General features: G+C 42.7%; 1 protein-coding gene across 3 annotated transcripts; it reads left to right on the top strand.

Annotated features, from left to right (window-relative positions):
• The first annotated feature begins 34,081 nt into the window (after positions 1-34,081).
• Positions 34,082-110,391, top strand: ARAP1 (ArfGAP with RhoGAP domain, ankyrin repeat and PH domain 1). 3 transcript variants are annotated; one of them, XM_074216797.1, is made up of 35 exons: positions 34,082-34,100; positions 37,878-38,041; positions 38,903-39,618; positions 64,157-64,302; positions 66,058-66,131; positions 67,047-67,153; positions 67,351-67,506; positions 68,029-68,122; positions 68,752-68,872; positions 69,196-69,398; positions 69,766-69,872; positions 70,505-70,704; positions 73,049-73,134; positions 73,970-74,152; positions 77,393-77,567; positions 79,524-79,658; positions 81,108-81,243; positions 82,016-82,118; positions 82,666-82,861; positions 83,477-83,522; positions 84,159-84,322; positions 84,438-84,650; positions 85,476-85,581; positions 85,916-86,063; positions 86,869-86,955; positions 88,612-88,680; positions 89,617-89,734; positions 94,038-94,151; positions 94,453-94,598; positions 95,176-95,208; positions 105,245-105,327; positions 106,759-106,809; positions 107,404-107,467; positions 107,679-107,828; positions 110,049-110,391. In XM_074216797.1, exons 3-35 carry the CDS (start codon positions 38,966-38,968, stop codon positions 110,064-110,066), a joined length of 4,485 nt encoding a protein of 1,494 aa, XP_074072898.1. In that variant the 5' UTR covers positions 34,082-34,100; positions 37,878-38,041; positions 38,903-38,965; the 3' UTR covers positions 110,067-110,391. The 3 variants fall into 3 exon arrangements, with proteins under 3 accessions (XP_074072898.1, XP_074072899.1, XP_074072900.1); XM_074216798.1 differs by lacking the exons at positions 34,082-34,100; positions 95,176-95,208 and having other exon boundaries at positions 36,377-38,041; XM_074216799.1 differs by lacking the exons at positions 34,082-34,100; positions 37,878-38,041; positions 38,903-39,618 and adding an exon at positions 53,050-53,366.
• The last annotated feature ends 24,162 nt before the right edge of the window (positions 110,392-134,553 follow it).

Raw genomic sequence — 134,553 nt, 5'->3', positions numbered from 1 at the left:
GCCCAGGGGTAGGGAGTGTGCTCATGGATTTGTGGATTGCTCCTATTGGATACTCCTTTATTTTAAAGTTCTCTTATCCTCTCTATCTCTACCCTTTATGTTTCATCTTGGAGAACTTCCCTGTCTTGATTCTTCTCATCCTCTAGAAATCCTCTTTCATCCAGACTTTCAGGGAAGGATATCATTTTCCTGCTCTTTTTCTGATTGGTCAGTGTAAGCATTTGGAATTTAGGACTGGAAAGGACCTCAGAGATTGAGTTGAATTCTGACCACAGAATTCTTCTTTCTGTTTGACAAAGAGAAAACTGAGGCCAGAGAGGTGAAGTCACTTGCCTAAGATTGAACCCTGGTCTTCTGAATCCAAATACAGAAACACAGTTCCTTCTTACCCCCCCCCCCCCCCCCCCACTAAGCCAGACTCAGTCAAACTTCTAAGACTACAAGTTCAGATAGGAGCAGTCATCTGAAATTTGCCCATCACAATCTGTTTTTTCTTCTCAACAAACACTGGACTAGAGTCAGGGCACTTTTGGATCATAGCATTTAATTAAGCTTTCTTATTTTACAGTGGAGGAAATTAAGACCCAGAGAGGCAGCAAGTGAAGGAGGCAGGATTTGAACCCAGTTCCTCTGACTGTAAAGATAATGCTCTTTATTTTGTACCATGATACTCTATCTCTTATTTTGTCTTTGACCACCCAGAATATTCATCCAGAACATTATTAGAGTATAAGCTCCTTGAAGGTAGGGACTGGACTGTCTTATTTTTACTTATGTCACCTGGACTTAGCATAGTTCTTTTCATAACTGCATATTCATTCATCCATCCATCCAATCCATCCATTTATTCATTCATACATTCATTCATAACACAGTCTAGATGTTCTTGCTGCCCAGTGTCTGGTGTTTCAGAACCTTGAACAATTATTCTGTACTACCAAACTTGGCCTTTTGCTGGCAAAAGTTTGTGGTTCATATCCGAGAATGACTTCCACAATATACCTCCCCCTGCCATGGTTTAGCTTGTATAGATGGTTCTGTAGAGGTAGTGTTCTAACTTGGCCCTTCACCTGGGAATTGAAACCAAGTGGTCCAAGGGATGGCATGCTAGATGATCAAATGAGATCTGGTGCTGGAATCAGAGTCAGACTGATCTGACAATAAAGCCTGCTTCAGATCCTTTCTAGCTCTGTATCCCTGGGCAGAAAAAGTCAAGTCATTCAACCTCTGTCTGTTTCCTCATCTGCAAAAAAAGGAAATAATAATAGCATCTGCTTTACAAGTTTGTTAGGGTCAAATAAGATAGTATCTGTAAAGTACCTGGACACCTTCATTACCACCATCATTATTATTATATTGACTTATTTCTCTCCTGACTCAGATGCCCCACAAAAGACACAGAACAGAGATGTCACTTGTACTGGCTGTTTCCTATGCCTGGAATCTTCCCTTTTCTCACTTTTACCTCCTGGATTCCTTCAAGATTTAGTTCTGCCATCTTGTTGGGACACTTTTCCTAGTCCCTCCAGCTCCTACTGCCTTGAGTTTATTTTGTACTGTTTAGGCTTAAAGATGAACACATTGTACTTAGAATATAAGCCCCCAAAGGGCAGGCATTGTTTCACTTTTTTTTGTCTTGCTATTACAGAACTAGAATACTTGTTGACTGATTATGGTATTGGACCAGCTAGGTGATACATTTGATAAAACTTTGGACCTTGATTTAAGAAAACATGAGTTTGTATCCTCACTCAGACACTTAATAGCTCTCTGACCCAAGGCAAATCATGTACCTTTTCTTAGCTTTAGTTTATTCATCTATAAAAATAGGGATAATAATAGCAAGAGAATCCCAGTATCATTGAAGGATCCAATGAATTAATAGTTGTAAAATACTGTGGTCATGGGAGCTATTATTATTTTTAAGATGAAAATGACAACAAAAGTAGCAGTCCTTGTGACTGGAAGGGAGACAACATGATGAAGCTGAATGAGCACAGGATTTGGAATAAACTTCCAGCCCCTGGCACCTCAGATGTTGTGTGTGTGACCTTACCCTTCTTTGTTTCTCATCTTTGCAATGAAGATGTTAGACTGAATCATTTCTGAGGTTCTTTCCTGTTCCAGTATTCATTATTTGGTAGGCTATAAACCCTTTGGGACAATAACTGGTTCTTTTTTTTTTTTTTTTTGGCCTTTGCTTCCCTCACATTTAATAGAGTACCCAACTAGAGTTGGTGCTTAATTGTTTGTTGGATGGTTGATTTCAGATGGTGCATAGTTCTTGTATTTTATGTTCTGGGTCCCCTTCTGATTCTGATGGTTCATGGCCCATGTTTTCTTTCAGCTCTGACAATCTTTTTGTGACTTTTACCTCCTCCCCTTGCCCCCTTGTTTTTTTCCCATCTTTAAGAATGATGGTCTGGAAGCTAGGGAAAGATCTCAGGGTCTGTGTTCAGACTGGGGATAAAACTATGTTTTGTCACTCCAGGACCAGAGACAGTAACTGGTTGATAGCTCCATGGGATAGGAACCAGGAGCCTGGATGCCATGTTTATCTTGGAAGATCAACCAACCATCAAGCATTTATTAAATGCCTACTGTATGCCTTGAACCCAGGATACAAAAACAAAAATGGGATGATGAAAGTTAGAGGTAGAGGAAGATAAGGGAGCCATTTATGCATGGGTAGGTCTTGACAGAGCATGTGTATAATAGGAGGACAGAATTAATAATAATGTTTCCATTTCTGTATTTAATAATCTAAAGCATTAATAAGAACAAGAACCTACATTTATGTACTACTTTGAGGTTTGCAGAATGCTTCAAGAACTTTATTTATCCTTAATTCCATAAATTAGGTGTTAAAAACATTTCACAGAGAAGAAGCCAAGGCTTGGAGAAGGGAATTGATTGGACCAAGGTCACATGAGCAGCCAGGCTGGGTCTGAGTCCTCAGTCCTCTGATTCAAAAAGCCAGGGCTCTTTTTAATCCTTGGTTGCCTTACATCAGGGACAAGGGCCCCAGTAATGGCACCATCACCTGCTCCAGGCATTGGCCTCAAAACCTACTTCAGCCATCCCTAGGGTGCCTGGGGGTGGCAGGGTAGGATCAAGGGAGGGGGAAACTGGAGCAATTGTGTCTGATGATCTTAGTTTGAATTTTGGGGGTGGGGAACAGTCCAAATCAGGTCCCTTCATTATCCCTTAGTCCAGGAGTCAGGAAGATTCATTTTCTTTAATCTCAAATCCAACCTCAGGTGAGGGACCATGAATTTGGGGTCAGACTCCTGAGTTTTAGTATCTGCTCTACCCTGGCTTGTGGTGTGACCCTGGGGGAGGACTTGACTTCTCTCTTTGTATAGATACTAGGTAATCTCTGAAGTGTTTAAGATTCTTAGTTTATCTGCCTTTTAAACTAGACCCTTGGCACATTTGGGATCTTGGCTGAGAAATTTCCCTGAAAAAATTTGAGACCATTTGATGAGAACTCCCTCTTCTCCCATTCTCCTCTCCTCATATCTCTTGGATTCTTTCTGACATTATCTCCCCTATCCCCCATCTCACTTGAAGAAGTGGCCTTTCTCCTTGCCAAGGGAAATCTTTCTACATGCACAAGTCATGCTCTTCTATTTTGCCTCTAATGTAGCAGATTGCCACCTCTGTCATCCTCATTCTCACAAATCTTTAGTCTCTCCCTCTTTGCTGCCTACTTACCAGTTGCCTATAAACATACCTATGTTTTCCCCACCTCAAAACCCCTCACTTCATCTATCCATTCCTAGTAGTTATAGTTTCATGTCTCTTTTCCCTTTCATGGCTAAACTTTTTTAATTATATAAGTATTTTATTTATTTTTCCAACTACATACAATGGTGGTTTTTCTAATATTTTTTTTGCAAGATTTTGAGTTTTATAATTTTTCTCCCTCTCTCCTTTCCCTCTCCCTTCCCCTCTCAAAAGCATCTGATATAAGCTTTACATTTATAACCCCACTAAACATAGATTGAAATTGAACATGTTATGAGAGAAGAATCAGATCCAAAAGGAAGAAAGAAAACATTAGAGATAACCAAATTACCTAATACATTAAGACAACTTTTAAAAATTGAAGATAATAAGCTTTGGTCTTCATTTAAACTCCACAATTCTTTCTCTGGAGATGGGTGACATTTTCCATCACAGATCACTTAAAACTGTCTTTGATTTTTGTACTGCTGAAATGACTAACTCTATCAAGGTTGATCATCATTCAGGGTTAAACTCTTTGAGTGAGAAGACTGTGCAGGATTTCCTTTTCTCTTATTCTCTTCTTAAGCACTATCTAATTTCTGTTCTCATCATTCCACTAAAACTGCTCTCCAAAGTTACTAAGGATCTCTTAGTCTCCAAATCCAGTGACTTTTTCTCAATTCTCATTTTTGTTGTTGTTGTTTTTAGGGTTTTTTTTGTAAGGCAATGGGGTTAAGTGACTTGCCCAAGGCCACACAGCTAGGTAATTATTAAGTATCTGTGGTCAAATTTGAACTCAGGTACTCCTGACTTCAGGGTCGATGCTCTATCCACTGCACCACCTAGCTGCCTCAATTCTCCTTTTCCTTAGCCTCTCTGCAGACTTCAACACTGTTGACCACTCTTTCCTCTTTGTTACTCTCCTCTCTAGATTTTTAAGGTACTACTCCCTTCTGGTTCTCTTCCCACCTAACGGTCCATTCCTTTGTTGGATCTACATCCAGCACCCATCTTCTAATCATGGTATCCTCCAAGGCTCTGTCCTGAGTTTTTTCTTTCTTTCCTCTCTATTATTTCGCTGGATGTTCCCTTTCAGATGATTCTCATCTATTTATCTAGCTCTAATCTCTCTCCTAACTTCAAGGTTTGCATCTCCAACTGTCAACTGGACATCTCCTATTGGTTGTTCCATAGACATCTCAAATTTAACAGACATAAAAATGGACCTCATTAACTCCCCTCCCCCCATATCTTCCTCTTTTCCTAACTTCCCTATTATTGTCTAGGACATTGCTCTCCTCCCAGTTACTTAGACTCAGAACCTAGGTGTTATCCTCAACTTCTTACTTTCTTCTCTCTTTTCCCATATCCAAATCTGTTGCCAAGTCTTGCGGATTCTGTCTTTGCAACATCTCTTCCTTCTCTTCTCTGATGGGGCTACCAGCCTAGTGCAGACCCTCATGGACTATTATAATAGGCTGCTGCTCAGTCTGCCTGTCACAAGTCTTTCTTCATTTTGATCTATTTCCTTCTCAGCTATCAGAGATCTTCCTAAAATGCAGGCCTCACCACATCACCCCTTCCTTCCTTGTCTCCCCCCCCCCCCCCCCAATTACTAGTAGCTAGATAGTGCCGTTATATGCAGACTTCTGGCCTGGAGTCAGGAAGACTCATTTTCCTGAGCTCAAATACAACCTCAGATACTGCTGTGTGACCCTGGGCAAGTCACTTAACCCTATTTGCTTCAACTGTATAAGGAGCTGGAGGAGGAAATGACAACCCACCAGGATCTTTGCCTCAAGAAAACCTCAAATAGGGTCATCAAGAGTCCGATGTGACTAGAACAACTCAGCAACATTCACTAAACTTTTAACTATTTCCTGTTACCTCCAAGAGCAACTATAACATCCTCTGACTTTTAAAAGCCTTTTGTAACATGATCCCTTTTCTAGTTGTTGTTGTTATTGTTTTTGTTTGTTTTACACCTTATTTCCTTCCACATACTCTAAAATCCAGTGACACTGGCCTCTTTGCTGTTCCTGGAACAAGAAGCTCCATCACTCAGCTTTAGGCATTTCTGTTTTCCTTGCCAGGAATGCTCTCCATCGTCTCTGTGTCCTGGCTTCCCTGACCTCCTTTGAGTCTCAGCTAAAATCCTTCTTTTTTGTATTATTTTCAATTTTTCTAGTCTATCTCTTGTTTGAACATCATTTGCATGTCACCTCCCATTTTAGATTGTGAGCTCCTGGAGGGCAGTCACCTTGCCTTTCTTCATATTTCCACACTTAGCACAGTACCTTGCAAACCATATGTGCTTAATAAATAAATGCTTGTTAACTTGACTAGAGGTCCTTAGTCAAAGATGCTGAGTCCATCAGTAGGATCTAGTCTAATCCCTGCCTTATTTCCATTATCCAGGCATCTTTTCTGATCCTCTCCAATCCTGATGTTTACAACCTTGATTGGCACATCATTACCCTCCTTCCAGTGTCTGTCCCAGATCTTCTTTTCTCTAGTCTTTTACCACTCCCTAATCCTCCCCTCTTAGTAGAAGACCTCATTTGACACTTCTCTGAAAGAAACAGAGGCAGTCCACTGAGAGACACACTTTAAAGCAACATCATCCCCCCACTCTTTCCTCCTTGGCTCCAGTCTCAGAGGCTGTTCTTGCTAATGCCAGCCCTTGATCCCTTCCCCTCCCTTCAGTCCCTCTTTCTCTACACCATTCAACCTTTTCTTATTTGGGTTTATTGATGACTCCTTATCTCATACCTAAGAACATGCTCAGATCTTTAAAAACCAACAAACCAATAGACCCTTCACTAAACTCTGCCCTCACTTCAAGCTCTCATCTTGTATCTCTCCTCCCTTTCACAGACAAGACTCCTAGAAAAAATGCTGTGTATGGTTGTTGACTTCACTTTCTCATCTCCCACTCACTTCTCAACCCTTTGCAATCTGGTGTCTGTCCCTACCATTTGACTAAAACTGCTCTTTCCACTGGCACCACTGATTGCTCACTCTTTCTCTCTCTCTCTCTCTCTCTCTCTCTCTCTCTCTCTCTCTCTCTCTCTCTCTCTTTCTCTCTCTCATCCTACCCCCTTCTCTCTCTCTTCTTTTTTTAAATTGTTTTTTAATTTTACAATTTTCCCCCGATCTCACTTCTCTCTCCATTCCCCACAGAAGGCAGTCTGATAGTCTTTACATTGTTTCCATGCTATACATTGATCAAAATTGAATGTGATGAGAGAGAAATCATATCCTTAAGGAAAAAAATAAAATAATAAAATATAAGAGATAGCAAAATTATATAATAAGATACCCTTTTAAAAAAATTAAAGGTAATAGTCTTTGGTCTTTGTTTAAACTCCACAATTCTTTATTTGTATACAGATGGTATTCTCCATTGCAGATACCCTAAAATTGTCCCTGATTGTTGCACTGATGAAATGAGCACGTCTATTAAGGTTGATCATCACCCACATGTTGCTGTTAAGGTGTACAATGTTCTTCTCATTCTTCTTATCTTGCTCAGTATCAATTCATGCAAATCCTTCCAGGCTTCTCTGAATTCCCATCCCTCCTGGTTTCTAATAGAATAATAGTGTTCCACACACATACCACAATTTATTCAGCCATTCCCTAATTGATGGACATTCACTCAGTTTCCAATTCTTTGCCACCACAAACAGGGCTGCTATGAATCCCTCACTCCCTTTTTTCTCTCCCTCCCTCCTTTGATCTGTCCCTCTCTTTCCCCCCCTCTTTCCACCTCTTTCATTTTTTGGGAGGTAGGCAATGGGGTCAAGTGACTTGCCAAAGGTCACACAGCTAGAGAATTATTGTGTCTGAGATTGGATGTGAACTCAGGTCCTTCTGACTCTTAAGGTTGGTGCTCTTTCCATTGTGCCACTTAGCTGCCCCTCTCTCTTTCTCTCTTCCCCCACCTCTGTTCTCCCCTAAATTCCTCTTAAACTAATTCTTCTCTCCTTAAGAGGATCATCATCTACATATTGCCTTCAGAAGTTGTTTTCTGAACCCTTTCCTCCATTCTCTCTACACCTGAGTTTTTGTTGTTGTTGTTGTTGTTGTTTTAGTTTTTGCAAGGCAATGGGATTAAGTGGCTTGCCCAGGACCACACAACTAGGTAATTAGTAAATGTCTGAGGTCGGATTTGAACTCAGGTACTCCTGACTCCAAGGCCAGTGCTCTATCCACTGTGCCACCTAGGCACTCCCTTACATCTGAGTTTTTAACCTGGCTCAGAAAGTTAAAAAAAATTTTGATAACTGTGTTTAAGTATGATTGGTTTCTTTTTCCTCTTATGTATTTTATTTTATGCATTTTAAAATATTTTTCTGAGAAGAGGTTCATGGACTTCACCAGACTGCCCAAAGATATAATAAAAAAGTTAAGGAGTCTTGCTCTACCTTCTTTCTGGGATCTCTTCAACTATTATGCTCTTAAATCCTCATATTCAGCTCTTTTCTCTTGAGCATAAGTTCTATATCACTACCTGCCTGCCAGAAACCCCCAACTTGATGTTCTAGAGCTAGCTTTAAAAAAATTAATTAAAATTTTTTCAAGGAACAAAAATACATTTTCTTTCCTTACCCTTCCACCATTTAAAAAAGAATCATAATGTGATAAATATGCATAGTCAAGCAAAAAAAAATCCACATTGACCATATCTAAAAAAAAGTCTTATTTTTCTTCTTGAATTCATCAATCCACATAGGGAACAGGCTCATCAGATCTCTGAAATCTTGATTGGTCAATAAATTGATTAGAGATCTTAAGTGTTTCAAAAATTTTTTTTTAAGAAAGATTTTTATTTATCTTGAGTTTTACAATTTTTCCCCTATTCTTGCCTCCTTCCTCCCCCCCCACCCCCCCACAGAAGGCAGTCTGTTAGTCTTTACATTGTTTCCATGGTATGCATTTTATATTTTTAGTTTTTAGGTTTTTTTTTTTTTTTTTTTGCAAGGCAAATGGGGTTAAGTGGCTTGCCCAAGGCCACACAGCTAGGTAATTATTAAGTGTCTGAGACTGGATTTGAACCCAGGTACTCCTGACTCCAGGGCCAATGCTTTATCCACTGCGCCACTTAGCGGCCCCCTTCCAAGTTGAATGTGATGAGAGAGAAATCATATCCTTAAGGAAGAAAAATAAAGCATAAGAGACAGCAAAATTACATAATGAGATAATTTTTCCCCCCTAAATTGAAGGTCATAGTCTTTGGTTTTTGTTCAAACTCCACAATTCTTTCTCTGGATATAGATGGTATTTTCCATCACAGATGGTACAAAATTGTCCCTGATAATTGAACTGATGGAATGAGCAAGTCCATCAAGGTTGATCATCACCCCATGTTGGTGTTAGGCTATGCAATGTTTTTCTGCTTCTGCTCATCTCGCTCAACATCAGTTCATGCAAATCCTTTCATGCTTCCCTGAATTCCCATCCCTTCTGGTTTCTAATAGAACAATAGTGTTCCATGACATACATATAACCATAGTTTGTTAAGCTATTCCCCAATTGAAGGACATTCACGTAATTTCCAGTTCTTTGCCACTTCAAAATAGTTTTTACATGGTTGTTGCTATCTTGTAAATTGTTCTCTTCATTCTGGATCAATTTGTACATGTCTTTCCGGGTTTCTTCTTCTTCTTCTTTTTTTTTTTTTTAAAGTTTTTGCAAGGCAAACAGGGTTAAGTGGCTTGCCCAAGCCCACACAGCTAGGTAATTATTAAGTGTCTGAGACCAGATTTGAACCCATGTACTCCTGACTCCAGGGCTGGTGCTTTATCCACTACGCCACCTAGCCGCCCCTCCAGGTTTCTTCTAAAAATATTCCTGTTCATCATTTCTTATGGCACAATAGTATTTCCTCACATTCATATACCATAACTTGCTCAGTCATTCCCTATTTGAATGGCATCCCTCCAGTTTCCACTTCTTTCCTACTACCAAAGGAGTTACCATAAAGTTTTCGTACATATGAGTTTTTTTTTACCTCTTCCTTTGCTCCCATTGGGATACAAACCTAGTTATGGCATTTCTGGGGGATAAGATATGCACGCTTATATAACTTTTAGTACATATTCATAAATTACTTTCCAGAATGACTGGACTCATTCATATTTCTATCAATAGTGAATGAATGTATCTATTTCCCTATATCCTCTTTGGAATTTATCATTTTCTTTTTTTTGTCAACTTTGCCAATCTGATGTGTGTAAAATAGTACTTTGGAATTGTTTTAGTGTGCAGTTCTCTAATTATTATTAATTTAGAGAATTTTTGATAGCTATTGATAATTTGTGGTTTTTTTCTCTTAATATTTTTTTTTAGTTTTTGCAAGGCAATGGGGTTAAGTGGCTTGGCCAAGGCCACACAGCTAGGTAATTATTAGGTGTCCGAGCTCAGATTTGAATTCAGGTACTCCTGACTCCAGGGCCGGTGCTCTATCCACTGCTCCACCTAGCCACCCCTTCTCTTAATAATGATAGTGTTTTTTCTCTTAATATTGATAGCCTTTGAACATTGGAGAATGTTAATTGGAGAATGCTTCTTTCTATAAAATTGAATCAGTTTCCTTTATATTTTGGAAATAAGACTTTTATCAAAGAAATTTCCTGCAAGGATTTTTTTATACTCCCATTTACCTGCCTTTCTTCTAATTTTAGTTGTTTTGGTTTTGTATGTACAAAACTTTTCAATTTTGTGTAATCAAAATTGACCATTTGACCTTCTATCTTTTACTTGATCACAAACTCTTTTCCTCTCTGTAGATATGACAGTTAATTTCTTTTAAGCTCTCTTGTTTATGTAACCCTTTTTTAGGTCTAAGACATGTACCCTTTAGGGACTTACTTTGGTATCATCATTCTTCTAGTTGCCCAGGTTCACCACCCAGAAGACATCCTTTTCCTCATTTTCCATATCCAAGCACTTGCCATATCTTTTCAGTCTTCCATCCTCAAATCTTTTGTATCTGTCCCCTTCTCTCTACTCAAACCACATTCACCCTAGCATAGGCTCTTCTTACCTATCACCTGATTATTGGAATAGGTCCTCAATGAATCTAAGCTTTTCTTTCTCCAGTTCACAGAGTTGCTAGTTTTTTTTTCTTTAGCACAGATCTGATCATTTTATTTCCCTGCTTAAGAAACATCATTGACTCCCTGTTGCCTTCGGGATAAAGTACAAACTTTTTGTTTGGTGCTTGTGGCCTTTCACAGTCTGGTTCTAACCTGTGTCTCCTGGTTGATTACATAGCGCTCTCTGATTCACATATTGACTGTATTACAAACTAGTCTAGAATAGCTAACTTACTGTTCAGTTTACTGAAGATTCCATTTCCCACCTCTGTATCTTTGTTCAAACCATTTCCAAGTGTCTTGGAACCCTTAGCTCCTTTCAGTGTTCAGTCCAAGGGTCACCTCCTTCAAAAGGTCTTCTTTGATTCCTTCAGTTGTTAGAAACTTTCACCTACACCCAAGACCCAATACTTTCCTGTAACACTTGGCAAGTCTCATAACTTTTCAGGGCCCCAAGCCAGTTCTCTGTAACTCCAAATTTCAGTGCAAAGCACTGAATTGCAGAGCTGGTGCAAATCAGAACTTCACTCAAGATGAGTTCAGCAGGTCCTTATACCAGTGAAACAGGGTTCTATCAAAAAACAAACAAAAACCCAAACATACAAAAACCCCCTATCATCCTGTATGTGCTTAGTTATCTATGATTATCTTTTACTCTTCCAGTAGAATGTAAACCTGATTGGGGAAACAACTATCTCACCTTTTCTATTGTTACTCCAGTACTTGGGAGCTCCAAAAATGCTTGCTTGACTTTTAGGAAAGACCTTAACAACCTCAAGCCAGAGGATTACCAATAGGGAGAGTCAAATGGAAAATATAGGATTTGATATCTTAAATATGCCAAAGAGGCATGGCAAAATACAGAATTTCATTGGTTGATAGACTTTGCTCTTGAGGGCCAAAAATGACATATTAGCTTAGGTATCATTGGCTGGATGAATAATGGGGTAACTCCACTGAATAAGTGGTCAAAAGATGATCACCTGTTCATGCTGGACAAGAGAGAATGATCTGGAGTCAAAAAAATAAATTGGGGTGGGAGGCTCAATTTGTAATCAGAAGGTCTGGATTCAAATCTTTCTTCTGTTGCCTTCCCTTGTAAACTGCTTTTCTGTACTTTGGCATTTGTGTTTTTTGCTTTTATTTCCTGTGAGATGGGGTTGTTGGTTGGGATGGTTCTTGAGATTCCCTTCTAGATCTTTGGATGTTGGTTCTCAGGGGCAAGAAGTGTACTTGTTCTACTTGACTCCGGAGAACAGAAGTAGCAGAGAACAGGAAGGGCAAAAATTCAGGCAGAAGAGATGAGGATATGAGTTAGGGTACTGGAAGCAGAGAAGACAAGGCTTGGCAAGTGGTTGGGTGTGGGGATGAGAGAGAAAGAAGAGTCAAGTATGGCTCTTGGGTTAGTGAACCTGAGTGATTTATAAAGCTGCTTTGTAAACAGGGAGTAATAACTAACTATACCCTTCCTTTTTGGATGTTTATTATGTGGAAAGTACTTTGCAAATCTTAAGAAATGGTAAGTCTTTGTAACTTTCTATGGCCAAGGCTTCAGCATAACAGAGATCTCTAAAGAGGGAAGGGGATGGGCTAGATAAGTACCAAAACATGCTAGGAAGGAGTTGGGCAAGCTAGTGATGAGGAGAAACTGAGGCAGAGGCTTGAGAAGATAGGGTTATTTATTGTTCAGTTCACTGAATTAGGAAGCTGGTTTTAGGTTTTAGTCCCCGTCTTAACACTTTTTCATCATGTGACTGTGGCTTCATTGCCTCAGTTTCCAGATCTACAAGGAGGGGGCAACATTATCTGGTGGGCTGACTCATTGGACTTTTAGGAGGACAAATGGGAAATGGGGTCATTTTACTCTTGGATGATTCCAGTGATCAAGAAGACTTCCCTTCTCCCATGGGGTGCTTGCTAGCCTCCTTATCAAGGTATTTCCCAAAGCTTTATTGGGAGACACACAGCTTAGCACAAAGTTGTGAACTTCTGTTTTCCAAAGGGCTTGGGAGGCTGCGGTCCTCTTCCTCTCCAGACTGCATTTTACATGGGTTGGATAGTCAGTAGGAAGAGAATGAGAACTCATAGACCCTTGGGGTTAGGGAAGCCCAGAATTTAGAATTTTGAGAGTTTAGATTTATCCTCAGAGAAGCTCCAAGCTGGGAACTCATAGATGATAAAACTTAGATGGTAGAACTAGAGAATTCAGAACCTTTGGAATTTAGATTCATAACCAGAGAACCCTGGAGTTAGGAGCTCATGAACCTTGGGATTGTAGAATCAGAGAATTTAGCTGCTCGATGGCACAGTGGACAGAGGGCCAGACCTATAGTCTGAAAGATCTGAATTCAAATATGTCAAGTCACTTAATCTCATCTACTTCAGTTCCTTGTCTGAAAATGAACTGGAGAAGGAAATGGCAAACCACTACAGTATCTTTGTCAAGAAAACCCCAAATGGGGTAACAGAGAGTTAGACACAACTGAAATAACTAAACAACAACAACAATTTAAAGCCTTTGTAACTTAGACTTATAACCAAAGAACCTTGGGACTGGAAGCTCTATCTGAATAGGGATCTGATTTACAAGATCCTAGCCAACCTTGGCTTAAGGACCAAGGGGAATGGGCATCAGACCCCTACTCTACTCTATTATAATCAGTATTGATCAATTCAATATTTTACATAAGTCATATAGGGATAGATAGGTTTCTTTAGTGGGCTTTAAACTTTATTGTAATATTCACTACATGTTATGAGCCTCACTTGTCTAAAACAGGAATGCTGAGAAAGGTATCTCCATCTTGTTTTTACTAAAAATCCATTTCCAAATCCATAATGGGTGGGATGCCTTGATTCTTTAGAAAGTCCCCTATTTATTTATTTTTTTAGGTTTCTTGTTTTTTTTTTGCAAGGCAAATGGGGTTAAGTGGCTTGCCCAAGGCCACACAGCTAGGTAATTATTAAGTGTCTAAGACTGGATTTGAACCCAGGTACTCCTGACTCCAGGGCCAGTGCTTTATCCACTGCACCACCTAACCGCCCCCTGTTCCCTATTTATTTTTGAACCTCCAGACCATTCATTTTTGTCCAGCATGAGCACTTATTTAGTGGAGCTACTACCTCTCCTAATATGTCATTTTTGACCCTTAAGAGCAGTCTATCAACCAACGAAATTCTGTATTTTGCCATGCCTCTTTTGTGTATTTGGGTATCAAACCTATAAAATAAGATACTGTAAGAAGGGCACATCTCAGATCATGAGGAAGATCTGAGGTTCATTTCATTAGAGGGGACCACGGACCTTTTAATAAAGTATCATTGACTCAGTGCTCTGACTCAGTTTCTTTTTTGTAGTGGAGACAACTTTAATCCCCCACAATGAAAACTGATTTCTTCCTGTTAGCTCTGATCCTTAGGATGAAGAACTGTTAAAATTCAAATCTCCTCTGCATGGGACCTTAGAGGTCATCTAGTCCAACCTTACATTTTACAGAAAAGGAAACTGAGACTCCTCCCCCAAAAAAGGAAGAAATTCATCCAAGGTCAAATAGGTAGTGAATGTCAGAGGCAGGAATTGAAACTGGTTCTCTACAGAGCCAAGGCTCTTTTAGTCAGAGAACTCCATTGGAGTCCTGACTAACAGCCCAATAATGGTTAGAGTTTAAATTTTCTGATTAAGGAAGAGAACTATACAATACTACTAATAACAAAAATGATGATGATATATATATATATATATGTATATAAACATATAGTATTATTATATTTATTATATTATCATAGAATATTTAATCTAGTTTCTTTGTTTCAACTTTTTGAAGTTTTATTGATATCTTTCCTTTTTATGTTATAGCTCTTGAAATATCACATCCCTCACAAACTTTACTTTGTAGGTTGGAAAAAAGTTGTGTAAAACCAACCAAAAGAGCAACTGCTTCTGACTTGGTATGTAACATGCACCAAAGTTTCCCTATCTTGATCCTGAAAAGAAGAAAATATGCTTCATCATCTATTCTTTGGGGCCAAAACTAGCAACTCCTGACTTTTTAAAGCTTTTTAACTTAAAAAATATTTATGTATTTTCTTTCCTTCCTAATTCTCTTCTCTTAATGAAAATAAATAAGAAAAAAAAAATCCTTATAACAAATCTGCATAGTTTGCCAAGTCAAGCCAAACAAATTCCCATATTGTCCATGACCCCAAATCTCTCTCATTCTGCTTCTTGATTCTATCATCTCTATGACAGGAGGTGGGCAGCTGGCTTTATCATCAGTCCTCTGGGCTCATAGTGAGCCATTGCAGTAATTCAAGTTCTTTTTTTATTTGACTATTAATTTATTTTATTTTTTCCAATTACATGCAAAGATAATTTTCAATATTCATCTTTTTGTAAGCTTTTGGTTTCCACTTTTTTCTAGTAACCTCCCTTCCTCCTTCCCACAACAGGGAGTAATTTGATATAGTTTGTACATGTTAATCATGTTTAATCTATTTCCATATTATGATGTGAAAGAAGAATTAAAACTAAAAGGAAAAAATCAGAATGATTTTTAGATTTTTAGAATCATAAAAGAAGTTTTAAAACACGAACATGGTATACTTTGCTCTGTATTCAGAATACATAGTTTTTTCCTCTGGATATGGATGGCATTTTCCATACTCTCAGAATTATCCTTGGTCACTGGACTGTTGAGAGGAACTGAGTATACCATAGCTGATCATCTCTCAATGTTGCTGCTAATGTGCATATTGTTCTCCTGGTTCTGCTCACTTCACTCAGTAATTGATGGCCTTTGGCATCAATTCTAATTGGTCATTGCTCATTTTGACCCATTTTTTACCTGAGTTCTTCATGAATGTCTTTGTGTAGAAAGGAGATGATCCCAAAGCCTGTTGGTTCAGCCAAACTCTGGCAACTCCCACCTCAATGGAAGCTCATAGAATTTCTAAAGGCTGCATTTCTGTAACCTCACAACTCTATGAGTTCTCTGCTTTGGAGCAGGGAATCTCTGACTTTGAGTTTAAGTTTCAAAAGTTCTAAATTTTTTTTAACATTTTATTTGTTTTCCAATTATATACAATAGTAATATGTACTCATCATTTTTTGCAAGGCCCTGAATTCTACAATTTTTCCCCTCTCCTCCCTTCCTTCTCCCTCCGCCACAAAGGCTGACACTCTCTACATTGTTTCCATGCCATACATTGATGTAAATTGAATGTTATAAGAGTAAGCATAAGAATAAACGTAACCCCCCCAAGAAGATGGGAAACCTCAAGAATAGAGAGAGAAAAAAAATGTACTTTAGTCTGTGTTCATATTTCAATGGCTCTGTTTCTGGGGTGAGTTGCTTTCCCTATCATAAGTCCACTAAAGAAGTTGCTTCAATATTTTTCCCTCAGGTGCTATTACTAGCTGTACCTCCACTCTATTTCTCCCCACTCTCATTTATTCTATTCTCTCTCTCTCTCTCCTTTTATCCTGGCCCTGTCCAAAAGCATGTTGCATTTGAGTACCCTCTCCCACAATCTTCCCTCTCTTCTATCACCTATTCCCCCTTCCCTCCCCCATCCCCCCTCATTCTATCCCTTTCCTCCCATCTTTCTCCAGGGCAAGACAGATTTCCTCACCCTATTAAGTGTGTATGTCATTTCCTCCCTGAGCCATTTCCAATGAGAATGAAGGCTCACTCATTCCTTCTTGCTTCCCCCCCCCTTCCCTTCATTGAAAAAGCTTTTTTTTGACACCTTATGTGAAATCTCTCAGCTTCTTGTTCATCTCCTTTTCCTTCCTCCCAGTACTTTCCCCCATTGCCCATTGACTCCATCCTTTTACCACATCATACCATTATATTCTGCTCCTTCCTATATCTTGTTTATATATGCTCCTAACAGCTCTTATAAATGAGAAAGTTCATATGAGTTATCAATATCTTCTTCCTGTGCAGGAATACAAACAGTTCAACATCATCAAGTTCCTCATAGTTAGTTCCTCTCTTCCACTCCCTGTATGGTTCACCAGTGTCCTGTACTTGGAGATCAAACTTTCTGGAAAGTTTGAAAGTCCCTTGTTTCATTGAAAATCCATCTTTTCCCCTGAAAGCGGATGTTCAGTTTTGCTGGGGAGTTGATTCTCGGTTGTAAACCAAGATCTTTTGCCTTCCGGAATATCATATTCCAATTCCTTACAAGCCCTTAATGTAGATGCTGCCAGATCCTGTGTAATCCTGACTATGGAGCCTCAGTAGTTGAATTGTCTGTTTCTAGCAGCTTATAGAATTTCTCTTTGATTTGGAAGTTTTGGAATTTGGCTATAATATTCCTGGAAGTTTTTCTTTTGAGATCCCTTTCAGGGGGTGAGCGGTGAATTCTCTCAATTTCTATTTTACTCTCAGCTTCTAGGATCTCAGGGCAGTTTTGTGGTATTATTTCTTGAAAAATGAAGTCTAGGCTCTTCTCCTGGTCATGGCTTTCAGATAGTCCAATAATTTTCAAATTATTTCTTCTGGATCAGTTTTCAAGGTCAGTTGTTTTTCCAATGAGATATTTCACATTTTCTTCTAATTTTTGGCTTTTTTGAAGAGTTTTATTTCTTCCTGCTTTCTTGCAAAGTCATCAGCTTCCTTTAGTTCCATTTTGCATTTGAAGGAGTTATTTTCTTCAGAGAGCTTTTTAATCTCTTTTTTCAGCCAGCCATTTCTGCTTTTTAAGGTATTCTTCTCCTCATTTGCCTTTTGTTTTTCTTTTTCCATTAGGCCTAAACTGGTTTTTAACATATTATTTTCTTCAGTATTTTTTGTATATCTTTCACTGAGCTTTTGATTTGGTTTTCATGATTTTTCTGCATTGCTCTCATTTCTCCTCCCAGTTTTTCCTCCACCTCCCTTAATTCCTTTTCAAAGTCTTTTTTTGAGCTCATCCACAGTCTGAGCCCATTTTCTATTTCTCTTGGAGGTTTTGGATATAGAAGCTTCAATTTTGTCATTTTCTGAGTATGTGTTTTGATCTTCCATGGGACTGAAGTAATTCTCTATGGTCAGATTCTTCTTTTTCTGTTGTTTACTCATTTCCTCAGCCCAAGGCTAATTTACAGCACCTCCAAGGCTTTGGGGTTTTTTTTGGGGGGGGCCACCCCACTGGGACCTTTATTCCTCCAAGGCCTTAAGCTCTCTAGCCCATGCTTTGATATGTAGATGACCACAGCACTGCCCTCTGCCTTGGGGCTATAAGGAGGGATCCAGCTTGGTTTTTTAGTATGGAAGCCCAAACAGCAATATTTAAGTGTAGGCAAACCTACCCCCGGGAGAGCAGAGAAATCTCTGCAGACTTCCCTTACTGTCTCTGGGAGTGCAGGCTGCTTTCTCCCAGTTCTCACTGCAGTCTCTGCGGCCCTGCTCCTCGTTCACTGAGGTGTAGCAGAGTTCTCTCACCACCCCTTCAAGCTGCTGTGGGTGATCTTTGGTCTGCACTGTGCTGGGCTGGGCTGTGCCCAGGCTTTTTTCCCAACCTGGGTCCTGGTGAAGCACACCTTTCCCGTGGAATTTCTATGTTATCTTGGACTGGGAAAATGTATCACTCAGTCTTTCTGTGGGTTCATCCTCTCTAAATTTTGGCTAGAGCCATCCTTTGTTTTTGGGGGATTTTGGGGGGGGGATGGAGTTCTCCAGGAATGTTGCCTTCATGCTGCCATCTTGGCTCCGCCCCTCAAAAGTTCTAAATTTTCAAAAAGTACTGCTGAGATGCTCTTCTCCAGAATCTTGGTCCCCTGGATACAGACTTTAAAAAAAAATTTTTCTTTTTTAGCTACTGCTCCTCATTAAGAACCATCTGTTGGGGTGGCTAGGTGGCACAGTAGATAGAGCACCAGCCCTGGAGTCAGGAGTACCTGAGTTCAAATCCAGCCACAGGCACAATAATTGCCTAGTTCTGTGACCTTGGGCAAGTCACTTAACCCCATTGCCTTACCAAAAAACAAAACAAAACCCAAAAACCTCAAACAAAGAACCATCTGTGAAGAAAAGAGGAGAAAAAGAAACTAAGGCATGTATGCTTATAATGACCAAGAAACTTGGTTGTTCTTTTCCTTGGAGACTGAACTGGACCTCTCTACCTTCTTTATAGAAGTGAGGGGATCTATGGGTATGGAATATTACACAGAGTACACACCTTCCATCCCCTGTCTCCTTGCCTTTGTATAATACTTTTCTGTGCCAGGTATTTCTTTATCTTCCCTGTTTTGGGGGATTCTTTTCCTACTTCACTTTGTTTCTTGGGGTCACTTCTTTGTGTACGTATTCTTTGTCCTCAGTATATTGTGAACTCCTTGAGATAGGGACTGTTTCTATTTTTTTCTTTGCACATTAGGAACTTAATAATTGCTTATTGTAGGTGCAGCTAGGTGGTGCAGTGGATAGAGCACTGGGCCTGGAGTCAGGAGTACCTGAGTTCAAATCCAGCCTCAGACACTTAATAATTACCTAGCTATGTGGACTTGGGCAAGCCACTTAACCCCATTTGCCTTTCAAAAAAAAAATTGCTTATTGAATTGAGCAACAACACTAGAGAAATCATAGATCCTTGACATATTTTATGTATTATGATAATTAATAGTGATAACCTGATAGTCAGTGCTGGGTTAAAAGAAGAAGCTGGGAAGAATTGAGATCCAGTTTTGCTACTGATGTATATTTACAAATACTAGCTTTGTGACCATGGGTAAATCTTGTTGTCTCTGGGTGGCTGGAAGATTCTATGTTACAAAAGAGTTGCTGATATGTACCAGTGGAGGGAATTTTCACACTGGGACTTCCCCTGCTCCAATAAAATCACAAATCTGGACGACTTCCTTCATTGACTTCACCCCCACCCCCTAAAATCTGAAAATGGAAGGAAAAGGAGATGCCCAGATATAACTAAATTCAGGTGCTCTGTAAAGATGAAATAGAAAAGAAGGATCAGTAGTTTATTTTTTTAAATGTTTTATTTTATTTATTTTATTTTTTTCTAGTTATATGCAACTAGTGTCCAACATTCATTTTTTTATTGTAAATTTTTGAGTTCCACATTTTTCAATCTCCCTCTCTTTCCTCCCCTCTCCCCTTAACTGAGTAATCTGATACAGGTTATACATATACAATTATGTTTATTGTGTTTTCATATTAGTCATGTTGTGAAAGAAGAATCAAAACTGGGGCAGCTAGGTGGCACAGTGGATAGAGCACCAGCCATGGAGGTAGGAGTACCTGAGTTCAAATCCGGCCTCAGACACTTAATAATTGCCTAGCTGTGTGACCTGGGGCAAGTCACTTTACCCCATTGCTTTAAATAAATAAAAAAAATATTTTAAAAAAGAATCAACGCTAAAGGGGAAAAAATCATGAGAAAGAAAAAAAACATTAAAATAAGTTTTAAAAAATGAAAGTGGCATGCTTTGGTCTACATTCAGACTCTATAGTTTTTTCTCTGGATATGGATGGCATTTTCTATCACAAGTCTTTTAGAATTGTCCTTGATCGCTGATACTGAAAGGAGCTAAGTCCATCATGTTTGACCATCTTGCAGTGTTGATGTTTATATGTATAGTGTTCTACTGGTTCTACTCATTTCACTCAGCATCAGTTCATTCAAATCTTTCTGGGCTTTTTTGAAGTTTACCTACTCATGATTTCTTTTTTCTTTTTTTTTTTTTTAGGTTTTTGCAAGGCAAATGGAGTTAAGAGCCTTGCCCAAGGCCACACAGCTAGGTAATTATTAAGTGTCTGAGACCGGATTTGAACCCAGGTACTCCTGACACCAGGGCCGGTGCTCTATCCACTATGTCACCTAGCTGCCCCATACTCATGATTTCTTACAGAACAAAAGTACTCTATCACATTCATTTAAGCAATTTGTTCAACCATTCCCCAATTGATGGGTATCGCTTCAGTTTCCAATTCTTTGCCACTACAAAAAAAGTTGCTTTAAATATTTTTATAAATGTGGGTCTTTCCCCCTTTTTTAGGATCAGTAGTTTATAGAAGACCATGAAAAATAGAAGAGGTAGTGAGTGGCACCTTTATACAAATGTGTATAAGAGGCAAAATAAAGTGGAAAACTGGTCTCTGACTCTTACTTGTTGTGTGACCTTGGATAAACTCCTTAACTGCGTCTCAGTTTCTTCATTTATAAAATGAGGGGGTTAGACTAAATGGCCTCTTAGATCTAGGTATATGATTCTTTGATCCTTCTAGTTCTAGATCTATGATCTGATCACCTTGGTTTAAGTCCAACTATGTTCTTTATTGATTTTGTGATCTTGGGGAAATTTCCTTGCTCAGCTCTGGGTTTCAATTCTCTCCTCCATAAATAAAGGGGTTGTATTTTATAATGTACATGAATTTCAAGAACCCTTCCATCTCTAAGCTATAAACAGGACGAACTGGAGAGCTTACAATGGGAGGAAGCAAATTTGACCTCAGAGAAATCATCAAACCTTGGTAGGATGGGATTCATGAGTGGGATATGACTTTGGTATATAAATTCATTTGATGAAATCTGTAAATCAGATAGTGGGAAGATGTGGAAGAGGATTTGGGTAAGAAATAAGAGATGACTGGTGAAGGAAGGAAGGGAGGGTGGAAGAAGGATGAAGCACAGCAATATTGTGTAGTATGCTACATAATACCCAGACAGATGGAGGTAATAAGTGATCAGTTCTCATCATGAGACCAGTCACAGTCACCACGGAGTCAGGTTGCCATGGAATTTAGAAGCTAGAAGACATATCATAGGAGATTTGGGATGTACAATTATCCAGCCTCTTGTGAGAGGGAATCATAAGTTTCCAAGGCAATTCAGTCCTCTTTGGGACAGTATTGATTGCTATGAAGTTTTCTTTTACATTTAGTAGAAATCTGTTTCTCTCAGATTCGTTTTTTTTGCTCCCAGTTCTTCCTTCCAGGGTCACACACAACATATCTGATTCTTCCCTCCTGCACTAGCAGTGCTTTAGATATTTGAACACAGCATAGTAGCCTAGAGAGATTTCAGTTCTTGGCACATCTACTTTCTTTGCTTAAAAACAATAACCTAGAAATTCCTTATCTGCCACACTGAGAAATTTATCTCTCAGATGATAGAAGAAATGATAAAGGGGCAGAGGTAATAAGACTGAGTTTGCCTAGGACCAGTTGGAGTTTTAGAGACAAGGGAGCTTTACAGAAAGGCAACTTTCACATTAATTAGAACTTTAGAAAAATGTTTTATTGACATTTTTGTTTTTATATAAAATTAAATTAAATTTCCTTCTTGTGACCTCTCCCAGAGAACCATCCTTTAACATGTATTAAAGCTTAGATCATCAATTAGAAATCAGAACTGTCTATAGATGGAAAGAATTGGCTGTAGGAGAGCATGAACTTCCTGTCACTTGGAGGTCATCAAAGCAGAGTCTGTCTGGGAGGTTGTGGAAAAGATTACAGTAAAGCAGGGATAGGGAATATCCTGCCCTTGGGCTATATAAGGACCGAGAAATCATTTGGTCTGGCACTGCCCCAACAACTGCAGGCAGGACTTGAAATTTAATAAATCTAGGAACTTTTTAGAGGTGAATTAATTAAATGTTTGACCAAATAAAGCTGACTACTTTTTAAGTTGATAATTTTTTATGGCTTATGAATGATGTTATAAATATCTAAATGGCCCTTGGCAGAAAAAAGGTTCCCCACTCCTGCCATAAAGGAGTGAAGGTGGTGGTTCATTTCACTTCAGAGAGGCTATGGTTCTACTATGGTCATGTGGTATACAACCTCCACATCTATTGCTTTGGGTGTTACTAGAGAAAAACTAAATATTCTCTCAGATTTTATTTAGTAGAGAAAGTGAACCCATGGGAAATGAAGAGTGACTCCAAAGCAACCTGTCTGAAGAAGACCGAGTTTGAACTGAGCCTTAACAGATGGAGGAAGATTGGTGGGAGGAGGGAGGAGGGAGGACGCTCTTTCTGACTGGTGTGGGATGGAGAGGTATGAACGTGAGCAAATACTAAAAGCCCAGGAAGAGAGGTTGGGGTTCCAACTTGGGTAGGGGCAGGCAGGCTGATACTTACTATTTCAGGCTTAGGAATTTTTCCTTTCTCCTAGTTAGTGGAGTGAATAGAGCACTATCCCTGGAAGGAGAATGAACTGAATTCAAATCTGGTCTTAGACACTTAATAGTTGTATAAGCAAATCCTTTACCTTGATTGTTTCCAAAAAATTAAATTAAATTTTAAAAAAGTTCTTTATAATACCTCCTCACCTTACTTAAAAAACCCCTAAAACCAATCAAACAAAAGCCACAATTGGGAGTCATGGCAACCAACTGACCTAAACTGTAGGAAGGATACTAGCCCATGTATAGAGAAAGTAAAATGAGATTGATTAGAGAGGCCAGTTAAGTTGATGAACAGGCATTGTGAATTGTACAGTAATTGTCCAGGCTGGAAGGACTGAAGCCTATGTATGTGGGGACTTTGTTGATTTAGAAATAGCATTCCTGGGTTGTTGTTTTTTCTTTGAAGTTTTTTTGGGATGTCCTTTTATCTCATTTGTTTCTTGTGTATATCCTTCTCCTCTATCTACTTGACCTTTTAATGGATGATGAACCTTTCTGAGATCACAGACTGAAGTTCAGTATAACACCAGATAAGAATCTGCTGTCTGCCTTCTGGTCCCAGTGTTGGTCCCAGTTGGGTTTCCCTTTTGGGCAGAGAGAGATAAAAAGGCTGGCCTTGTCCCACCTCTCCCAGGTCTCATTGTGTAGGAATCTCTATCCCTTTCTCAGGCCTTTTTTCTCCATTGGCTATGGACTTCCCTTCCTTCCCCTTAAACCTTGAAATTCCTCCTCTTTCTGCCCTGTCCTCTTCATAGAATTCTGCTGAAAAATTTGCCATGTTCAGGATGTCCTGTCTCCTTTCAGATGCTCAATTCCTTAGGGAAGGCAGAACTTTGGGAGTCTCTAGATGGCATGACAGGTATCATTCATCTCCTGGTGGAAGTGAAACCTGTGGCAGCTGGTGGGATGCATTGGTGATTGGGAGCCTTGGGTGAGAGTCTTTTCTGTTGAATCGCCGACAAGTGTTGATCTGATCCTAGTTCGAAGATCTCATGTCCCACAGAGATATCCCAGTCCACTTTGGAATAGCTCTAGGAAGTTTTTCCTGACCATTAAACCTAAATCTGCTTCTACAAAGCTTTTACTTCTTTGTTCTCTTCTTGTCTTCTAGAACTAAGAAGATGTTGTCTCCTTTCTTTCCTAAAAATAATTAAATATTTTGTTAAAAACTTCTTATTAAATGTCAGAACAACCAACTACATCTGTTTAGTATCTATATTTAAATGAACTAATTTCACTGTAAAAAAAGATATAACAACTTGTCTGTCCCTTATTAATTAGTACTCATTTATCTTTCCTTATATATTGCAAAACTTCATATGTATTCTCTTCTCCAGTTTCTTTCTTTACTTTCTTTCAGAAAGATCTCTCTAGACTTTGTATTTCTCATACTTGTTGACTTTGATGATATTAGAGCATTTTACTACATTAAATATACCATGATTTAGATATTACCTTATTGTTGGATATTTAGGCTATTTGCCTAAATTTGTGTGAAAAATCTGTGCACTATTTTTGTTTTTCAGAGCATTTTTCTAACAGTGGAGTTATTGGGTCAAAGAATATGCAGTTGTCGTCCTTTTTTAGATTATTGCCCAGTTACACTCCAAAAGGATGACACAGGTTAGAAATTCCATTAGCGATGACAGGGTGCATCTATTTTTCACAACCCTGCCAGCTATGAGTTTCATTGCTTTTAATTATTTTTGTGGAGTTGATGGATGTGAAGTAGGACCTTAAAGTTGTTTTAATTTTCATCTCTTTGATTATCTATAAACTTGAGCATTTTTCAAGTGACTAAAAACAAGTTATGTTTACTCTTTTGAAAGCTGCTCATATCCTTTATATATATATATATATATATATATATATATATATATATATATATATATACATACACATACATATGTATGTATGTATTTTTAGGGGGAGGTGGAGCAATGGGATTAAGTGCTTTGCTGAATATGCCCATATAGCTAGTAAGTATCAAGTATCTGACACCAGATTTGAACTGAGGTCCTCCTGGGCTTGTGCTCTGTCCATCTAGCTTTCCTTTCTGAGTATATATGTAGTATATATTTAAAAAGTAGAAAACTTAAAATTCCCTTTCTCATCAAAAGGAATGACCACCAGTTTTTTTCAGATATGCCTAATCTTTTTGCTCCTTGCCCTTCATATCCTTGAAGAAAGCTATCCTAGGGGCAGCTAGGTGGCACAGTGGATAAAGCATCGGCCCTGGAGTCAGGAGTACCTGGGTTCAAATCCGGTTTCAAACACTTAATAATTACCTAGCTGTGTGGCCTTGGGCAAGCCACTTAACCCCATTTGCCTTGCAAAAAAAAAAAAAAAACAAACCTAAAAAAAAAAAGAAAGCTATCCTATCCCCCTTTAGTCTTTCCTTCTCCAGGCTGAATATTCTCATTTTCTTTAACCAAACCTTTTAAGAAGGCATAAACTTGGACTCTTCATCATCCTAGTTGTTGTCTTCTGTACACTCTCTAGCTTATTAAATTTCAGCTTATTAGATTTAACCCAATGTTCCTATATCTCATTATTCAGCTCTGATGAATTTTGAAATGAATATAGACATGAATTGTAAATAGGGTAGGGATACCCAAGACTTTTTGGATCCTGATTCTGGCCTCCAACATGTTAGCTCTCCTTTCCAGCTGAGTCATCTCTGTATTTGATGAGCATGCCATCCATGCCTTCATCTTAGTCAATGATAAAAATGCAAAACTGCCCAGGTTCCAGCACAGGCCCCTGATGTACCCACCGGAAACCTTTCAACCAGACCGTTTCTCTGATGTTTACTCTTTCATTTCAACCATTTAACTATTCACTTGGTTCCTGAACCCACCAGGTTGCACTCTTGTCTTGTTGATACCATGCTGGGTATCTCTGGTGTAATAGATATCAGTAATTTCAGCATGTAATGTTACTTCATATCTGAAATCTTCTAATTTTAGAATGTAATAATGTGACTGAATATATATGATAATGTATATTAGACATGTGATATTTCTGAATCTATGTATTAATATGTATGAGATGGATTCCAATTTATGTTTCCTCTGTCTCTCAGATATGTCTTGAGCCTCCACTGGGTTGTGCCACCTCATATATCAGTCATCAAAGATCTGGACTTGGCCTTGATGACATATTTATAGTAGCTTCTCTATCTGAGTCCTCTTGTATTCCTTTCTTCCTCGTTTATTTCCATGCTATCATCCTACTTATAGGTCTTTTTATCTTTACTTTCTCCCCCACTAACCTCCTCCCTGATCCATCCTTCATTTTCATCTTCTTTATTCATTGATCTGGTCAGTGTCATTCCTCTATTTAATAACAGATCCCTATTAATAGCCTACCTTATTATTAATTATTAATAGCCTACCTTATTATTAATTATTAATAGCCTACACTATTAATAGCCTAGTAAGCTTAAAAATTTTTTTTGGCAAGACAATGGGGTTAAGTCACTTGGCCAAGGTCACATAGCTAAGAAAATATTAAGTGTCTGAGGTTGGATTTGAACTCAGGTCTTCCTGATTCCAGGACCGGGGCTCTATCCACTTCACCACCTAGCTAAATTTCTTAACTGACATTTGATGTCCTCCACAGTCTGAAGCTTCCCTGCCTTTCAGTGGTGTGCATGTCATATACTGGCCTGCCTTCTTCTCTTTGAGATAACTTTCTACTTAGACTGTATTGATCTTGTATGTACTTTTTATTCATTCATTCATTCATTTATTTATTTGCCTAGATAATTCTGATTAGAATGGGAGTTCCTTGAGGGAAGGGATCATATTTTTGCCTCTTTTTGTATAATCAGTGCTCAGCACAATACTGTCTTGTAGTGAGTGCTATACTATGGGAGTGGGGTGGGGGCAGGAAGAGGCATAGCCAAGATGGAGACAAGCACAAAAGTTGCCTGAGCTCTCTCTAGTTTCCCTTGGAAACAATGTTAAATCAAAAGAATTCTGGAGTGATAGATGGAGATATGGAAAGGTTATTTTCTAGCCCAAGATAGCTTAGAAGAACTTCAGGAAAGGGTTATCTCATTTGGGTAAAAAGGGACTGCAACCCAGTTCAGGTGGGGGTCTGAGTAAGCCTTTACAAGGCTCTTAGCCACACCTATCAGCAGCTAGGGGCCTGAAGGTCTGATCCAGCTGTGAGGTCTCCATCCCCAGCACAGCAGCCAAATTGCCAACATCAAAACCCAGACACAATAGGTGCAACCAGGCTGGGTCACGCTAGTACGGAGGAAAATCACCAGTCTCAGAGGGCGTAGTCCCCGGTGCAAGAAGCTTATGATAGTGCCCCATGTATGCCAGGAGCAGGGCTCAACTTTAAAAAATGAACAGAAAACAAAAAAGCCTTAACCATGGAAAACTACTATGGTGACAAGACAATCAATAACAATATCCAAATTCCTGCAAACTAAATCTCAAAAAGGGAATATCACTTGGTCTGAAGCCCAAAAAGTCCTCTTGGAGGAGCTCAAAAAGGATTTTAAAAAATCAGGTAAGGGAAATAGAAGAAAAATTGGGAAAAGAAATGAGAGTTATACAAGTAAAACTATGAAAAAAGAGTAAATAGCTTGGGAAAAGGACAAAAATTGCCTGAAGAAAACAGTTCTTTAAAGCATAGAATTGACCAAATAGGAAAAAAAAATCCACTGAAAAGTAGGATTGGCCAAAAGGAAAAGAACAAAAGTTAACTGAAAAAATAATTCCTTAAGAATTAGAATTGAGCAAGTAAAATCTAATGACTCTGAGACATCAAGAATAAGTCAAAGTCAAAGAATGAAAAATAATAGAAGAAAATGTAAAATGCTCCACTGGAAAAACAACTGACCTGGAAAATAGATCCAGAAGAGATTATTTAAAAATTATTGGATTATTTGAAATCCATGATTCAAAAAAGATCAGGGACAGCAATATTCAAGAAAGTATCAAGGAAAACTGCTCTGATATCCTAGAACAAAAGGGTAAAATAGTCATTGAAGGAATGAATATACTAATCACCTCCTGAAAGAGATTCCAAAATAGGGGTGGCTAGGTGGCGTAGTCGATAAAAGCACCAGCCTTGGAGTCATGGTACCCGGGTTCAAATTCTGTCTCAGACACTTAATACTTACCTAGCTGTGTGGCCTTGGGCAAGCCACTTAACCCCATTTGCCTTGCAAAAACCTTAAAAAAAAGAGAGAGAGAGATTCCAAAATAAAAACTTCAAGGAATATTGTAGTCAAATTCAAGGACTATCAGGTCAATGAGGAAATACTACAAGCAGGCAGAAGAAAATAATTCAAATATCAAGGAGTCAGGATTATAAAGGATTTAGTAGCTTCCTCATTAAAGAGTAGGAGGATTTGGGATATGATATTCCAGAAGGCAAAAAAAGAGTTTGTATTACCAATCAAGAATCAATTACTGAGACAGCTAGCTGGTGCTGTGGACAGAGCACCGGCCCTGAAGTCAGGAAAACCTGAGTTCAAATCTGGATTCAGATATTTAATAATTACCTAGCTGTGTGATCTTGGGCAAGTCACTTAACCCCAATGCCTTGCAAAGAGCCCCCCCCCCCCCAGAATCAACAGCAAAACTGAGCCCAATCTTCAGGGGGAAAGATGGATCTTCAATGAAACAGGGGACTTTCAAACTTTTCTGATGAGAAGACTAGAGCTGAGCAGAAAATTTAATCCTCAAATATAAGACTCAAGAAAAGCATAAAAAGGAAAATAGGTAAAAAACCTATGGTATTCAATAAGGTTAAACTATTTATTGCCGAAGACCACACAGGTAGGAAATTATTAAGTGTCTGAGGCCGGATTTGAACTCAGGTACTCCTGACTCTAGGGCCGGTGCTCTATCCACTGAACCACCTAGCTGCCCCGATACTTGTAACTCTTAAGGACTGTATCTCTATTAGGACAGTTAGAAGGAGTATAATAGAGTGTGTGGGTTTAAGTTGACTTTGATGTGATGATTAAAAAGGGGGGGGCGGCTAGGTGGCACAGTGAATAAAGCACTGGCCCTGGAGTCAGGAGTACCTGAGTTCAAATCCGGTCTCAGACACTTAATAATTAGATCTATTGCAGAGGGAAAGAAGGGAGGAGGTGAGCATCGAGTAATATTTGAATTATCATCAGATTTGACTCGAAGAGAGAATAGTACTCACTTATTTGGATAGAGAAATCTATCCTACCCTTTAGGAAGTAGGACAGGAAAGGGAAAGAAATGGGAAAGGGGGCTGATAGAAGGGAGGGCAAATTAGGGAGCAGTGATCAGAAGCAAAACTTTTGTGAGGGAGGACAGGATGCAAGGAGAGAGAAAAGTATAGAAAGAGGGAAAATAATATGGAAGGAAATATATAATAATCATTACTGAGAATGTGAATGGGAAGAACTCTCCCATAAAACAAAACTGAATTAGCAAAGTGGATTAAAAACCAGAATCTTACAATATGTTGTTTACAAGAAGCACATTTGAAGCAGAGAGTCACACAAAGAGTAAAGGTAAAAGTTGGTAACGGAATATATTTTGCTTCAGCTGAAGTAAAAAAAAAAGCAGGGTTAACAGTCCTGATCTCAAAGCAAAAGTAAAAGTAGATTTAATTAAAAGAGACAAGGAATGAAATTACATCTTGCTAAAAGGTACCAGAGTCAATGAAGTAATGTCAATACTAAACGTGTATGTACCAAATGATATGGCATTCAACTTCTTAAAGTAGAAATTAAGTGAGTTATAGGAAGAAATAGAAAGCAAAACTATACTAATGGGGACCTCAATCTCCCTCTTTCAGAACTAGATAAATCTAACCATAAACAAGAAAGAAGTAAATAGAATTCTAGAAAAATTTTATATGATACATCTCTGGAGAAAATTGAATGAGTATAGAAAGAAATATCTTTTTCTTAGTAGTATATGCAGCTATATAAAAAATGATCATATCAGGGCATAAAAGCCTCACAATCAAATGCAGAGAGTCAAAAATATTAAATCTATCCATTTCAGATCATGATGTAATAAAAATTACGTGTAGTAAAGGGTCATGGAAAGACTGATTAAAAATGAATTGGAAACTAAATAATTTAATCCTAAAGAGTGATCTAGTCAAACAACAAATCATAGATAAAAATCAATAATTTCATTAAAGAGATCGACAATAATAAGACAACATACCAAAATTTATGCAATGCAGTCAAAGCAGTACTTAGGGAAAATTTTATAACTCCAAATGCTTACATGTATAAGTTAGAGAAAGAGTAGATCAATAAATTGGGCAGACAATTTAAAAAGTTATAAAAAGAACAAATTTTAAAAAACCAATTAAATGCCAAATTAGAAACTCCGAAAATCAGAGAAGAAATTAATAAAGTTGAAAGTAAAATAAACCTATGACTAATTTGTTTAAAAAAATAAAGAAATCCAAATTACCAGTATCAAAAATGAAAAAGGTTCAAAGACCAGAAAACAAAATTTAAAAAATGAAAAGACTGAATTCACCACTAGTGAAGAGAAAATTAAAGGAATAATTAGGAGCTATTTTTTCCCAACTGTATGCTAGTAAATCTGACAATCTAAATAAAATGGATAAATATTTACAAAAATATAAATCACTCAGATTAATGGAAGAGGAAATAAAATATTTAAATGACTCCATTTTAGAAAAAGAAATTGAAGTAGTCATCAATGAACTCCCTAAGAAAAAATCTCCAGGGCCAGATGGATTTACAAGTGAATTCTATCAAACATTTAAGAAGCAATTAATTCTAATATAAACTTATATATATATATATATATATATATATATATATATATATGTACATATATACTATTTGGAAAAACAGGCAAAGGAGTTCTACCAAATTCCTTTTTTGACACAAATATGGTGTTGAGATATAAACCAGGAAGAGTCAAAACAGAGAAAGAAAATTATACACCAATTTCCCTAATGAACACTGATGCAAAATTTTTGAAACATTACTAAAGAGATTATATGAGCGGCTAGGTGGTGCAGTGGATAGAGCACCGGCCTTGGAGTCAGGAGTACCTGGGTTCAAATCTGAACTCAGACACTTAATAATTACCTAACCGTGTGGCCTTGGGCAAGCCACTTAACCCCATTGCCTTGAAAAATCTAAAAAATAAAAATAAAAAAAAGAGATTATAGCAATTCATCCTGAGGATAATACACTATGACTAGGGTAGGATTTATACTGGGAAAGTAGGACTAGTTCAAAACTAGGAAAACTATTAGCATAATCAACTATATCAATAACCAATAGAAATCATATTATTATCTTAATAGATACAGAAAAATTTTTTTACAAAATGTAGTGCCCATTCCTATCTGTAATAGTGATAAACTAGAAACTTTGGCAGTAAGATCAGGGATGAAAAAAGGATGTCCATTATCATCACTATTGCTTAATGTTGTACTCAACATGTTAGCTCTAGCAATAAGAGAAGACAAAGAAATTTAAGGAATTAGACTAAGCAATGAAGAAAAAAATTATGATGGTATACTTAGAGGATCCCAGAAATCAATTAAAAGACTAGATGAAATAATTAATAACTTTGGAAAGTTGCAGGATATATAATAAACCACAAAAAATCATCAGCATATCTATAGATATTACCAACAATGCCCAGTAGCAAGAGATAAATTCCTTTAAAAATAAAAATAATATAATAATAATAATAAATAAATAAGTGAAATAATAAAATAATGTATTTGGGAGTTTATCTGCCAAGACAAACACAAGAACTATATGAATATAATTACTAAACCTTTTTCACACGAAGTCAAATCTAAATAATTGGAAACATTAATTGATCATGGGTTGCCTAAGTTAATATATATATAAAAAAGGCAATTCTGCTTAATTAATTTATTTGTTCAATGCCATACCAATCAACTACCAAAAATTATTTTATAGAGCATCTAGAATCACAAAAGATCAAGAATATCAAGGAAATTAATGGAAAAAAACAACAAAGGAAAGTGACATAGTTGAACCAGATCTAAAACTCTATTAAAGCAACAGTCATCAAAACTATTTGATACTGGCTAATAAAGAGAGGGAGAATCAGGGGAATAGATTAGGCATACAAGACACAGTAGTAAATGATTACAGTAATTTACTGTTTGATAACCCAAGATTCCAGCTTTTGGAAGAATTTACTATTTGACAAAAACTGCTGAGAAAACTGGAAAACAATACAGCAGAAACTAGGCCTAGACCAACATCTTTATACCATATTCTCTAAAATGTCAAAATGGGTGCATGATTCATACCTAAAGGGTGATACCATAAGCATATTTGGAGAACAAATCTATGAAAAAGGGAAAAATTTATGGCTAAAAAAAGATAGAGAACATTATAAAGTGCAAAACTGATAATTTTCATTACATTAAATTAAAAAGGTTTTGCACCAACAAAATCAATGCAGCCAAGATTAGAAGTATTAGAAACAATAGCATTGTTTCTAATTTCTCAAACATATAGAGAACTGAGTCAAATTGTAAAAATACAAGTCATTCCTCAATTGATAAATGATCAAAGGAAATGAACAAGCAGTTTTCAGATGAAAAAAAATTAAAGCTATCTAAAGTCATATGAAAAAATACTCAAATCAGTATTGATTAAAGAAGTACAAATTAAAACAGCTCACCTCAACATCTATTAATTAACAGAAAAGGAAAACTATAAATATTGGAGAAATATGGGTAAATTGTTGGTGGAGTGTGTGAACTGATCCAACTATTCTGGAGAGTAATTTGGAACCTGTGTCCAAAGGACAATCAAATTCGGTGATTCGGTAATTCCATTACTAGGTTTGTATCCCAAATAGATCATTAAAAAGGGAAAAAAGGACCCACATATACAAAAATATTTATAGCCTCCCCTCTTTTTGGATGCAAAGAATGGAAATTGAGTGAATGCTCATCAATTGGTGAGTGACTGAAGAAGTTGTGGTATATGATTGTTCTATAAGAAATGACCTAGAAAGGCTTACATGAATTGAGTGAAATGAATAGAACCAGGAGAATATTGTTTAGAGTAACAGCAATATTGTGGGATGTTTAACTTTGATTAACTTAGCTTTTCTCATTAATACAATGATCCAAAGCAATTCCAAAATATTCATGATGGAAAATGTTATACACATCCAGAGACAGAACTATAGACTCAGAAAGCATTGTTTTCATTTTTTATAAAATTTTTGTGGCTTTCCCCTTTTGTTCTGTTTCTTCTTTCACAATGTGACTAATGTGGAAATATGCTTACATGATTGCATACATATAGCCCATATCAGATTGCTTGTCATCTTGGGGAGGGAGAATGGGAGGGAGGGAGGGAAAAAACTCTGAAACTCAAAATCTTTTAAAAATGAATGTTATAAACTTATCTTTACATATAATTGGAAAAAATATTATTTACAAAAAATGTTGTGACTCAATGAATCCTACAGTCATAATTCAAATTCAGCCCTCCTGCCTCCAAATATGGGATTTTTTTTTTTCCTCTACCACAGTTGACTTTTCTGAAATTATAGCTTGGTAGACAAAAACTCCTATGTGTGAGTAGAGGCAAATCTCTAGGTGTTATGTATTTGTGAGAAAGAAAGATAGAAAATTCAGGGTTACATTATGAGGTTGTACGGAAATCTCCAGGTAATGTGACTGAGAAGAAGGGGAAAGCAGAAATCTCCAGATGATGTGGCAGATAAGAGTAGACAGAAATCACTGGGTAATATGATGGACAGGAGGAGAAGGCAGTGATCTTTGGGTAATATAATGGGGTGGGCAGAGATCCTAGGTAATGTGACAAAGAGGGAGGGGCAGTTAGATATTTCAAGATGAAGTGGTGGAAGGATATTTGGGAGTTCAGCGGAAGGACCAGTGAATAAGATGAATCCAGACTTCTAGGCTGTTTCTCCAGTGACTCTGACGGGGGAAGCTGGATCGGAGGGAAGCTGACCAAGGGTGGGGGAAGACTTTCTGGGTTGGGCTGAATGAGCCTTTCGCTTCCTCCTTCTCTTCCTCCCCATAGATTGGTTCCTCATTTGGGACCAGAGCAGGTGGAGAGGCCCGAACTAGGGTGTGCCTCACTGTCTACAGGTAGCAAGCTGGGTGGAGGGACCTGGGCAGGGGCATGGCCTTTATGGCTCAGAGAAAGACCTGTGGAGATTGAGGAGGGACTGAAGGGGCATTGTGCTGTGATGTTCTGGGTAGCAGGGAAGTCTTTTGTGGTGTTGCCAATTTGTGTTGTGGTTATATGATTTATCTCTGTGTATATTATAGTTGTTATGGGGTGGGGTATGAGCATTTGTGCTTGGAGCCTCAGTATGACAGGTGTATTTGTGATATAGTTGTGGGGTGGATGGAATGCTGTGGGCATTGTGAATGGTTATGGGGTGAGATGTGCTGTAGTGTGTGTGTTGTAGTCATTCTGGACTTGGGGACAGTCTTTGGTGTTATTACTCTGTGTGCCATTGTCTAGGAGCATGCCCGTTGATGGGGTGTGACATGGGTATATGTGATACACAACCAGGGAGTATGTAGGCGCTTTGGGGGCAGGCCCAGGGTTTGGGTTTGTGGCAGGTTGTATGCAGTGGGGTTTTCATGTAAGATGAGAGATATATGTATGTATTATGTGAGGATGAGCATCAGAGGGCCCTGGAGTGTGTATTGTGATATATACGATACAGGAAAAAGTTGAATGAAGTGTTGTGCAGACATGCAATTCTTGTTGTATTCTTACCTTGGTCTTGGCCAAACCCTGAGCTCAGGGAGACCTGGCTCTCAAGTCCTGGATTTGGCTGCTGGTTGAGATCCTGACCTTGGGAGACCCTTAGCTAACTCTGAGGCATCTGAGCTTAGAAGCAGCACAATCTAGTAGAATGGGCAATGACTCTAGAATCAGAAGACCTGGGGTTCAGCTCTTACCTTTGCAGCTTCCTACCTAAGACCTGGGTCTTAGCTTCCCAGGCTCCCAGTGTCCTCATCTGTTGAATGAAGGGGTTGGACCAGTTGACTTCTGACATCCCTTTCTCTGAATCTGGGGGCTGAATCAGTTCTGAATCAGTTCCTTCCTCGGCTCCTTTTCTCCAAGGAATCTTCATACATCCTTCCCTCCCCCTCTGGCTCTTGGCACTGTTGGCCTGCCACCTTTCTCCTAGGGCCTGAGTGGGGCTGCGACACCCCTTACCGGAGTGATCTGAACCAGCTGGGAGGCTGCTTGGGATTTGAAGAAGTTTGGGTCACTCAGAAGTTGTGACAGACCTGACGCACATGCAAAACTGTATGCAAATGGTTTCCTCAACATTTCCTGGGCTTGGAAGGAAGGGGAAGGTACCAGGTCAGACTCCCAGGGAGGTTTTCTGGTGCTGACTCTCACAGGCAGAGGATCAATGGGTAACTGTGAATGAACATGGGTGCCTGCAGCTAGTTGGTACAGTGGCTAGAGGGCTGGGCCTGGAGTCAGGAACACCTGAGTTCAAATCCAGACTCAAGTTGCTTATTAGATGTGTGATCCCTACAGGTCACTCAACCCAGTTTGCTTATCTGCAAAATGAGCTGGAGAAGGAAGGAAATGATCAACCTTCTAGTATTATTTCAAGAAAACCCCAAATGAGGTCATAGAATTGAACATGATGGAACAACAACACTGGATGTTGGGGGACTTTTTGTTAGTGAAGGCAGTGTGCTTGGGAGGGGGAGGGGGAATAAGACTTCAATGCGTGGATGGGATGCAGTGTTAACAAACACTAATGAAACACTGAGTTCTTTATTTGCTATTTGCTATTCCCTATTTACTGAGGATAAATGGAAAGCTAAAATATAGTCAGTCCTACCTTCACAGAGCTTACAAACTAATGGGGGGGAGACAGGGGTAAATAACTATATATATAAAAGATATATCAATCAACCAATAAACATTTATTATATGCTAAGTATTGGGGATTCAAAAAGATGCAAAAGAAAATCCCATCCTTCAAGGAGTTTGTAATGTAATGGAGGAGACAATATGTAAATAACCTAAAAAATGCATCCATCAATCAATCAATGAATAGTATTAAGCACCTTTGATGGTTCAGGTCCTGTGCTAGGCACTAAGGATTCAGGAAAAGACAAAAATGCAGCCCCTGCTGTCAAGGACTTCATATTCTAATGGGGGAGGCAGATTTTAACCATATACTTTAAAGATAGCTGAATCAATCAATCAACAAGCATTTTTTTTAGTTTTTTTTTTTTTTTTTTGCAAGGCAATGGGATTAAGTGGCTTGCCCAAGGCCACACAGCTAGGTAATTATTAAATAATATTAAGTAATTATTAAGGTTGGATTTGAACTCAGGTACTCCTGACTCCAGGACCAGTGCTCTATCCACTGTGCCACCTAGCCGCCCCAATCAACAAGCATTTAATAAGAACTCATGGTGCTATTGATACATCGATCAATCGATCAATAAATATTTTTTAATCTCATATGTTCCAGACTCTGTGCTAAACTCTGAGGATTAAAAAAGAGGCAAAAGACAGTACCAGTCCACAAGGAACTTCCAATCGAATGGGGGAGATAATGTATAAATATATAGAAATGTATAAAAATACCCAAAATATAAATAATATCCAAGAGATAATGCCATGAAAATGGAAGTAATCTTGGAAGGAAGGGATTAGCAAGAGAGAGATGGAGAAGGCATCCTGCACATGGCAAGAGTGTAGTTCAGTCTTAAAGGAAGCCAGAGGAACTGGGAGCAGAAATAAGAGACTTCGAGGGGGTAACCTTCCAATCATGGGAACAAAACTGGTGTAAACATGTGTTGATTGAAGATGGAGGATAGTGTGTGCTAATTGCAGTTTAGGGAGAGAGATGATTTCCTGAGAGACAAAGCACTGGCTGCCTCACCCTAGTTGAGGCTTTGGTTGATGTCCATTTTTTTTTTAGGTTTTTGCAAGACAAATGGAGTTAAGTGGCTTGCCCAAGGCCACACAGCTAGGTAATTATTAAGTGTTTGAGATCGGATTTGAACCCAGGTACTCCTGACTCCAGTGCCAGTGCTTTATCCACTGCGCCACCTAGCCACCCCTGATGTCCATTTTTATAGCTTTGTGCATGCTGTGTTTAATGCTGAACCCTTGCCATTCCCCAATACTGGACTTTTAGCCCAAGCTGAACCCTAGTTCTTTCCTGATGGCCTTGGTTCCTGCTGTAAGGTCCAGACCAAGTGGCATCAGGTCAGACCTGATCTCCCTCAAAAGTGAGACCTCAGGTAGAAGGCACTGACTTTATTGTTCAGTCTGCAGCTAGAGAAGCTGATGGGATCTTGGGCCTCGTGTTTAAGCCAGAGGGGAGGTGATGTAGCCATCTCCTCAGCTCTCTAGAAGTCTGTGCTCAGTTTGGGACTTCACAGTTTAAGCCAGAGGCATCTGAGAGGGTGCAAGGTCCCAAATTCATGCCATATGAAGAGAAGATTTAATGAGGGGTATGATCTTGTTTTTCATATGTTTGGAGGGATGCCCCATGGGAAGGGGGTTCTACCTGCTCTCCTTCGGGGAAGAGTCTAGGGAAAGTGAGAAGAGGCAAAAAAGGGAATTTCCTTTTGAGGTAATGACAACTTAACACCATTTGTCCTAATGTGCAGTGGGCAGCCTTGGGAGGTTATGGACTGCTCCTTATTCTGAAAGTCTTCAGGGCCTGGCCAGCTGGCCACGTTTGACCGGTTGTAGGACTTCCTAGTTGGGTCTGAGCAGCTCAGAGTATGAGTATGTCCTGGCTCTCTCAGGGTCTCTAACAAAGTTTCCTATCCTGTCTCTCCCACCTCTTTTTGTGTGAGTTCAGTCCAGTCTGACCTCCCTTCTTGACCTTCAGTTTTTCTCTATTCCTCCTCCAGCTCCAATACCCACCCTCCTCCAGACCACCCTACTGCCTTCTAATCTTGGACTCAGAAGTCTTTCTTCCTTGGCCTCTCTCCCGCAGTTCCCACCTCTGAAGTCATGGGGAGTCCCTTTCTGTAATCTCTGTCTCAGGAGGCATCCAGTCATCCTCAGCAGCCAGGTAAGTGGTGGGAGGAATGACCTTTGGGAATGAAGGCTGCAGGTGCTGTGGGAGGTAGGGGGGCGAGGTCACCTGCCTGGATGTGGGGGGAAAGGGGTTGGTGGAGGGAATATGGGATCACCTGGAGTAAGTCTTCCAGGAAGGGGGCTTTGATCTCTGTGTTTCCTAATTGTCTGATCCTGCCTTAACCCTCCTCTTACCCTTGACATCCCTCACTTCATATTTATTTTTTCCTTCTTGAGTCTTTTAAATTTTTTAAAAATTAATTATTTATTTTATTAATTATTTATTTTTTTTTGTGAGGCATTGGGGTCAAGTGGCACACAGCTAGGTAATTATTAAGTGTCTGAAGCCAGATTTGAACTTAGGTCCTCCTGACTCCAGGGCTGGTGCTCTTATCTAGCTGCCCCATGTCTTTCTTTTTTTAAAAAATAATTTTTTATTTTAATCTTTTGTTTTTATGTATCTGCATTTCCCACTATATCCCTTTCTCCCCTTCCTAGAGAGCTATGCCTTATAATCAAGAATTTTTTAAAGAAGGGAAAATTTTTTTAAAAGAGCAGCAAACCTAACCAATATGTCAAAAAAAAAATTCCATGGTCCTCAAGTTCTAGAAAGAAGCAGGAGGGATATTTTGGGTTTCTCTTTCCTCTTCTATTTCTGGTTGACTGATGAGTGTGTCATTGACTGCTTAGGTGCCATTCCCTCTACCCCTTAGTAGGTTTGTGGTTCCTCCTTACCATGAGGTGTGAGGTACAGGGTGCTGGTCCTGGGTCTGTCCTTCACCCTCATTTCTGAGATACCTTACACCTTCTAACCTGATCCTGGTTTCTCTCTTTGTATGTATATTTCTGGTTCTAGGTGTTGATGGGGATGAGCTGATATTCCAGTTGATCTGCCAGTGCCCCTGCTGCCCTCCAGGCCATGGCGGAGGAGGTAGGGGCTGCGCTGCCTGTGGCCGAGTGGCTGCGGGCATTGCATCTGGAGCAGTATGCTGTGCAGTTTGAGCAGTATGGACTAGTGTGGGCAGGTGACTGCCAGGGCCTGAGTGATGGACAACTTCTCCACATGGGTGTTTCAATGCCTGGGCATCGCCGACGAATTCTATCTGGTCTCCAACGAGCCTATGCCACCACTTCTGAGGAGCCCCGTGGGCCTGCCCCTGCCCCTGCCCCACGGGGACCTCCTCGACCTGTACCTGCTAAACGCCATGTCTTTCGTTCTTCCCCAGCCCCAGTTTCAGCTCCAACCCCTGACCTAACCCCAGCCCCAACCCTAACCTCAGCCCCAGTCCCAGAACTAGCAACAGCCATGGTCCCAACCCTAGCCCCAATACCAATACTTGGCTCAGCACCAGCCTCAGTCCCAGTGCAGACCTCTACCCTAGTTCCTTCTTCAGCTTTTGCCCCACCTATCCCTCCCCGAAGAAGTTGCCGGCCTCCTGCTCCATTTGCTCCTCCGGAGCCTGGTCCATCCAGAGACCCTGTGCTGCCTCCATTACCTGCCAAACGACACCATGTGGAGACCAGAGCACCCTCCATTCCTCCTCGGACTGGCCCACCTAAGCCTCTGGTGAGGTAAGGGAGAGGAAGGGAGATGTGGGACATAGCTTTGACCTCAGAACTGTTGAAAGGAGAGACATGGACCCCACCCTTGGTAAGCTTTTGTACTGAGAGGAAGACATGGTTTATGGCTTTGGTCCTAAGAGCAGGTCTAGAGATAGTTTCCTGAAGGCGGCAATACTTGAATTTGTACTAATGAAGATTCCAGTAGGGAAAATGAATGTGGGAAATACTTCTGGCAGAGAGGAAGTGGGGAGCAAAAACTCAAGATGGGGAAATTATGGGCAGGCTTAGAGCCTATCCAGCTGAAGAGGAAGATCCAGTATGGCTGGAGAGAACAACTGGGGCAGCCTTGACTCTTATAACCTGTTTTTTCTTAAAAACTGATTACTTAGAAGAGCCTCATTACCTTTATGGACAGGGTCATTGAACTGATAGGTCGAGTGATGGTGCTGTAGATACAATTTACCTAGATTTTAACAAAAGTTTGATAAAACTTATGCTCTCTTTGTGGAAAAACAGAGAGATGGAGGCTAGAAATGTAGGTGGATTCCTTAATGGATGAATGGCTGGACTCCAAAATATTCATTAGAAGCTGACTTGGTAGAAGGTCTCCAGTGGAGGGCCCCAGGGATCTGTGCTTTGCTCTGAACTGTTAAGTATTTTTATCATCTACTTAAAGAAGGTATAGATGATGCGCTTAAACAGATTTGCAGATGAATCAAAGGTGGAAAGGCAGAGTCAATACTCTGGATGAAGGAGTCAAGAACCTCCCAAATCTTGACTAGCTAAGATGTTTAGATGAACCTAATTAGAGAAATTGAAGAGTAAAGTCTTATATTTGACTTAAAAAATGAACCTCACCAACATAGGTGGGGAAAGCATTGCTAGATAGTAGTCCTGACAATGATCTGGGAGATTTGAGTCAATGATATAATATGGCAGCCAAGAAAGTCCAAAATGCTGCCAGATGGGATTAGGGAGGGTCTTGATCCTGCTGTCCTCTGTCTTAGTATGACCCTCTATTCTATTGTCTTCAGTGCTGGGACCCTGAAAAACATCCATAGGAGAGCAACCAGGATGGTGAAGGGTCTAGAGACCTTCCCACATGAGGATTTATTGGAAAAAACTGGGGTGGTGTAAACCAGATTAGGGAAGATTTGGGGGAGATGTAATGTCTGTCCTTAATTTTTTTGGCCTGGTCTCAAGGGTGGGAAGGAGAACTATGAGCAGTAGGTGCAGAGAAATGCAGAGAGGCAGAGGCTTGATATAACAACAGACTTCCTAAGAGTTAGAGGGATCCAGAGGAATGGGCTTTCCTTGGAAGGAACAACATGAATGGCCGCTTTTGTTGTTTAAGGTGGAGGGGCTTCTTATGCAGGGAGACTAAAGGACCCCTTTTCTGTCTCATAGGTCATGCACAGATATCTGACCCATTCATTGACATTGGAAAAGTGAGCCTAATATGACTGATATTTTTAAATGCCAGCCTTTCATGACCAGTGGAAAAATGGCATAGTGGCTCCCTTGGGTTGATGGGGGCAGGCTCAATGTTTCCCTTATGTTAATATTTCCTCTTGCAGTCTCTTTGTGGGTAGTGGTAAGCCAAAACAGGTTTCAAACAAGGAATGGATATGGTCAGAAGTGGGCTATGGAAGGTGTTCATTGCCCCTGTATACAGGAGTCTGGAGGGAGGGTGCTATGAATCTTTCAGGAGTAGAGATGGTGGGATTGGCAAGGGTCATGGGATAAGCCATCTAGGAATGGAAAGAAGGGAACAAAGATTTGCCTCAATCTTTTTTCTTTTTCTGTGTCTGAGCAGCTTTCTCAGTTTTCTTTTGTGTGTATATGTGTGTTTGTTTTAAAAAATGTTATAATGGTTTATTCATTAAAATTAATTTAACTGGAAATGATTACTAAACAAGTTTAGGCAGTTAAATTGACTTTCAATATTATGATTTTCACAAAATATTTAATTTTATCAAAAGAAAACTAATTAGATGATAAAAGTGGAGTAAATGGCATAAATACAAGCTTTTTTTTCTGTAGACTTACTGTAAGTTCTTTTTAAAAAGCTGTGTTCATAGTTAAAGTGTTTCCATATACATCAGCTAATTTCATTTTTTTTTAAAAGTTTTTTTCAAGGCAATCAGGTTAAGTGACTTGCTTGGGCAAGGCACACAGCTATTAAGTGTCTGAAGTTCTCATTTGAACTCAGGTCCTCCTAACTCCAGGACTGGTGCTGTATCCACTGTGCCACCTAGCTGCCCAAGCTAATGTCATTCTTAAAAAAATTTCCCATTTTATAAGGAAGAAACTAATGCAGGTTCAATAATTTGCCCAATGTCATATAGGCAATAATTGGAAGAGCCGGGGCTTCTGTATTTTCTCATCTTTCTCTCTTCCTCTCTTAATCTCGCTCTCCTTTTTTGTGTCTGTCTTTTTCTCTTTCCCTCCATCTCTTTATTCTTCTGTCTCCCTTTTACCTTTTTTGTATGCTTCTCTCTCTACATTTCTTCTTGGGTCTCTTCACTTCTCTCTGTCTCTCCCTTCTCTTCATTGTTCTCTATATTTCTTCATTCCTCTCCCCATTTCTTTGCTCTTTCCAACTCTCTCTATTCCTCCCTTTGTCTATTTGCTTTTTCTCTTTTTCTTTCTGACTCTGCCTTTCTCCCTGTCTGAGGAAGTTTTGAGCTTGGGGGAAGAAACCCATGAGGATGGAGGGGAGGGGGAGCCCCAGAGACAAGACTAACTTGAGTTGGGACAATAGGGCAGTGACTGGATAGTGTTGCATCTGAGCCGAGGCCACAGCTAAGACAGCGCAGGCAATGCAGCATTAGGTTTCCCTTTCCTTGACTTTCTCAAAAGACTCAGCTCGAATCCTACCTCCAGTTACCAGGTTGCCTCCAGTTAGACAGCATTTATATGTATTTCATGCTCCTTCCCCTTAGGATGTCAGCTCTTTGAGGTCAGAGACAACGTTGTGGTTTTTTTTTTTAAAGTTCTTGCAAGGCAATGGGGTTAAGTGGCTTGCTCAAGGTCATAAAGCTAGGCAATTATTAAGTGTCTGAGGTCAGATTTGAATTCAGGTCCTCCTGACTCCAGGTCCGATGCTCCATCCACTGTACCACCTAGTTGCCCTGAGAGTAGGCTTTTAGAGGAAGACTCTAGTCCTGTCTTTGGTACTGTTACTCCCTCTAGTGGCAAGTCTCTGGCCCAACACTTCCCCACCAACTGTGGGATGACATTTGGTGACATTTACTCCTAAATTCCCCATCCTAGGGCCCACCATGAACAGGGGAGGAGATTAGCTTGGTGTTTTGGGGGTACTTTTAACATGGCTGAAGATATAGGGCTCACATCCAGAGACTAGACTCTTTTCTCTTCTTTTTCTCTCTCTCCTCTAACTCTCCCCCTCCTTTCTCTTTTTTCTCTCTCTGACTCTCCTCTTTCACTCCTTTACTCTCTGTTTTTCTCCCCTTCTTTATTTTTCTTTCCTCTCCTCTTCATTTCTTTCTCTCTTCTTTTTCCTCTTCCCCTCCCCTTCCTCTCTCTTCCCCTCCCTCACCTTTCTATCTTTCCTCTCTTATCTCTTCCTTCTTTCTCTCTTTGTTTTTATCTCTCTCTCTCTCTTCACCTTCCTCCCTCATTTCTTTTCTGTATATCTGTACCTGTCACTCATTCTTTCCTTGTCTCATTCTTTACCTTTCAGTCTCTTCTGTTTTCTCTTTTTAGAATATCATCTTTTTTCATTTGTATCTTTACCTCTTTTTCTCTTTCATTTTTTTCTGTTTTCCAGTGTCTCTCTTTTTTGTCCCTTTGTCTCTTTTCACTACTTTATCTCTGTTTTTAATCTGTCTTTCTTTGACCTCATCTCTTTCTGAATCTGTCCTTTTTTCCCTCATTCTGTTTCTCTTTTTCTCTCACACACCCATAAGCATTATAAGCACTGTATTAACCACAGAGAGTAAAAAAAAAAGGGAAAAGATCAGCTCCTGCCCTCAAGGAGTTCACTAATAGGCAAGACAATCTGTAGCTACACCCACCCATGATATATACAGAGTTAGTGGAGGAAGATAATCTTAGAAAGGAGAGGAGGAAGTGACAAAAACTTTTGGAAGAAAGTCTTGTAGGAGGTGAGGAAGCTTGGAATGGGAGTGGGGAGGGGCCAGTGCAGATGAAGAGTCTGGAGAGGGAATGTTCTCCAGGGGCAAGAAAACCAGTAGCCCTGCATCATTGAGTTTACAGAGGGGGGTATGATATGGGGAGCCTGGGAAATGAGGAAGGGCACAGCTAAAGAATGTTTTTCTTGGAGGTGACAGGGAACTGCTGGATTTGTTGAGGAAGAGCTGATTTGGTCAGGTGCGAGCTTTAGGAAAATCCCCTTGGTAGATGAGCCAAGGATGGACTAGAGTGGGGAGAGACAAGGTTGGGAAACCACGTACTGTAACAGGAAAGTTATTCCAATTGTCCTGGTGTGAACTATTGGAGGAGGGAAAAGAGGACATTTATGAGAGATGTCATGAAGATAAAAACAAGCAATCTGATACTGAATAGTCACAGTCCCTGGAAGTGGTAGACGTCTCTTTGGCTCCTAGTGCAGAACTAGTAATAATAATAATAATAATAATAATAATAATAATAATAATAATAATAACATATTTATACATAATAATATACATTCATATGGCACCTACTAAGTATTAGACACTGTGTTACATGCATTTCCCCATTTTACAGATGAGGCAAACAGAGGTTGGGTGACACAGCTAGTAAGGGTTTGAAGCCAAACTTAGACTGACTTCAGTTCTAGAATTCTATCCACTGTACCTCCTAACTGAGTAGTGGGAAGAAATCAAAAGAAGTAAAGTTTGGATCAACATAAAGAAGAATGTCTTTAAGATAACATTTAGTAATCTCTTACTATGTGCAGAGCTCTTTTTTTAACATTTCATTTTCTAATTATATACAATAGTAATATATACCCATCATTTTTTGCAAAGCTCTGAGTTCTACAATTTCCCCCCTTCCCTCCCCCCGAAGTCTGTCTGACAGTCTCTACATTGTTTCCATGCCATACATTGATATAAATTGAATGTTATAAGAGTAAACATTAAACCCCCTCCCCCCCCAAGAAGATGGGAGACCTCAAGAATAGAGAGAGAGAAAAAAAATGTACTTTAGTCTGTGTTCATATTTCAATGGCTCTGTCTCTGGGGTGAGTTGCTTTCCCTATCATAAGTCCACCAGAGAAGTTGCTTCAATATTTTCCCCACAGTTGCTATAACTAGCTGTATCTCCCCTCTATTTCTCCCCACTCTCATTTATTCTATTCTCTCTCTCTCTCTCCTTTCATCCTGACCCTGTCCAAAAGTGTGTTGCATTTGAGTACCCTCTCCCTCGATCTTCCCTCTCTTCTATCACCTATTCCCCCCTTCCCTCCCCCCATTCCCCTCATCCCTTCCCTTTCTTCCCATCTTTCTCCAGGGAAAGAGAGATTTCCTCACCCTATTAAGTGTGCATGTCATTTCCTCCCTGAGCCATTTCTGATGAGAATGAAGGCTCACTCATTCCCCCTTGCCTTCCCCACCTCCCCTCCATTGAAAAAGCTTTTTTTTTGACTGCTATGTGAAATCTCTCAGCTTCTTCTTCATCTCCTTTTCCTTCCTCCTAATACTTTCCTCCATTGCCCATTGACTCCATCCCTTTACCACATCATACCATTATATTCTGCTTCTGCCTATGTCCTGTCTATATAGGTTCCTTCTAACAGCTCTTATAAATGATAAAGTTCATATGAGTTATCAATATCTTCTTCCCATGCAGAAATACAAACAGTTCAACATCATCAAGTTCCTCATAGTTAGTTCCTCTCTTCTACTCCCTCTGTGGTTCATCAGTGTCCTGTACTTGTAGATCAAACTTTCTGGAAAGTTTGAAAGTCCCTTGTTTCATTGAAAATCCATCTTTTCCCCTGAAAGTGGATGTTCAGTTTTGCTGGAGAGTTGATTCTCGGTTGTAAACCAAGATCTTTTTGCCTTCTGGAATATCATATTCCAATCCCTACGAGCCCTTAATGTAGATGCTGCCAGATCCTGTGTAATCCTGACTATGGAGCCATGGTAGTTGAATTGTCTGTTTCTGGCAGCTTTTAGAATTTTCTCTTTGATTTGGGAGTTTTGGAATTTGGCTTTAATATTCCTGGAAGTTTTTCTTTTGGGATCTCTTTCAGGAGGAGGTGACCAGTGAATTCTCTCGATTTCTATTTTTATCTCAGCTTCTAGGATCTCAGGGCAATTTTGCTATATTATTTCTTGTAAAATGAAGTCTAGGGGTGGCTAGGTGGCACAATGGATAAAGCACCGGCCCTGGAGTCGGGAGTACCTGGGTTCAAATCTGGTCTCAGACACTTAATAATTACCTAGCTGTGTGGCCTTGAGCAAGCCACTTAACCCCATTGCCTTGCAAAAACCTAAAAAAAAAAAATGAAGTCTAGGCTCTTCTCCTGATCATGGCTTTCAGATAGTCCAATAATTTTCAAATTATTTCTTCTGGATCTGTTTTCAAGGTCAGTTGTTTTTCCAATGAAATATTTCACATTTTCTTCTAATTTTTGGCTTTTTTGGAAGAGTTTTATTTCTTCCTGCTTTCTTGCAAAGTCATCAGCTTCCTTTAGTTCCATTTTGCATTTGAAGGAGTTATTTTCTTCAGAGAGCTTTTTAATTTCTTTTTTCAGCTGTCCATTTCTGCTTTTTAAGGCATTCTTCTCCTCATTTGCCTTTTGTTTTGCTTTTTCCATTAGGCCTAAACTGGTTTTTAACTTATTATTTTCTTCAGTATTTTTTGTATATCTTTCACTGAGCTTTTGATTTGGTTTTCATGATTTTTCTGCATTGCTCTCATTTCTCCTCCCAGTTTTTCCTCCACCTCCCTTAATTCCTTTTCAAAGTCTTTTTTTGAGCTCATCCACAGTCTGAGCCCATTTTCTATTTCTCTTGGAGGTTTTGGATATAGAAGCTTCAATTTTGTCATCATCTGAGTATATGTTTTGATCTTGCATGGGACTGAAGTAATTCTCTATGGTCAGATTCTTCTTTTTTCTGTTGTTTACTCATTTCCTCAGCCCAAGGCTTTGGGGTTTTTTTTGGGGGGGCCACCCCACTGGGACCTTTATTCCTCCAAAGTCTTATGCTCTCTTGCCTGTGCTTTGATATGTAGATGACCCCCCCACTTCCCTCTGCCCTGAGGGTATAAGGTGGGATCCAGCTATCTTACTTAGTATGGAAGCCCAAACTGCAACCTGGGTCTGAGTGTAGGGAAACAGCAGAGTCCTACCCCCTACCAGAGAAATCTCTGCAGACTTCCCTTACTGTCTCTGGGGGTACATGCTGCATTCTCCTGATTCTCGCTGCAGGTTCTGCGGCTGGTGCTCCTCACTCCATGCTTACCCAGGTGCAGAAGAGTTCTCTCACTGCCCCTTCAAGCTGTTGCAGGTGATCTCTGGGCTATGCTGGGCTGGCCCCCAGCTTTTTTTCCATCCCCTGGTCTGAGTGAAGCACACCTTTCCTGCAGAACTTCTAAGTTATCTTGGACTGGGAAAATGTATCACTCAGTCTTTCTGTGGGTTCTGCTCCTCTAAATTTTGGCTAGAGCTATCCTTTGTTTTTTGGGGGTTTGGGGGGTCAGAGTTGTTGGGGAATGCTGCCTTCATGCTTCCATCTTGACTCTGCCCGGTGTGGAGCTCTTTGCTTGATACTAGATAAGAAAATTTTGATGAGGCCCATTCTTTGACTTGTAGAGTATATAACCTAATCATAAAGCATAAAGACACATGGAGAAAGATGATGTTAGACTATGGCTCATTTTATGGACATTAATGAAGTGCCTATTGTTTGCACAGTCTTGTGCTGGGGAAGATGAAACATGAGGTTTAGTTCCTGCCCTCATGGAGTTTGAGGACAGGGAAAAGAATTAGACAGGAATGATGTTTGTCCTTCATTTTTTAAAAAAATAATTAATTAATGTATTTTGAATTTTGCAATTTTCCCTCCTAATCTTGCTTCCCTTTCCCCACCCCATAGAAGGCAGTCTGTTAGTCTTTACATTGCTTCCATTGTCCTTCATTTTTCTTTTTTTTAGGTTTTTGCAAGGCAAATGGGGTTAAGTGGCTTGCCCAAGGCCACACAGCTAGGTAATTATTAAGTGTCTGAGACCGGATTTGAACCCAGGTACTCCTGACTCCATGGCCAGTGCTTTATCCACTGTACCACCCAGCTGCCCCATTGTCCTTCATTTTTAAAGAAAATCATGACATAAGAAAGATGATGCCATGACAAGCATGTGAACTGGATTTGAATGAGGGGCTGCTGTGCTAAATCACCAGATTCACTTTCTTCTCTGGAGCCATCTGGATCCAGTGGTCAGATAAGAATCAGGACAACTGGAGATGGTTCTAGATGTGTGGCAAGCACAGTAAAGTGACTTGTCTTAGGTCAACACAGATAGTAAATATCTGAGGCTGGATTTGAACTTAGGTCCTCCTGACTTCAGGACCAGTGCTCTCCCCACTGTACCATCTAGCTGCCCATATACAGAAACACAGATGACTACAATACCTATGTTATATGAGGTGGTACTTCTGAGATTTTACAATAGGAGGGTGGGCATTAGAAGGCTTCATGGAGAAGGTGCCATATGGCTCATTAGGTCACAACAAAGGGTCATGGTTGATGGAATTCTTTAAGGCAATTAGTAGTGCAGTGGTAAGAGTGCTGGACCTGAAGTCAAGAAAACCTGAGTTCAAATTCAGTCTTAAACACTAAGTAGCTCTGTGACTCTAGGAAAGTTATTTCACCACTTCACCATTTCTACCTCAGTTGCCTAAGCTGTAAAATGAAGATAATTATAACACCCACTTCTCAAGGTTGTGAAGATCAGAAGAGAAAATATTTATAATGTTTTTAGCATAATCCCTAGCCTATAGTAGGCAGTTCATTGCCTTGTCTTGACTTCACTCTTAGGTCCCTTCCAACTCTAGCTTCATGATCCCGAGAGAGAGGAGACCCACTAGAATTGTAGGAACTTGGGACTGATTGACCATTAATGATGAGGAGAGGGAAGAGTTGGAACTTGCACCTGGGGTGGGGGGCCCACTGAGGTCCCTTAGCTCTCCAGCCTGGCCTCAACAGGGCCTGGGGTCTTTCAGCCTCTGCTCAAAGGCCTGGAAAGAAGAGAGCTGCTATCTATCTCACAAGGCTGTCCTTCCTCCCCTGTACAGCTCTGCTTTGTAGGAAGTTTTTCTTTATTTTGAGCCTTTGAAATATTTCTCCTCCTCAGTTTCCACCCATTGATTCAATCTCTGGTTCCCTCCCTGCCCCAGTCACCATCCTCTGGACCTGTTCCAACTTGTCAATGTCCTTCTTAAGAAGTTGTTCCACCCAGAATGCAACACAATGCCACCTATGTGGTCTGACCAGGAATCCTGGTGCCACTGCTTATCAACTGTGTGATCTTGGGTAGGTCACTTCCCCTTTTTGGGGCCTTCATTTATTCATCTGTAAATGAGAGCATTGAATTTGATGATCTCCAGATTACCTTTCCAGCTTTAAATCCTATGATTTTATCCTAATCCTGTAGAACAGGCAGAGAAATGTGGACTAGACCGTGGCACAGCAATGAGCTTTATTTGTGGTCAGTTCATTTGTGGTCATAAAGGAAGATGGTGAGGTGATTGTCCTTCTGTTTTCAGACTCATTGGGTCATTGAAGTTTAGTTGTGGCTACTCCATTTTGGCAGGGACATTTGACAAGCTGTTGTGGGACCAAAGAAGGCTGACCATGATATGAAGGGGACTGATTGGAAGCCATGGGAGGATTTGAAAGCATTGAGGGTGTCTAGGTTGAATAAAAAATTTTGGGAAGACATGAGAGCTATCTTTGAAATTCTTGAAAGATCACCATGTTTGAAGAGGGATTAGATTGGCTCAATGTGGCTCCAGGGGACAGAACTAGGAGCAGAGAGGTCCATGATCCCAAAAGAGGGAGGAGACCCACTACAATTGTAGGACCTTGGAACTGATTGACCTTTAATGGTGGAGGAGAGGGAAGAGTTGGAACTTGTGCTTGGGAGGGACCTCTGAGGTATTCCTTCTAAGGTCCCACCAAACAATCAGAGATGTTCAACATTGGCCTGGACTGGAATCAGATGATCATTTGTTAAGATGGTGTTTGTTGAGGGGGAAAACAGTGGGCTTATCACTTCCTCCTGGATCCACTGTCTCTCCTCATTCAGCCAGATTGAATTACCTTTTTTGGCTGCTAAGGTTCCCGGTAACATGCTCAGAGCTTTTCACATAGTTTATTGTTAACCACGTTCCTCTGGTCTGTTTTTGTGAAAGACTTTTGGCACTGAGTCAGAAGACCTTGGCTCACACTTATACTACTAATACTAATGCCTTTGTGATTGGATGACCTTCACTATCCTGAGCCTAGGGTTCCTCATGTGTAAAATGAGAGGATTTCATCAGGAGACTTTGAAAGTGTCTTCCAGAGCATCATCTTCTCTGATCCTTTAATGAGAGTATACACACACACACACACACACACACACACACACACACACATATATATTTATATTGATGTTAGAGTTGATTTTTGAACCCTGGGATACTCCACTGAAGACCTCTTTCCAAATGTCATCATCTGAGCTCTATCATCTGAATGTGATCATTCAATTAGAATAGCAGCTATTTGCTTGTCCTATCACCTAGCCATATCTCTCCATCTTGTTCCAATGGAGAATAATAATCATGATGATAGCTCACATTAAGATCTGCAAATATACTTTGTCTCATCCAGTCCTCAAATAGGTGCTATTATTATTCCTATTTTACAGAAGAAGAAACTGAATCTCAGAAAGATTAAATGACTTATTAAGAGTTTGTTGTTGTTTAGTTATATTCAGTCATATCTGACTCTCAGTGATCTCATTTGGGGCTTTCTTGGCAAAGATATTGGAGTGGTTTGCCTTTCCTTCTCTAATTCATTTTATAGATGAGGAAACTGAGGCAACTAGGACTAAATGACTTGTCCAGGGTTACATAGCTACTAAGTGTCTGAGGTTAGATTTGAATTCAGGAAGATGTATCTTCCTGATTCCAGGCCTAGTATTTTATCCCCTCTATCATCTAGCTGCCTTGCCTAGGGTAACACAAGCAAAAATATTTGAGACAGCATTTGAACTTATGCTTTCTTTGCTTTATATACCATGGTTTTAAAACCACAAGATTGTAAACAAGGAAGCCTAGATGAAAGGTCAGAAGGATATACAGGTTTATGGGGGGAAGTTAATGGGTTCAGCTTTGGATGTTTTGAATTTGTACATCCATGTGTAGCTGGAAATAACAGGTGTGGAGCTCAGAAAAGAGGGCAAAAGGTTCAGGCCTGAGCATTATCTTGGACTTGAGGCAGCCAGGTGGCACCCTGGATGGAGCTTCAAGCTTGGTGTCAGGAATACTAGAGTTCAGATTGGGCCCCAGTTGACACTCACCGGCCTCTTGGCAAGTCACTTCACCTCTATTTACTCCAGTTTCCTCAACTGTGAAATGGAGATGATAATAGCATTTTCCCTAACCCTCCTTCCTCCCCTCCCTTCTTGCTCCCCCTCCCTCCTTTCCTTTCTTCCTCCCTCCCTTCCTCCCTTCCCCTTCCTCCCTTCATCCTTCCTTTCTCCCTTCCTCCCTCCCTCCCTCCCTTCCACCCTTCTCCCTTCTTCCCTTCTGTCCGTCCTTCCTTCCTTCCTTCCTTCCTTCCTTCCTTCCTTCCTTCCTTCCTTCCTTCCCTCCCTCCTTCCTTCCTTCCCTCTCTCTTTCCTCCCTTCCCTCCCTCTTTCCTTCCCTCCCTCCCTCCTTCCTTCCCTTCATTTCCTCCTTCCTCCCTTCTTTCCTTCCTTCTTCTTTTCATCTTTCCTTCCCCCTCCTTCCTTCTCTCTTTTCTTCACCCCCTTCTTCCTTTCTCTCTTCTCCTTTCCCTTTCTCTGTCATTTTCTTCTCTCTTTCCTTCCTTCCCTCCTTCCTTTTCCCAAAACCTAGGGCCATCCAGTACTAATGTGGGTTACATCAATAAGAAGGGACCCTTCTATCCCTAGATGTCTTCCTGCAGAGGGTTGGTGGCATTTGTGTGTTGTGGGGTGTGAGGGGGTTATAGTTTGTACTGATGATTTCAGTAAGAGCTGATGAAGATGCCTTCTGAAGTTCCTGCCAACTCTGACTTCACTGGCTGTGAGATCACCACTAAGGCAGCTCATGGAAATCTTTGATTGTATGTGTGTTCATGTATCTGCCTGTTCTCTGTGTGGGGGAGGTGTGGAGAAGGGAAGGGTCGTTCTCCATCTGTGTTTCACTATTTGCCCATCTGTGCTTGCATATGTGTCCATCTGTGTGTGTGTGTGTGTGTGTGTGTGTGTGTGTGTGTGTGTGTGTGTTTGCTTTGATAATAGATACTGAAGTAAACTGGGTATAATACCTTGGGGCAGTAGTCTTAGGTATCCCTTCCTCCCCAGACTTGGAGCTCAGCCTGGGGGTGATCTGAGGTCAGGCCCCATCTAACTTCAGGTATTTCTGTCTGGTGTGTGTGTGTGTGTGTTTACATGTTTCTAGGGCTATAGAACAATATATTCATCCCAAATGTCTGAGCTAGTCAGGACTCTAGTCCTAGTCCCTCACTTTTACAAAAGAGGAAACCGGGGCCCAGACATGGAAAGATTGAGACCAAGATCTTATAGCATGTCTGGAGAGAGCTGGGACTGAAACCCAGGTCAGCCAATCCCTAGGATCTTCTTTCCACTGAATGGAGGCTCCCTGAGCAGATTCTTTCCTAGGACTGCCCTTGGCCCAGCCAGTCCCTGCTCTCCATGATGGTCTGGGAGGATGGCAGGATGGTATGACATGGTAGAGAGCAACTTGGGCTGGAGAACTTAGAGAGTCGCCTTCTGCTTCTTTTGCTCATGCTCATCCTTATTCTGTGTTTCACTTTTCTCCTTTAAGTAAAGGGGGTTAGAAGAGATGCTCTCAAGTTCTAAACATCTTTCCAGTCCCTCTGGAAAGCCTTGTCCTTTCCTAGCCAATCCCAGGTCCCCAAGGACAGGATCACCTGTTGCTAGGGAAGCTCTGGGGAAGATTTTGGGTCTCTTGAAGGGGGGAAAAATCTGTCTTAATGCCTCAGAATTGAGCTGGAGGAAGGGGAGACCTCCCCAGCTTCTTGCTTCTTACCCTGCCCAGCTGTGGCAATAAAAGATGGCACATGATTGGAGAGGGAGTGGAGGATTTTGAGGGGCATGTAAATCTCGGGGGGGCTGGGGAGGAAGTATCTGCCCCAGGGGATTCTGGGTGGCTTTTTTCGTTTTCTCTTTGTGGGATCATGTTTTCAGGAAGTATTGAGTGGGGGGGCGGGGAGCAGGAAGCAGGCGGAGCGTCGGACTGGGCAAAGAGACGCACAAACAGGGGTACCCACACACACACACACACACACACACACACGCACGCACACGCAACAGATGGACTTTCCAGATACACACTTGAAACTTCAGTCTTGAGCACCCACTGATATAAACACAGACTCACGCAGCCACCCCACAGACACAGAGACACAACACGTTGCTAAAAAGTACACACACACACACACACACACACACACACACACATCACAAATTCTGTTACACACAGCTGGCCAGAGAAAGAAAGAGGACGAAGAGGATACGACTTGAGGGTGAGCGGGTGTGGTGTTAGTTGGTTATTTTGGGCAAAAGTCCCCCGACAGAGCCATCCGGGGAGTCTGGGACGGCAGCTGCTGCAGGGGTTCAGCCAGGATCCTGTTCCTGAGTCCCTACCCACTCAAGTGACTCTTATTTCATCAATATTCTTTTTTTTTCTCCTCTAATCAATTCTTAGAATTTTCTTCAGTCTTGTTTTTTTCTCTTTATCTTCTCTCCATCTCTTGTACTATCTCTCACTTTTTATTCTGTTTTCCTCAGTTACTTTCTCTTTTTAGTTTTTCTGACTTTCTTCAAATCTCTGTCCCTCTCGGTGAATCGATTGCTTCTTCCTCTCATTCCTTTTCCTTCCTGCTCCATGTCTCTTTCCCTCTCTTCTCTTTTTCCTTCCCTCTGTCCTGTTTTCTTTCCTTTCGCCTTCCCTCTCCCCCTCTCCATTTTTTCTTGCCTTCTCTCATCTCTCTCCCTCTCCCTTCTTCTCTCTGTCTCTCTAGATCTTTTTAAGACTATCTCTGATGGTATCTCTCCTCTTTCCCCATCCTTTAGGAAACACTTGCTTAAACACGGAAAGTCAGCCGGCATAGGAAGGGGAAAATGAAGTATTTCTTCTCTTCCCTATATTCCCCATCCCACTCTCAACCAGTAAAATGGTCCCAAAGTTCCTGACTCCCAAGCTGTAGTTCTCCCCTCCTTCCCCTCCCCCAGGATCACTTGGGAGCCTTACTCACTGAACCTGGGGGCTGTATGTGGTTTTATCAGAGCAGGTCTGGTCTGGGGATATGATTCTTTGTAGTTGCCTCCTTCCCCCACAGCCTTTCTCAGAGACTGGTGGTTAGAATGACCTTGGCAAAATATGATTGGATTTTTGTTCCCCACTGTCTGGGACTTAGAAACTCATTAAATCGATGTCTGGAGTCCTAGGAATACCTGGTCAGAAAATAACTAAGGGGAGAGTTACATGTACTAGGGCAAAAGCTTATCCTGATGGAACCCAAAGCTAAAGTTCGTCCACACATCATACATAGACTTGAACCTGGAAGGGACCTCAGAGGGAATCTGTAAGTGCTCTGGAATCCCTTCTCAAATACCTCTGATAAGAGCTCATTTAGCCACTGTTTGGAGACCTCTAGGGAGGAGAGTCCACTTTGGGACAACTTTGGTGGTCATGGGTCAGTGGAGATTGGTTGTGCCTGGTGAAAGGGGTTCAGATTCCTAAGGAGGTCTCCACAAGAAATCAGTCCCTAGAGACTGACTAGGAAGGGAAGGATTCTGGGGGAGGATGTAGATCGAGAAGGAAAGGGAAAAGGGGGCAAACAGCCCAGTTGCTAGAATGAGTCTGGTTTCATGTAGGAAGAGGATAGTGAGGTGACTAGCCTGGCTGGAATAATGTGAGTGGGAATAATAATGGGAGAGAAGGGAGATGGAAGGCAGATTCCAATGACAACACTGAGGAATTTGGATTTCCCAGGGATGATAGGGGAGCCATAGCAGGTTCCTGAACTGGGGAAGGGAAATGGTTATAACAGGGTTGTAGAAAGGTAACCTTGACTCTATTTACAGAAAGGCTAATAAGGAGGCTACTGCTGTCTTTTGGAGAACAGAGACTGAGGTCTGAGCTGAGATGGGGATGGACTGGGGTTCAGGAGGGGGAAAAGAAAAGGAGAGCAATGTCTTTATCTCCAACTGCTTCTGATTCTTTTTCTCCTTTCTCTCTGTATCTTGTGAGAGTCACTATCTCCATTTCTTTGTATCTCTGCCTCTTTTTCTCTATATGGTAGAGGAGAGATAGGAGGATGATGATAAAATTGTTTGGGCAGGAGGGGCCAAGGCCTGAGCTCAGTTGGAGATAATGGGGATATAGATCAAAGGGTGGACACAGAGAGAGAACCTTCCCCCATCCAGACTTTTACTCTAGAGAGACAGGTGGCAAATTGCAGCGAGAAGGAGTGAGGTTAGATGGCCTAAATGAACCAAAACTGATTTTCCTATGGTGCAGCAAAGTTTACAAAATGCCTTAGATTAGGGTAGGGGTTTAATAAATACTTATTTAAATGGATTGATCTCATTTGAGCTCATAACCACCGCATGCAGTAGAGGTTAAAGTTATTATTATTCTTATTTCCCTCATTTTTCAGAGTAAGATGAAGTGACTTACCTATGATCACTCCACTTGTAAGCATCTAGAATCTTAGTTTTCCTTACTCCAAGTCAAGCATTCGATCTCCTGGGCCTATCTGAAACCTTGCTTTAAGGCAGCAAGACATAGAGTTCAGAGACTGGGGATGGAGCTGGGGCCTGGGTATCAAGAGGGAGGCTGGTTCCTGCAGGAGGTCCCTATGAGGCTTCATCTGGGGGGATGAACCTAATGACCTCTTGGGTCTTGTGATACTGGGGAAGGGCTGGGGCTGGTTCATACCAAATTCAGAGGAAGCAAGCTAGTACTCAAAGAGGAGAGGAGAAAGTAGAGGAAGAAAAATAGGACTGAAGAAGTAGGGTCCCCTGAGCCAGAGGATAAATGAGAACTGTGGAACAGGTTCCCCCCAAAATCTCTCTTCATCAGCAGCTATTTGTTACTATAGATAGAGTACTGGTCTCTAGAAAATGATTGATTTCAAATTCTGCCTTGGGTACTTAATAGTTATGTGACCTTGTTATATAATCTCCCTCTGCCTCAGTTTTCTCATCTGTAAAATGGAAATAATAACATCTGCCTCTCTGGGTTATTGTGAAGATCAAATGAGATAATGTACGCAAAGTGTTTTATAAACCTTAAAGTGGAACAATGGTCTCTTTGACTAACCACCTATGAATCACGGTACCTGGGTCCTGAACTGAAGACATCTGCTTCAGAAAGGACTTCTTCCTTGCTAAGGCCAATGACCTACCATGGGGACTGTCCTAGTGGGTGGGGACAACTCCCCAGTCTGATGTCTGCTGTGGGAAAGTTGGTATCCTGATACAGGGGTTGGTGTCCTGATACAGCTCCTTGTGTGGGAGCTAAGAGGGTTCATGTTACAAACCCGTTCAGAGATATTTTAGAGTCCAGATTCCAATTGGAGCCTGTTACATATCAGATCCCCTGCTTGGCAAAGAAATTACATGGATCGCTACAGTATAGACACTTCCCTTAGGAAGCAGCTCATGATTCAAGAAGTATGTACGAGGTTTCATATGTGATGAATGTAAGAGAGGAATCCAGACAAAGTGGCCTAGGAAAATTTTCATCTGTGCCTGGAGAAGAAGGTAAGGTAGATTGGGAAGGGCAAACTGGCATCAGGGATGGCAGATGTGGTCACCTGGACATGGTAGATGACTTATGTAGTTTCATTGGCCAGTCTAGTGTGAAACGAAACTAGAAAGGGAAAATAGATTAGGGAGGGCCTTGCTAATGATTTGTATTTTATCACGTAGAGAAGCCACAGAAGGGTTCTAAAGCAGGGTGATGACATGGGCAGACCCTATGTCTATGTCTTAGGAAGATTTTTCAGCAACTGTTTGAAGGATGATTTGAAGACTGACAGGAAGACTGAAAGGGGATCAGTAAAGAAACAGGAAAAATTTCATGTAGAATGTGATTCTTGAGTTTTGAAGAAAACAAGGAATTCTCTAGAGGTAAAGAGGGAAAGCATTCCAGTCATGGGTGCAACTAGGACAGAGGAATGGAGAGGGGAAATGGAGGATCATATCTAGGAAACAGTAAGAAGGAGAGTCTGATCAGATGATCCTGCAGAGTGTGGCCAAGAGTAATGAGGCTGGAAAGGAATGAAATGTGTCCTGTAAGAGTGGGTTGGTGCTCACATGTCATAGAAGAGTCAAGAAAATAAAAAATGAGAAAAGGCCATTTGATTTGATGATGCAGAAGTCATATTTGACTTTGGAAAGAATGATTTCTGTTGAGTGGTAGGGATGGAAGACAAATGATTACTTACCAGTCTTCCACTGTGTGCGGGCTGCTCTCTGCCCTTAGGGAGTGTGAGGTCTTGGATGAGGAGAAAACACAGACCCAAACAGCTTTGATATACACCATGAAATAACTGAATCATAGAAGGTCCAACGATTGCTATGTTAGGCTACCTGAAGGAAATGAATGAAGATTTAAATGTTAAACAGGAATTCACTTAGTGAAGAGGCGAAGGGAAGTCATTCCTGGCATGGGAAGCAACTTGAACAAATGCACAAGCTGGATAGCAGGTAGGTTTAGGGGACAAAGAGTCTAGTTTGACAGGAGCATAGAAGTTGCAATCAATAGTCAGGTGTGCCATGTTGTAGAGGCACTTGAATACCAGATAGAGGTATTTGAACTTGACTCCTGAATCAGAAGGGAAGGTTTTTGAGGGGGAAAAGTGATATGGTCATGCCTGTGAAGATAATTTTGATAGTGCAGGAAAGTTGGCTTGAAATTGAGCAAGATTATAGGAGGGAAGAAGACCTGGGAGCTTCCTGGATTAAGGAAGATCATTTCCCCAGGAGTTCCTGAGGTCTAAGCTGTTCCATAAGCTCTGAGTAGATAGGAAGAAGTGGTGATCTGAGCCAAGAAAGACCAGGTCAGTCACTGAGAGTTTGCCCATTATCTTAGTTTTGCCAATGATCAGAAAGCCAAAGCCTGCCTTTTAAAGTGAGAAGGCAAGAGTTCCAAGATGGTGAACCATCTTTGTTGTTGTTGTTGTTGTTGTTGTTCTTTTTTTGGAGGGGGTTTGCAAGGCAATGGGGTTAAGTGACTTGCCCAAGGTCACACAGTTAGGTAATTATTAAGTGTCTGAGGTCATATTTGAATTCAGGTCCTCCTGATTCCAGGGTGGGTGCTCTATCCACTGCACCACCTAGCTGCCCCTGGGTGAACGACTTTTGAAAAAGGAAAGGAGAGTTTTCTGGGGAAGGGACCAGTGAAACCTAAGTTCAACATTTGCAGCAAGATGGTGTCACCAAGTAACAGAGCCTTGGAGCTCTGCAGGAATACTGTGTCAATGTGGAGACATGGCAGGCTGATGACTCCACCTCAAACAAATCAGTTAGGGCTACAGGGGGGATAACTGGGAGCTTGTACCCAAAAGGAGTTCAGGAAATCCCTTGTCAGATGGACAGCAGATTCCTTAGTGTATGTCATAAGAAAAGATCTGAGTTCCAGCTCTAGTTCTAATACTTCCCAACTATAAGACCTTGATGCAGGTAAAAGAGTCTGGGCTCTGAAGTCAAAGGGCCTGGGTTCAAATCCCACCTGTGTGACCTTGGGAAAGACCCTTAATCTTTCTGAGTATGTGTCCTCATCTAAAGATGAGGAGGTTGACTCAGATGAAGACTGAGATCCTTTCAACTCTAGATTCATATCCTATGGCACTTTTTAGCCTTCAGTTTCTCTTTTGTAAAATATAATCAAGTCATCCTTGCTTTTGACCTAGGAGCTGTTTCAGGAAAAAAATTAGACCTTTTGTTTCATTGTTATAGGAAATTACCTATGTGGAAAACTCCTTCTATCTTGGTAAGCCATCATATTTTCAACCACTTAGAGTCTTAGAGAGTTGCCTAGAACATGAAAAGTTAAATGATTGGGCAGGGGAGGAGGTTACATGATCAATTTGTGTCAGAGGTGTGACTTGAACCCAGGTCTTTTTGACTGTGAGACTAGATTTCTCTTCCCCATGACATACTATCTCCCTCTGGTATTTATTATTCACATTATTATGCCATCAACCCTAGCCTCCCTCAGGCTTAGCTAGAAGGATCAGCTAACATCTAACCTAGGCAAGGCTGGCTTCGGTATAGGTTTTGGCTGATCCAGTGGTGGCCTCTATATTTGGGTATTGGATTGTGTCCAGAGTAGGCAACCACATGAACGAGGAAATGAGACACTGCACTCAAGATCAACAGAAGGAACAGGGGATGTTTGGCGTGTTGGAGAGAAGCCGGGGCGGGGGGGGACGGGACATGATAGCAATCTTGCAGTATCTGTAAGTTTGTCACATGGAAGGATGTTGCTCTACTTGGCCCTACAAGGCAAAACTACAAGTAATGAATGGGGGGAAGCTGTAGGGAAGGAGATTTCTGCTTGATATAAGTAGAACTTCTTAAAAATGAGAACTATTTAAAAGTGGAATAAAACTTTTGGGGAAAATAATTCTCTTTCAGGGGAGGTCTTTAAGCAGTGGCTGGATGGCCATTTGTGTAGGGTGGTAGTGTTGTTTGGGTATGGGTTGAACTAGTTCTTCCTTAGCCACTAAGTCCATGTTGGGTCTTGGATAGTGCCCTCTCTCACTTTGAGCCTCAGTTTCATCCTGAGGAAAATTGGACTATGAGATCTCCAGGTCCTTCCTAACTGTGGTATTCTGTGCTTCCTTCCCCCCAACTTCCTGGTAAAAGTGACTTTTGAAAACTCCCAGTTTGTCTCCACTGAATGGAAATAGGACTTTATTATCCACCTCCCACATATTTTTCTCCCTGAGCCCAAAAAGTCCCCAGGAGACCAGCCAGGGAGAGGCTCAATGTCCACTTAATTTCTGGCCCCCAAGGAGATAGAGGGGAGATAGCAGGCAGGAACAAGCTAGGATAAGCTGAGATTGTAGAAAGATTTCCCATAAGGAAATCATGCTCAGTGGTGAGCTGTCTCTGTTTCCCCTTTCTCCATCTCTCAGTCAGCAAGTCTTTGCTGACAGGAAGACTTTGGTCAAGGCTTCCTCAAGTAGGGTGAAACTGGAGTCGAAGAGTTTAGAGATATTTTCTGGTGACTGGAGCTGGACCTTGAAGGAAAAGGAAGATTTGAAGAGAGGTATGGAATACATCTTGATGATTAGGTCAAGGTCAAAGAGCTTCTATGAAAGAGAAAGAATCTCACCGTGGTGACAGCTAGACTTGATTCATTCTTGTTTCCTTTTGCTTCTGCAGCAATACTGTCCTGGGACTGGGGTCAGATCTCAGAGGCCTGCGAACAAATTCACATGTCTTTCTTGATGCCCCTTGAGTACATACTTCTAAGCTCAGGGCTGTTGTGGGAAGGATAGAAGGAAGAAGAATCTAAAGATTTTGTCTTTTATCCTAAAGGGTAATAGGGAGCTACAAAGGTTTTTTTTTTAGAAGAGGGGAGTAGTGAGGTTAGGCTTTTATCTTAGATAGATTATTTTGGCAGTTGTGTGGAAAATAGATTGGAGAAGGGAGACTGGGGGCAGAGACATCAATCAGGAGGTTATTGCCTTAGCCCAGAAGAAAGGGGAAGGCTTGAACTGGATGAATGGAGATGAGGGGATATATACAAGAGATGGTGTGGAGATAAAATCAGTAAGATTTGCCAATTAATTGGATATACTAAGTGACTGAAGAAACAAAGATGACTCTGAAGTTACAAATTTGGGTTAACAGGAGAAAAATGACAGTGTCCTCATCAAAAATAATTAAGTTTATGGGCAGTTAGTGCACTGGTCCTGGAGTCAAGAGGATATGAGTTTGAATCTGGCCTCAGACACTTACTAGCTATGTGACTCTGGGCAAGTCACTTAAACCTGATTGGCTCAAAAAGAAAAAAAAATAGCTGTAGAGGTATTAGAGGAGAGAAATGACAATTGAAACCATGGGAGCTGCTGAGATCACCAAGGAATAAAGAGATAAAAGAGAAAAGAGAAGTACCAGGACAGAACTCAGTGCCACCTATTTGAAAGGTACAGGAAATAAGATGATGGTCCATCAAAGGAGATGAAAGAGGAAAAGAAGGAAATAGGTATTTATCAAGGCCTACTATGTGTCAGTATATATGTAAAATGCCTTTACAAATTTTTTCTCTTTTCATCTTCACAACAAGGTAGGATTTATTATTGCCTCTGTTTTGAATTGAGGAAACTGAGCAAAACAGAGGTAAAGTGACTTGTCCAGAGTCATATAGTTCATAAGTGCCTAGGTCCTGAGTCTTCCTGACCCCAGGCCCATCACTCTATCGATTCTACCACCTAATTGCCTTAAGTGGGCCTAAGCTGAGTAGGGGAAGATCCAAGAGACAGAGTGCCAAGATAGTAAATAGTATCAGGGTGAAGGGGGTCATTATTGTCAAAAGCTATATAGGTTGGGGTGCCTAGGTGGTACAGTGGATAGAGCACTGGCCCTGGAGTCAGAAGTACCTGAGTTCAAATCCGGCCTCAGGCACTTAATTACCTAGCTGTGTGGCCTTGGGCAAGACACTTAACCACATTGCCTTGCAAACTCCACCCCCCCCCCCCCCAAAGCTACATAGTTATGAGACACTTGATTTAGAGATGGGAAGATCTCACAAGTTATCTTGTCCCATTTTACAGATAAGTAACAGAGCCCATAATGGTTCATTGATTTGCCCAAAGTCATAGTGGTAGAGGGGATTCAAACTCATGTCTTCTAATCTCTTCTTTTCATTATGACAAACTGTCTCCAGTTGGATGCTGTGTAGGCATCTCAAGCTCAAATGTCCAAAATAGAAGTCATCATCTTTCCCCACAACTCCTTTCCTCTTCCAAATTTCTCCATTTTTGTTTGAGGACACTAACCACTGAGGTTGGAAACCTAGGAGTGAGTCATGCTCCTTCCCTCTCCTCTTAGCCAGTCAGCAAGTCTGGTGCATTCTATCTTGAATCTTTTTCTTTTTTTCTTTTTTTTTTCTCTTCTCTTCTCTTCTCTTCTCTTCTCTTCTCTTCTCTTCTCTTCTCTTCTCTTCTCTTCTCTTCTTTTTTTAGGTTTTTCTTTTTTTTTCTTTGCAGGGCAAATGGGGTTAAGTGGCTTGCCCAAGGCCGCACAGCTAGGTAATTATTAAGTGTCTGAGACTGGATTTGAACCCAGGTACTCCTGACTCCAGGGCCGGTGCTTTATCCACTGTGCCACCTAGCCACCCCTCGAATCTTTTTCTTCACTCACATATCTCCTTTTTTTAGATTAGGCCCTTGTTATCTCTTGCCAGGATCATTGTAATAGCCTTGGCCCTTGCTTCCCTTGGTCTGATCTTCCTTTCCTTCAATATTTTGTTCACTTAGATGCTTATGTAGTTGTGGATCTGACCACATCATTCCTCTGCTCAAGAAAGCTCTAGTTTCCTCCCTCTTCCCTCAAGGAGAAGCAGAAGTTTTTTTTTTTTATTTCACTTTTAAAGATACTCAAGGGATACCTGGGTGGCATAGTGGATAGAGCACCGGTTCTGGAGTCAAGTGGACCTGAGTTCAAATTCAACCTAAGACACTTGATACGTACTAGCTGTCTGACCCTGGGCAAGTTTCTTAACCCCAACTGCCTCCTCCCAAAAAACCAAAAAATATAATCTTGCATCACAGTCTGACTCCAGTTGACTTTTCTAGACTTAAGGGACATTTTTATCCATTCATTATGTTATGTTTCAGTCATAAAGGCCTTCCTGTTGTACTTATGTCTTCAAGTCTCCTCAGGAGAGCCGATTGATCAGTTTTCAGTGTGAACATTTATACTTCAGAAATTGCTGATTAGTTTATCATTTTGTTGATTGTTTAGACTGATAGTGGAGACAATATAAATAATGCAGATTCAATTTTGAGTAGGTTGTGTCCTCAGAGAGCAGGTTGTTAAACACTTATCAGCACACCCCTGCTTGTCTGTGACATTCTATCCCCTGCCTTTGCACAGGTTGCTTCCTATGTCTGGACTAGGTAGGAGAAGGGAAAGAGAATTTATTGTTGTTGTTCAGTGATTTCAACCGTATCTGCCTCTTCATGGGGTTTTTCTTGGCAAAGATACTGGACTAGTTTGCTAGTTCCTTCTTGAGGTCATTTTGTAGATGAAGAATTGAAGCAGACAATGTTAAGTGACTGGCTCAGGGTCACACAGTTATATATCTGAGGCCAGATTTGAACTTGGCTCTTTCTGACTCCAGGACTGGCACTCCATCTACTGCTCCATCTAGTAAGCACCAGTTGTATGATAGACTCTTTGCTAAGTCTTACTGCTTCCTCTTTTCCTCTTACTTATAGAATCCACTGACTGGCTTTGAAATTTAGTTCAAGGATCATGCCTACAGGGAACTAGTCTTGATCTTCCCCAATTGATTGTGTCACCCAATTTAGAGATTACTTTATGTTGTATCATTTTTTGTCTGTTTCCTGTATTTTTGCTTTGCTTTTCCATTTACACATTGTTTCCCTCCCATGGAATGTAAACTCCTTGAAGGTAGAGACTATTTCTTTTTATTTTTTGTCTTTGTTAGAAAAGAGTAAGCATTTATTTAATAAATGTTTGTTAAGTAAATAAATATCGGAATTAGAATTGGAGTCAGGAATATTTACCTTCCTGAGTTCAAATTCAGCCTCAGACACTAGCTGTGTGATCATGGACAAGTCATTTAACCCTATTTGCCTTAGTTTCCTCATCTGTTAAACCAGTATACGAGTCCAATATCTTTGCCAAAAAGACATCGGAATAAGAGTCAGATACGACTGTGATGACTGAACAGCAACAAAGTTTCTTTCCAGTCTAAAGCTATGACTGTGTCCTCTAGGTACTATGTGTCCCTATTAGAAGATGCGGGTGAGGGAGATGCTTACAGCAGTACAGGAAATAAGAGAGGAGATTGAGACTTGGGTCAGTTGCGGGAATGGAGGTAGTGACAAAGAGGAAGGCTAGTTGACAAAGGTGGTTATGGTGGTGGTGGTGGTGATGATGATGGGAACAGCAAGGAGATTCCCTTGGGAATGGGAATGGGCAGGACGACCATTCTTCTACATGGTCCTGTTGTTCTGGGACATCCTTGGAGGTTTGAGGGGTATGGTATGAAGCAGACACCAGAATTCCATTTAGCCCATAATATCTTCCTCTTCTATAGCCTCCCCACAGAAGAGGAGAAGTCTCCAGAGCCTGAGTTTGCTGCACCTCCAAACCCTTTTCCTCGGATTCCCTCTGAACCACCTCCACTTCCTCTCAGCACCCCAGAAATCCCCCCAAAGCCCTCTCGTCTCCTGCCTGAGTTTGGTGAGTCTTCTGTTTCTCTGAATTCCTAATAATCATTGTTTCTTAGGGTGCAATAATTGTTCATGACTGCTTTCCACTGGTATCATGTGGAACCCTAGGAATCACCTAGATGAACTTTAGAGAAATATGGTATTTAGTATATCCCCCAAAAAGGTTCTTTGCAGTTTTCTCACAGGTTTCCCTTGGTATTTTTCCATCTCTGGAGACTACCAACAATTTATGGGGGGGGTAGCTCTAGTCTGGTACTAATATTTCTTTTTGAACTTTCTCTGAGAAGACACTAATGGTAGTTGGCAACAAGCTCAATGTTACTTCTCCCATAGCTTGGAAATTTGCACAACTCTAGACCTGCAGTCGAATTTCTTTTCGGCTCAATGCCTGGTTTCCATTTGACTTCTTGTTTGAGTCCACTAGCCAGAGGCTTATTTTCCATTAGTCCTCCTCCCTGGTTTCTGTTGGGTCTACAGTGTGCCCTCTGTCATGACCTGGATAGGGAGGTCCAAATCATGATTCCAGAATTCTAGCTGAGGGATATTTTCTCCCAAGTGATGACTCTGTAGTCTCTCCTATTTCCCCATCCCACACCCATGACCCTCTTATTCATAGTATTTGGAGAATGTGCTTCTGGCTTCAAGATCTCCTCTCAGTAGGGCATAGAACTATTGACTATACAATTAAAATTAAAAATTTCTCTGTCCTGGGCCATTTGCCAGTTCTGGGAGCAGAAACCCATCCCTCTAAATTATTCTAGCCCACCTCCACCCTCAAAGTCTTTGTAGAGATTCCTGTCTCTACCTTCCTAGGGCAGTTCATTCCATTATAGGACAAGCTCATATTAAGAAGTGTTTCCCCTCTATTTAGCCAACTTTCCCTCCCTGTGATTTCCCCACATTGTTCTGAGTTTTGTCCTCTAGGGACTGTGTCTCTTTCTATGTAACAATACTTCAAATAGCTGTCAAGTTCCATCTCAAGTCTTCTCTTCTTTAGTTTAAAAATTGCTTGACTTCTTTCATCCAGACCTCATCTGACCTGAGCTCTAGCTCCTTGGTTCATGTCTGAACAAACTCCATCTTGTAAATGTTCTCATCAGTTCTTCCACCAGTGGTTACTAGATGACCATTAGTTCCTGGGTCCACATGCTCTTGACTGGTCACAGGATATATTTCTGGCCCCATCCATGCTACCTCCATTCCAGTGGCCCTGACTGTGGTGGGGTGTCCTTCTTTCTTTGACCCCATAGTCTTCTCTCTCCTCTCCCACCCTTCCAACAGGATGTTGCTTGTTGTGACGACACCAGGAGTGGGCTGAACATCCTCTTTCCCTTTCACACTGCCTGCTATAAATAACATTTCCTTCCCCACTCCACCTTCATTCTAAAAGGATAACTTTTGGCCATGGAGACATTTCCTAAGATGTAGTATTTAGAGTAAGGAGAGAAGTGATTTCCCTTGAAGTCAGAGCTAGGAAGTAAAGGAGTCTGATTTCGAACCCAGGTTCTTTGACCCTCCATGGAGTGGTGCTCTTTTCTGTCACTGCTATTTCTGATATCAGCAATTCTTCTCCCTCCCCTACTCCTCCTTAAGATAGTTCTTAGATCAGCCCTGAGTTTCCTAGATGATTTAGAAGTTCCTTGAACTGTTATCGTGGGGTCTCTTCCCTGGGAGAGAGAGTGAATACAACCAGACCTGGAGAGCAGGAGCCTCTAGCTTTGTGCTGGGTCTTCCATCCTCCTTTACTCTTGTACCTCTCCCACAGATGATCCAGACTATGATGAGCTCTCTGAAGAAGGGCCACCAGCCCCAAGGCCTACCCCAGTGATGGTCAATAAGGTAGGGACTATGGGATGGGTTTGGATGACCACTGGGCATCATTTGTCCTCATGAAAGCTGAGTGTTTGTGTTCTTATGAGGCTATCTTCTGTCTTTTTTGTTTTCATGGGGATATCTGTTTGCCTTTCTGTCCATCTCTACAGAGAAAACTGCCTCTCTCATCTATTTGGCTATCTCACAGTGTGTGAACTCTGGGAAAAAGATGGGATGGTTGGGAGTCTCCAGCCCTTAGCATGCAGTTAACTGGCAGAGGGTGGGGGGGTGGTATAGAAGAGAGTCCACTAAGTCCACAGGGCAGGTAACCACAGAGCATATACAATAGATATCAAGACTCATATCCTGTATGCAGAGCCTTCTGTCAGCATTCAGAGAAAGTAGAAAATTTAGATGAAAGACGCAATGCCTGCTATCTTGGAACTCACAATCTGATTGGGGGAAGGGGAAGATGGAGTACAGTAAATGTGGGAGATATGGAAGCTGGAGGGTGCCTTGTGCCTCCTCTCCCACCCCATTATCATTCAGCTTGAGTCAGTTTGGCAGTCTGAAAAGGACTAGGTCATCCTCTTCTTGCATCCCTTGGGGGTGAATGGTAGAGGGCAGGGGATACTGTTGATCATCAGGGAGGATTTACCAGGTTTTCCCAATTCCTATCCAAGCTCAATCCCCCAATGGGGATGGGGAGGTGGGCTAGTGAGGCTGGATTCTGGGGGTATACATGTGCCAGTTTGTCTCTGTGTCTGTGTGGGCATGCGAGTGGGTGGAGAGTGATGGTCAAGGTAATATAGAGAAAGTATGTAACTGGCCTTGGTCCTTTTAGGAATTGGGGGCCAGGAAGGGAGGACTCAGGGGGCCAGGTAGAGGGGAGGAAGAACCTAAGAGAGGAGAGCCTGATTAGGGGTCCCTGGTGGGGAGTAGGAGGAGCCATTCCTGCCAGATGTCCCAAGGACTGTGAGCGTGACCAGTCTGCTGAGTGAAGGTGACGAGCTTGGAGAGGACTCCCATGACTATGAGGATATCCCCAAGTAGGAACCAAAATCTTCCTTCCCTGGGTTCTTCCTGTTCCCCTAAGACAGTGGCCTCCTCTAATGTCCATTGTGGATTCCTCCAAATGCCCACTTCCCCTCCTTTCCCTTCCCCTTCCTCTGTTCCCTGGGGTCCCCTTCTTTCATGGGGTAGGCTCTTTGTGCCCCTACCTACCCTGCCCCTTTGCTTTCCCCAGTGGCATATGGGATGATGTTGGTCTGAGATCCCCAAGCCTCAGCAACATCCCAGCCCCAGAGCTCCCTTCAAATTCTATGGAGGGGCCGCCCTGGACCTCAACTTCCTCCACACCTGTCATCAAGGTTGGCTGGTTGAACAAGAATCCACCCCAGGGGTGAGTGATGACCCCATAGTCTCTCCTATTCCCCATCCCCCACCCATGACCCTTTTATTCATAGTATTTGGAGAATGTGCTTCTGGCTTCAAGATCTCCTATCAGTAGGGCATAGAAATTTCCTATGAATGGTACTTAGAGATCTTCCCTTCATGAGTTTTGGGACATGTAGTAGGGAAGGACTTTGAGGCCATCTGACCTAGTCTGCTGACTACAGAGAAGATCCCCCCCAATTCCCTGAAAGAACAATTCTCTAAGCTTCCTACAGTCTCTGGCACCTTGGCCTTCCATGGGCCTCAGAGTCTAACGGTGCTGTCCAGTCCTGCCTCTTGTTGTTCCCCCCAAATCCTACAACCTTGGGATCTCTTCTTCAGTTGAAGACCATCCATCCCTACAGGTAGATGGAAAACCAGGCTTTTCAGGTCCTCCTAGTCCAGGGCTCCATTCCATGATGTCTATGGGTCCCTGACCATGGAGCAGACTCTGGAAGTCTGACTTTGCCTATGACTGTCTTTTCCTAAGGCCCCACATATCCTACACTGCCAGATCCTACATCTATCAGAAGCGATGGGTCAGACTGGACACTGATTACCTACGATATTTTGATAGTGACAAGGTGAGACTGCAGTAGATTCTGGAATGAACCCTGAGCCCATAGTGATTCTTGACCCAGGAACTGGACTGAGATACAATTCTATTCCTAGACTGACCTAATCTTGGTTTCTCCCCACCTTCCCTGCCCCCCCAAGGTAGCTGGTGACTCAATGGATTAGTGTGGTGGGACTGGAGGCAGGAAGTTCTTAAGAGTCCAAATCTAGCCTCAAACATATGACCCTGGAAAAGTCATTTTACCTATGCCTGCCTTAGTTTCCTCAACTGTAAATTGGGGAGAATACTGCCCAACCCTACTCTACCTCCCAAGTCCATTATGAGGGTCAAATGAAATACTTGTAGAAAAACACTTAGCCCAGGGACCCAACACTAAAAATTCTTTCTCCATCCTATTCTTATCATTCACTGAAACCTGATCTTGATCCTGGAACAAGGCCCAAGCTTCCCTCCAGGTTGAGCCTGTACCCATACTGAAGCCTGGTTCCTTCATTGATCCTCTAGAGAAGGAAGGGATAACCTAGAAACCATTTTCAGGGAGCTCTGAAGGGTTGGGTTTTGGAGAGTCAGATCTCCGAGTGACCCACCATTGGGTGCTCTCTGCCTTTTCTACTTCCCTTCCCTCTGATGCTCTAGGATGCTTATTCCAAGCGTTTCATTCCTGTTTCCTCCATCTCTCGAGTTTCTGGCATCAGCGACCAGAAGTTTGAAGTCATCACACACAACCGGACCTTTGTCTTCCGAGCTGAGAGTGATGGTGAGGGTTGGATAAGGGAGAGCTGAGGATGTGGCATTGAGCATCAGGAAATGTAGCCCCACCTTTTCATAGCACTGTTCTTCCTGCCACTCAACCCCAGGTGAAGGGAAACAGACCCCACATCCACAACATGGGCATCAAAGCTGAGATGAAAGAGCATGTTTAAGGAGTGGAAAATGAAGACCTGATAAGAGCTGGGGGTTAACCCAATAGGGCTTCCTTGAAAGTAGTGATAATTGAGCAGGCTAGGAAAGAGTTGAGGGTCATCACTTGGTGGGTGAGTGTGGTAGAGTAAGATCTTTTCCTCCCCTTGTCCTGTGTAGCTGAGCGGAAGGACTGGATGCAGGCCCTTCAGCAGGCAATGGAGGAGCAGCGGGTCCGAGCCAGGCTCTCAAAGGCCAGCCCCATGGAGCCTCAGTATCCTGGGATCCCTGACCAAGCTGGCAGCCTGGAACTGCGAGGGGTGAAGAACAAGCTCTATGTAGTGGTGGCTGGTGACAAGGTGCTGCTGTATAAGAACTTGGAGGTGATCATGAGTTCTGAGGAGGAGTCAAGTGGAGCCAAGGGAACCACAAGTTCCCATCACCCTTATCCCCTTCTTCAGCCTCTTCCCATCCTCCCATCTTTCTTGAACTCTCATCTCCTGTGTCATACCCCTTGTACCCTTGTTCCCCATACCATCATCCCCCTGGGTACCCTCTTCCCTATACTTTCATCATCTTCAAATATCCCCCCCCATACCCTCACCTCCTGAACTCTTTCCTCCCATATATTATCATCCTCTTCAATACCTTCATTCCCCCAACATTCCCATTCCTCCTTTCTCCCACCCCAACTCCCCCCCTGCCATATGCTATCCTGAAACTCTAACTCTAGATCCATCTTCTTTCCAGGAATACCAGTTGGGTATAGGCATCACTTCCATTGATATGAGTGTGGGCAATGTGAAAGACTCAGATCGGAGAAGCTTTGATCTCACTACTCCTTATCGGATCTTCAGGTGAGCTCTTAGACTCCCAGCTCTGCTGTCCTCGAGCCACTTGCTTTTTTCATTCCTGTCTACCATATTTCACCTACCTCATTCCCCTTACTCCCATTTTTAGGCTGATCTTTTTACCCAGTCTTGGGCTGCTCCTAATTTTTCCATCCCAGTTCCTCTCATCACTTCGACCCTCAGGTGACTTCTCTCTCCCAATCCAGTCCCTTAGCTTTAGACAACCCTACTCTCCACATCTTCTTTCTCAAAATATTTGTCTCCTTTGATTTTATCCCATCATCTTGGACAACCTAATCCTCCCACCTTCTCCATCCACGGCTGCTTACCTAGCTCCTCCCCCACCTTGAACAACCAACTTTTCCAATGCCATCATCATTAGACCATTCACTTGTCTCACCCCTTCCATTCTGATGTTGAACAAACCCTCTTGCTTTCTCTATCTTTGTTTGCCACCTCTTCCAGCCCTGAGTTATTTCTCGACCAGATGACCTCCTCCCCTTTGGCTCTACCTTCCACTGCCCCTGGGCTGCTTACCTTTTCTCACATGGGCCCTCCTACTGGCACCATCCCCCTTCATCCAGGCTGCATCCCTCATTAACTCCCTTGAGCTTTGTTCACCACCCATATTCCTCTAGTTTCTCGGCTGAGACAGAGTTGGAGAAGGCAGAATGGTTGGAGGCCATGGAGGGCGCCATTGCGGAAGCCCTGTCCACCATGGATGTGGCTGAGCAGATCTGGGCCGATGCCCCTAACCAACTCTGCGCTGACTGTGGAGCCCCCAAACCAGACTGGGCCTCCATCAATCTCTGCCTTGTGATTTGCAAGAGATGTGCAGGTACATAACACTTAGCCATCCTGCTACAAACATGGGAGACTGGTGTGCTCTTGGTACAGCTTCCGGGAAAAGGGCAGAATGTAGGGGAAAGAACTCTGGACTTTGGGGTCAAGAGATCTGAGAGTCTGATGCTTATCAGCAGTGAGACTCTGGGCAAGTCACTACCCTGTTCTGGGTCTCAGTTTCTTTATCGTTAATGGTGTAGCAATATCTGTCACTGAAGGTTGTTGTGAGGCAAGAGTTTTGTAAATGCCAATCATTCTGGGAATGACAATGGGGATTCTTCTTGTAGATTCAGAGAGTCAGAAGGAAGAGGAAGTACCAATAGCAGAACTGAGTGTGCAAGAGGAGGTACCCTTCAGTTTGATGGGAATATGGACTTAATGAAGAAAAGTTCTGTGAGATAAAAGTGCCAAATGTAGTGAGCCTCAAATGCCAGGCTGAGTTCAGGCAAGGAGATGTGGCTAGAGGGTAGTGATAGTGAAAAACAGCATGTGGTCTTAGTGGATCCCAAGCCCCCAGATTTGTAGTCTTAGAACTGGAAGGAAGCTCAGAGGCTAGTGAGTCTAATCTTTGTCTTTGTGGTCCCAGTATTTAGTACAGTGACCCACACAATAAGTACTTAATAAATGCTCATGATTGGGCCAATACCTATTTGAACAGGGTTTTCCTCTACAAAATTCAATTCAATTCATCAAGCATTTTTTTAGGTAATACAAAGTCCAGAGTGATGCGCTTGCAATTTGCTAGGCTGATATCTGTGCCAATTCAGTACAAAGTAATTTAAGTGCAGGGGCTGAGGTAAAGCTATTGGTGACCAGATGCTTCCAAGTGGAAAGACCAAAATGGCCTTTGGAGTTGGGGTGGGGGCATTAGAGCCTAGAGCCCCAAAGGATAAGAGAGGAAACCTGGGTTAGAGAATGGGGTACTGGAGTGAGAGTGAGGAAGACCTGGGTTGTGATTGCACCCAGACACTTATTAGATATGGTTCTCTGGACAGATCACTTGAACTCTCTGTGCCTCAGCTTCTTCATACATAAAATGACATTACTTCTAAGGTCCATTCTGTCTCAAAAACTACCATCTATAGGACAGCCATTATGCTAGCAACAAAGCACAGGGGACCTTATTGACATGTTCCCAAATAAATAAATTAAAAATGTACATAAGATAAAGACATATTCATGGGAGGGGCAGTCAGGAAATCTCTTTGGTATCAGCACTTTGACTGGGTCTTGAAGGGAGTTAGATATTCCAAAAGTTGGAGATGATGGGGGTTAAGTATATGAGGCAGGAGGCATTCTATGCAAAAGCATGCAAGCAGGAGAAAGAATGTCCTAAATAGGGAGCAATTTGTATAAAGAATGCATAAGGAGAGGGTTGGGGAATAATGTTCACTTAGCCAGGAGAGATAGTTTAGAATCAGACCCAGAACCTGAATGCTAAACAGATGATTGTGTTTGATCTTAAAGGCCATAGGGAGCTACTGAAGCTCTTTGAACTGGGGAGTGACAAGGAGTGAAGATTGTTGTGAGGCAAGGATTTTGTAAATGACAATCATTCTGGGAATGACAATGGGGATTCTTCTTGTAGATTCAGAGTCCGAAGGAAGAGGAAGTACCAATAGTAGAACTGAGTGTGTGTGAGAGGAGGTACTTTCGGTTTGGTTGGAATATGGACTTGATGAAGAAGAGTTCTGTGAGATAAAGTTTTGTATTTTAAGAAAAATTCCTTTGGCAGCTGTGTGGAGGAAGCTCAGAGTGTGGGGAGAGACTTGAGACAGGGAGACCAATTGGGAGATTTTCTCATGGTGTAGGTGAGAGGTGATGAGGCCCTGGCCTGGCTAGGAAAATGGTTTTGGGACTGGAGAGAAGAGGATGTCTGTGAGATGGGTTAATTTAGAAGCTACGAGATTTGGCTAGGGACTGAATTGAATGAGAGTAGAAGGTCACATTTGTAGATATGGTTGTGACTGGAAGAATGATGGTGCCCTCTACAGAAATAGGGAGGTCAGGAGGGAGGGGATGCTGTAAGGAGAAAAACAAATCAAGTCAGATTGTTGGGAAGTTTTTTCCTTTTGGCTTGACTAGAACCCAGATCTCTTGACTCCCAGTTCAGAGTTCACTTCATTGGATCACATTGCTTTTCTCCCTTGCCCATCATTTTCCTTTCCTATTTCTCTACCCTGATCTCTCCTTCCCCCACCCCTCTACTACAATCTACCTCTTTTCCATGTATGTGTCTCCTCCTGGGGTCAGGAGCAGGAGATGAGAAAGGTGGCTGCTTGGGGGTGGGGAAGGCTCCATACCTGGTCAGCTGTTTCACTTGGCACCCCTTTCCTCAGGGGAGCATCGATGGCTGGGGCCTTCTATCTCCAAGGTTCGTAGCTTAAAGATGGACCGGAAGGTGTGGACAGAGGATCTGATTGAGGTGAGAATATCATTCTCTCCCTTTCCTTTTGCAGCAAGGAGATGGACTCTTGACTACCCTCAATTATACACCTCCCTCCCAACCTCCACTCCCCCCACCCCCCCGCCCGCATGTCCCAAGATCAAAGAAAGTCCAGCCCAAGAGGCTGCTGAGCCTAGAGGAAACCCTCCCTCTTCCCCCTGCCCAACCTCTGAGAGTGACCCTACTGGGCCCAGACAGGAATATTTGGCCGGAAATCACTGGGGTGTGTGTGTATCTTGGGTTGGGGAGCTGGGGTAGAGGGCTAGTTTCCAAAATCCCGCCCTCCTCATCAGGAGACAGACAGATGCTCCCCACCCCCTACCCCAAGCTTTGAGAACCTCAGGAATGTAATGCTCCAGATGTTGGGTGGGGTGGAGCTGGCAGCTGGAGGATCCCCTATCCCTCCCCGATAAATGTCTGTCTTTCTTTTCCCTTGATGTCTATCCACTCCTTAAATACTCATTTCTCCTTCTATTTTTCTCTCTGAATGACTGTGTATTTATCTGTCTGTCTGTCCCCTTTCTAAATATCTGTTTTCTATCCTCTCTAAATATCCATCTGTCTTTTCTTTAAACACCTGTCTATCTGGTCCAATTCCTGTCTAATTCCTGAATATTGTTCTGTTTTTGCCTAATAGAATGAGCCCAGGACCCAGTCTTGTATAGGAAGAAGTTCAAGTACTTACTAAAAGATGCTCCTCAGACTTTTGGCCTTAGTTTCTATTTTTTGAGAGGAACATGGAATGTCAGGAAGGGGCACTGATGCTGTCATTGCTAACTCCTGACCTCTCCTTCCCCAAATTCTGTGTTCTCAGCTCTTCCATCATCTGGGGAATGACGCTGGGAAGCGGTTCTGGGCAGCCAATGTCCCCCCTAGTGAAGCATTACACCCTAACAGTAGCCCTGGGGACCGACGGTACCACATGGAGGCCAAGTACCGTGAGGGCAAGTACCGCCGTTATCACCGTTTCTTCGGCAAGCAAGAAGAGCTTGATAAGGTCAGCCTGAGTGTGTGCATTGGGGGTGACATCCTTAAAACAGCTGAGCTGGCTGCCCTGTACCCTAGTCTGTTGGAGGTGCTAAACTGCTGGGTACCTCACTTGTGGCCTATGGCTTGGGATTTGAGGTCTTAGAAGGGGACAGACCCTCAGAAGTGGCCACACTTCAGGTTATTAGGATAGATGACCTCATGATCATCTAGCAACTTTTTTTGAATTCTTTTGTCTGTCTGGGTGGGATACCCCATTTCCCACCCCAACCCCCCCCTCTCTGTCATGCTGCCCACCCTGACATGCTTTGCCCTAATCTCATCCTTTTTCTTTCTCCTAGAACATAATAATAAATACTACTAATGATGAGGAGAATGAGAATGATGATAATAATAGACACTGACATGGGATGTCCCAAAAGTCTTCCTATGACTTTTTTTTTTTAAGTTTTTGCAAGGCAAATGGGGTTAAGTGGCTTGCTCGGGGCCACACAGCTAGGTAATTATTAAGGGTCTGATTTGAACTCAGGTACTCCTGACTCCAGGGCCAGTGCTCTATGCACTGCACCACCTAGCCACCCCACTATGACTTTAAACTTTAATAACATAAGACTTTTGGGATATTCTGTCACAGTTTAAGGTCTAAAGGGTGCTTTGTATTTGTTATCTCATTTGTACTTTTTAATGAGACTCAGTGTCAGTAGAGCCACTATTCCCCCCATTTTTGCATGCAAGGGTGGAGCTAGAAGGGACCTGGGGCACCCCTCATCCAAAATAAAGGAGGGATCCTTTAGTTTTCTGATGATGCAAAAAGTAAGCCCCCCCCCAGAGGTGAAGGTCAAATAGTTCATATTGAACCCCTTGGAGGTAGGATTCAAACCCAGGTGTCCTGATTGTTTCAAAGCTAATACTTTCCCCACTGTCCTGAAGTATTTGAGGATATCCTAGAATTTTGGATTGATAAGAATTAGTTGAAGAGAAAGAAACAAGAAGCAAGCGAGGAATCACTTGCCCAAGGTCACACAGTTTAGTTAGTAGCAGAGTCAGGATTAAAACCAGGGTCCTTTGAACATAGTACCTAGATATTTAATGTCTGAATTTAAGGAATTTTTGGAGACCAATTTCTTCTATTCCCTTTGTTTGACAAGGGGAGATTGAGGTAATGAGTTCACTTAGAGAATGAACATCAGAGCCAAGACTAGAAGTTTTAGGGTTAGTATAGTGATACTGTGGAAAGAACCCTGGTATCCTGAGTCAGGAGTTTTGGGCCTCAGTTTCCTCACCTGTAAAATGAAGGACTTCCTGATCCTTAAGGACCCTCTGACCTTCTGGGTTTCATGTCCTTCCCATCTCCAACCTTCTGGGTTCCAGGGTCCCTCCAGCTCCCACATCTGGTTCTAAGGTCCCCGCATTTCCAGTCTTCTGGGTTCCAAGGGCCTTCCCAGTTCTGACTTTCTGGTTCTAGGGTCCCTCCCAGCTCTTGATGTTTTGTGATTGAGTTTTCTGAGTTGATGATTCTGTTCTAACCCAAGGCCCCTACTCTGCTCCTCCAGCTGCTCCCCTCCTTTCCCTCCCTCCCTTGCACCCTCCCTTCTTGCCTCTAGGTCCTGCCAAAGGGAGCAGGCCTGACGCCCAGCGCTATTTCCTGCTGGGCTCATGGAAACCAGCTGGGCTGCTCCAAACTAGTTCCCCGAGGTCCTGGGTCACCCCCTGCCCCCCATCGAGGTGGAACAAGGCTCCAGGAGGACCTTGGACCTCCAGTCCCCCCTTGGAACCTGGCATGAGCTCTCCATAGTCATATCTGTCCCAGATAGCTGGGTACACAGCTCCCTTCCTAGGCTGTGCTGTGTGTGTGTGTATGTGTGTCTTAAATGTGTTAATGTGTGCACATGTGTATCTTAAGTGTAGTGTCTGTATGTGTGGTGTGTGTATGCATGTGGTGTGTATAGTGTGCGTGCGTGCACACATGTGGTGTGTGTGTGTGTGTGTGTGTGTGTGTGTGTGTGTCCTGAGGCAGGATTGATGAACTTTGGAGGAGCCTCCTTCCCCACCTCCTGGGCAGCCGCACCCTGACCAGTCCTGGAGCGGAGCTGAGCCGCCTCTGAGCTGGGGGGACCCGAGTCTGGCTCCCTGGCCAGGCCTGCTCCGGGTAAAGGAATTGGCCTGGTTGGGGTGGCCTGGGCGGGGCCAGGCAGCTCCCATTGGTGGGGCAGCAGGCAGGCGGTGAGGAATTCACATGTAGGAGGACTTGACTGTGAATTCATCCCGCCTTCCTTAGTTCTGCCCTTCCCTCCCCTTCCCAAGACCGAGAGTCTGAGAGAGGCTGAGCTAAAACTGGATTCGACCACAGCCGGGACCCAGGCCCAGGAACCAGCCTCCCTGGGGGTCTGCAGCCTCGGGGTGAAGCCAGGATCTGATCTGTGACCCTGCTCCAGCCCCACACTCCCTCACTTCCACCTCTCCTTCTCTGGCCACTCTCTTTTTTTCCTTCTTTCTTTTTCTCCCTCTGCCTTCCTTCTCTTCTGTTTTATTCCCTCTTCTGCTTCTCAGACATCCTTTCTTCCCCCATCCCTGGGTCGATCTCTCTCCTCTTCCCCTCACCCCAGTCTCTTGGTTTGTCCATCTTTCTTTTCTTTCTTTCTTTTTTTTTTTTGTCTCTTTCCACTCTCTCCCTTTCAGTTCCCTGGTCTTCTCTCTTCCTCCGTCTCCCTGCATCTGCTCCCCATCCCCCCAATCTTTGTTTGCTTCCCTCTCCTTTCCCCCTTTCATTTTCTTTTTCTCCTTTTGCCCCATCCACCTATTTCATCTCCAGGAGTCCCCTTTGTGTCTCTTGCTCTGTCCGCCTCTTGTTCTTGGTTTCCTGTCCCTCCCCCAATTCTAGCTTTCTCTTTCTCTCCTTTCCCAGTCCTGTTTTCCCCACTTTGTCATTTTGTTGGACTCCCAGTACTTGACTCAGGACTGGCACGGGTTTGACAAGTGCTCGGTGACTGACTGCTTGCTCCCTCATTTTCTGTCCCTGGGTCTTCCTTCATCTCTCCCTCTCCCCTGTGCTCTCTTTCCTCCTTTCTCTTCCCTCTCTCTTCTCCCATTCCCCCTTCCCTACCCCCTTCCTCCCAATCTCTTTGCTCTCAGGTGCTCCCTGTGCCTGGGCCTAGCTGCCATTATTATGGGAGGGGGAGGGTTCAGGAGGTAGAGGAGGGCATCCCCTCTCCCCTCTCCTGGGTCTGACCCAGCTTGATCTCACCCCCAGGCCCTTTGTGTGGCTGTTACCACCACCGATCTCGAAGAGACTCAGGCCCTGCTGGGTTGCGGGGCTTCCATCAACTGCTTCTCAGGGGACCCTGCAGCCCCCACGCCCTTGGCCGTGGCTGGGCAGGCTGGCCAGAGGCTGCAGATGGAGTTTCTCAGGAACAACCAGACCTCTGGTAAGGGGGAAGGGCCTGGCCACACACATTCGTGTGACTGTGTTGGGGGTGGTGAGTGTACATGTGCCAGTGTATCTCTGTGTCAGCATCCATACATCTCTGGTTGTAGGTATGCTTGTGTGTGATTGTATTTGTGTGTTGTTATGTGTGTGTGTGCAAGTAAAATCCAGAGAGAGTCGGGAATGGAAAAACTGGAGCCAGACCACCCAGGGTGAGCCAGGAGAAGCAAAGTCATTGATGGTACTCCAGGGATGGTCAGGGTGGGGGAACTTGAGGGTCCCTGGGCTCAGGGCCCCAGGAGTGAAGCAAGGCCTCTGGGAGCTCCAAGTCTGAGAAGGAGACTCCCTACCTACCTAGAAGGATGGAATAAACCTGCAGGTGATTCACTGTGTTAGGTACTTTATGATCTCAATTGATTCTCACAACACCTCTGAGAGGCAGGTGCTGTTATCCCTATTTTGCAGTTGAGGAAACCGAGGCAAACAAGTTATAGTGACTTACCAAAGGTCACACAGCTAGTAAGTGTCTGAGGCCGAATTTGAACTCAGGTCTTCCTGGCTCAAAGTCTAGTGCTCTTTCAACAATGTCAGCTAGGAGACTGCACCTAGGCTATATTTTGAGGGGAGTCTCTCTAAGCTTGGATCGACTAGACCATCCAAAAGGGGATCAAGGACTGTGAGGTCATCAGGGTCAGGGACCTTGGCTCTCCTTTTGTCCTTGGCCTGGACTAGTGACTTCCTTGAGCCTTTGTCTAGGGCAGGGGAGAGACCACCCACTCAGGAGTCCCAGGCAGCCACCACCCACCCTGGAGCTGTGGCAGGCACAGCCTAGATCATGTGTGTCTTCCCCTTGGAGAAGAAGAGGACCCCAGAGGGAGTGGGGGCTGGTCAGCTAAGAGACTGCCTAGCCCACCCGGGCTGAGGCACAGGGTCTCGTAGGGCCAGGGAGCTCAGGCAGGCAGTTGAAGTTGATGAAGTGTCTGCTGAGGCTGCACACTGCATTTGGCATGAGAGGAGATGAGTTATTTGGCTCTTAGCTTTGTGGAACTTTGTGCATTCTGGGTGAAGGAGAAGACCCCTCCCCTAGCCCTGCCCCAGACAACGCGCACACACACACACACACACACACACACGCGCGCGCGTCCATGCACACTGCACACACACAGCAAAAGACATACACACAACTACATAACACATATACATTCTGCACAATGCACAAAACACACACATGCTCATACTTGCAACTGTTTTTTTTTTTTTAGGTTTTTTTTCTTTTTGCAAGGCAAATGGGGTTAAGTGGCTTGCCCAAGGCCACACAGCTAGGTCATTATTAAGTGTCTGAGACCTGATTTGAACCCAGGTACTCCTGACTCCAGGGTGAGTGCTTTATCCACTGCACCACCTAGCCACCCCAATGCTCATACATGCAGACCCTACAAATACATACATACACACAATCACACAGCACACACTCTTCATAATACACAAAACACATACACACAACTACACAACATGACATGTTTCATACGTTGGAGAAGTGCTGTGAAGTCGGATCCAGAGAGGAAAGTCCTGAGCATGTCAGGGCTAGAGGATGTGGAGGAACTTCTGAGGGGTCAGTCTGCTTGCTTGGAGCCCCTTGTTAGCCTCACAGATCTGGAACATCAGAGCTCTGTGGACTTTTGGGAATCCTCTATTCTACCCTCCCTCATGTAAATGGAAGAGGAAGGTGAGGCCCAGAGAAATTTGTCCAAGGTCCCAGAGGCTCCCAAGTTACAGAGCCCAGATTTGAGTTTAGGCTCTCTGACTGTCATGTCAGCATGTTTCATATTGGAGGGGTTGGGATTGAATGGTTGCTTTGCCAATGGTTGGAGTAGGTGGGAGAGTTGGAGAGACCCTGCCCCTTCTTGATCAAAGATCCTTTTTTGCCTTTTCTTTGTCTTTTCCCTCCCCTCCCCAGGGATGCCCCGACTGGATCCAGTTAGTGTTGTGGAGAAGCATTACTCTGTCATTCAGCCCACCGTGAGCCACAGTGGCTTCCTCTTCAAGACAGCCTCTGTGGCTAAGCCCCTGCAGGAGCGGCGTGCCAGAGAAGGTGGGTTCCTCCCCTCCCTCATCCTGCTCATCTTCACCTTTGCCCTAGCTTATGTATCTCACAATTCATTCTCTGAATGGTAGGCACTGAGGGTGAGGGGAGATAAAACATGGCACCTATCTTCACAAAGTCTACCATCCGGTAGAGAGAGATGAGAACCACATGTACCATGTGACAAGGCTGTCCAGGGGGCACAGCAGGGGTAGGATGAGGCCTGAGAGGGTACAATATGGGGGCAGGGGCTTTTTGGAGGGAGTGAAGTTTGAGTTGAGTTTTGAAGGATAGGTAGGAATTTGGTCAGTGAAGACAAAGAGGGAGGCAAAGGAGATGACATTCTTATCAAAGACATGGTGGTGAGAGAACTAAGCTCAATTCCAGCTCCTACACAAGACCTGATTCTCTTGGTTGTATATTCTGTCCCCCCCCCCCCCATCAAACAAATAGACAAATTTCTTTCCTAACTCTGCTTCATATTTGTAAATATTTTTCTATCCATCTGTCTGTCTGTTTGTCTGTCCATCCATCCTTCTTTCTATCCATCTTTCTGGCTATCTATCTGTCTTTTCCTTCCTTCCTTCCTTCCTTCCTTCCTTCCTTCCTTCCTTCCTTCCTTCCTTCCTTCCTTCCTTCCTTCCTTCCTTTCTTTCCTTTCTTTCCTTTCTTGCCTACCTGCCTGCCTGCCTTCCAATCTCTTTACATAATTATGGACAAGTTATTTTCCTAATAGGATTGTGAGCTTCCTGAGGGCAGGGACTGATGTTTTCTTTGTCTTTTTATCTTCAGCATCTGGCACAGAGCTGATGCTTATTTAGTGAATGTCCCTTCCTGAAGGGATGGGGGTAGGTGAATGGTAGCTAGAAAGGTAGGGGGGCACCAGTTAATGAATGGCTCTGAATTCTAGCCAGATCATTCTGAACTCAACTCAATCTGGAATCTGCTCAGGCCTAACTATAAGACACAATACATTATTTCGTCCCTGTTACAAAACCCTCATGAGTCTTTGTAGAAGGAAAGTTGAACTGTTCTTATTGATCAAGAATGTCCTTAAGTGGTGGGTAAAACAATCAATCTTTACTAGGTACCTGCTGTACCTACAACTGGGCGGGGGAGGTAAGGAGTGGACATATAGGAAAGAGAGAACCAAGTCTTTCCCCCACGGGGACTCCACAGTCTTAGCCAGGGAAGCTAATTTTGACCACCCTTGTAGAATATTGTGATCCTGGTGAAGCTTAAGGAGCTTTAGTATAATCAGATCAAGTCAATGATAGAAGATTTCTTGGAAGAAGCCAGTTATCTCCACAGTCTCCCAAGAGAGGAAGTTTAGTGGCACCAGTGTGGGGTATGGGAAGGGAAAGAAGATGGTAGACTTAGAATGTGGTCTGGATGTAGAAGAGGCAGGCCCTGAGGGATCTTAACCTCTCTCTCCCTCCTCCTCCTCATCTTGGGCAGAGTTCAGCCGACGCTGGTGTGTCCTCAGTGATGGTGTCCTGAGTTACTATGAGAATGAACGGTCTGTTGTGCCCAATGGGGAGATCCGAGCCAATGAAATTGTGTGCCTGGCTATCCCCCCATCTGACACTCATGGGTGAGCTCCTCCCTCCATCTCCCAGCCCAACCCCTGGACTCTGTGGGGGCCCATCCCCTTTTATTGCCCAGGGCTTCTGCCATGTTCTCTCCTTCCCTCAGTCTCTTGGGGATTTCTTGGGGATGACCCCTCTTGGGGGTGACCCCCTCCCCATTCCTCCTCTTCAAAGTGGTATATTGAAAAGTCTGAGAGCTAGGCAGAGCAGCTAAGAGCCCTGGATTCTAGTCCTAACACTACTTCTACATGACTTTGAAGAAGGTTTCTTCACATTTTCATTCAGATCTCCCATGATTCTGTCATTCTAAAAATCCTAAATTCTCCCAAGATTCTAGGATTTCATGTTTTCCCATATTCCAAGTTTCTAGAATCCTGTATTTTATGTTTCTTAGGATTCTAAAATTCTTTATTCTAAAATTATGCATTGTATAATCTAGAAACTCTGCCTTAGATGATGAATATGTTCCTACTCCTCCATCCAACCTCCCCACCAAAATTTCCATAGTTCCATCCTCTCTGTCAAAGCATGAAAACAAGGAAACTGCATACAGATTGAATTCTCAGTGCTGAGGAGAACCTGGAAGGGTTGAAACAAGGAAGAGAAGTTGAGAGATAGATTCGGAGAAAAGACTTGAGGTTGAGGTGATAGGGAGTGACAGAAGAGAAGATAAAAAGAGGACTTGAGGTTAATGGGAGAGGGAAGTGGGTAAAGGCAAGGGAGCCTGCTCTCAACCTCTTCCTCCTCTCCCATCTCTTTGTGCCTTTTTCTTTATAGCTTTGACAGTACCTTTGAAGTGTACACAGAGACTGAGAGGATGTACCTATTTGGATCAGAAAGTCCAGACCTGGCTCGAGAATGGATCAAGTGTATTGCTAAGGTGGGTGTGCTTAGTGGATAAAGGGGAGATGTAGCAGGACCAGGGTGAACCTTTCTTAGATATGTCCATTCACAAGTCTTTGGACTCTTAGGGACTGAAGCTCCAAGAGAGGCCATATCCTTATTGCTAAAGCAGTCAGGGAAGATATCTTAGAGAAGACAGGATTTGGCCCTGTTTGGATTGAGAAGGGAGAGGGAGAGGGAGAGGGGATGGGATCCAGATGCTCGCTTTCATTCTCATTGAAGACTGCCTACAATCCTGACTTTTGTTAAGCCCCTGTTTCCTTAGAGACTGAACTAGACAGGGCATCTAGGAGAAAACCTGGAGGGGAGGAGGGTAGAGAGGCACAGGGAACAGGGAAGATGAGATGGCAACAGAGGGGGTTGAGATCAGCCCCTTGGGAGTACTTTTCCAAGTATTGAGACTCCTATGCCAGGGGCTGGTGAGGAATGCTGGAGGAAGGCCCAGAATAAGTCAGGTTTCCAGAGCTGGAGGCAGGGGGCTGCCAGAATGGATCCCACCATCCCACACCCCTTCCTTCCCACAGGCCTTTGTGCCGGTCCATGCGGAGGAGCTGCTGGGCAGAGACTTTGAGCGTCTGGGCCGCCTCTCATATAAGGCTGGCCTCAGCTTGCAGCGGACCCAGGAGGGTTGGTTTGCGTTGACCGGTTCTGAGCTCCGAGCAGTCTTCAAGGAGAGCCCCAGCGAGGAGGCCCTACAGCTCCGAAAGCTTCAAGAGCTATGTAGGCAGGACCCTTCTGTTATGAGCCCCCTCCACTCCTCCCCCTGAAGGCTGCTTAGTAACTGTGTGTCTTTAGATAAATCACTTCTTCCTCCCTGGGCCTGTTTCCTCATTTGTAGAATAAGGGAAGGGGGGAGGTTGACCTGGAGGATCTTGGGATTCTCTGTTCAGAGGCCTGTGGTGCTAATTTCATCTTTCCTATCACACATTCAGGGATCTTCTCCCCCCCCCCCCCCCCTTATAAATTGAGGGATTTGGTCTAGATAATCTCAAAAGTTCTTTCTGGCTTTTGACATTCTTTGACCCTGATCCTGTCAGATTGTCTCCTTGGAAATCAAATCTACCCTCGCTGCCTGTTCCTTCCATTCCCGCCCCCCCCTTTCCCCACCCTCCTGCTTTGCTCCAGTCCTGGGTGGGACAAATTGATGGCTCCCCAGGCCCTTCTGAGTCTTCTCTTCTCCGTGCATAACTGAAGGACCACACATGAGTCCTCGCACGGGGAGATCCACAGTGCATGTGTCTCACACCTGCTGTACTGGGGACCGACTGCTAAGAAGCAAGGAGGGGAGCAAGGCACAGATGTGTGTATATCTGAACCTCTCCTCTTCTTTCTCAGCGATCGAGGGGGATAAGGAAGTCCTCGTGCTGGTGGAGCGAGGGAGGTGAGAATGGAGGCCCTGGGAGGAGAGGGGAGACCTCAGCTGCTTCCATGGGTCCCCGTGCGGTCTGCAGGGGAACCTTGGCTTGGGACATTTCTTTAGTCTTGAAGACCTTTGTGAGCTTGGGGAGGAAACAGCATTCCAGATAACCCACAAAGGAGGTTACAAAGATTTCCCAAAGCAGAGTGGAACATTGCACATGGCTACAGTGCGCAGAATTAGGAGCGATGGGGAGGTGACAAAAGATGGGGAGAGGAGGTCACAGGAAAAACTTCCTCCAGTTAGAACTGTCTCAGAGTGAAATAGGCTGCCTCAGGAGGTGGCGACAACCCAGCCGTTAATTCCTATGCAGATACAGGGTTTACCAGCTGCTCCCTGAGGTTCCTTCCTACTCTGAAACCTCTATTCTGGTGTTGGGAGCTGTGGGTTCTGTTACCTTAATTTCTGTGACCTTGGGAAGTGTCTTCTCCTCCCCAGACCCCAGTTTTAACATTTTAAAAAGTTAAGTGGGTTAAGTAATGCCTAAGGATCCTTCTTTCTGACAATATGAGATTTCTAAAGGGAGCGCTGTGGGTGGGGTAGGGAGGGTGAATCACATTGGATTTCCTGGAGGTGACATTGACTGGGCACTGGGTCCAGGACCCTATACATTCAGGGGGAAAGGAAGCTGGACTTCACCGGGTGGCTGGGGGCCATCCAGAAGGCAGCAGCGAGCTCTGGGAACACTCTGTCTGAGCAGCAACTAGGGGACTCCGACATCCCTGTCATCGTCTACCGATGTATAGACTACATCACGCAGTGTGGTGAGTGGGGGGTCTGGGGCCCCGGCTCTGACCATGGCGATGGGAGGGCTACCCCTCTCCTTCTCCAAGGATCATTCCCCTCTATGATGCCCCCCTTCCCTCCCTTGTTGCTTAGGATTGACATCAGAGGGCATCTACCGTAAATGTGGGCAGACGTCAAAGACACAACGGGTCCTGGAGAGCCTGCGTCGGGACGCCCGCTCTGTGCGACTAAAGGAGGGGGAGCATCATGTGGATGATGTTTCCTCTGCCCTCAAGCGCTTCTTGCGGGACTTGCCCGATGGCCTCTTCACCCGGACTCAACGCTGTGCTTGGCTCGATACAGCAGGTGCTGCCGCCACATGGATCTGTGGGCTGTCTAGCTGACAGATGGACGGACTGACTGACAGTAGCCAACAGAAAGACCAAGCTAACAGCAGATTGATGGACAGATTGATGAACTGTGTTGGACAAATGGGCCTGCAGACAAGCCAGGATAGTGAAGAGCCCTGAGCTATTATACTGAAGGGATTAGATATTTGTCTCTCACCCATACAGAAGGGCTGTCCTGGGCAAGGAAGACCCAAGAACAGTGTGGGATGAGGAGGATGGAATCTCCAAATGGTAGACTTAGGCTTGAGGTAAAGAAAAACTTGTTAATGGAATTGAGTAAGGGGATTGCCTCAGGAGGCAGCAGCTGCCCCTTTATTGGAGGTCTTCAAACAAAGTTCTGAGTGACTGCTTCTGGTATGTTGTAGATAAGATTCCTTTTCAGCTGGTGGTTGGACTAGGTGGCTGCCATGATCCCCTCTCACTCTGATTTTGACTGATGGATAGACAGATGGCTCTGCTCACTAATAAATGAATTGACTGACTGAAAGACTGATCAAATAGACTGGACTGACTGATAATGACTAATTGGTCGAATAACCAATATTCCCCTTAAACCCAGTCCTTTTCCTTAACTTCCTCTCCTGCTAGATTCCCAGTCTTGTGGGGCAATGGACAAAACAACTACTGTCTTTGCCACTCACCCCTCTCTGGGGTTTGTTGTATGTGGTGGGTGCTGGGGGAATCTGACCTGGGAAAGGTTGCCTGGAACTGGGAAGGAAACCAAAGGGGTCATAGGCCCCAGAAGGCCTAGATCTCATCCCTTCCTATCTCCTGTCCCCAGCGATCGAGAATGAGGAAGAGAAGACTTCTAGGTACCAGGAGCTCTTGGGGCTCTTGCCCCCTGTCAACCGGGCCACAGTGAAGGCCCTCATCAGCCATCTGTACTGGTGAGAGCCAGGGAAGACAGTTCTTCATCTCTTCTTACCCCACACCCCTCCTTTCCTTGATGTTCCAAGCTGGCTCATCCCATCTATGGAACTTGCAATCACAATGCAAGAATCTGGGGCTCTGCTCCCTCCCTTTGAGAAAGGTTTCCCCTCTTTCTCTTTTTTCCTTCAGGCTGAAGAACTATCTGGGCTTTGTTACTATAGTAGTTTTGTGGTGCTCTCTCTCTTGGGGTCTTTTTCTCATGTTCCTGGGCATTCTAGGGAAGGGATTTTAAGAGGTTTCTCAGATTAGGGGAAAGGGCACCCTGAGTCAAAATCTTCTTACTCTTCACAGTGTACAGTGCTTCTCAGACACCAATCAGATGAATACCCACAACTTGGCAATTGTTTTTGGGCCTACGCTTTTCCAGACAGATGGTCAGGACTACAAGGCTGGCCGAGTAGTGGAAGACCTCATCGATCACTATGTCCGAGTGTTCAATGTATGTCTCAGGAAGCAGTGATGGCAATAAAAAAACCCAGAAAAACAAAAGACTGGGTCTCATGTCCAGTGGATCCCAAGCCTAGGACAAGGAGAGGACCAGCCAGATTGCTCTAGAGTGGGAGTCAAAACACCTAGTTTTCTAGTGCTGATTCTATCTCTAACTTACAATGTGTGACCTCGAATAGTCATTTCCCTTCTCTTGTCTTTGATTTCCCCCCCTTTATAAAAAGAAGGAATCAGATTCAATCTATCTTAAGTCCCTTAGAACATAGAACATAAAGTAGCAGAACTGGAAGAGACCTTAGAACAAAAGAGGAGGCAGCATGTATAGAGTGGAGAAAATGAGGATTTTGGAGTCAGAGATCTGGATTCTAATCCTGTCTCTGCTTCTTCCTCAGGCAAACCAGGGCATCTTCTGCCCCATGACCTATTTCCTATAAGATGAGCGTCTAAATCTATGGTCTAGAAAGAAAAATCAGAATATAGAATGTCATCCCTGGCAGGGACCTTGGGCATACCTTAATCTTTTAATTGAGAGTATATGATTATGACCAGAGATTAGCTTCCTATATTATATACACATAAAGGTTTTTGTCTATTGAATAAAGAGAATTTCATCCAGATTCCTAATTTTACAAAAGGAAAAGATTTTCCCAAGGTCACATGGAGAGCCCCCACGTCCAGTGATCTCTTGTGGGATTCTGGTGGAGAATTTGTAAGAGGGTATCAGCCACTTAGCCCCATCCCAGGCAATATCCCCTTCTCCCCCCTCAATTTTTATTTTCCTCCACTTCTCCCTACAGGTGGATGAAGAGGAGCTGAGGAAGCAGCGAGAGGAGGTCACAGCCATTGTCAAGATGAGGGTGGCAGGCTCAGCCAGTGGAACACAGGTAAGGGAACTCAGCAGCTCCAGCCAGGCTTCATCTTTCCCTTTCCTCTTTCTCTTTCTCCCTTTCCTGGCCTTTCTTCATTAAACCTATAAATCACTAGGGAAGGAGCCTGCCTTCTAGCCAGCTCCCGTTCTTTCCCCTGCCCCCTCAATTCCTTAAGTTCCTTCATTCCTTCACTTGTTAATATACATTTGTTAACTATTTACTATCTATAGAAGGACCAAAACAAAAAACAGCCACTGCCTTCATGTCAGCCAGTCAATTGATAGTCAGTATTTAAGAAATGCTTACTAGGTTAGGCGCTGGGAATACTTTTTTTGTTGTTTAGTCATTTTTCAATTGTATCCAACTCTTTGCAACTCCATTTGGGGTTTTCTTGGCAGATATATTGGTGTGATTTTCCATTTCCTTCTTCATCTCATTTTTCAAATGAGAAACTGAGGCAAAAAGGGTGAAGTGACTTGTCCAGGGTCACACAACTAGTAAAGTGTCTGAGGCCAAATTTGAGCTCAGGAAGATAAGACTCCCTGATTCCAGGCCTAGCCATTTATCTATGGCACCACATAACTGCCTCAGGACAAGAATAACCATCCCTATTTTATAGATGAAGAAACCGAAACTTAAAGAATTTGTGACCTTGCTAAGACTAATTATTGGCAGATTATAGATTCAATCCTAGGGTGTCTGACCCATTTGTTCCCCCAATGAACTGGATTCATCTCCTCCTCTCCTGGGGGAAGAACAGGTTTACATTCCATTCAATGATTCTAGGAACTTACAACAAGTTAATTCCTCTTCTTAGACCAAGGGATAATGGACTCCCCCAAAGAGCTAGGGGGATCTAATCCTAGCCTTACACTGTCTAATGCATGCCAACATCAACTATTTTCATATTCGATTTATTCCACTGTCCCTAATTCCTTTGTCCTTTATCAGCCCATTGTCCTCCCCACTCCCCCAGTTCCAGGTTCATCTTGGTCAGACTCCCTTTTTTCATCTTGTCTAAGCTAGACTTTCCCTCTGCCTTCTTAGTCCAGGGCTTCTGTTTCTTTTCATATTGACTAACTAGCTTCCCTGTCCCGTGCTCACCTTCTCCAACCCCTTCCCCACCTTTACCCCCACCCCCAACATGCCCAACCCCAGACAGACCTAGCCTTGGAAAAAGGAATTCCTTGGAGAGATTAATCAGAGGATGAGAGATATGGTAGAGATCCTAGAGGTCATAAGATCATAGATTTTGGAGCAAAAAGAAACCTTAGAAGTCACTGAGTTCTGCCTCCCTTATTCTACAAATGAAGAAACTGAGGCACAGAGAGATTAAGATTGCTCAGTCTCGGGGTGGCTAGGTGGCACAGTGGATAAAGCACCAGCCTTGGAGTCAGGAGTACCTGGGTTCAAATCTGGTCTCAGACACTTAATAATTGCCTAGCTGTGTGGCCTTGGGCAAGCCACTTAACCCCATTTGCTTTGCAAAAACCTAAAAAAAAAATTGCTCAGTCTCTTGGATAAGTTTGAATTCTTCTTGAATTCAATGTGCTATCCTATACAACACACTGTCCTCAGCCTTTTATTGCTCCATATGCTGCCAGAGCATTAGTGCTATTCTGTCCCTGTTCTTCCCCTTTTACTCTCTCTGACTTTCTTCTCCCCTTACAGCATGCTGGAGATTTCATCTGTACTGTATATCTGGAAAAGAAGGCAACAGAGACTGAGCAGCATGTTAAGGTGAGACACCTAGGGACTCTGGAACCTAGTGCCCGAGTCTTGACTTCTGCACATGGAGATGTCCTTGGTGCTGCAGCCCATCCACCCTGAGCCTGTCAAACAGCACTTTGGTGCCTCCCTGTTAGGTCTGTTTTCCAGGGAGTCTAACCCTGGTATTTTCTGGAGTTGTTCTGAGTGGAGTTCAGAGCTAATACAGACTATCTATCAAGCAGAGATAATCTTAGTAATGATCGCTCTGTTTAGAAAGTGTTTTCCTCAAAATAGTTCAGTGAGGTGGTAGATATTGCAAGGTTGAACATTTACATTTTTTGGTGTGAAGCAACTAAGGTTCACAGAGTAAACTTGCTACTAAGTCACACAGCTAGCAGTAATAGTGACTCCCATTTCTGTAGCAATTTAAAGTTCAAAATGTACAACTTCTTTATGCAGTAGGTAGCAAAAATATTATCATTTTGGAAATGGAGACACTGAGAATCAGAAAAGTAAAATGACCTATTTAGAATCAATAGGAAGTTGATGTGAGAAAGTGAACTCAAATTCTAGCCTTTTAACTTTCATGCCTCATACATAATTGATATCTGAAGGGAGCTTTGATTGATTGACCCTATAATGATGGAGTAAGGTGATTCTAGCTAATCCAGTCAAAGCTAGAGTATCTACAGTAATACTTTAGAGCAGGAATAGGTCATCTAGTTGGCTAACTTCCTCATTTTACAGATGAAGAACTAAGACCCAAAGAGGTTACATAGCTAATGAATTTCTGAGGTAGGGTTTGAATCCAAGACTTTGGACTACAAATCCAGTCTTCTTTCCATTCTATCTTACTAGGGGGCACTTGGACTGAAGTCTGGGGTCTAGTGGATTGAAACTTTCCCTTATGGCTCAGGCTTTTGAAGACAGTGTTTTATCTCTTTCCTTTATGCCTCTTCCCTTCAGATCCCAGCTTCCATGACAGCCCAGGAGCTCACCATGGAGATCCTAGATCGCAGGAATGTGAGGATAAAGGAGAAGGATTATTGGACCTGTTTTGAAGTCAATGAGAGGGAAGAGGCAGGTAAGTGACCTGTGGAATATGGAATAGCATATGCAGAGATTAATGCTAGATTCTGTTATTCCATGGTCTTGTGAATCAGGGTCACTCACTACAGCAATTTGAATGGCAGCTTTCTGTGTGCATCCTGGGAACTGTAAAATGAGGAGAATTGATTAATTTCTCCCATCCATTTCAAAGGAGTGATAATGTAGTAACTGTGTCTGTACCAAGAGAGTGAAAAGGAAAAAACTCATGTATAAAATTTACATATCCATATGAGATTTATTATAATATCCTTCAGAGGTGGCTAAGTGGTGCAGTGGATAGAGCAGCTGCCCTGGAGTCTGGAGTACCTGAGTTCAAATCTGGCCTTAGGCATTTAAGAATTGCCTAGCTGTATGGCCTTGGGCAAGTCACTTAACCCCATTGCTTTGCAAAAAACAAAACAAAAAAAAAAACCCAAAACATATCCTGTACAGCTAACTGAGACCTCTAGAAGTCTAGATACAAAAGAAGGGTGAGGTTTTACTTTTTCAGATCTTCATTTAGGTTGAATAGTGAGATGTCAGCTCTCTTAAGTTTTTCCTCTTTTGTAAAGGGAAAAGTCATATCTCATGCCTTGTCAGGATGTCTGATGGTAAAGTCTGTTTACATATCTGAGATTTGGGATCACTGAGCATAGTAATTGTTGAGAGGGATGAAAATATGAAATTGGAATATTCCCCGTTTTACTCAAAATTGGATAACAAAAGGGCTAACAAAGAAAAATAAGAGGTTATCTATGATCTCAGGTATTATGAGGCCAATTAGGCTTGTGTTCAATCCTTATACAGTTGAACTTGGGGAGACAAGAAGAACTTCTCATCTTATTTTAGGGGTGACAGCAAAAGAAAGTCAGAATTTACACAGGTATACAGGAAATTAAGTGGTTAATATGGACATGAAACTTCCCAGAGAATTCTGCCTCAAATTGCCTGGCTATTGCCAGGAGGATGGCCGCAGGTCATTCTTTCAAGTGAGGATCAAAGGCCCTTTGATGGAGATGCTTCTAGCTTTTCCCCTGGGGACTCTATGTATGAAATGTTAAATCAGATTGTATAGCAGAGGGGAAGAACACATAAGGATTCCCAAGGAGGGGGTTCAGTTATTAATATAGCTATATATAAATGTGTGTTTGAATGTATATATATATATATTCTCTGGTAAGCAATGTCAACTCGTACATTCTCCAGAAGAAGGATGGCAGTTGTAGTTATAAAATTCCAAAAACAATCCTATTCTTCTATCAATCTTAAGAAAGATCATAGAAATGACAAACTAGATACTATTAAATACATCATGGCAGTGGGACTCTATGACATCATGGTGGTGATGGGATGAGAGTTGTAGACACCTGGGAGCTTATCTTTGTGTCCTAGGGTGGGTATAGTGGCAGGGATGGTGGTTTACATGATGGTGACCATGGTGCCTGGAGGTTGATGATGAAGGAAGGAAAACTGACTGATCCATACCTGAATAGAAATCCTTCCTACACCATCTTCCGGGGGGGGGGCATTCATTCTCTTCTTGAGACCTCCATTGAGGAGGAATCTCCTTCCAGAACCTCCCTTTTTTTGGTGGTGCAAATCACAAACTGTCTGCTCATTCTTCTCTTGGTCATCTTTTTTTTCTGTTTGTTCCTAGAAATTTTGCAAACTGGACTCACGTGATATTCTAGAGACCTTATTTCTCTAGGTTAGAGACCCCTCAAGGAGTCCAGCTTGGATTACAGGGAACTTGTATGAGAAAAAAAATTGCATCTTGTTTTTAAATATAATTTTTCTTTGTAAATGTACATATTTAGTTTTGGGCAATTAAAAACCTTATTCTGAGAAGGGGTTAATAGATTGCCAAAAGAATCTACCACACACACACACACACACACACACATCACATCACATCAAAAAACTCCTACTCTAGATCTCAGGGCTTGGGACATCTCTCTTGCTTTTGCTAGGTGACTGGCTCACTTTCCTTTCTGGTCATGCATCTCCCTAGGTATCTCTTGTTTGTACATTACTGAGGTTTCCCCTATATACCCTCTTTCTACCTCTCAAAGAAGTGTCCTCTATCACAGGAGTGGGGAATGTCTGACACTGCCATGGCAACTGCAGGTGGGACTCAAAATTCAATAAATTGAGCAGCTTTTTTTTAGAGGTTAATTAATTAAATGTTTGACCAAATATAGCAGGTGAATGATGTTATAAATATCCAAATGGTCCTTGTCAGGAAAAAAAAGTTCCCTACTCCTGCTCTATAACAAAGATTTTTTTTTTTTTAGTTTTTGCAAGGCAATGGGGTTAAGTAGCTTGCCCAAGGCCACACAGCTAGGTAATTAAGTGTCTGAGGCTGGATTTGAACTCAGGTACTCCTGACTCCAGGGTTGATGCTGTATCCTCTGTGCCACCTAGCTGCCCCAACAAAGAATTTTTAAAAAAATTCTTTAAAATTAAAAGAAAAAGAGGAAGCAGGAAAGAAAAAGATTCAGCAAAAACTGATTAACATACCCAAAACATCTGGCATGTGTATCCTTATACCCTCGACCATTGCAAAGGAAAGGGTAATGTGTCTTATTTCTTCACTGGGGCTAACTAAACTTCTTTAGTTTCACAAGTTAAGTTTCATTTGTTTTGTTGTGGTGGTTCTTTCCATTTACATTTTTGTAGTCATTGTGCATATTGTTTTCCTGACTCTGCTCACTTCACTGTATATCAGTTTCCTGTATATCTCTTACACAACATCATGTATGTACAACTTATTGTTGGAAATGTGCTACCAGCCTATTTATGCCCGTCATGCATCTTTCTATTGTCCTTGAGTGTCACGCGATCTTAAGTAGATTGTGGTGTACCATGACTTGAAACCCTATAGTATCACCAGAATGGGTTAAAATTGGTGTTTAAAAGATATATATATATATATATATATTTTTTTTTTTTGTTTCAAGGGGTAGTAGCTTGGGATTGTGAGCTTTGTTCAGTTTCCAGTATACCATTCTGCCTGTTCTCTTCTTCCTCATTAATCTAGACCCAATTAATTTTCCATCTGCAGTGTCTATATAAGACATATGTATTGATGGATCTTTGGGTTATTCATCCAATTCTTCTATTTACTTAATCTTTCTTATGAAAATCGTTTGGGTGAACTCTTTTGATTGTAAATCTCATTTAGGAATCTCTTCTCATTCTAGGGTTAGGTACTATCAGCCCAAAGCAGTCTACCTCACAGCATTGTTATAGATGCCTACCTCAGCAATATAAATGAGAACAAAATTCATCCTTTGTTTAGAAGGCTTCCAATATTTTCTCTTTTTGTCAGAGTTAGAATTTAATTTTTAAATTCTTTTCTTTTCTGGGACGACTTTCTTTAGAGGATATTAGACCATGGATTCCTACCTCTTCTTTTTCTGATTTTGAATCTGCTCTCTCAGAATCTAGGTTGGATGTACAACTATGCCAAGTTTGTATCTTCTCTATCAATAACTTCCACCAAGTGGTCACTTCCTCCCAAGATTTCTGTGGTGTCTTCCTCAGGAACCAGCACCTCCTACTTGGTTGTAATTAGATCCAAGATAACAATTTCCCTTCTCCTACTTTACCTTCTAAAGGATAAAATTATCACCGAGGCAAGCCAATAGTTCATTAGTTTCTTTGCTTTTTGTAGAGAATTGAACTCTACTAGATTTCTGGATAGTCAGAATTTCCCATCACTATATCATATCCTATGTCAGCTCTATTATCTATTTATTATATATTTCCCACTTCACATCTCTTTTCTCTGCTTCTGTCTGGGGTCTATAGTATACTCCTATGATGATAGTACTTCTATTTCCTTTGACACTCATCCAAATGCTCTCCACCATGGCTTTCCTCCTGTTATTCCTATGTTTCCTCACATAAGGAACGTGTTAATGATTCTGATATTGATGATCATGTGAGTGATGGATACTATGATTGTGGTGGTGATAGTGATACTGGTAATAAAGGTGCTATTGCTGGTGATTGATTGGGGATGATAGAGATAATAGATCAAAGATAGTTACAATAATCTTAATTACTATGATGGTGTTTGTGATGGAGAAGATAATGATGGTGCCAGTGATTGATATAGAGATGTGAAGGCAATAGTGATGATCAAGGATATGATGATAATAGTGATGACTACCATGTTAGAGATGGAAATGACTGTGTCAGTGGTGGCTGTGAAGTTGATAGTGGTTAAATTGGTACCATGTTGGTGATATTGCCATTAATGACATTATTGATGATGGTGTTATTCTCCACAGAGAGGCCCCTGCACTACACTGAGAAAGTCCTCCCTATCTTGCACAGCCTGGGGACTGACAGTTATCTGGTGGTGAAGAAGTACCTGGCCATGGAGGCCATGCTTATGTATCTAGGTAAGAATTTTCTTACTTAAGTTACCCTCCCTTCTTCCCAACTTAGGGTTCTATATCTTCCACTTTCAGGCATTGTCCATATTCTGTTTCTTCTGTGTATTCTTAGAGATACAGCCCCAGTCCTCAGTAACCATCTTGTCTGAGGAAGAGACATACAGCCTTGCCCTCAGGGAGACATGTTCTTGCCCTTTGATACTCCCAGTTCTTGGTGGAGGTGGGATCATAGCTCTGCCCTTGGGGAGTCTTATGGGGATGAGGATATGCAGGTTCTTCCTTCATCCCCTCTGACCTCTCTCCCCAGCCAGCAAGGTGGGGGACACCAAGCATGGTATGATGAAGTTCCGTGAGGATCGGAGCCTCTTGGGCCTGGGCCTCTCCACAGGCAGCTTCCATGACCGTTACTTCATGCTCAACAGCAGCTGCCTAAGGCTCTTCAAGGAAATCAGAGTGAGTGATGGGTTGACCCCTCTTGCACCCCCCCCACCCCCCCATAGCCTATGCACTCAGACCCTCACACACTGACTTGGTTCCATCTCAGTCAGAGCTAGGTCACTGTTTTATAAGTTCCTCCTTTGTGTTATTAACACCTTCCCTGTGTTATTGAGAGAGGATAGTATGGATCTCTGTGACTTCCTTGGAGGTACAACACTTTCCTGTGGACTTGGCCCAGGCCCCCTTCCTGTGCTTTCTTAAGGTCTCAGATCCATATTTCATGGTGTGCTCATCACAATATATGTATGGACTGTGTGTGGTTGGTCATGGTGTATACCTATATCATCTTGATGTGTATATTTTGTCACAGCTCATATATATTCTGGGTTGGTGGGCACATGGTAATCAATACAGGCACACTTATTTATCCCTGATCTGCATTCAATCACATACACATGACTCATCCTGACTCCAGTGCCCATCACAGCCCTCCATGCACACATGGTCTTGCTACCTGTTCTCAGTCCCACCAGGGATGCACCTCCCACCCCGGCTCCCATAACGCCCCCTCCCCCAATCCTCTATCAAACAGAACCTGAAGCAGCACAGTGGGGTCCTTGAGAACGTGAGTAGTAACCAAGCCTTGGGCCAGCTCCAGCGGCTGGCGTCTGCTGCGGCATTGCTGCCTTACACACCGAGGGGAAGAGTTGGGCCGGGGTGGGTCTGGGCAAGGCATGATGGGCATGGCTCCTCTCCCTTTTTCACCCTCCTTGCTTCAACTCATATCTCCTTTCTATCCTTGCAGCCTCTCAGGGACATGTAGCTTGGCTCAGTTGTTAGGGATGTCTGCCAGTTTCTGCTCCAGACACAGCTGCCTCTGTTTCCTTCCTGTAGCTTCCTTCCAGCATCTGTCTTGGCCACATCTCCCTTAATCTCTGGTGCTTCTCACAGTGGTAGGCAGTCCCTCCCTTCAGCTAGCTGTGATTTAGAGGACTGAACCCCTATCTGAGAGGGATGCACCCCAATTCAGGCTCTGCCACAGACTCTTGGGCAAGTCTCTTTCTCTAGACCTCACTTTGCCCATGTTAGAATGAATGTGTTTGGCCCATTATAGCTCTTGGTTTTGATGATCCTACCTTCATTTTCATTCCCCTTCCCCCAGTCTCCCCCCACCCCCACCCCAAGCCCAGAGATCTCTTAGTTCCCCATCCCTGTGCAGGCCCTCTCAGCTCAGATGCCTGCATCTCAGCTAGCCTTTTGCCTGGGCTAAGACCCAGTCCCAGAGATAGACCCCTTTGAGTTTCCTCCTTCTGCACTTGCCATTTCTCAGCACTAATTCTCCAGCCCCTACATGAAGGCAGACAGACAGAGGTGATCTGTGTGTCCTGAGCATAAAATATGTGTAAATGATAGATCAGCTGGGCTATTATTATTCCCATTTTACAGCTAAGTTCATTTAGGCTCAAAGATCTTACATAGTTCCTACAGCATGGCAAGGCTTATAAGGGTCTAAGGTCCCTCAGAAAGTGTCTGCCTGGGATTTGAACCTAGGCCTTCCTGAGGCCTTCTGGCTTGCTCTTCACAGCCCCTCGATGTCTCTAAGGCCCAGATCTCCTGGCTCCTTGCCTTTGCTTTCTTATTCAATTGGAGGCCTCTTCTCATTCTTGCTGGCCTTCAGAGATGGGAGGCTCCCTCGCCTTTCCTGGTTTTCAGTCTCCTGGTCCCAAGGAAGTTATCTTTGCCTGTCTCTGACCTCTGTATGTCATCTGAGTCTCTTATTCCATTGTCCTGAGATTCTTCTCTCTGGTGATTTAAAGAGGGGTCTGACCCTGGCCCTAGGAACCCTGGCTCCTACCTTTTGTGACCTCCTGACACCAGCTAGCTCATCTTCATCTGACTTAGGTCTGACACACAGAACCACCGATTGACCTTGCCTTTTTAATTCCTTTTTAATCAGCTTCGATCTGATGTGGTAGCAGTCAGCTGGGTCAGTTACTATGGTCCTGAAGCAGCCCTCCCAAGGCTCCCGGGGTGTCCTAGGCCCCTTCCATTGAAATTCAGAGCTGGGTATTGCTCTTCCTGGGGGCTGCTGCTCTTGGGTCTACTTTTGTCCTTCCTTTTATTAAGGTAGTCCCCATCCTGTGACTCCCTTTTGCTTCTTTTAAGCAAAAATTCTGTATAAAAGTACACAACTGCTATTGTTGGGTCTCTAGGTTTCCAGAGGCCCAGAGTCAGATTTGTTTCCATCTTCAAGAAAAACTCAAAAGTGTGGATATCTCTCACTGCCCCCTGCCCCCTGCCTTGTCCTCGCCCACAGCCTGCCTCACAAAGGGCAGGCTGCCCCAGGCTGAATTTAGTATTTCCAGGTAGACCACTTCAAACAGCACATCTGGACCAAGGCTGCTCCCTCTCCCTCTATTGTATATATGGTCCCTTAAGAAAGCACACAATCCTTTACAGTTTTTGAAGAATGTTTATTACTGAATGCTCATGTTGAGGCATTCCTGCAGTGTGTGGGAAGCTGGACTGGAAATGACCTCTGAGTTTCCTTCAGTTCTGAGAGCCAAAAATCCAAGATTCTCTCAGTTTTTATCAAGATTCTATTTATTCTATTTTGTGATTCAAAGATTCTATAAGTCTTGGATTATTATTTTTCAATTTTTGATTTTTATTTCTAGCTTTTGTTTTTATATCATCCTTTCCCCTTCTGAATCTACCCTTCCCCTCCCCTTCCCCTACTCATCTCTTGGAACAAAGAAAAAAGAGTTTTGGTTTTGGCCAATACAAACAAAGCTAGCCAACACATCCATCAGGTCTGAGTGTCTCCCACGTTCCTGATCCAGAGCTCTCCAATTCTTCAAAGAAGACACTTCAGTCATTTTTGAGTCGTGTCTGACTCCTCATGACCCCATTTTGGGTTTTCTTGGCAAAGATACTGGGGTGATTTGCCATTTCCTTCTCTAGCTCAGTTTTACAGATAAGGAAACTGAGGCAAACAGGATTATGTGACTTTCCCAGGATCAACCAGCTAGTGTCTTGAGGCAGATTTGATCTCAGGAAGATGAGTCTTCCAAACCCAGCAGTCTAATCACTAGGCCACTAGTTTCCCATATAAGAGAGAGAGAGACCTACATTTTCCTCACTTTCCCTTCCAAAGCTAGGATTCTGTCCTAGCTTTCTGTCCAAGCTTCTGTCCAAAGCTAGAGTATCTGATTCAGCAGTTCTGAGAAGTAGCTTGGGCTCAGTGGAACGTGGGCTGAACATGGGAGTCAGGAGAGACCGGATCTCAAAACCTCAATAACACTTTTCTGGGCCTCTCTCTGGGTCTCCATTTCCACATGATCTGTGAGAAAGGATCATAATTCCCCAGGCTGCCTACTTCATGGGGCCATTGTGAGGCTCAGAGTGTTTTTTTGCAAAGCTACAGAAATGTGGGTTGCCATGATCACAAACATTTCAGGAACATTGGGTTTTTAAAAGAGTCAGAGGACCTGGCTTAGAAAATCCTCTCTTGATTTTTATTTCCCGTGTGACCTTGGGCAAGACTTTTCTTTCCTCTTCAAAAAGAAGAGGTTGGAAGAGATAATTTCAGTCACCTTCTCATTCCAAAAAGATTATTCTTGAGTCCTGGACCTTAAGATTCTATGAACTAAGGAGGGACCAAGAGATAAGACCTGGGGAGGGAGTTGGTTCAACGTCAGGGTGTGCTGATTCATTTATGGGCCTAGCTGCCCCTCAGCAGTAAGGATCACCTCCCTCTGATATCTGGCCATCAGTATTGGGTACCCTGGAGATAGGGCAGTTCTGGCTAGGGAAGGGGGAAGAGGAAGCAGTTATGGATTCCAGGTTTGTTCTGGCACAATGGAAAAAGCAACAGAATTAGAGCAAAGGTGTGCTGATATTTAACAATGGACTCTCCACATGCATGACACATGTATTATTTTCTCCATGACTTTCTCATGTCTAGAAATCAACAGTAAAATCAAACCCTGATTTATAGCATTTGCACATTTCTGAAGTGTCAATGTTCATAGTGAATATTTTAAAATTTAACAACTGAATCTTAAACCAACTCTAGAATATTCTTGCGAGTTGAAATCGTGCCTCTGCCACTTATAGCCTATATGAATTTGAGCTATCCCCTTAACCACTCTGAGCCTGTTTCCTCATCTGTCTATAAGATAAGGGGTTGGATTATTTGACATGTGAGATCTTTTCTTGTTCTAGATTCAAGTCTATGAAAAATCTAAAGATAAAAAGAAAAAAACCTTTCTCCCATCCTGAAGGGTCTGCATAAGCCCCCTTTTGGCCTGCTCCCTCTTGATTCCCCTTTTCTCTGGGCTTCCAGTGAAATAGCACTGGGGCTTATACCAGAGGAGCTGTTTGGTGCCTCTTTCCTGCCCCCTCTGCCCAGACCTCAGGGTTCTGCCCCAGGACAAGAGCCAGTGTGAGTTGCTGATGTTCCCCCCAGCCTCTCTCAGCTGCATCCTTAGAAAACTTTTTTTTAAACATGGAGCCAACGTCCGCCTCTGGTAGTTAGTATCTACCAAGTGCTCCAGTTCTGTTTAACCCTGAGGCTAAATAAAAATCAGGAAACTTGAGTTTGATTGATTCACAGGCTCTTCTCCTGCTTCACTGTCACCTTGGCAGGCCAGGCCTCTGTTTCCTTCTCTGTTAAAATCGGGGACCTGGAGTTTGACCCTGTCACACTTTTATGGTTTTCTATTCTTCCCTATTTTTGCTGTTTTCCAAACTTGCCTTGAGGGCCCCAGCCAAGTTCCTTTTGCTCAGCAGTCTGTTCCACTACATCCCCAGTGATCTTCCTCTCCTTCTACCACTAAAACCGAAGGCCTACTTGGTCTTTTCTTTCTTTCCTCCCACTGTTCCGTCATGTGGCTTTTCTAGGTGGTTGTTTTTTTTCACATGGGAGAAGACAGTGGGCACCAGGAAGGGACCCAAGATACCCATATAATAAAGTTAAACCATCTCTAGACCAGGGGACCCTGGAATTACTGAAGTTATTCTGTGGCACTAATACTCCTCAATTTCTCAGTCTAAGAGAACTCTTCATTACCTGGAAATCTTTTCTATCTAGAGATCTCTCTGCACCAGCCTCCCTGCCCCAGCGGTTCTGAGGCCTGCCCTTGGGGGCCTCAAGAGTCTTGGACTAGGAATCAGGAGCCCACAATTGAATTTCCAGCTCTGTCCCTGATTTGTGATCCCTTAAACAAATATCTTCTATGTCCCCTGGACCTCAGCTTCCTTCTTTGTATAATAGGGGAACTGGAAGTTAGGCACCATTGCATGCCCTCTCTCTCTCTCTCTCTCTCTCTCTCTCTCTCTCTCTCTCTCTCTCTCTCTGTCTCTCTCTCTCGCTCTCTCTCTATCTCTCTTGCTCTCTCTCCCTCTTCCTCACATATACACTCTTCTCTGTCTCTCTGTTTCTCTTTCTGTCCTCTCTTTTTATACTTTTCTCTTTTGTTTCTTTTTCCCCATTTCTTTTTTGTTTGTCTTCTCTGCTTTTTTCTCTATTTCTCTTGCCTTTTCTCTCTCAATCTCTCTCCCACACTTACACATACTTTTCTGTTTCTCTTTCCCTTTTTCTCTCTCTTTACTTCTTTCTTTTGTCTATTCTTTTTTTCACTTCTTTCTCTTTGTCCTCTCTTTCTCTCTCCCTCCCTTCACAATACACATTTCTGTCTCTTTTTTGCTTTCTCTTTGTTTCTGTCCTCTATCTTTTCTACTTTTCTCTTTTGTTTCTTTCTCCCCACTTTTTTTTAGGTTTTTTTTTTTTTAAGGCAAATGGGGTTAAGTGGCTTGCCCAAGGCCACACAGCTAGGTAATTATTAAGTGTCTGAGACCAGATTTGAACTCAGGTACTCATGACTCCAGGGCTGGTGCTTTATCCACTATGCCCCCCCCTTCTCTTTTTCTGTTTCTCTTTCTGTTCTGTTTTTCTTTCTTCTGTCTCCCACATGTTCACACATGTTCCCACATGTCTTGTTTCTGTCTCCCACATGTTCACACATACTTTTTCTCTGTTTCTCTTTCCCTTTTTTTCTCTCTTTGTTTCTTTTTCTTTTTTGACTGTTCTTTTTCCCCCTTCTCTCTGCACTTCTCTTTCTCTGTCTGTCCTCTCTGTCTCTCTCCCTCTCTTCATAATACGTTTCTCTGTCTTACTTCTCTTTCTATTTCTTTGTCCTCTCTTTTCCCACTTCTCTCTTTTTCTCTTTCTCCCCACTTTTTCTGTTTCTCTATCTTCTCTCTCTCTCTCTCTCTCTCTCTCTCCCCCCCCACTCCCAGCTCAAACATTCTAATTCTTCATTTACAGGGATGACATCTAGACATCCAGGTTTACATACAGTTTCAACCTCCTTGCATGAGGCTGTTCATTTATGGATCTGGCTTCTCTTTAGCAGTAAGCATCAACTCTATCTGATGTCTGACCAGGAGTGCTGAGTGCCTTTAGACAGGTCAGGCCAGGACAGGGCAAAGGGCTTTTAGTTTCATGATCTGTTGGAAATTTGCCAGAATACCACCTGGTTTCTTCATTTCTAAACCCCGAAGTCTCCCGTGCCCACAGTTGGTTCTTAGCAATTCCTCACATGAGATGTCTTCCTTGACATCTGAAAAATTTGTTCTATGTTTAGGGCATGTTTTCTTCCAGTTCATACCCCTGACTCCATTCATTTTGGTGTTCCAATATGTTGGGAAGTCCACACTTAGTTTCTTCCATGAAGTCTGCCCATATCCCTCCATGCTTGCTTATTTTCAGTGAGTGGGCTGGCTTCTTCCAGGGTCAGAGTCTGACTTCAACTTGTCCCTTCAGCCCAGCTTGACCTGGATGCATGGACTGCATTTTTCTCAGATCTGCAACCCAGTTTCTCCCAAGCTTGCTGCTTGAGTTCACATAGGCCTCATTAGCCACAAACCCATCAGGGCCTAGGAAAGCTCTGGCTGACAGGATGGAATATTCCTTTTTTTGGTGGTAGAATGTGTGGAAGAAGACAACAAAGAAGATCCCGAATTCAGCTCCTCCCACTGCATAGAGCTCTCCCTGAACACCATAGTGATATCACAAAGGGGGCCTAGCAATCCCTGGAAACCCTTGTCCTTGTCAACCTCCCCTCCCGGCACCCCCTCAGCCCTTTTAGTTGGATGACCCTCTCAGAAATGCAGTTTCATCACCTGTAAAATGGGGGATTGAAATATGCCCTTATATTTGGAGTATAGAGTTCAGTTCTGGGTATTGTAATGGAAGGACATGTTGGCTTTAGAGAGCATCCAGGGGAAGGCAGTCAGTAGAGAGGAGCCTGGAGCCCCTCTGAGAGTCAGTGAAAGGAATAGAGAAGAGAAAGTTCAAGTGGAATATGGTGGCTACTTTTCAGCACTTGGAGTGCTGTCCCAAGGACAATGGTTTAGACCTATTCTATTTGAATCTAGGGAGGGCTCTAGGGAAGGGAGATTGCACAGAAGCCAGTTTAGGCTGGACATCAAGAAAAACTGTCCACAAGAGGGGCGGCTAGGTGGCGCAGTGGAAAAAGCACCGGCCCTGGAGTCAGGAGTACCTGGGTTCAAATTCGGTCTCAGACACTTAACAATTACCTAGCTGTGTGGCCTTGGGCAAGCCACTTAACCCCATTTGCCTTGCAAAAAAAAAAAACTAAAAAAAAAACTGTCCACAAGAGTCATGGACTGCCCCCCAAGGCAGTAAGAAGGCTTCCCCCTTGCTGGAGACCACTGGTCAGGTAGTGTGTAGTTAGGAGTCTTGTTTAGATACAGGTCCTGTTTAGATCCATACACAACCTTCCTTGCTGAATTATCACTCTGCACTCTTATTTAAGTCTACTAACTATGTATGTGCCAAGGAAGGACTATGCCAACCTGAGAAATGCTTGGAGAAATGGGAGCAATGAACTCAAGGGCTTTTTTTTTTTTTAAGGGAGAGAGCCGCTTCTCTCTCTTTCTTTAAATTTATTTAAGGCAGTGGGGTTACGTGACTTGCCCAAGGTCACACAGCTAAGCAATTATTAAGTGTCTGAGGCTGGATTTGAAACTCAGGTTTGTTTTTTTTTTTTTATGGGAGAGAACAGCTTCTCTCTCTCTCTCTCTCTCAGATTTTATTTAAGGCAATGGGGTTAAGTGACTTGCCTGAGGTCACACAGCTAGGTAATTATTAAGCATATGAGACCACATTTGAATTCAGATCCTCCTGACTCCAGGACCAGTGCTCTATCCACTGTGCCACCTAGCTGCCCCTGAACTCAGATGTTTTTGATAATCTATGTTTACTCTTTTCTGAGCCTCAGGTTGCTCTTTGTAAAATGAATAATAAACCATACCCTCCTTTTCTTGGAGGACTGTTGTATTGAAAGTGCTCTCTGTAAATTGTACTGGGGTGCAAGAGAAATGAGAATTATTTCCTGTTCAACTAGGTGACCCAGTGATTAGAGCATTTGGCAGCCTTGGAATTAGAAAGAACTGAGTTCAAATTCAGCCTTAGACACTTGTACAAGTCACTTAATCTCTTTGCTTCAGTTTCCTCAATTGTAAAATGAGAATAATAATAGCACCCAACTCATAGGGTTGTAAGTGAGGGTTAAATGAAATGATGTTTGTAAGGTATTTGCACTGTAGCAGGCTCTATAAATGCTTATTTCCATCCCTTCTCTTCTTATTTTCTCTCTCTCTCTTCAGAGGAGCCATACCCAAGGGCTCATGCTTGGGGTGGGGGGAGGAACAGACTCGGCCTCTCACCCCAATTTACGGTTGTAAGTGGTTTTTATCTCCCCTTGTCCCCACCTCAATGTCTCTGCTAGTTCATAGGGATACCTGAAGGGGTGGGGCCAGCCAGCCTTTGGGAGAATGCTGACTGAGTTGGGCAGACTGAGGGAGGCACCTGTACCCTCCTTGCCTCCATCAGTCAGCCTAGAACCACCACCCTTGTCCATCAGGAAGTCCTGACCTGTGCCTGGCTTGCCTCAGCTTTGATGTGTCTTTCTCTTTTTTGTTCCAAGTTCCCAGCAGAGCTGAAGAACTGGGGCCCCCCTGCTCATGGGCCCAGAGCTGGGTCTTTTCCCTCACACAGTCAGCCCTCAATTCCAGGCAGCTGAGATGTGTATACTACAAAATGTTGAAGTCAGGATGATCAGGGTTCACACATTGTCTCATATACCTAATGATGTGTGACACCGGGCAAGTGCTTAACTTCTGTTTGTCTCATTTTACATCATCTGTAAAATGGGAATAATAATAATAATAGATCCTACCTTGTAAAGTTATCAATGAGAATCAAATGAGATAATATCTCTAAAGCATTTTATAACCTTTAAGGTATTTGCAAATGCATCACAATTATTGTTTTTTTATTTTCCATAATGACCAAGTGGGACAAGGAAGAAACCAAACAACAGGTCATGGGAAGTGTTCTCAGATTTGGAGTAGAAAACATGAGTTCCATTTAGACTTCCTTTCCGAATGACTTTTAAAGGCGCTTTATCCTTCTGGGTCTCATGGTTCCCATCTATCAAAGGAAAAAAGTAATATGTCCCCTGCCTTATCTCACTGAGTTCACCATGAAGATCTTTAAAAATAACAGTAAGATGTTGTAGGAATGCCAGCAGCTGTGATGAGCGGTTGCTTCAGCCCCACACTTGACAAGGTAGCACTCTTTCCACAATGAGTACTGTTTCAGCCAAGAACATGGTCAGTTGGGTTGTGAATGTTGGGCTGCAGATCATTGAGAGTTGACTGTCTGACGGTGCCAAGTGTGGGAACCTCTAACCTTAGGGGAGGTGGGACATGGGGGAGGGAAGGATGGAACCCAGGGATCTTTGGGGATACAGGTGACAAGAGCACATATTGATCAGGGAAGCTGGATTCAATTGATTGGAGAGCAGAGTTTCAGCTGAGAAGGTCCCATGGAGGAGTTTTGAAGGGCAGAGAGGGTAGGACTGGGATTGGGAGTCTGATGAATGAGGAACTGGGAAAGACAGTGAGGTAATAAGAGGGGTAGCAGGAACCAAGTGGGGTGACCTGGGTTTCTTCAAACTTCCTGTTTGACTTCAAATATAATACTCTACCCCTTTTCATCCCTTAGTATAAATCCCTTGGTATGACATGAGAACTGGGCTTAATTGTATCTATGTTATCTTCTAGATCTGACCTGCTCTGTTCTCAGTTCTGAGGTCCTTTCTATCTCTGACATTCCCTGATCTAAAGTCCCTCCCAGTTCTGACATTCTGTGTTCCAAGATTCCTCCCATCTCTCACATTCCCTGTTCTAAAGTCCCTTCCTTTTCTGACATTCTGTGTTCCAAGATTCCTCCCATCTCTCACATTCCCTGTCCTAAAGTCCCTCCCAGTTCTGACATTCTGTGTTCCAAGATTCCTCCCATCTCTGATATTTCCTGTTCTGATTGTCCTTAAAGATCTTTTCAGTGTGGGCCCTTTGTTTGGGTTGGGTACAGATCAGATTTGAGGAGCAACAAGAAGAGGATGTGGGAACCTGGTTAAGGTGATAGGAGATTAAGCTTCACCTAGAGACCAACAGGCATTTGCTCTATATGTGGTCCACCTTCCTGGACCCAGCTTGAGACCATCCTCTCACTCTGTCTCTTCTCCCTTCCCTCTTCTATCCCTGTCTGGCTTCCCTGCTCTCAGAGTCACAAGCCAGAAAAGGAATGGTCCATAAAAAGCCTCAAAGTCTTCTTGGGGGTGAAGAAGAAGTTACGCCCACCTACTTGGTAAGTCCAGGAAAATGTCAATTAACCAAATCACCATCATTTATTAAACACTTAATATTTTGTGGCAGAGGTCTACAGGAGAAAAACAGAAACAGTCCCTGTTTTAGGAGTTTACATTCTAGTTGGGGAGACAACATGGAAATAGCAAGGTACATGCAAGTTATGTTCAGAAGAGATGGAGAGTCATCTCAAGGGAAGGCATGAACAGCTGGCAGAACTGGGAAAGGCCTCCCAAAGGCTTTTGATGGGGGACTGAAATGTGAGCTGAGTCTTAAGAGGAACCTGGGAACGGAAGGGGTGTGGGTAAGGAAGGAAGGAGGGAGAGTGTTACAGGCATGATAGACAAGTGAATGCAAAGTCATGGAGATGGGAGATGGAGGGACACACTTGAAGAACAGCGAGTCAGCTCATTTGTCTAATTGGTAATGTGAATGGGGGGGGGTGCGTGAGAAAACTGAAAAGCTAGGAAGGGGCTAGGTTCAGAAGAGCTTTCGGGACCAGGTAGGAGACTTTATAGTTGATCCTGTAGGGAAGAGGGAGCTGATGGAGCTCACTGAGTGTCTGGAGATGAGGAGTTGCTGTGGCCCGACCTGTACTTTAGGGAAATCATTTTGACAACTGAATGAGGCCCGGTTGGAGAGGGCAGAGACTGGAGTGAGATCAATTTGGAGCCTGTTTCAATAGCCCTAGTCAACAATCTTACTTTGTAGCAAGCAGTTTGCTAAGTATATCCAGGAATGAGGTGAGGAGGATCTGAGCCAGGGAGGGTGGCCCTTGGAGAAAGGGAACCCTAGATAAGAGAGACACTGAAATGATAGGACTTGGCATCTCTCCAGGGTAGATCTCATCTGGGAGACAGGTAATTTGGAGGCTCCTGGTACATGAAGGAGCCAAGGTCCAGGCCTTGGGGAACCCCTAGGGAGACAGGCAGCCCTCGGTCTTGAGAGTTCAGGCTCTTAAGTACTTTGGGATGCCAGAGAGGAAGGAGAGAAAAGACAGGTCTATCTTGGCAGGTGACAATGGAGATGGTGAGGCTGGGGGTAGATCTTAAAAGATGAGATTTGGAGAGATGCAGTGAAGGGCAAGGGGCCCATTCTAGGCAGGAATGCCTTGGCATAGATCACAGAAGCAGGAATGAGAGGATGAGCTTGGTTTGGAATCTAATAAGTAAGGGTCAGGTTGAGTGGGGTGTCCCTTGGCAAGGAGGGCTGAGCTCTGGGCTTTTATCTCATGAGTCCCCTGGCTCCCAGCCTCCGACATGTGGCAGATGGAGGAAAGAGAAGGCATGCGGTTCCCCATCTGCTTGCCTGCGGGTTCCCCAGAGATCTCCATGGCAACCCAACGATGCTGCCTGTTGCTAAGTGATAAAGGCGTGGGTGGGAGAGCCCTGCCCCTAACCTGGAGCCTTCACCTGTTTTCTCCCCCCTGTAGCTGGGGTCTCACTGTGGTGCATGAAACAGAGAAACACGAGAGGCAGCAGTGGTGAGTAGGGGGGGTATGTGCAAGGCTTCAGTCTGAGGTGGGAAGTGTGGCCCTGGGGCTGAGTAATGGGAATGGAACGCCTATGATAGCTATTGATCAAAGCTCAGCATAAGAGATAGAGCACTTGCCTCCATAAGGGGGAAGATGCCTTACAGGGGAAGAATAGTCTGGTAAAATGGAAGAAACACAAACTCTGGACCCTAAGAAATCTGGGTTTAAGTCTCACCAAATCTCAGACACTTGCTAGCTATGTATCCTTGGGCAAGTCACTGAATTGCCGTGTGCCTCAGTTTCCTCATCTGTAAAATGAAGGGTCCAGATTAGATGGTCTAAGGTCCCTTCTAAAACTTTGATCCTTTGAACTTAAGATTCAAGATTAGAGAACCCAAGTTCACATCTTGGCCCTTCTACTTAACTACCTGTGTGACTTTGGACCATTCCTTTTCCCTTTATGGGTCTTAGTTTTTTTAATCTGTGAGGGAAGAGCATTGGACCTGAGGATTTCTCAGGCCTGAATGGAAAGCCCAGCTTGTCCATTTCTCAGGCTTCTAAGTAAGATGTGTTTACCTGCCACTTAGACCCTTCTTGCTTTAGGTACCTTTGCTGTGACACCCAGATGGAGCTGAGAGAATGGTTTGCCACCTTCTTCCTTGTACAGGTAATGGACAAGAAGGGCAGAGGGTGGTGGGGAATCAGGAGGGCAGAAATTTGGAGAGATTAGGGGAGGGAAAAGACCTAGAAGTGGGTAGGACTAGAAGAAAGGTCTGGGGAGGGAAGGAGCAAGGTGGTACATCCCAGAGTGGGGAGGGTTGGGTCATGTCACCCACAGGGCTAACCGCTGACTCTCCTACCTGCTTGCCTGCTCCCAGCATGGCGGGACTGTCTGGCCTTCCGAGCCTTCCAGGATAGTTCGGCCTGTAACTGAGTCAAAGCTGGGCAGTGTGTCACTGATCCCCCTGAGGGGCAGTGAGAATGAGATGAGGAGGAGTGTGGCTGCCTTCACTTCTGATCCCCTGTCTGTAAGTAAAACCCCCTTCTCCCTCACTGCTTCCTACCTTTCCTAGGGGAAGCTCTCTTGGAGGCAGAAAAATCAAGAGAATGCCATCCTTACCTGGTCTGACCAGTTCCCTTTCTCATGCTCCACTAGTAGCTGAAACCAGTCCTGCTAAAGTCCTGAAAAGAATCAGGCAGTGAGATTAAACAAAGTCAGGCCTCAGGCCTAATAGAAGTCAGCAAGTGGCCTAAAAGATATTGGATGGGAAGTAGGTACTGGGTCCCAAAGAAATGCATCTTTTCCAAACCTCACAGGCATCTTCCCTCCCCACCCCTACCTTAAGCCCAAGAAGTCATTCCCACAGGTCTCAGATGTTTCTTTCCTCTTTCATCCCCCTTCCCCTGTCTAGAAGACTAGTGAGGAAAGGGTCCCTTTCTGCTCCTGCAGCTTTTCCAGAATGTCTGAGGGTCCAGAGTAAGGGACAGGATAGGGAAGGGACTCTACTGTGGTATAAATGACCTGTTCCCCAGGGGTCTCCTCAAGAATTTACTCTTTGTCTTTTAGGATGTTTAGGTTCCTTGGAGAGATACAAAGATAGGGGAATGGGGAAGCCCTTGGTTGGAGATAGTTTCTCCTTGTAAGGAGTTTTGAAAGAAAGGGTGAGAAGGGAAGAATTAGCATCAATATTAGGTCATGCTTATTTCCTTCATCCTCTTAAACTTTCTTTTTTTCTTACCCCCCCCAACTCCCAATCCTGTCAACACTGATTACTAGCTATGTGTGACCTTGGGTAAGTCACTTAAACTCTGTGGACCTTCCTCCTCTGCAGAATGAGAGGTTTGGATTACATTATCTCTCAGGTTCAATAATTCTTTATCTGATACTTATTGATTCTAAATCTCTTTTGCTGCTGGTAGGATGGAAAGCTGGACCAGGAACCAGAAGAAATTGACTTTGCCATTTACTGGTTGTTTGTCCCTTCCTCTTCCTGAGCAAACTTCAATAGATGATCTTTTTTAATGTGAAACTCTGAGGTTATGCTTCTATTACTAGAATCTTAGAGCAAGGGACCAAAAAAAAGAAGGAAAAAAAGATCATTTAGAACATCAAAGCATGAATCCCAGAAACTGATTATCAAAATTTGGAGTCACCTTAAAGCCCAGGGTCCTTATCCTGGGGTCCAAGAGCTGTGTTTGGGAATCCTATGCATTTTATTTTATTTTTTTGCATTTAAAAACATTATTCCAAGAAGGGATCCCTAGACTTCCCCAGGCTGCATAAAGAGAGGTACATGATGCCAAAGAGATAGGAACCCATAGAACAGACTCTAAAAGTTGGGGAAGACGTTAGAATCTCGTAAGAACATTAGAAAATATATTGACTGACATTGCTGGAAGGAACCTTAGAAAATTAAAAATAGATTTCTAGAGTTGGAAGGAACCTTAGGTCTAGAATGACAGAGCTCAAGGGAACCTTAGAGCATAGAGTGAAGAACTGGGAGAGAGACAGACAGACAGACAGACAGACAGACCAAGACCTTACAACATAAGCAAGTGGAGCTGGCAGGACTTTCAAAGTTAGAAGGGCTTTAGAACTCCCAGAATATCAGAACTAGAAGGAATCTTGTTTGTTGTTGAGTCAATTTTCAGTCATGTCTGACTCTTTGTGAATTCATTTGGGGTTTTCTTGGCTGGTTTGCTGTTTCCTTCTCCAGCTCATTTTATAGATGAGGAACTAAGGCAAACAAGATTAAATGACTTGCCTAGTGTAACATTTAGTAAGTGTCTGACATCAGATTTGAACTCATGAAGATTGGCACTCTATCCACTATGCCATCCAGTGGCTCCAGAGGCAAGTTTAGAACTCCTAGTCTTATTTGTCTCTCCTACTACCACCCTCTCCCATCCCCCATTTTACTGAAGCCAAGAGAATGAGTATTTAGATTAGAACTGAGGCATCCAGAAACGGACTGGTTTTTACTTCTACAAAACCCCCTCTACTCTTTGCAAAGGGAGTATGGGGAAGAAGTTCCCGCAGACATCCCTGTCCTGTTTGTATTACCTAGTTTCTTGACTATTTCTGGTCTTGTAGTCTTCTATTTTTCCACTTTGACTTCCCAAATGTTCAGAGCCTGTGTGCAGCAGCATCTCACTTCCCACCCCACTATGGAAAAGAGTGGGACCACCTCCTGATGGATGAGTATTTCCTTCTCCACTCATCATTTATTTTCTCTTCTTTCTGACAGGCTCCAAGCCCACCATGACCAGATGCTGCCCCACCAGCACCTCTGAGATGAGAGAGATCCAAATATACTCAGTCTCCACAAGAGAGAGGCAGAGGCCTCATGGGGAAGCCCAGTTAGAGCTGCTCAACCATCCAGACTCTCTGTCCTGGACCTTGTGTGTGTGTTGGGGAAGAGTCTCAGCTCCCAAGGGTCTGGGTGGCACAGTTAGCTGTGGAGCATTGGAATGGATGAGAACAGACACTCCTAGCTTTCCCACTTCATCCTCTACCTACCTTCTCCCTTCATCCAGGACCTTTTTTATAAAAAAATAATATAAATATATCTGTATATTTTAACCCTGTGACTAGGAGCTTTGTGTTTGGAAAGGTATGACATAATCTGTGTTTTGGGGACCATGGTATACCTGGAAGAGGAAGGGAATAACAGCACAGTCTAGACGATGCCAGGGGTTCAGTGGTCAGAGAACAGTGAAACAAGACAGAGATTGGACATCAATGATATCACACTGAAGCCAACAGACTTAGCCCTGTTCATCTCCACAGCTTCCACAGAATGGAACATTAAAGCTGGATCAGCTAGACCAATCCCCTATCTTTCTAGATGGGGAAACTAAGCTCAGGATTGAGGAAGGGATATGCCCAAAGTCTCCTAATCTAGAATTAGAGCCTAGTCCTTCAGCAAGCCCCAAGAGTGTGAACCTCTAGGAGTGGACTCCAGTAATCTTAAAACTCTTTGAATCAATACAGCTCAATGTTAACCAGGAGACAGGTAGGGATAATGACTTTTCTGAGAAGCCCCCCAAATTTCCTGGGAAGATGACTGTTGCCCACTTGCCTGCCTGGGTCCGTATAGCTTGCCCTACTTGGGAAGACCACAGTTAATCTGAGAATCTTAGAATTTTTTATTTTAAATTTCTCACTTGCATATTTATCCTCCTTCCCACCCCTCCCCTCAACTGCAAACAGTCTAGTGCACCTTATACATGCATATTTGGATTTAAGATATTTACATAGTAGTCATCTTTATCTGTGAGGAATTAGGATGAAGGGAAAAGAAAACCATGGGATAAGAAGGAAAATATAAAATTTTTTTAAAAAAATGAACATAGCATGCATTTAAATTTTGTAGTTTTTGGTTTTTCTTTTGGCCTGGATGTGGATGGCATTGTCCATAACATGTTTCCAAGGGTTGTCCTAGATCTCTGAACTGCTGAGTGGAGTTGCATCTATCATAGTTGATCAACTCTTAAAGTGGTTGTTAATGTATACAATGTGCTCTTGGTTTTGCTCCCTTCAATCAGTATCAGTTTATATAATTCTTTCCATGCTAAATCTTAGAACTTCTAAAACCAGAAAATGTTAGAGACAAAGAACCTCAGTATCCCAGAACCTCAAGACTGTAGAATCTTAGAGGATGTCTTATTAATGGATTGATTGATTGATTGGTATTTCATCCCTCTGGGGAACTTACAGTGTGGAAATTCCTACCACCAATTTGGATCAACCCCTAGTCAGTAATTTAATAGCTCTAAGACAGTTGATTGATTGAGGCATTGAGAAGTTAAGTGATTTACCCAGGGTCACACATCCAGTCTATCTGGTCTTGAACCTAGCTAGGTCTTCTTACTCTAAGACCAGTCCTGTATCTACTGAAATAACTTTAGGGTCATGTAAACCTTGAGCCACAGAATATTTAGAGCCTTAAGGATCATAGGTCCTTAAAGTCATTAAAATCTGGATCCTGTAAACCGTGGAGTATTGAGGTCTTAGATCTAGAGTGGAGAGTGATGTCAGAGTCCATCTAGTCTTTAGGGCCAGGGAAGCTAAGTGATTTTCCCAAGATCACATAGGTAGTAAGTGACAGGTGGGATGTGAACCTACATCCCCAAGACTCTAGTGCCTTTTCTGTCCTCATGAAATCTTGACTCAACATGGGAATGATCAGATACAATTTGCCTCCTCATTCAGCTGCTGGCAGTCATGGGCATTTCAGCTTAAATCACAGTGCTGACCACTTACCTAAGAGCTTTCTCCTCCAGGAAACCTTTGACTGCTCCAGGTCAGATCCTGCCTTCTTTTGGGCTCCTAGAAGTCAGGAGCCAGGAACCCAGCTCAGGATTGTACCACCCTACTCCACCCCACCCCTGTCCTATTCTGATCTGTTTTCCTCCATGTGGTGGGTCCTTCTTGACTACCTGATCTCTCAAGGCTCATAATCTTTGAGAGAGAGACCCAGTGGTTGTGATGTACTTGGGTGGGTGTTGCCCAGCATATCATGGGCAAAGGCTGAGAGCTCTGCTGTCAGAGTTCTGTTCCCAGCTCACCAGAAACAATTGATGTTGAGGTCAGGAGCCCATCAACAGACTCCATTTTCCAGGATTTATGCCAGTTGAGCCTCTAAAACTAGAGACCCCCTGAGGGCTATTATTGACCCCTTCTAGATGTACAGAGTGCCTTTCCCATCTTTCATTTCAGGACCAACTGGGGACAGTTAGCCTAGAGGAGAGAAGTGGAGCATTATAGCTGTCAAGTATTTTTGAAGGCTGTTATGAGGAAGAGGATTAAACTTATTCTGCTTGGCCCATAGGGCAAACTAGGAACAGTTGGTTGGAGGTTGCAGAGGAAGATTTAAAGAGAAACTGAAGGAGCAGAGGCTCTCCCAAAGTCGCTCTTCTTAACAGTTAGTGGTTTCTCCTCACTGGAGGTCACCAAACCATGACTGGATTGACTTATTGTTGGCTATGTAGTAAAGGAGATTTTTTTTCCTCTCCCAGGGTTGAACTAGGAGGACCCTTGGAGGCCCTTCCAACTTGGAAATAGTTTGATTTGATCAGAAAGTGGGCAGTTTCTTTTCTAGTGTCCAATAACCCCCTCCTGGAAGCCCTCTGCAATATTTACTCTTTGCATAATTTCTTCTGTGGAATCTTGAAGCATTTTGCTCTGTCTCCCCTTGAGGGATCCAGAGAACAGTAGTGGACAAACTTCCTCAATCTGTGGGATCCCAAACAGGCCCTACCTACAGTCTCCTAGGTGATGTACCCACTTTAACCTTAGTTAAATTAGCCGAATCGAGCACAGATGTCCACCAGGTGGCGGTGTGGGACAATGCACTAAGTACTCATCTGCTCACCTCCATTTTTTTCCCCTTGGGCCCTTTTTGGGGGGTTCACCCAGGTTCAGCTCCACTCCAGATCTTGGAGTGGGTGATAGGAGTTGACCTGGACCCTGTCCTCAGAGAGCACTCAGTTCAATTAGAGAACCAAAAAAAGGATCTGATCACACATTTGCTAGTTAAAAGGACTACTAGGAGACAAGATTGTGGGGGGCTTATAGGAAAGAGAGAGCATTTCTAAGGGGTGAGGGTAGGGGAGGATCAGGGGTGGCATGTGAGGAGAGTCTTGAAGGATGGGAGAACTTTAGTAGTTGGAAATGAGGGGTGAGGTGAGAACGTATTTTAGGCAAAATGTGAACAAAGTGTCTTAGAGGGGAGGAAAGGAGTAGACCATTATGGAAAATCTCCAGGTTAACTGGATCAGTGGAGACGGTATTTGTGGATGGGGAGTCTGGAGAGGGAGGATGGAACCAGCCCATGGAGAGGTTTGAATGCCAAGCTGAGGCAATTTGGACTTGGTCATGGGAAGTTCAGGAGACTCAGGGTAAGTTCCTGAGCAGGGGAGAAGGATAAAGAGTTGAACTGGGGAAAGGTGATTCTGACTCCAAGTGCAAGAAAGATGGAGGGCAATGGTTATAAGGTGGGGCTAAGGCGCTGGAGAGGGGATATCCACATACCTTTCTCTCTCTCTCTATGTCTTCCTGTGTGCTTCTGTCCCTTCTCTTTTTCATCTCTCAATTTCTCTTTTTCTGTCTCTTTCCATCTGGGTCCCTGAGCCCTCTTTCCATATCTGGATCTCCTTATCATCAGCTCTTTGTCTTTTTTCTGTGACTGTACTTCTTGTTCTGTGTCTCTGTATCTCACTTCTGTGTCTGTTCCTGTGTCTATCTCTCCATGTCAGCCTGCCTCTTTGTCTCTTCCTCTTCCTCCCCATTCTTGACAAGCTATTGATTGTTCCCAATGGGCCTGCTCTGGGTGTATCAGGAAATGGAAAAAGGGGTCAGAGGAAGAGACAAAGTGAATGAATTGTCTTTAACCTCCAGCTCCTCTCAGACTCTGGAGAGACTGGGGGATTATCATTGTTGGGGAGGAAGGGAGAGGGCCAGGCACCAGATCTCCTCTTCTTGGCTCTTGTTCTTGTTCCATCATTTCAGTTCATGTCTGACTCTTCGTGACCCATCTGAAGTTTTCCTGGCAAAGATACTGGAGTGGTTTGCTATGTCCTTCTTCACTTCTCAGCTCTATCCCTGCCCATGGATTCAAACAGCTTCCTCTTCCTGAGAAACCTCCTAAATTGACTGGAGAGAGGTCTCACAACCCCCATAGTCCCCCTCTGCCTAAATAGTCATTTAATAAATATTTAATAACATACATGTTAAGTGCAGGGACTAGGCTAGGATGAGAGACAGACATATCCTGCCCTCAAGGAGACCTAGCAGTGTTAAATTCATGTCCTAAGTCTAATAGATGAACTAGAGACATACCAATGATATTATATTCTTTGGCACCAGGGTCACAGGAGGAGGCCAGTTATAGGGCTGTGGAAGCTCAGAGGAAGAAGAAAACACTGTTAACTAAATATTGGGGGGCACTTTCTGAAATAGGTGGTACCTACCTGAGGATGTGAAGAATGAATGGAATTTACAGAGATGGAAAATGGAAGCTGGGCAGAGGGGTGGGTACAAGTAGGAGGAAAACATTCAAATTTACCCGGCGGGCAAATTACATCCACAGAAGTGAGTGACTGCTAAGCCCTCTCGGTGCTATTTGAAAGATCATGGAAAGCAGGAGAGGTACCACAGAGTCAAAGAGGGAAGACTCCCCATTTCCAAAAAAAAGAAGGGAATTTGCAATGTTTCAACCACTAAACTTGACTTCAGCTTCTGGGAAGATTCTAGAACTCTGGAAAAAGGTGTCCATGATCCTAATAAGCACCCTGACTTCAGAGCAGGTCTTAATCTTGATTTTTTTTCCTTCTCATTTTAGCAAGGTAATGGGGTTGAGTGACTTGCCCAATGTCACACAGCTAATAAGTATCAAGGGTCTGTGTCTGAATTTGAATTCAGATTCTCCTGACTACAGGACCAGTGCTCTATCTGCTGTGATATGATACCTAGCTTGTTCCCCTTTTATTTATTATTTATTATGGTTTTTGCAAGGTAGTGGGGTTAATTGACTTGCCCAAGCTCACACTGCTAGGTAATTATTAAGTGTCTGAGGTCAGATTTGAACCCAAGTCCTTCTGACTCACTGTGCTACCTAATTGCCCCACCCCCTTTTTATTTTTAAAGAGCATTACCAGAGGCAGGGGATGGTGTAGTTGTGTTACCAAGATTTTATCTATTTGAATAATCATTGGTTGACCAGGCATTTTCTTATGATACAAACAGTCCCTGTCTTCAAGGATCTGAATCCATAATGGGAGAGCCACCATGAATAGGTATTACAAGATAAATACAGAATATATGGGAGATAGCCTTAGAGAGGATGGTACAACTTCTGGGAAGAATCAGGAAAGGATCCTGTAGGAGATGGCATTTGAGCTGAGTGGAAAAGGAAGCTAGATATTCCAGCATGTGCAGGGGAGGAGGGGAGTATTCTAGGCATGGGGGACAGCCAAAGTAAAGACATGGAGGATAGTGTGAGAAATACCGAGTAGTATGGTTGGAATATGAAATGGTGTAGAGAGTAACTGGATAGCTTAGGTGGCACAGTGGATAGAGCTTGGTACCACAGGAAGATCTGAGTTCAAATTTGACCTTAGATACTAGCTTTGTGACTGGGCAAATCATTGAACATGCTTGCCTCATGTTTTCTTATCTGTAAAATGAGCTGGAAAAGCATGTGACAACCACTTTAGTATCTTTCCAAGAAAACTCCAAATGGAGTCATGAAGAGTCAAGAATGATTGAAATGACTGAATAAGCTGGAGAGTAATGTGATAAAAGATAGAAAAGAGAGTTAGAGGCTGGATTATGAATTATCTCATTATTCTGCAAATGGACAACAGTCCTGGTAGATACCCAATTCAACTAGTGAAAGGACTCAATGTGTAATGAAGGGAGTCTCCAGAGGAGGAGAAAAGCACTGACCTTGTCATCTGTGGACCTGAATTCAAATCCCAGTTCTCCTGTTTACAATGTGTGTGACCTTGGGCAAGCCTCTTCACTTACAAAGGCCTCTATTTTCTCATCATTAAAGTGAGGATAATGGTAAATATGACCTCTAAGTTTCCTTTCAGCTCTCCACCCATGGTTCTAAGAGGATTCTCAGGAAGCTCAGCTGCTGGTCATTGTTGTCAACTACAGTGAAAGGCATATGGGTGCTTACTAAATTTGGAGCTGACTATAAGCTGGGAGGGATGCTTAATTCTCTGGAGGAAAGATTCAAGATTCAAACAGATCTTGCCTGGTTAGATTATTGATCTAAATCTAATGAGGTGAACTTAAATAGGAATAAATATAAAGCTTTACTCCTGAGTGCAGAAAAATCAGCCATATAACTTACAGAGTTGGGGAGGCATGGTCAGATGTTGAGGGTGATGATGATGATGATGATGAAGGCAGATGGAGCGATGGGAAAAAACATTAGACTTGGACTTAGGAAGATGACTTTAAATATGGTTTCAGGCACAATCTATATGACCCTGGGCAACTCTTCTTGCCTCAGTTTCCTCATGTGTAAAATTAGCTGGAGAAGGAAATGGCAAACCACCCCTCTATCTGCCAACAAAACCCCAAAAGAGGTCATGAAGGATCTAACATGACTGAAATGACTGAACAACCAAAAAATCCAGAGCAGGGAACTAGGATGGTGAAAGACTGAATGCCTATGAGAGGCATTTTATGGAACTGAGGACGTTTAGCCTGAAGAAGAGAAGATGAAGGGGGAACATGTTTGCTGCCTGCAACTATTTGACTTCCAAAGGGAAGAGGAATTAGACTTTCTGTTTGGCCCCCAGAGGGTAGAAGAAGTAGAAGTTGCTGAGGAACAAATCTAGGTTTGGTGACTGACTCCCCATGTTCAAGAGGGATGGTGACCCCGGAGGCAGAGAGACTTGACTGCTGCAGTTGTCTGGGCAGGAGGGGCTGAGGCCTTTGCTAAACTGGAAGCTATGGGGATGAGAAGGGGCCAGATGCAAAGACATTATGTAGGGGCTTAGGGGAGACAAGATGTAGGGTCCAGGTCCCGACTGAGGTTAGGGTGCACTGCTGAACCAACTTATTGTTTCAAGCATGAATATCTACCTTTATTCCAGAGTACAACTCATATCTCTGGGTGGGAGATGAACTCATTCCAGGTGGTTGCTCAGCAAATCTCCCATTGATCAATCACACCTCTCTTCCCCGCCCCCCACTCCTTCCAGCTGTCAGCTTCCTCAGTTGACTTCCTCCTCCCTGGAGAAGACACCCACAGCACTGGCTGCCAGCCCTGAGCCCGTCCCTGTATGACTCTTCTAGTGTGAATCTTGTGTCTGGAGTAATCTCATACAACTCCTGGTCTCTAGGATGATCTGAAACCTGGGATGAGATCCCTGAAGCAACAAAGTTAACCCTCCCCCCATGAATGACTACTATTTATAATGCATTTAGTAATGTAGATTGGGAACCCTACCAATGGAGTTCATGGGCACCTGTCCCCTCTGCCTTGAGATTAGGAATAAGTAACACTTTAATAATTGCTAACATTTAAATCATCACATTCTTATTGACATCCCATATAAGTATTTATTACCATTAAGGAAACTGAGACAGTGAAGGGACTTGCCCATGGTCACATAGTTAAGTAACTGCCTGAGGCAGAATTTGAACCCTGGGCTATGTTAATGCCAGATCAAACCATGTCTTCCATAATACCAGATATCTCTCCTATTAAATGTAAAGAAAGTTTTTGATTGCTCTTGGATCAATTCTCCACCTCAGGATCACTAACAGAGATTTTGCCTTAGAGAATCACTGGGCCTAATGTTCTTAAATCACATGCAGACTATCCTCTTGATCTTTTCCCAGCACTACACACACACACACACACACACACACACACACACACACACACACACACAATTTGAGGTTCAATAGTACCCAGTAGTACCTAGAAACTTGGCACTCCTGGTCCTTCCTCCCAACCCCCCTCCGTATTTGGATTTTAAAAAATATACATCGATAACTATATAATTGGTTGTTTTTGTTGTTCTCTATATTTTGTTTTCTAAGAAGGGATCCATAGGCTTCACTATACAGCCAAGGAGTTCAAAACAAAGATCTTAAGGTCTCTGTCTCCCTCCAGACAAGGTAGTGTCCCCCCCTTTTTCTCAGATCAAGAGTATACAAAGAGCTTTCTCTCTTAGGTCTATCCGAACTATGAACACTATTATAATCCCCAAGCACTGGACACTATTTCCCAAACCCTACTCCCACCCCTTCCTTCCTCTGGTATGTCCTAGGCCATGGAAATTTCCATACTTTCTCTTCTCTAGCTACAATTTCTGCCATTGTACTTATCACCCTGGAGACACAGATGGATTGGAGTTCTCTCTCTCTCTCTCTCTCTCTCTCTCTCTCTCTCTCTCTCTCTCTCTGTGTGTGTCTCTCTGTGTCTTTGTCTGTCTGTCTGTTTGTCTCTCTCTCTCTCTATCTCTGTCTCACGTACATGCACACCACTAAGAGAGCCAGGAATTTTGTCCCTTTCCCCCACAGCCATTTTCTTCTCCTCCTCTTCCTCCTCCCCCCTTCTCTTCCTCCTCCTCCACTCTTGTTCTCTCCCTTCTCTTCCTTCTACCTTCTCTTCCTCCCTTTCCTCCTCCTCTTCCTCCTTTTCCTCCCCTTCTCTTCTCCAACTTCTCTTCCTCCTCCCTTTCTTAGTGACAAGGAGACAGATGAAAGTCACTTAGTGACAAGGGACAGATGAAAGTCACTACCAGGGACTTTGGTTTGCTTCTTCCATTAAATCTGTCTGTTTTGTTCCATGTCTCTGTGTTGAGGTCTTGGTTTATCCAGGCTTTTGCTTCTTATATCTTCCTCTAATTCTGCTATGTGTTCCCTCTACTTCATCCCACCCTGTCCCCCATCTCATTTTCTGTCTGTGTCTGTCTCTATTTCTGCCTGTCTCTGTCTCTGTTTCTATGTTTGCGGATGTTTTGGTCTCTGTCTTTATCTCTGTATCTCTGACTCTATTTCTGTCTGTGTCTATCTTTGTGTCTGTCTCTATTTCTGTCCCTGTCCCTATGTCTGTCTCTCTATTTCTGTCTCTGTCTGTCTCTATTTCTGTCCCTGTCTTTGTCTCTCTAATTTTGTCTCTCATATATTCCTTCTTTTGCATGTATCTCTGTTTCTGTCTCAATTTCTGTTTCCTTGTGAGTGTGTACTTCTATGTCTCTGTCCCTGTACATCTGGCACTTGGGGTTTCTGTCCTTCCTTCTGAGATACACTAAGAGGGGCTATGTCTCCCCCTCAGACCAGGGGCTCCTGGGGGACTTATACCTAGAAAAGAGGGGGATGAATGGATGGACTAGCTTCTAATGTACCCAGCCTCACTACACTATAAGGATACTGCTGATTCAGTCACACATCCTTCGGTTCATTTCAACCCTTTCCACTGTGCCTACCCCCTCCCCCAAGAATGGAGGCAAATGCTACATGTATCTTAGCACTATGACGACCAGCGTCATGGCAACACAGCTGGGAGGGGAGCACATCCTCCCCCTCATCTTCTTCATCCTCACCATCTCCATTAGGAGCATCAACCAACCCCCAATCCCCCTCACTTTTCTCATTTTGATTTCCATGAGATAAGCAGGCCTGGAATAATCATCTATCTCTGACTCTACAGCCCTTCCAACAGGTGTCCGGTTACCTAATCCTCCTTCTTTTCTAATAATCCTAATAATAATACCAGTAACACTAGACCAAACCGTATAGATAGTGCTAGGATTAGCATTCTCATTTGACCTCTGAGGAAATTGAAGTCCAGAAAAGAAAATGAACTTGCCTGCAGTTACATAACATCAGTAACAGATCTGGAATTTGAATTCATGTTTTGACTTCCAGTACAGGACTCTTTCTCACGTACCCCCTACCCCCATACCACACTGCTTTTGCTATTCAAGCTACCAACACAGGGACAGGAAATCATTGCTCTTATTTTTGTCTCAGTGAGGAGTTCTATCTCACTCAGAGATCCCATTACAATATACCCAATTCAGAGATACTTCTGTTCAGGTTCTTCCTTCCTCGAGCTCCTGGAGAAGTCTTAACTCTTCTTCTTGGTCCCCTTCTCCTACCCCCAGCACCAGGACTCCTAGATAAGCCAAAGCCTGCCTCACCTAACTCTCCAGTCCATAGAACTGAATGAGTCCTTAGAATTTAGAACAGTGTCAGAATTGGAATGAAGTTGCTTTGGAATGTAGAACACAGGAGTTGCTAGGTGGCACAATGAATAGAGCACCAGCCCTGGAGTCAGGAACACCTGAGTTCAAATCTAGCCTCAGACCCACATTAGTTGTGTGACCCTGAGCAAGTAACAACCCCTTCATTTCTCTCCATCTCAGGGTTCTCTCCTGCCCCGAGCCATCTCAGATTTCTGATTTGGAAGAAAAGAGCCCTTCATGAGCTGCTATAGAAAACTGACAGTGAGAAAAGTCATTTTGCAGATCAGTCCTTGTTCTGCAGCTTTCTAGTGTGAAAGAGTTTCTTGCAGGGGCTGGATGATGGGGCTGGATGGGGAGGGAACTAAGAGGTTGAACTCAGTTTCTTAGATCTCTATCCATTATACCTTGCTATCTCTCTTAAGTTTTTTACATGTAAAAACTGAGTTCAGGGTAGGTTAAGTGATTTTGTCCATGAAATTAAGTGTCAGAAATGGAATTTGAACTGAAATCCTCTGACTCTGGAACTGGTGCCCTAGTCTGATTCAGTTTTCCCAAACTAAGCTAATTTTTGTTTTGAAAGAAGAGACTGATGAGATCTACTCTATTGCCCAAAGGAATAGGTAACAGATCAATGAGTTAATGGTGCTCTTTCAGGCAGTGTGACTGTTTTATGGAGAGATATTATGAGACATCTGGGGAGGAAAGGGAGAAGGAAAAGCAGAAGGTGGATTTTCTCATATCCCCATTGCTCCTATAGATAAGGTTTTTCCTAGTTGTACACAAGTTCAGATTCATTCAGCATGTATTAAATATCCCCTGAAACATATAAACTTTTTTGCCATTGTATCACAGCACCCAGGCACACAGTAGGAGCTTAATAAATGTTAAATAATTGGCTATTGTAGAATCGTGTGTAAGTTCTTAGAGAGATGCAAAAGTTAACCCGATTTTTTAAATTGATATTTTATTTTATTTTCCCAATTACATACTCACTCCCTCCATCTCTATAGTACTCCAACCGTAGCCCTACAACCCTCCCTAACCGAAGTATTGAGTACACTCTATCCCTCTGTCGCATTAGCATTCCAACCATAGCACTGTAAACATAAGGCAAGATCACTTTCTGATCTATTTATGTCCAACTCCTACTCTCTGCCCCATTGTAGCTTATATTCTTTCTTTTTCAGTTGAAATTTTATTTTATTTTTCCAATTACATGCAATGGTAGTTTTTCAATATTCATCCATTTGCAAAATTTTGAATTCCATGTTTTTTTCTAACCACCCTCCCTTCCCTTCTCCCTCCCCTTGGTGGTGAACAGTCTGGTAAAACTTGTACATGTACAATTGTGTTTAACATATTTCTGTATTAGATATGTTTTGAAAGAAGAAGCAAAACTAAGAATAAAGAAAAAAAACCATGAGAAGGAAAGGAAAAACATATAAAAAGTGAACATAATGTGTTTTGCTCCACATTCAGACTCTATAGCTTATTCTCTAGATGTGGATTACATTGCTCATAACAGGTCTTTCAGGATTGTTCTTGATCTCTGAACTGCTGAGAGGATCTGCATCCATCATAGTTGATCATCTCATAATGTTATTGTTAATGTGTAAAATATTCTTTTGGTTCTGCTCACTTCACTCAGCATCAGTTCATACAAGTCTTTCCATGCTTCTCTAAAGTCCGATTGCTCATGATTAAAGAACTCATATTCTAAAAGAAGACTACATGTACAAAGTTGCTAGGTTGGAAAGGAAGGGATGTGGATATATATGAGGTGGCAGGTTTGTAGTAGCTAGCTGGTTCGTTGAATAGAGTGCTAGGTCTGGATTCAGAAACTTGAGTTTAAATCTGGCCTCAGGCACTTACTAGTGTGTGACTCTAGTCAAGACATTGAACCCTTTCTGTCTTAGTTTCTCATCTATAAAATGAGCTGGAGAAGTAAATGGCAAACCATTCCAGTATCTTTGCCAAGAAAAAACAAATGGAATCATGAAGAGTCGAACACAACTGAACGCCAAACAAAGTGATTTGAGAATGATCAGAAAGTAGAGTGACATTGGTTTGATTTGGGGAAAAATAAGATGAAAACTCATTGGAGCCCAAAATTCTATGGGAGAGTCTGTTCCATTGAGAGGGAGAAGAGAGAAGGACAAGGGAAGTGGGGTAGTTGGAATGAGTACTTGATTAAGAGTGAGATAATTCCTCATTTTACAGGTAAAGAAACCAAGAAAAGACAGAGACAGAGAGAAACAGAAATTGTGTGTGTGTGTGTGTGTGTGTGTGTGTGTGTGTGTGTGTGTGTGTGTGTGTGAGAGAGAGAGAGAGAGAGAGAGAGAGAGAGAGCACAAGAACACCAGGACTAGAACCTAGTTCTCCTGGTTCTTAGATCAGAGTTTTTCCTCATTTTGCCAAGCTTGAATGTGAAATTGCTCTAAGTAACTGTACAGAAGAGAGGGGCCATTTAGTCCCACAATTTCCCATCTCTCAGGCTCTTCCAGTCTTAAGGGGACCTAAGGTTTCTTTGTCACCTCTGGGTAGCTTCAGGGACCCTTCCATCTTCCCTGCCCTCTTCCCTTTTTTTCTCTCTCCCTTTCCCCCACTGCTGTTCCTGAGGAACTATGACAGGCATCTATGATAAGCTGGCAGCTGTCATAGCAGAGAAACCTGGGACTGATGGTGCAGGTGCCAGAGTGACAGGTGTCAGAGGCAGTGCAGGAGAAAGAGTAGAGGCAGGAAACTTTATATCCATCAGCTCTAGAGGTAGCAGATAGAAACTGTGATGCTTTAGAGAGGATCTCCAGTCAAGGAGAGAGGACAGACTAGGTGCCCTCCAAAGATCCTGCCATTTTGGAGATTTTACTTGTTTATGATCTTCTAGGGGACTAGGTTGAAAATAAAGATGACTTTTTGGGCAATTAGATAATGGAATAGGCTGCCTTGGGAAGGTAACCCTGTCACTGAAGCATCCAAGTAGAGGCTGGCTGCCTTAATCAGGGATTGGGCTTCTCAATCTAGGATCCTTGCCCTGGAAGCCAGGAATGGAGGCCTTCTAAAATTCCACTGAGGTCTGAAATTCCATGAATCTGATTCTATGAGAGACTAAATGATATTCTTGCACTGGGAAAGAGATCAGACAAAATGCCCTCTGAGGACCTTTCCAGCTTTGAACATCTCTACCTATGATTCAAATGGCCTAAGGTTCTCAGACTTTGTGATGGTGGAAGGGGCTGGTAATGTGGAGAGCAGAAAAAGGGGAAGGGGATGGGGGATCTTCTAGGGAGGTGTATAAGGAACTAGCTAATTTTTTTTGGTATCCTTCTACCATGTACCTATCTGGCTTAAGATTCTGCCCTGATGAGCCTCAAGCCCCATTTATCCACATCAACTTCCTCAGACAACAGCTTCCTCCTTGGAGACAGTCTAAGAGACCCTCAAAACTTTCATAATTTGCTTGTCTTCTCTGATACCAGAGACATCTGAGTCCCTTCGACCTTCCCAGTCCCTGAGCTCCAAGATTTGAAGCGTAATGGAGATGATTGTTCATATATGAAGTCAAAAATAACACACCAAGGGAAAGTCATTACCATGATAATAATATTTGTTTGCAAAGCACTTACCTTACCTCACAACTATGAGGAAACCAGTGCCTATATGATTGCCCCCATTTTATAAATGAAGAAATGGAGATACAATTTACCTATGATCACACCATTAGGTAGGTATGATTACCTTGCATCCAGGGCCATCTCCAGTCATTCTTATTCACATCTGACCACTGGACCCTGTAGGGGAAAATGAGGTATAGCACCCCCCCCCATTCAAATCCAATTTATATGTATGTCTTGGCATCACTTCCCTGATTTCATGATCTTCTTTGGGAAGGAAGGAAGGATAAACAAATGACAACAGAAACAACAAGGATGTGAAGAGAGATTTGAATCCAGGTCTCCTTGTTCCAAGTCTAGCACTCCATCCCCTTGATTAGACCATAATGCTTCTTAGAGAAAACTACCCAGTCCCAGATTGGAATGGGTCTTCTAGAAACTTCTAATTTATCCTAGACCCCAGTTCCTTCAAGCCTGGCCTGACAGGATCATTCTGACTCTCCCTGTGTTGGGAATGGCCCCACCCCAAAATGATAACTTCCTAGAGTGTCAAATTTAGTATTTATTTAACTGGGGTCTCCAGATCATTGGCACATCCCTCTCATTACAAGCTTATGATCTATCAGTCTTTCAGGAGTAATGACCTGGTGAGTCTATGGTGTGGTTCCTCATATCTTGCCTTTTCATCTCTTGAATTTCTACATATCCTCAAGTCCAAATCAAATGTCATCCCCACTAAAAAAGCCTTCTCTAATGCCCTTGTGAGTGATGAATTTTCTACTTGGACTTCAAAGACTGCTTTACTTTCTCCTCTCTGATAAGGGATAAGGATAGGACTGGACCTGGGATTTCATTAATATAGGAAATTCCTCAATGAGAAGATTTCATTTACCAATATAGGTTGTTTTTTTCTTTGTAACTTATGGTTTTAACACTGAGGAGTAAAGTGATTAATACAGGGTCACACAGCTACTGTATTTCAGGGATGGAACTTGAACCCAGGTCTTTCTGGTTTCAAGGCTTGTTCTTTATCCATTACACCATGGTGTCTATCATCATCATATTATTTAATTATCTCTATATATGTGCTCTCCTTCCTAGATAGGGAACTGCAGAACTGAATTGAATACCACTGTCTCGGGGTAGAAAAAGGAACTCAGAATAGTTATTATGTTCTCCACTTTTGTTTCTTATTTCTGATGTGGGTAATTTGGGAAAGAAAGGAGTTGAACTTTACTTCAGTCCAGGTCCCAGAGGACTGATGGAGGAGATGGATATGGTGAGTATATGGAAAGGTGGCTAAGGACCTGAGTTTGAATATAACTGCCCCCTACACTGTGATCTAGAGAATTTGGGGCTTCACTTTTCTCATCTTAAAACTAGGGTTTTAACTAGAGTTGGACTAGAACCAGATAGTCTCTGTGTTGCCTTCCAGCTCTGAGTTTAAAGATATCTGGGTTTGTGAGAGATGGCCAGTGACCCCAGATCCCTTTTGATTTCTAATCAACTTTGCCACATAATTTCCTTAAAAATTAATTTTATTTTAACCACGAATCATCTAGCCTGGGAGAACAGTCATCACCCCTATCCCCAGGGAGAGTTCTGGATGCTCTCCTACAAAATTTTCCCACCCACAGTCCTTTCCTAGACTGGGGGGTGCTCTCCAGGGTTCTGAATCCTCCCTTGATATTAACATTCAGTAAACAGCATTTTAGGCTCCAGAAGCTGCATGGTCAGATGGGAAGGGGCCAGTCTTGCTTATCTAACCATATTGGCAATCTTCTTTAAGGCAGGCTTCAGGCTTTATGCATTCAATTAAGTTCAACAAAACTTTCATTATCTGTTTTAGGCAGACACAAGGACAGAGCACAGTCCCTGACCTCATGGAGTTTATTATCTTAAAGCATGGATACAAAAAATTGAAACCAGGTAGAGTTCAAGGGAAAAATTCAGACAAAATGCTTTAAGGAAATTTGTAGAGGGAAAGAACATTTTCTTCCGGGGTGAGAGGCCTGGAGATCAGGGAAGGCTTTCTGAAAAGTAGCATTTGATTTTGACTTTAAAAGGGAAAAAAGGATTTCAACCAGTGGTGAAGTAAAGGGAGTAAACTCTAGCCAGGATTGAAGACCCGTGAGATCAAACAGAGACAGGAAAGGACAAGGATGGGAACAAAGAAATAATAGTCCAGTTTTTCTGGGATGCAAAATGAATGAATGAATGAATGGGGAGTTATATGAAATAAGGCTTAAAGTGTGGGAAGTAGTTTTTGGAGAACCTTGAATGCCAGTCATAAGTTTATACATTATAATCTAGGCAATTTGATTTGAGAAATGACATGAAAGATTATTTTGGCAATAATGTGAAGGAAAGATTGGAAAGGGGGGGCACTAGAGTCAGGGAGGTCAGTTAGGTGGCATTACTACAATCCAGAAAAGTGAACTAGTGTGTAGTGGTGGTATAAGTAGAAAGTGGAAGTGGGGGGAATAGATGACACTATATTGTGGAGTTTGAATCAATAGGGTGAGGAAGAGAGAAGGATAAAAAAATGTTGCTAAGGTACTTTGCTTGGATTTGGGGAAGATGGCAGTGCCAATTACAGAATTAGGGAAGTTGGGAGGAGGGATAGACTGAGGAGGGAGGATGATGAAATGAGTGTTGGACACATGAAGTTTGAAGTGCTAGTAAGACTTCTTGGCAGGGATATTTATCTAGCAGATAGTTGGACTAAAACTCAGGGCAAAGATTTTGGTTGGACATTTATTTGAGATTCATTTGTAAAGAGGTTGAGCTATGGAAGCCTTGGTGTGATGATTAAGGGAGAGAATACAGAGAAGAAAGGTCATAGGGAAGAGTTTTGAGGGACACACATGAAGGAATAGAAAGACTATGCTGAACCAGTGAAGGAGATAGAAAAAGAGTGGAATGGAGCTTCTTAAAGGAAGCAATTATTTCATCTTTGCTTTTGTGATAGAAGAGAGGCATGAGGGCAAAAAGAGGCCTTTATAGGGGCAAAGGTACAGGAATAGTAGAGCACAGGAAGTGCCCAGGGAGCAAAAAGATGTCTTAATTTGACTGGAGCAAATATTCCAAGGAGGGGAGTAATAAGACATAAGACTGAAAAGACAGAATAATCCTAATTTATGAAGGACTTTGAAAAGCAGTCAAAGGAGCCATAATTGTACTTGTGTACACAATAGGTAGCCTTGGAAGGCTTCCTTTCAGAGGAGAAACATGAAGCAGATGTAAGCATCAAAAAGGTAATCCTGTGGAGTCAGGATCAGGAGTTTGAACTTTATTGGGCAGATGAAAATGCTAAAGTTGAATGTGATGATAATGATGAAGATAAGGACAATAATAACTCATTTCTGTAAAGTGTTTTAAAGTTTACAAAGCAATTTTCTCACAGCAACCTGTATGATGGGTAGTGTTGAATATCATCATCGCTATTGTGGAAGGATCATGACCTCACTCTGAAAGTTACTTAGTTTTTGATAAAGTCATTGTATTGATGAAGTACAAGTCATTGCAAAGGGAACTGGTTTTCCAGAGATGCTACTGAGTCTCCTCTCTTCCAAAGCATTTGGAAAATACAGAAAAGTCTGCATTTGAATTACACAGTGTGCCCCCAAAATCTTCATGCACTTTTAAACTTTAATAATATTAGAAATATAAATTCTAAAAACTATAAAAAGACAACATTTGAAAGGTCAGTGATTTGAAATTTTAAAATATGGATGTTTTTGATTATAATTCAACATTACTACTATTTTATATTAGGTCACTCTAGTCTTGTTAAAATTTTTAAAAATTAATATTAAAAATTCATAAATTGAAATAAAATTTTAATAATAACCTTACAAATGTTTTCTGTAAGTATGTAGCTGTTCCATTGCTGGAATTTTTTATTACATATTTTATTTATTTTCCAATTACATGCAATGATAGTTTCTACCAATATTTTTTTGCAGTTTTGAGTTTTCTCTCTCCCTCCCTTCCCTCCTGCCCCTCCAACAGAAGGCAATATGATATAGCCTTTACATTTGCTACCATGATATGCATTGATAAAAATTGAATGTGTTGCGAGAGAAGAATCAGACCCAAAAGGAAGAAAGAAAACAGTGAAGATATCACTGCTGGAATTATTAAAACTTAAAATGTAGTAAGACTTTTGGGACATGTAGTATAACATAAAGAAAGAAGGAAACAAACATTTATTCAGTGCCTACTATGTGTAGGAACTGTGCCAACTTGTTTATAAATATCATCTCATTTAATTCTCACAACAATTCTGGAAGATAAATGCTATCTATCATCAAACTCATTTTATGGTTGAGGAACCTGAGGTAAAGTTGAAATGACTTACCTATGGACAATAGCTAGAAAATGTCTAAGGTAGGATTTGAACTCAGGTCTTCTAGACTTCAGACTAGATGCTCTATTCAACTGTCCCATCTCGCTACTAATATAATATGATATGACATGATATAATGTAATACAATGTAATAAAATGTAACATAATATATAAAATGGAGAAATAAATCAGTTGTGAATGATTGGATAGAAAAAGATGATGCAATTAATATTCCACATAAGACTAGATTTCTGAGAAAATACATTTTTTTAGGTTGTTGTTTTTTTTGCAAGGCAAATGGGGTTAAGTGGCTTGCCAAGGCCACACAGCTAGGTAATTATTAAGTGTCTGAGACTGGATTTGAACCAAAATATATTTTCTTAAGACACTTTGGTTATATATTTCAACATTGCTTATCAGGAAGGGGAACTAGGCTATGTAATATGTCTCACAAAGAAGACTTAGTTGTCTAATTTTTCAAGCAGACACAAACAGTTTTTCTCTTTCTTGATTCAAAGCATAGACAAGAGGGTCTAGAACGTCTTTCTTGCCTCCACATCATTTTACAGATGGGAAAATTAAGACTGCAGTGAAATGCAACGACTGCCCAATGCTACTCAACCAGTAAATAGAACAGGAAAGGTAAGGTGAGGCTGGATTATGAAAAGATTTTTAACACCAGCCTAAGGAGTTTGAACTTCATTTAAAGGCAATAAGGATACATTTTATCCAAGGAACTGAACTCTGGTCTCCTGATTCAAAATTGAGCATGCTTTCCATTAGCCTGAAATGCCTCTCTTAAAGGGGGCTTCAGGGCATCTAGCTTCTACCTGAATAGGAATCTGCTTTATACCTTCACCTAAAGTAGTCATCCAGCCTTTGCTAGAACGCTTTCAGAAATGGAGAACTCACTACTACTAGAGACAGTCCATTTCATTGTAACTGTTTCTAGAGCATATCTGGACTCAGATATCTCTGACTTTGAATATGGTTCTTCAGGCCATTCATGAATTTCTTTCTCAAATCAACTGTTTCCCATTAAGTTCAAATCTCAAGGGCAATTGTCAGAAAAGCAAACAAACATCTAACCCAGAATCATGACTATATATGGGTTTTATCACTTCTCTATCCTCTTTATCTATCTTCTCAGTGACTGGGAAAAGCATGATAATAATCAACATTCCTATTATTCCTTCTTTTGTTCCCTAAACAACCACTGCACCAAGCACTGGAAGTACTTTTTTGGTGAGGATTGGGGTGGCGAGGGATAAGTGATAGAGCTGTTACATTTGTTAGGAAGTCTGGACATCACATTTAAGGAAGGATATTGCTAAAGTGAAAACCATTCAGAGGAAGACAACCAGTATGGTAAAAGGTTCTCAAGTCCATACTATATGAGAATCAGCAGAAGGAACTGAGAAGGTATAGCCTGAAGAAGAGATGTCTAAAGATGAGGAATGATGACTGGCATCAAGTTTGAAAGGCTGTTCTAAGGAAAAGGGATTAGACTTTCCCAAAGATGACAGAAGTAGAAATGATGGTTCAAAGACAACAAAAAGCAAATCTAGGCTTGGTATAAGGAAAACCTCATTAATGATTAAGGCTTTGTCAAAGTGGAATGGGCTGCCTGAGGAGGTGGTGAGAGTCTCCTCCCTGGAGAGCTTCAAGCAAAGGCTAGATGATTATCATTTGGTTGTATTGCAGCTACAGTTATTTTTTTTGGATAGGGGTCTAATTAGAAACATACTGGTTCTATGATCCTGGTCACATCCCTTAGCCCTGTTTGTCTAAGTTTCCTCATACGTAAAATGATCTGGAAAAGGAATTGGCAAGCCACTCCAGTATCTTTGACTAGGAAACCTAAAATGGAGTCACAGAGTCAGACACTATGGAAACAACTCAACAACAACCACCAACACTGCTACCACCAGCACAATCAACTAGATGGCCACTGAAGTCCTTTCTAACTCTGAAATTCTGTTATATTGTAAAGTCAATTCTTCCTTATACTTAGTCAAAAATCCATTTATCTGAGATTCTTTCCCTCACCCCCAAGTCCTATTTTTGCCCTCTTGGACCTCAAAGAAGTGTGCTTCCTTTCCCCTAAGAAAACCCTAGAGAAATTGGAAGACAGTGATGATAGTCCCTTGATGAAAAGGGAGATGACAGTTGGTAATGGTTCACATTGGAAACTCTGTTTTATTCCCAGCATCAGTTGCTGGGCTGTGGCTGGGAGGACTGAGCAGGGCCAGAGCTCCCCAGAGGCCAAGGGCAGGTAATTGGCAGAACATTGATTCTGAGGCCATGTCAGGAACAGTCCCAGAGCGGGCAAGAGGATGAATGAGGCAGAACTAATGATCTGGAACAGCTGTGACATTCCCATGCTGCCCAAGGCCCCAGCTGCAATCTTGACCTGAGAGGGTGGTGTGGGTAAAGGGGAGAGGATTGAAGACTCTTGACTGGGAATTGTATTTAAGAAGAGAGGGAAGAGGGGAAGGGGACAGGAGACCTAGCTCCAGATCTGCTTTGAGGGAGGGGCATGCATGACCCCTACCCTCAGAAAGACATAGGACTGGTTGGGAGACCCAAAGTTAGATTAGAGTCCTAGCAGACAAGGTTTCTTCACTTGAAGGAACAAGCAATGCTTCACTGGCAGAATTAAAGACAGAGGGTATACCATAGCTGTCTTCAAGTATTTGAAGGACTGTCATTCTGCTTGGCCCCAGAGGATAGTAATGAAAACAGCAAAGATGGAAATTTAAGCTTGATGTTAGGAAAATGTCCTAATCATGAGAGCTATCCAAAAATACAATGGATGGAGTAGGTTCCTGCTCACTGGAGGCCTTTATGCAAAGATCATATGACATAGAGGGAATTCCTACACAGGTAAAGGAGTTAGTGAAATACAGTGGGAAGAGCCCTCCCTCAGAAATCAGAAGATCTGAGTTCAAATTCTACCTTTTACACTTAAAATTTACATAATTTTAGGCAAATTGTTTCACCTCTTTGGAGAAAAGGAAGGAAGGAAACAATCATTTATGAAGTGCCAGATATTGTCCTCTGGTTTGACAAATATCTCAATTGATCATGGTCTTCATGATATATTTATCTCCATTTTACAGAGGAGGAGAGTGAAGTAGAGGTTAAGTGACTTACCTATGGTCATACTATTCCTCTTTTGTAAAAGGAGAGGGTTAGACTAGATGGACTCTGGTGTCCTTTTCTGAAAGATTTTAGAAACCTGTCTAGATCCAGTCCAAACCAGAGAGGGGACTACAGATTGACACAGTATGGTAGAGCTTATTGATATTTTCAAATTAATCTCTCATTGGAAGACAGAGGGGAAGACTGACTTTAATGTAGCATGGACTATTGAAGTTGGATGGAAGGCCTCTTTAATAGCAAAGAGGGTTTTTGAATCCTGGAAAGGAGTGAGTAGGAGTAAAAAGTAAATCTGGCGTCAGAGACTCCCTCCAGAGATCTGGGAAGACAAACTCCCTGAAATGTTCCTTCCAAATCTGTTTGTAGGACATGGTGGGTGATGGTTTTGTCTTCAGACAGGTCTTTAGCTCAGGATATCACCTCCTTGTTCATTCCTCTCTATTCACCACCTTCCAACTCTCAGAGAATGGAGAAAATGGTAGGGTAATAAGAAAGGGTGAGGGACCACACAAAGATATGGAACTTCTCAAGGGTTAATTAATTACTGTAGAAAAGATCCCATTCTGTAAGATCTGTCCTGTCTTCTCTCTTTGTAGCTTCTCATTCTCCTCTCCTCTGGTTCATAGTTTCAAAGGATTTAGAGTTGAACATGACTTTAGAATTCAGCCAGTTCATCTCAACAATTTTATAAATTAAAAAAATTGAAGCTTTAAGGAGGGGAATTGATTTATTCAGTGTTCTACTAGGTAGCAAATATCCTTATTTTCCTCTTGTTCTCTTGTCCTTTTCTTTCTGGTCTTCTAGTGACACAGTCACAGAAACATTCAGTTACAAGTAAGTCTGGGTTTCTGCTCTTCTTTCCTCTATCTATTCCACTCCCTCTCCTTCCGATCTCTCCTCTGTAGAGAAAGGAAAGTTTCCTGAGTTCTGTGGTGGTGGGGCCAGTAGGGAGAGAGGTCCAGTGAGCTTAGGACAATCTTTTACTTTTGGCCTTTTCTAGAGCTTGAAAGAGGGGTTCAAGTGCTAGGAACAGTTTAGTGACCTGGCTTCCTGAAGCAAGAAGGTTGCCTCCAGGGGAAAATATCCCTTCTCCCCCCACACCCCACTCCAAAAAAAAAAAAAAGATTTCATCTGTCCCTGGCTGGTTCTATTTAATTTAGCTGGGGGGAGAAGGAATATTCTCACACTTCATCTTAGTTTTATCAAGCCAAGAGGTAATAGTGCCCATCTTTTCCAAACCCCTTATTTTAGACAGAAGAAACTTAGAGAGGTGATTTGGGACAAGCTTGGCCTGAACCCAGGTCTCTACCTGCCAGTTCAGTGCTTGTTCCTCTACCCAAGTTTCCTCAGTCTCCTGTAGTCTCCAATGCAGAGTCTTCTCTGTCCCAGTTCTCATTCTCCTCCAAAGGTGCTGTGTGTGTGTGTGTGTGTGTGTGTGTGTGTGTGTGTGTGTGTGTGTGTGTGTGCACGCACTCACCTGTAATTAAGTGGGGATGAAAGTTATTATATTTACATTATTATATAAGTCAGAAAAAAGGCAGATGGGAGGAGACTTTTCCAAGGTTAAGAGGCTAATGAAGGTTGAGACTGGCCTCAGCTGTCCCCAGTTCCAGAACTACAACTATACCTTGGTTCCACAAAACTAGCAGTGTAGCTCAGAAATCAGACAGTCCTAGAGAACAAGAAAGGACCTGGGAGAGATTCACTTTATTATTATTATAGCCTGAAGAAGTTCTGGTCAGTTAGATGGCAAAGTGAATAGAGAACTGGACTTGGAACCAGGAAGACTTTATGAGTTCAAATCAGTCTCAAGACACTTCCTAATGTGAGAGCCTAAGTCACTTCACCCTGTTTGCTTCAGTTTCTTCATCTGGAAAACAATCTGGAGAAGGAAATAGCAAACCAGTCTAGTATCTTTGCCATGAAAACCCCAAATGGGTTCTTGGAGAGTTGGATGTGACTGAACAGCAACAACATCAAAGGGTAAGTTCTGTCTTAGACGTCAGTTGTGAGTCAATGAGAGGCATTGGCACTACAGGTCCTTTTCTCTTTTCTTTTCCTCCAGTTGCCAGATCTTCTTTCTTATGTCTCAGGATTGGTTTTGTGTTCCAAGGAAGGACTGAAATGAATAAAACTCTTTCCTCCAAACTTTCACAGAAACATAATATTCTCTATGTTTTCTTACTGTATCATTGTCCTCTGCTTGGATCGGACTACATCTGGAATATTAGGTTCAGACCTGAGCACATTTGAGAATGGACATTAATAAGCTGGAGGTTTTTTTTTTTTTTTTTTTTTTTGCAGAAAATCACTAGTATAGTAAGGGGACTTGCAATCAAATCTTGGAAGGATTCATTGTTAAGTACCAGTACTCTTTAATTTGAAGAAAGGAAGACTCAAGGATACCATAATCGTTGTCTTCAAGAGTTTAAAGGATTTCCTAGTGGTAGAAGGATTAGGCTTCTGATTGATCCAGAGGTCAGAATTAGGAATGAGACAGACAGGTTGATTTAGACTAAATATAAGGACAATTTTTATAATACAACATTTCCAAAGTCTTTTGTTTTTGTGGTTGTTTTGAGGCAATCAGGGTTAAGTGACTTGTCCAGGGTCACACAGCTAGGTAATTATTAACTGTTGGAGGCTGGATTTGAACTCAGGTCCTCCTGACTCCAGGACTGGTGCTCTATCCACTGTGCCACCTAGATGTACAACCCCCCCCCCCCAAGTCTTAACAGACTACCTTGGAAGGCAGTGAGTTCTCCTCACTAAAATTTTTTGTGCAGAATTGCATGCTGTGGAGAGGATTCTTGATCAAGCATGGGTTAGACTAAATAAAAACAACAAATGTTGTTTGCAAAAGATTGTAAATAAGATTGTATTCATTTAAGTTTCACAATATAG

The sequence above is a fragment of the Macrotis lagotis genome, chromosome 1 (assembly GCF_037893015.1).
Source record: "Macrotis lagotis isolate mMagLag1 chromosome 1, bilby.v1.9.chrom.fasta, whole genome shotgun sequence".
Classification (NCBI taxonomy): Eukaryota; Metazoa; Chordata; class Mammalia; order Peramelemorphia; family Peramelidae; genus Macrotis; species Macrotis lagotis.
The sequence above is the reverse complement of the archived record's forward strand: the minus strand, read 5'-3'. Positions and strand labels throughout refer to the sequence as shown.

What these genes read in the sequence shown, in the direction of transcription:
- ARAP1 (XM_074216797.1), top strand. Translation starts at nt 38,966, where the DNA reads ATGGCGGAGGAGGTAGGGGCTGCGCTGCCTGTGGCCGAGTGGCTGCGG. An exon ending in GGACAGAGGATCTGATTGAG is followed by an intron (nt 73,135 to 73,969) that starts GTGAGAATATCA and finishes CTGTGTTCTCAG; the next exon opens with CTCTTCCATCATCTGGGGAA. An exon ending in ACTATGTCCGAGTGTTCAAT is followed by an intron (nt 86,064 to 86,868) that starts GTATGTCTCAGG and finishes TTCTCCCTACAG; the next exon opens with GTGGATGAAGAGGAGCTGAG.